The sequence below is a fragment of the Pseudophryne corroboree genome, chromosome 11, assembly GCF_028390025.1.
Source record: "Pseudophryne corroboree isolate aPseCor3 chromosome 11, aPseCor3.hap2, whole genome shotgun sequence".
NCBI lineage: Eukaryota > Metazoa > Chordata > Amphibia > Anura > Myobatrachidae > Pseudophryne > Pseudophryne corroboree.
The window spans coordinates 40,565,512-40,709,690 of record NC_086454.1 but is presented as its reverse complement, the minus strand read 5'-3'; the positions used below and the strand labels follow the sequence as shown (position 1 = coordinate 40,709,690).

General features: G+C 50.4%; 1 protein-coding gene across 2 annotated transcripts; it reads left to right on the top strand.

The window, feature by feature from the left end:
- Nucleotides 1-27,481: 27,481 nt before the first annotated feature.
- TRIM66 (tripartite motif containing 66) lies at nucleotides 27,482-118,144 on the top strand. 2 transcript variants are annotated; one of them, XM_063944047.1, is made up of 18 exons: nucleotides 27,482-27,733; nucleotides 48,838-48,979; nucleotides 50,871-51,000; nucleotides 52,076-52,192; nucleotides 52,327-52,441; nucleotides 54,679-54,825; nucleotides 56,012-56,129; nucleotides 57,628-58,514; nucleotides 66,151-66,318; nucleotides 70,932-71,192; nucleotides 72,582-72,837; nucleotides 76,406-76,469; nucleotides 77,921-78,095; nucleotides 78,787-79,181; nucleotides 81,980-82,115; nucleotides 91,307-91,381; nucleotides 93,014-93,148; nucleotides 115,912-118,144. In XM_063944047.1, the coding sequence occupies exons 1-18, from the start codon at nucleotides 27,725-27,727 to the stop codon at nucleotides 116,164-116,166; spliced, it is 3,585 nt and encodes a 1,194-aa protein (XP_063800117.1). In that variant the 5' UTR covers nucleotides 27,482-27,724; the 3' UTR covers nucleotides 116,167-118,144. The 2 variants fall into 2 exon arrangements, with proteins under 2 accessions (XP_063800117.1, XP_063800116.1); XM_063944046.1 differs by having other exon boundaries at nucleotides 92,996-93,148.
- The last annotated feature ends 26,035 nt before the right edge of the window (nucleotides 118,145-144,179 follow it).

Here is a 144,179-nt window from a genome sequence, read left to right as displayed (position 1 = left end):
GAATTTGACTCATTACATGCCGCTCGCCGTGCGCCCTCACTGTAACTGCGCTGTGTGCCAGGCAGACCTGGCACATAGGTAGTTATGGCGCTGGGTAAATCATGTCGATGAAATTAGGTATATGTTATATCGGGATGAAGTTATGTGACCGGTGAGCACAGCGAGCTTGCAAGGGGCTTCGCTGGGCTTTCTGAGCCCCTCCCCCCCCCCCCCCACGGACATCTCAATACCCGTATACCGGCGTCATTATGGTGATCGGCAGTCTCCTGACCGCTGGTTACATGATACACACCCGTTATATCTTACTGCAGTCTGACCACTGAATCCTCAATAACACTCATCACTCATTCCTGTGCCTCTGTCTTAATTTGAGGGAAGATAATTATAGTGATGCATAAAATGATTTTTATTCCCCATGTCTGTGTCACATTCATTAGTGTCCCCTCAGATTCAGTGTGTCACATTTATTATTGTTCCCTCAGCTCCCTGCAAGATACATTTATTAGTGTCCCCTCAGGTCCCTGAGAATTACACGTTCATAAATATCCCCTCAGCTCCCTATGTGTTACATTCATTAGTGTCCCTTCAGCTCTGTGTGCTACATTCATTAATGTCCCTGTAGAGGTATGCTGTAGGTTGATTGCGTCATTTCTATCCACTTGTCATACAGGAAGTGTTTGTTACACAGGAAGTGCTGCTGCAGCCATTATTCAGCATATGACTTGCAGGTAATAAAGTCACACTTCTACAGCTCTTCAGAGTCCTTTGGGGATTTGTACACAGACAACTTTATATAGTGTTAGTCTGGCTGTGATGGCACAAGGTCTCCGATGCATAGATCCTCTGGTTTTCAATGATGATATTGTGGGCGCATGGCTCAGGTTCAAGAGAGACTGGAACATACAGTACACTGCTGTGCAGGACTCTCAGATAAATCAACAAACGTACAAGCATTTACCTTGCTTAACCCAGCTGGGCTTAGGCTGTTGATGAGTCAGACATATTTGTCTCTTTGGAGGGTGGGTATCAAGAGGATATAGAAACACTTTTAGATGGGTTTGATGTGATAGGCTTACCAGAACTACTAGCAAAGACATAGGCCCTCATTCCGAGTTGTTCGCTCGCAAGCTGCTATTAGCAGCTTTGCACACGCTTAGCCGCCGCCTACTGGGAGGGAATCTTAGCTTATCAAAATTGCGAACGAAAGATTCGCAATATTGCGAAAAGACTTCTCTGTGCAGTTTCTGAGTAGCTCCAGACTTACTCGGCATCTGCGATCAGTTCAGTGCTTGTCGTTCCTGGTTTGACGTCACAAACACACCCAGCGTTCGACCAGACACTCCTCCGTTTCTCCAGCCACTCCCGCGTTTTTCCCAGAAACGGTAGCGTTTTTTCGCACACACCCATAAAACGGCCAGTTTCCGCCCAGAAACACCCACTTTCTGTGAATCACATTACGATCACCAGAACGAAGAAAAAACCTCGTAATGCCGTGAGTAAAATTCCTAACTGCATAGCAAATTTACTTGGCGCAGTCGCACTGCGGACATTGCGCATGCGCATTAGCGACTAATCGCTTCGTTGCGAGAAAAAAATAACGAGCGAACAACTCGGAATGACCCCCATAATTATGATGCATTAGCATAGGGGTGGGCAAAATACGGCCCACGGGGCCGCAAACAGATCCTGCCCGGCCCGCTGCCTCCCACCACTGTGCAATGACAAGCGGCCCGAGTGCACTACAAAAGCTCCGAGCCGCAGTGACCGCCGCTAGGTCAGGTCACTAGTGCAGCTGAGTGTAACTGGACGGAAGAACCTTGTCAGCGCTGGATGGATTTGGGGGTGGAGCCATAAGCAGGACGCGGAAGCGGGAGGTTTGAATGCAGCTGCTGCACTGACCACAGTCTACTGCAGACTGGACTGGTTACTACTATATTGCTAAGGTACCATGGCTGTGGGCCGTCCGTGTTTGAATGGCTGGTGGGTGGCAGCGGGGTGGGGGTGCTAGGTCTGCCCAGTATGGGGAGGGGGAGACTGCTAAGTGTGCGAGGGAGGAAGGGAGAGCTGGTAACTGAACCCAAGGAGGGAAGAAGCTAGTAACATTGCCCAAGGAGGGAGTAAGGGATTGGGGAAGGTGCTGGTAACTGTGCCCAAGGAGGGAGGGAGGGATTGGGGAAGGAGCTGGTAACTGTGCCCAAGGAGGGAGGGGGAAAGGAGATGGTACCTGTGCCCAAGGAAGGAGGGAGGGAGTGGGGAAGGAGCTGGTAACTGTGCCCAAGGAGGGAGGGAGGGAGGGGTGTGAGGAAGGAGCTGGTAACTGTGCCCAAAGAGTAAGAGGGAGCAGTGTGAGGAAGGAGCTTCTAACTGTGCCCAAGGAGGGATTAAGCCAGGGCTGGGGAACCTTTTTTCTACCAAGGGCCATTTGGATATTTCTAAAATCCTTCGGGGGCCATACAAAAATTATCAACTTAAAAATTAGCCTGCCCCCAGTAGATGTGCCCCCAGTAGATATACCCCATCAGTTGTTATGCCCCAGTAGATATGCCCCCTGTCACTTGTTATGCCCCATTAGATATACCCCAGTCAGTTGTTATGCCCCATTAGATATACCCCAGTCAGTTGTTATGCCCCATTAGATATGCCTCCTAGTAGCGCTGCTTACACACATACATTAAAAGAAAAAGAAAAACCACAATACTCACCAGCTCCGCTCCTGCTTCTGGACCGCTGCCCTGCACCTGGCCGCCCGCTCCTCGGAACTATGGGAGAGACATCATGACATCTCTCCCATAGCGCCGCACACGCACACTGCCAGAGCCGGAAGCCGGAGCTCAGGAGTGAGCCGGTGCACTCGCTAGTAACAAACTCTCAGCTGGCGCCCAGCATCTCCCTCGGTTAGGTGAGCCTGGCCGGGCCGGATCAAGTGGCTCTGTGGGCCTTATACGGCCCGCGGGCCTGAGGTTCTCCACCACTGGATTAAGAGATTGGGGAAGGAGCTGGTAACTGTGCCCAAGGAGGGAGGGAGGAAGGAGCTGATAACTGTGCCCAAGGAGGGAGGGATTGGGGAAGGAGCTGGTAACTGTGCCCAAAGAGGGAGGGAGGAACTGGTAACTGTGCCCAAGGAAGGAGGGAGGAAGGAGCTGGTAACTGTGCCCAAGGAGGGAGGGAGGAAGGAGCTGGTAACTGTGCCCAAGGAAGAAGGGAGAGAGGGGGGAATGAGCTGGTAACTGTGCCCAAGGAGGACGGAAGGGAGGAAGGAGCTGGTAACTGTGCCCAAGGAGGGAGGGAGGAAGGAGCTGATAACTGTGCCCAAGGAGGAAGGGAGGGAGGAAGGAGCTGGTAACTGTGCCCAAGAAGGGAGGGAGGAAGGAGCTGATAACTGTGCCCAAGGAGGGAGGGAGGAAAAGAGATGGTAACTGTGCCCAAGGAGGGAGGGAGGGAGGAGATGGTAACTGTGCCCAAGGAGGGAGGGAGGGAGGAGCTGGTAACTGTGCCCAAGGAAGGAGGGAGGGAGGGAGGGAGGGAGGGAGGAAGGAGCTGGTAACTGTGCCCAAGGAAGTTGGGTGGAAGGAGCTGATAACTGTGCCCAAGGAGAGAGGGAGGGAGGGAGGGAGGAAGGAGCTGGTAACTGTGCCCAAGGAAGGAGGGAGGAAGGGAGGAGCTGGTAACTGTGCCCAAGGAGGGAGGGAGGAAGTAGCTGGTAACTGTGCCCAAGGAGGGAGGGAGGAGCTGGTAACTGTGCCCAAGGAGGGAGGGAGGGAGGGAGGAAGGAGCTGGTAACTGTGCCCAAGGAAGGAGGGAGGAAGGAGCTGGTAACTGTGCCCAAGGAGGGAGGGAGGAAGGAGCTGGTAACTGTGCCCAAGGAGTGAGGGAGGGAGGGAGGGAGGAAGGAGCTGATAACTGTGCACAAGGGAGGAAGGAGCTGGTAACTGTGCCCAAGGAGGAAGGGAGGGAGGGAGGGAGGGAGGGAGGGAGGAGCTGGTAACTGTGCCCAAGGAGGGAGGGAGGAAGGAGCTGATAACTGTGCCCAAGGAGGGAGGGAGGAAAAGAAATGGTAACTGTGCCCAAGGAGGGAGGGAGGAGATGGTAACTGTGCCAAAGGAGGGAGGGAGGGAGGAGCTGGTAACTGTGCCCAAGGAGGGAGGGAGGATAGAGCTGGTAACTGTGCCCAAGGAAGGAGGGAGGAAGGAGCTGGTAACTGTGCCCAAGGAGGGGAGGGAGGAAGGAGCTGGTAACTGTGCCAAGGAAGGAGGGAGGGAGGGAGGAAGGAGCTGGTAACTGTGCCCAAGGAGGGAGGGAGGATGGAGCTGGTAACTGTGCCCAAGGAAGGAGGGAGGGAGGGAGGGAGGGAGGAGCTGGTAACTGTGCCCAAGGAGGGAGAGAGGAAGGAGCTGGTAACTGTGCCCAAGGAAGAAGGGAGAGAGGGGGGAAAGAGCTGGTAACTGTGCCCAAGGAGGACGGAAGGGAGGAAGGAGCTGGTAACTGTGCCCAAGGAGGGAGGGAGGGAGGGAGGAAGGAGCTGATAACTGTGCCCAAGGAGGAAGGGAGGGAGGAAGGAGCTGGTAACTGTGCCCAAGAAGGGAGGGAGGAAGGAGCTGATAACTGTGCCCAAGGAGGGAGGGAGGAAAAGAGATGGTAACTGTGCCCAAGGAGGGAGGGAGGGAGGGAGGAGATGGTAACTGTGCCCAAGGAGGGAGGGAGGGAGGAGCTGGTAACTGTGCCCAAGGAAGGAGGGAGGGAGGGAGGGAGGGAGGAAGGAGCTGGTAACTGTGCCCAAGGAAGTTGGGTGGAAGGAGCTGATAACTGTGCCCAAGGAGAGAGGGAGGGAGGGAGGAAGGAGCTGGTAACTGTGCCCAAGGAAGGAGGGAGGAAGGGAGGAGCTGGTAACTGTGCCCAAGGAGGGAGGGAGGAAGTAGCTGGTAACTGTGCCCAAGGAGGGAGGGGAGGAAGTAGCTGGTAACTGTGCCCAAGGAGGGAGGGAGGGAGGAAGGAGCTGGTAACTGTGCCCAAGGAAGGAGGGAGGAAGGAGCTGGTAACTGTGCCCAAGGAGGGAGGGAGGAAGGAGCTGGTAACTGTGCCCAAGGAGTGAGGGAGGGAGGGAGGGAGGAAGGAGCTGATAACTGTGCACAAGGGAGGAAGGAGCTGGTAACTGTGCCCAAGGAGGAAGGGAGGGAGGGAGGGAGGAAGGAGCTGGTAACTGTGCCCAAGGAGGGAGGGAGGAAGGAGCTGATAACTGTGCCCAAGGAAGGAGGGAGGGAGGAAAAGAGATGGTAACTGTGCCCAAGGAGGGAGGGAGGAGATGGTAACTGTGCCAAAGGAGGGAGGGAGGGAGGAGCTGGTAACTGTGCCTAAGGAGGGAGGGAGGATAGAGCTGGTAACTGTGCCCAAGGAAGGAGGGAGGAAGGAAGGAGCTGGTAACTGTGCCCAAGGAGGGAGGGAGGAAGGAGCTGGTAACTGTGCCCAAGGAAGGAGGGATGGAGGGAGGAAGGAGCTGGTAACTGTGCCCAAGGAGGGAGGGAGGATGGAGCTGGTAACTGTGCCCAAGGAAGGAGGGAGGGAGGGAGGAAGGAGCTGGTAACTGTGCCCAAGGAGGGAGGGAGGAAGGAGCTGGTAACTGTGCCCAAGGAAGGAGGGAGGGAGGGAGGAAGGAGCTGGTAACTGTGCCCAAGGAGGGAGGGAGGAAGGAGCTGGTAACTGTGCCCAAGGAAGAAGGGAGGGAGGAAGGAGCTGGTAACTGTGCCCAAGGAAGAAGGGAGGGAGGGAGGAAGGAGCTGGTAACTGTGCCCAAGGAGGGAGGGAGGAAGGAGCTGGTAACTGTGCCCAAGGAGGGAGGGAGGAAGGAGCTGGTAATTGTGCCCAAGGAGGGAAGGGAAGGGGAGGGAAGGAGCTGGTAACTGTGCCCAAGGAGGGAGGGAGGAAAGAGCTGGTAACTGTGCCCAAGGAAGAAGGGAGGGAGGAAGGAGCTGGTAACTGTGCCCAAGGAGGGAGGGAGGGAGGGAGTAGCTGGTAACTGTGCCCAAGGAGGAAGGGAGGGAGGAAGGAGCTGGTAACTGTGCCCAAGGAGGTTGGGAGGAAGGAGCTGATAACTGTGCCCAAGGAGGGAGGGAGGTTGGGAGGAAGGAGCTGGTAACTGTGCCCAAGGAAGGAGGGAGGAAGGGAGGAGCTGGTAACTGTGCCAAAGGAAGGAAGGAGGAGCTGGTAACTGTGCCCAAGGAGGGAGGGAGGAAGTAGCTGGTAACTGTGCCCAAGGAGGGAGGGAGGGAGGAAGGAGCTGGTAACTGTGCCCAAGGAAGGAGGGAGGAAGGAGCTGGTAACTGTGCCCAAGGAGGGAGGAAGGAAGGAGCTGGTAACTGTGCCCAAGGAGTGAGGGAGGGAGGAAGGAGCTGATAACTGTGCACAAGGGAGGAAGGAGCTGGTAACTGTGCCCAAGGAGGAAGGGAGGGAGGGAGGAAGGAGCTGGTAACTGTGCCCAAGGAGGGAGGGAGGGAGGGAGGGAGGGAGGGAGGGAGGAAGGAGCTGATAACTGTGCCCAAGGAAGGAGGGAGGGAGGAAAAGAGATGGTAACTGTGCCCAAGGAGGGAGGGAGGAGATGGTAACTGTGCCAAAGGAGGGAGGGAGGAGCTGGTAACTGTGCCTAAGGAAGGAGGGTGGCAGGAGCTGGCAACTGTGCCCAAGAAGGTTGGGAGGAAGGAGCTGATAACTGTGCCCAAGGAGGGAGGGAGGAAGGAGCTGGTAACTGTGCCCAAGGAAGGAGGGAGGGAGGAGCTGGTAACTGTGCCCAAGGAAGGAGGGAGGGAGGAGCTGGTAACTGTGCCCAAGGAGGGAGGGACGAGCTGGTAACTGTGTCCAAGGAGGGAGGGAGGAAGTAGCTGGTGACTGTGCCCAAGGAGGGAGAAAGGAAGGAGCTGGTAACTGTGCCCAAGGAAGGAGGGAGGAAGGAGCTGGTAACTGTGCCCAAGGAAGGAGGGAGGGAGGGAGGAAGGAGCTGGTAACTGTGCCCAAGGAGGGAGGGAGGATGGAGCTGGTAACTGTGCCCAAGGAAGGAGGGAGGGAGGGAGGGAGGGAGGAAGGAAGGAGCTGGTAACTGTGCCCAAGGAGGGAGGGAGGAAGGAGCTGGTAACTGTGCCCAAGGAAGGAGGGAGGGAGGGAGGAAGGAGCTGGTAACTGTGCCCAAGGAGGGAGGGAGGATGGAGCTGGTAACTGTGCCCAAGGAAGGAGGGAGGGAGGGAGGGAGGAAGGAAGGAGCTGGTAACTGTGCCCAAGGAGGGAGGGAGGAAGGAGCTGGTAACTGTGCCCAAGGAAGGAGGGAGGGAGGGAGGAAGGAGCTGGTAACTGTGCCCAAGGAGGGAGGGAGGAAGGAGCTGGTAACTGTGCCCAAGGAAGAAGGGAGGGAGGAAGGAGCTGGTAACTGTGCCCAAGGAAGAAGGGAGGGAGGGAGGAAGGAGCTGGTAACTGTGCCCAAGGAGGGAGGGAGGAAGGAGCTGGTAACTGTGCCCAAGGACGGAGGGAGGAAGGAGCTGGTAATTGTGCCCAAGGAGGGGAGGAAGGAGCTGGTAACTGTGCCCAAGGAGGGAGGGAGGAAGGAGCTGGTAACTGTGCCCAAGGAGGGAGGGAGGAAAGAGCTGGTAACTGTGCCCAAGGAAGAAGGGAGGGAGGAAGGAGCTGGTAACTGTGCCCAAGGAGTGAGGGAGGGAGGAAGGAGCTGGTAACTGTGCCCAAGGAGGAAGGGAGGGAGGAAGGAGCTGGTAACTGTGCCCAAGGAGGTTGGGAGGAAGGAGCTGATAACTGTGCCCAAGGAGGGAGGGAGGTTGGGAGGAAGGAGCTGGTAACTGTGCCGTAGGAAGGAGGGAGGGAGGAGATGGTAACTGTGCCCAAGGAGGGAGGGAGGAGCTGGTAACTGTGCCCAAGGAAGGAGGGAGGGAGGAAGGAAGGAGCTGGTAACTGTGCCCAAGGAGGGAGGGAGGAAGGAAGGAGCTGGTAACTGTGCCCAAGGAGGGAGGGAGGAGCTGGTAACTGTGCCCAAGGACGGAGGCAGGGAGGGATTGAGGAAGGAGCTGGTAACTGTGCCCAAGTAGGGAGGGAGGAAAGAGCTGGTAACTGCCCAAGGAGTGAGTGAGGGAGGGAGGAAGGAAGGGAGAAAGGGAGGAAGGAAGGAGATGGTAACTGTGCCCAAGGAAGAAGGGAGGGAGGAAAGAGATGGTAACTGTGCCCAAGGAAGAAGGGAGGGAGGAAAGAGATGGTAACTGTGCCCAAGGAAGAAGTGAGGAAGGAGCTGGTAAATGTGCCCAAGGCGGGAGTGAGGGGTGTGAGGAAGGAGCTGGTAAATGTGCCCAAGGCGGGAGTGAGGGGTGTGAGGAAGGAGCTGATAAATGTGCCCAAGGCGGGAGTGAGGGGTGTGAGGAAGGAGCTGGTAACTGTGCCCAAGGAAGTAGGGAGGGAGGGGAGCTGCTAATATACTGGATGCTGTTTCTTTGTTTTTCATCACTGTTTTTTCTTTTTTCTAATGACTTGCTTATAGTGGATTCTGTCCTTAAATGAAGGCTCTTCTATTTATTTTATTTAGACATTTTTCTTTATTTTTGCCTGTCCCCATTATTAATATATTAATAAATATATAATGCATATGGGGTGGGAGTGGAGGGTGAGGGGACGACGACACACCTATATGGGTGAGGGAGGTGCATGGAGTTACAGCAGAAACTATATATTTTGCGTGCGGCTCTCGAATATTCGCTGGAAAGTGTTAAGTGGCCCCCTAGCTAAAATAATTGCCCACCATTGTATTAGCACGTGAGCTCATTAGGGACATGATTGTGTGTGGGACTTATAATGCAGTAACTAGTGCACGTTTATTACTTGAGATGGAATTAACACTGCACACTGCTATACATATATGCATTCTGCATGAGCAGTCCAATAAAAGTACAAAGGAGTTTAAAAGACGGTCTGATGTATGTTACCATGCGATCAACCTGATGCCGCCTATGGGGGAGTGTATTTTAGCATATCAGGGCTGCGAACGCTTGTGCAGGTGCTATGCTAAAAAAGTTTCACGTAACATAAGACCAGGTCTGTAGTTACTCACCCAGTGCGACGGATCCAGCGATGAAGGTCCCGGTCCTGACGTCAGACATCCGCCCTCCATACGCCTCGACACGCCTGCGTTGGACTCACCATGCCTGGAAAACGTTGAGTATCCACCCCGGAACGCCTCCCGCCTGTCCGTCTTCTTGCGATCGCCGCTGCGATCACATTTGACGCTGGCGGTGTCGTTGCCCGGCGATGATCGTCACCGGGCAACGACGCGCGCGCAATGCATCTGCCGTGCATGCGCATTTCCAACCCGTTCGCACCGCAGCGAAGAACCACTGCATGCGAACGGGTCGGAATGACCCCCCATGTGCAGCAACAAACACGCAGTGTGAATTCACCATTAACGCCACAAATGCCCTGCTTTAATAAATGCAGCAATGGTTGTGGAGGTGCAGGTCCTGGCCTAAATCTGATGATAGACAACCTTACGCTGCACGGTTCAGCAGCTCACCCCACAGAGATCACACAAGTGGATGCTCAGCCAGAAAACACCCCAGACAGTGGCGTAACTACTGCCCCCGCAGCCCTCGCTGTGGCTTGGCGGCGAGGGGCTGCGGGGGCGCCACTGATTTAGCGCAGATTGACATGCGGATGAGCGTCCGCATGTCAATCTACGGTCTCCTTCCCTCCGCTGCTGTAAGGAGGGACACGGAGGGCACAGCGCGCGCCTATCCCGTGTCCTTCCTGGGTCTTTGGCGGGTCTAATAAAGGAAGTGCCGTTCGTGAGCTCTGATTGGCTCACGAACCGGCACTTCCTTTAACAGACCCGCTGGTGACCCAGGAGGGACACAGGAGAGGTGCGCGCTGTGCCCTCCGTGTCCCTCCAACACAAAGGAGCGGGGAAGGGGGGGAGCGCGGCACTGGGGGAGCATATGTGGCAGGCACTGAGGGGGCATATGTGGCACTGGGGGGGTATATTTAGCACTGGGGCACGTGAGTACCTGGCACTGTGGGGGAATATCTGGCACTGGGGGCATATGTGGCACTGGGGGGGTATATTTGGCACTGGGGGCACGTGAGTACCTGGCACTGTGGGGGAATATCTGGCACTGGGGGCATATGTGGCACTGGGGGGGTATGTTTGGCACTGGGGGCACGTGAGTACCTGGCACTGTGGGGGATAATCTGGCACTGGGGGCATATGTGGCACTGGGGGGGTATATTTAGCACTGGGGGCATGCGAGTACCTGGCACTGTGGGGGAATATCTGGCACTGAGTGCATATGTGGCACTGGGGGGGTATATTTAGCACTGGGGGCACGTGAGTAGTACCTGGCACTGTGGGGGAATATCTGGCACTGGGTGCATATGTGGCACTGGGGGGGTATATTTAGCACTGGGGGCACGTGAGTAGCTGGCACTGTGGGGGAATATCTGGCACTGGGGGCATATGTGGCACTGGGGGGGTATATTTGGCACTGGGGGCACGTGAGTAGCTGGCACTGTGGGGGAATATCTGGCACTGGGGGCATATGTGGCACTGGGGGGGTATATTTGGCACTGGGGGCACGTGAGTAGCTGGCACTGTGGGGGAATATCTGCCACCGGGGGCATATTTGGCACTGGGGGGGTATATGTGTACCTGGCACATGGGGGGGGGGGGCTATATTTGGCACTGGGGGCATGTGAGTACCTGGCACTGTGGGGGAGTACCTGGCACTGGGGGCATATGTGACACTGGGAGCACGACCCTAGCAACAAGCATTACCCCCTAGCAACTAGCATGACACCCAGTGCATGAAACCCCTGGCAACGAGCATGACACCCTGAGCTTGAAAATCCCTGGCACCGTGCATGGAACTGTAACCTCCTTGTCCGCGGGTGTGCTAGATGATCTTGATTCCCAGCCGACAGTACTCTGTTACCTCGTTGTTACCAGCACCCCGTGACAGAGAGGCAAGCGTTAAACAGTTCCCTGATTATGCAGACACAGACTGACATGTCACGTGTACAACACCATTTTATTTATATGGCAAATTTAACAAGATTTTAAATAAACAGTTCTGTACACTCAGCGTGAATACTTCTGAAGAGTATGATACAGAGACAGGTAAGCAGGAAACAGGTGCACGGTTATAGTCACAGGTAACCAGCGGTAGCTTTAATGCGTGGCAGGTAAGCAGGAAACAGGTGCACGGTTAAACAGGCTGGATATGGCTTCTTTACCATAGTCACAGGTAACCAGCGGGAGCTTTCATGCGTGGCAGGTAAGCAGGAAACAGGTGCACGGTTAAACAGGCTGGCTATGGCTTCTTTACTATAGTCACAGGTATCCAGCGGTAACTTTAATGCGTGGCAGGTAAGCAGGAAACAGGTGCACGGTTAAACAGGCTGGCTATGGCTTTGTTACTATAGTCACAGGTATCCAGCGGTAGCTTTAATGCGTGGCAGGTAAGCAGGAAACAGGTGCACGGTTAAACAGGCTGGCTATGGCTTCTTTACCATAGTCACAGGTAACCAGCGGGAGCTTTTAATGCGTGGCAGGTAAGCAGGAAACAGGTGCACGGTTAAACAGGCTGGCTATGGCTTCTTTACTCCAGTCACAGGTAACCAGCGGTAGCTTTAATGCGTGGCAGGTAAGCAGGAAACAGGTGCACGGTTAAACAGGCTGGCTATGGCTTCTTTACTATAGTCACAGGTAACCAGCGGGAGCTTTCATGCGTGGCAGGTAAGCAGGAAACAGGTGCACGGTTAAACAGGCTGGCTATGGCTTCTTTACTATAGTCACAGGTAACCAGCGGGAGCTTTAATGCGTGGCAGGTAAGCAGGAAACAGGTGCACGGTTAAACAGGCTGGCTATGGCTTCTTTACCATAGTCACAGGTAACCAGCGGGAGCTTTTAATGCGTGGCAGGTAAGCAGGAAACAGGTGCACGGTTAAACAGGCTGGCTATGGCTTCTTTACTCCAGTCACAGGTAACCAGCGGTAGCTTTAATGCGTGGCAGGTAAGCAGGAAACAGGTGCACGGTTAAACAGGCTGGCTATGGCTTCTTTACTATAGTCACAGGTAACCAGCGGGAGCTTTAATGCTTGGCAGGTAAGCAGGAAACAGGTGCACGGTTAAACAGGCTGGCTATGGCTTCTTTACTATAGTCACAGGTAACCAGCGGGAGCTTTAAAAGCGTGGCAGGTAAGCAGGAAACAGGTGCACGGTTAAACAGGCTGGCTATGGCTTCTTTACTATAGTCACAGGTAACCAGCGGGAGCTTTAATGCGTGGCAGGTAAGCAGGAAACAGGTGCACGGTTAAACAGGCTGGCTATGGCTTCTTTACCATAGTCACAGGTAACCAGCGGGAGCTTTTAATGCGTGGCAGGTAAGCAGGAAACAGGTGCACGGTTAAACAGGCTGGCTATGGCTTCTTTACTCCAGTCACAGGTAACCAGCGGTAGCTTTTAATGCGTGGCAGGTAAGCAGGAAACAGGTGCACGGTTAAACAGGCTGGCTATGGCTTCTTTACTCCAGTCACAGGTAACCAGCGGTAGCTTTAATGCGTGGCAGGTAAGCAGGAAACAGGTGCACGGTTAAACAGGCTGGCTATGGCTTCTTTACTATAGTCACAGGTAACCAGCGGGAGCTTTCATGCGTGGCAGGTAAGCAGGAAACAGGTGCACGGTTAAACAGGCTGGCTATGGCTTCTTTACTATAGTCACAGGTAACCAGCGGGAGCTTTAATGCGTGGCAGGTAAGCAGGAAACAGGTGCACGGTTAAACAGGCTGGCTATGGCTTCTTTACCATAGTCACAGGTAACCAGCGGGAGCTTTTAATGCGTGGCAGGTAAGCAGGAAACAGGTGCACGGTTAAACAGGCTGGCTATGGCTTCTTTACTCCAGTCACAGGTAACCAGCGGTAGCTTTAATGCGTGGCAGGTAAGCAGGAAACAGGTGCACGGTTAAACAGGCTGACTATGGCTTCTTTACTATAGTCACAGGTAACCAGCGGGAGCTTTAATGCGTGGCAGGTAAGCAGGAAACAGGTGCACGGTTAAACAGGCTGGCTATGGCTTCTTTACTATAGTCACAGGTAACCAGCGGGAGCTTTAAAAGCGTGGCAGGTAAGCAGGAAACAGGTGCACAGTTAAACAGGCTGGCTATGGCTTCTTTACTATAGTCACAGGTAACCAGCGGTAGCTTTAATGCGTGGCAGGTAAGCAGGAAACAGGTGCACGGTTAAACAGGCTGGCTATGGCTTCTTTACTCCAGTCACAGGTAACCAGCGGTAGCTTTAATGCATGGCAGGTAAGCAGGAAACAGGTGCACGGTTAAACAGGCTGGCTATGGCTTCTTTACTATAGTCACAGGTAACCAGCGGTAGCTTGCATAAGAGAACTATAACTGCCAGCATATCTCAATAGCAGATAAGTACATTCACATTAGCTTTAACACTGCTGGGCAGAGCTTGCACAAGAGAACTATAACTGCCAGCATATCTCAATAGCAGAAAAGTACATTCACATTGACTTTAACACTGCTGGGCGGAGCTTGCATGAGAGAACTATAAGTACCAGCATATCTCAATAGCAGAAAAGTACATTCACATTAACTTTAACACTGCTGGGCGGAGCTTGCATGAGAGAACTATAAGTACCAGCATATCTCAATAGCAGAAAAGTACATTCACATTGACTTTAACACTGCTGGGCGGAGCTTGCATGAGAGAACTATAAGTACCAGCATATCTCAATAGCAGAAAAGTACATTCACATTGATAAGGGAATACACCTCCCTTACCCTTTTTTTTATAACCTGGGGAACTAATAACTTGAGGGGAGCCTACCCCTAGATGACTCAGTCTTGCGGGACACTGGTGACAGGGGAGCCTACCCCTAGATGACTCAGTCTTGCGGGACACTGGTGACAGGGAACCTACCCCTTAACAAATCTATAATGCCCCAAATGCAGAGTTCATGCAGCGGAAGAGGTTTAAACAGGGGCACAGGGGAGTTAAGGGGAGCCTACCCCCTGTATTTAACTTAGTGTGTGGCACCTGCAGAGTTTAGCAGCGGAAGGGTTAACTAAAGGCAGAGTTTCTGGCAGCGGAAAGGGTTACTGGGGCACCAGGGTCTCACCACCAGATGCGGCGCTTCTGCCACCTCCGATCGCCTCGGTCTTCGGCGCCACCCGGGATGCAGAGCACCGCGCCGGGGATGCACCCTTGAAGCAGCCGCTGACACAGGACCCCTCTTCCGCTCCGATCTTCAGCCGCAGACTCCGGTCCTCTCCCCAAGGTCCTCGATGGGGTCCTCTTCTTGGGGTCGTCCTGCGCACTGCCCGTTCCTCTGTCTTCGATGCTCCGCGGTACGGCCTCCTGGGTCCCGGCTGGCCGGCGGCGACGAACAGCCTCCGTCCTCGTGGATGTCCCTCCGCACGGCTCCCGGCTCCTCACTTTCCTCGTCAGGCGGTGACACGGCCGACTTCGTCCAATAGGGGTCCTGGGCAGGCACCGGAGGTCGCTCTCGTCGCGTTCCTTTCCTGGCGGCTCTAGTTCCCGGTCCAGCGTTCAGGCAAGCCGCGCTCTTTTCCTTCCCAGGGCAGCCTCTCCTTCACCCCGCAGGGCAGCGCTCCCAACTCCGGCAGGACTCTCTTCCCCTTCTCCCGTCGACAGACCCCTTCTCCCGCGCTGAGAGGCCCTAGATAAGGACTTTAGGTCCCAGCGCCACCCCCGTCCTTCAGGTTGACTGGCTCTTGGACCCCAGCAACAGCCCACCCTAGGGATCTTCTACCCTGCAACCCCAGGGGGCCAATCAGTGTGGGGCCAGTCTTCCCGGGGAATTCAGTTACTGAGCGGAGGGGCTAAAAATAGAATGCAGTGGCGCCAAACTTCTCCTTAAGCAAAGCTGCCAGAGTTTCTAGTGCACAGCCCATGTTATTCTATGAGCCCTGTGCTTTTTACCTGATAAGGGACTTATTCTAAAAAAAAAAACAAGGGGGTCCCCATTTTAAATAACTTCAGGGTATTACAGAACCAAGAGCATGAAACCCCTGGCAACGAGCCAGGTAATTTAAAAGTAATTAGAAGCCTTACTGTAGAACTTAATGTGTAATGGGCATTGCGGTGTGTGGCATACTATATCACGGGCATTGTAGTATGTGGTATAATGTTTCAGGGGCATTGCAGTGTGTGGCATAATGTATAACGGGCATTGCGGTGTGTGGCATAGGGTATAACGGGCATTGCAGTATGTGTCATAGGCATTACGGTGTATGGTATACTATATCACGGGCATTGTGATATGTGGTATAATGTCTCAGGGTCATTGCAGTGTGTGGCATAATGTATCACGGACATTGCGGTGTGTGTCATAATGTGTCAGGCATTACGGTGTGTTGTATACTATATCACGGACATTGTGGTATGTGGTATAATGTCTCAGGGTCATTGCGGTGTGTGTCATAATGTGTCACAGGCATTGTATGTGCTATAATGTATCAGGGGCATTGCAGTGTGTAGCATAATGTATAACGGGCATTGCGATTCCTGTCATAATGCGTCACAGGCATTACGGTGTGTGGCATAATGTGTCGGGGGCATTACGGTGTGTGCATATTGTGTCATGTGCATTATTGTGTGTGGCATAATGTCTAAGGGCCATTGCAGTATGTGACATAATGTATACTGGGTATTACTATAAGGAGGAAAAATGACAAAATAATGTAAGGGGCATGAATCAGGATTATTTTTCTTTCCTGTGGTGGCTAACGTATGGGCGTGCAGGTTGCAAAACTGGGGTACATAATGTAGTCTTTTCCTGCAATGCCACGCCCCTTTATGTGAAGCCACGCCCATCCCAACTAAGCCACTCCCCTTTTGTGGCGCGCACATGTTTGTCCTTTTACTAGTGCCAATTATGGGGGATATGGGGGGGGGGGGAAGAATTTTTTGGCTTGGGGGAGAAAAATTTCTAGTTACGCCACTGACCCCAGACATCGGTCTCCACAGTGAGACTACTGACCTCAGGGCCGAAAAGGATGAAATATTTCCCACCATATTAGATAAGGAGACAAATAATGGCATCAACTTAAAACTTTACACTGGCTCCAAGTGTAACGTTGTGACATGTGAACTCCTCCAGTGCGCCCCATAAGGGGTGTTTTCACACTCTTTTAACACTACTTTAGTTTCATTTTAATTTATCAAAGGGCTTTACACCTGATTCGAATCCTGATCGAATTTCCCATACCTGTAACGGGATATGCAATCAGCCGGAATTTACTAAGACCTAATTCGGCATGGATCGTATGTGGGAAAAATCGCACATCTACAATCCATTACACGAACATGTGGGGGGACTCCCAGCACAGGGCAAGTCCGCCCCGCATGCCAGATCCTGCCCCCCCATCCCCCGCACACATGTGAAAGCATGCACGACGGCGATGCTTTCTCATGTTTATGATAGCCCTCCACCTACGCAGCCTAGCTGTGAAGGCAGATGACTACCCGCCATGTTTCAGGTTGCAGTGGCTGCGTATGAGGTCACGCTGCTGCTGCAGCCCGCCCCGCAAGTGGTCCACACACGCCTGCGTCACCCCTTAAACACCGCCACAATGCCCCCTTCTGCCCTGTCAATCAGGCAGAGGCGTTCGCAGATGTGAGAAATGCGTTAGCCAATCGTACCTGCGTTCCACCCTGAATCGGGCGCTAAGTTCAAACTTATTATTTCAGACCAAACACTTCCGAGCTAACATCATCTTCAGATGGCATTAGGAGAGGCTATGGTCCCTTTCTGTAGTTCTGCTCTACCCATCCTGACATCTGACAGGTAGAGCACAGCCCGGAACCAGTGTCTGTGATCACCCTGGATTTGGTATGACGAAAAAATGCAGAAAAAAGATACATTCTTATAATAGAAAATGAATAAAACTTACTGGCACAAAGAGACAGGGGCAGAAGACTGCATTTCAGCTGACCACACAGCTCACCTGATCGGGTTACAGAAACAGCGGACTGATCAGAGATTACTGTGAAAGGCCGATGTGGACAAATCGCCAGGACAGCGCTATCTAACAAGCTCTGTCCCGGTATCTCACAGTTGATACATGGCTGTGGTAATCTCCCCTTGCAGGAGATCTGTCGACTCTTCAAGGGGTGTGGGGGACTAACCGGAAAATTGGGAGTTTCCCGCAACTTCCGGGAGAGTAGGCGAGTATGCGAATATTGCGATGCGATAGTAATGAATACTGCTCTGCAATCGCATTTAAAATGAATTGTAATAAATATGCGCCTGCTAATATTGTGGCCAGGTAATCAAGACCATGGGCATGGCCACACTGCAATCCACAAATTTCCTGCTGCAGTTTTATATAGTGGACAGTAATCAGGGTCGTAACTAGGGTGGTGCAGATGGTGCACAGCACATAGCACATATGCCCTGTGGGAGGAGAACTGTCTGCTTCCATCTGTGATGTACTGTCTATGCGCCAACACTAGCTGCAGCGCTGGCCACTGTAATGTATGTAGCTGTGCACCTGGTTCCTTCTCTGCCGGGCGCACAGCCACCTCCTGGCTTCTCTTGGGACTGGGAGAGATGTCATAGTCTCTACCAGTCTGTTCCCATCCAGAAGGTTCCATAACCGGGTGCACAATGTTGCCAGGCTCTCATAACATGGCTGCTTGCCAAGGAGAGGTCCAGTGCAGGGGAGGAGGAACCACCTTCTGTTAGCCCTCCTACTGGGCTATGTCATCAGCAAGCAAGGCGTGAGAGGAGGCTGCAGCCGGGAAAGGACAGTGGAGAAGATGAGAATGCTCAGACTGGGAGGGAGGTATAATGTGAATAACGGACACTACTGTGCGGTATAATGTGAATAATGGACACTACTGTGTGGTATAATGTGAATAACGGACACTACTGTGTGGTATAATGTGAATAACGGACACTACTGTGCAGTGTAATGTGAATAAGGGACAATACTGCGTGGTATAATGTGACTGATGGACACTACTGTGCGGTGTAATGTGAATAACGGACACTACTGTGGTGTAATGTGAACAACAGATACTACTGCTCGGTGTAATGTGAATAACGGACACTACTGTGCGGTATAATGTGAATAAAGGACACTACTGTGCAGTGTAATGTGAATAACGGACACTACTGTTCGATGTAATGTGAATAACGGACACTACTGTGCGGTGTAATGTGAATAACGGACACTACTGTGCGGTGTAATGTGAATAACGGACACTACTGTGCGGTGTAATGTGATTAACGGACACTACTGTGCTGTGTAACGTGACTAATAGACATTACTGTGTGGTGTAATGTGACTGACGGACACTACTGTGCGGTGTAATGTGAATAACGGACACTACTGTGCTTTGTAATGTGAATAACGGACACTACTGCTCGGTGTAATGTGAATAATGGACACTACAGTGCAGTATAGTGTGAATAACGGACACTACTGTGCGGTGTAATGTGACTAACGGATACTACTGTGCGGTGTAATGTGAATAGCGGACACTACTGCTCGATGTAATGCGAATAACTGACATTATTACTCTGTGGTGTAATGTGAATAATGGACACTACTGTACGGTGTAATGTGACTAACAGACATTACTGTGCGGTGTAATGTGACTAATGGACACTACTGTGAGGTGTAATGTGAATAATGGACACTACTGTGCGGTGCAATGTGAGTAACGGACACTACTGTGCGATGTAATGTGAATAACTGACACTACTGTGCAGTGTAATGTGAATAACAGACACTACTGCTCGGTGTAATGTGATTAATGGACACTACTGTGTGGTGTAATGTGAATAACGGACACTACTGCTCGGTGTAATGTGAATAACGGACACTACTGTACGGTGTAATGTGACTAACAGACATTACTGTGCGGTGTAATGTGACTAATGGACACTACTGTGAGGTGTAATGTGAATAATGGACACTACTGTGCGGTGCAATGTGAGTAACGGACACTACTGTGCGATGTAATGTGAATAACTGACATTACTGTGCGGTGTAATGTGAATAACAGACACTACTGCTCGGTGTAATGTGATTAATGGACACTACTGTGCGGTGTAATGTGAATAACGGACACTACTGCTCGGTGTAATGTGAATAACGGACACTACTGCTCGGTGTAATGTGAATAACGGACACTACTGCTCAGTGTAATGTGAATAACGGACACTACTGTGCGGTGTAATGTGAATAACGGACACTACTGTGCAATGTAATGTGAATAATGGACACTACTGTGCGATGTAATGTGAATAACGGACACAACTGTGCGGTGTAATGTGAATAACGGACACTACTGTGCGGTGTAATGTGAATAACGGACACTACTGTGCGGTGTAATGTGAATAACGGACACTACTGTATGGTGTAATGTGAATAACGGACACTACTGTGCGGTGTAATGTGAATAATGGACACTACTGTGCGGTGTAATGTGAATACCGGACACTACTGTACGGTGTAATGTGAATAACGGACACTACTGTACGGTGTAATATGAATAATGGACACTACTGTGCGTTGTAATGTGAATAATGGACAGTACTGAGCGGTGTAATGTGAATAATGGACACTACTGAGCGGTGTAATGTGAATAACGGACACTACTGCTCAGTGTAATGTGAATAACGGACACTACTGTGCGGTGTAATGTGAATAACGGACACTACTGTACGGTGTAATATGAATAATGGACATTACTGTGCGGTGTAATGTGAATAATGGACACTACTGTGCGGTGTAATGTGACTAACGGACACTACTGTGCGGTGTAATGTGAATAACAGACACTACTGTGCGGTGTAATGTGAATAACGGACACTACTGTGCGGTGTAATGTGAATAACGGACACTACTGTGCGGTGTAATGTGAATAACGGACACTACTGTACGGTGTAATGTGAATAATGGACACTACTCTGCGGTGTAATGTGAATAACGGACACAACTGTGCGGTGTAATGTGAATAATGGACACTACTGTGCGGTGTAATGTGAATAACAGACACTACTAAGCGGTGTAATGTGAATAACGGACACTACTGTACGGTGTAATATGAATAATGGACACTACTGTGCGGTGTAATGTGAATAATGGACACTACTGAGCGGTGTAATGTGAATAATGGACACTACTGTACGGTGTAATATGAATAATGGACATTACTGTGCGGTGTAATGTGAATAATGGACACTACTGTGCGGTGTAATGTGACTAATGGACACTACTGTGCGGTGTAATGTGAATAACGGACACTACTGTGCGGTGTAATGTGAATAACGGACACTACTGTGCGGTGTAATGTGAATAACGGACACTACTGTGCGGTGTAATGTGAATAACGGACACTACTGTACTGTGTAATGTGAATAATGGACACTACTCTGCGGTGTAATGTGAATAACGGACACAACTGTGCGGTGTAATGTGAATAATGGACACTACTGTGCGGTGTAATGTGAATAACAGACACTACTGAGCGGTGTAATGTGAATAACGGACACTACTGTACGGTGTAATATGAATAATGGGCACTACTGTGCGGTGTAATGTGAATAATGGACACTACTGAGCGGTGTAATGTGAATAATGGACACTACTGAGCGGTGTAATGTAAATAACGGACACTACTGCTCAGTGTAATGTGAATAACGGACACTACTGTGCGGTGTAATGTGAATAACGGACACTACTGTACGGTGTAATATGAATAATGGACACTACTGTGCGGTGTAATGTGAATAATGGACACAACTGTGCGGTGTAATGTGAATAATGGACACTACTGTGCGGTGTAATGTGAATAATGGACAGTACTGTGCAGTGTAATGTTAATTGGTAATACTCTGCGGCTGTGCTCCTTCCCCATAAAGCTACTGCCCTTGCTATCCCTGTTTCGAATGTGGGGAGGGACATCAATTCTCTTTCTGGCACAGGGCAGCAAAATGTCTAGTTACGGCCCTGACTGTAATATCAAATCACTCCTAGGTTTGTAGGACAGCATAACACTGGGTGGTAAATAAAGTGCTGATGTACATATCATTCAGTGGCAGGTTCCAGAGTTAAAAGACTTTGCTGACCTCTTCAACTGTAATACCATTGGGAAACTCCCAGTCACCTATCACGTGCATTTAGAGGAGATTGCTTCTCCCATGCTATAGGCCTGATGAAGAAGCAGAAGCGATAGCACTAATATGGTGGTGCAGCAGGGGGCGTCACATATCGTATCATCTCCAACACCATCGGCCGGCTGCGTGACCCATGCGCAAGTCGACCGCCGTTACACAGAGGCCAGGAAATCTCCATCCTCTGGTGGAGGTCCCGGCCTCATCCCTCTCCTGCAACGGCGGTAACACGCCTCCGTTTTGAGAAACGGAGACCGTTGCCGCCACGCTCCACCTTCCTAACGACAGCAGAGTGTCAATCACCGACCATCTGCTGACGTCCCGCATCCTGTGTCACAGGACCCATTTGCGCACACAGAACGGGTCCTGCGCATGCGCAAAATACCGATAATCGGTACTTTTGCGGTGGAGGATGCCACTCTAACCACATCTAAATAACCCCTTAGGTGTCTCAGACGTGTGCCTCTGACTATGAAGAACAAAGTGATACCGGAGTTTAATCGCATGACAGCATTGTAGCATTGCTACAGTGGTGGATGCAGGCTCGGACTGGGCCACCGGAGAGCCAGTGAAAACACGGGTAGGCCCCACTGATTTTTGACCACACCCTCTTTTGTGTGAGGGAGGGGCCTACTGTAATAGTATGGAGCCCGGGTAGCAGCGCCTAATTATAGTAACATGCTGCAGCACACACCAGCTGAGGGGCAGGAGAGGCGCACGCTGCGCTCTCCTCCCCGGCCCACAGACACGGGAGCAGAAGCTGGAGCAGCAGCAGAGCCCAGGCGGCGGCAGTAAGTTACTTGCACTATGTTTACATATGTGTTACTGGCACGGGCGGGGGGGGGGCATATGTGTATCCTGCACCGTGAGGGCATGTGTGTAACTGGCACTGGGGGGGCATATGTGTAACTGGTACTGAGGGGGCATATGTGTATACTATGCCAGGTGGCGCCTATAATGGCTGGCCACTCCCCTCTGGTCATGTGGCCACACCCCTTCCAGCATATGGCAGCGCCCCTTAGTGAGCCCCTGTGATTGCATTTCCCTGGTGGGCCCTTCATGCCCCATTCCGACACTGGGTGGATGCAACCCATTGCGAGTTGGCTATGGTTGCTGCAGGAAGGAAAATATTTAGCATTGGACAAGGAATCATTGATGACACCTGTGGGCAGGTACTCCTTACTCAGAATACTCTATGGCAGGGGTGTCAAACTCGCGGCCCTCCAGCTGTTGTGGAACTACACATCCCAGCATGCCTTGCCATCTATTTTGTATTAGGGATGGCTGCAACTGTGGCAAGGCATGCTGGAATGTGTAGTTCCACAACAGCTGGAGGGCCATGAGTTTGACACCCCTGCTCTATGGCATACAGAGGCGGATTGGCCATAGGGTCCACAGGGAAGATCCCCGGTGGGCCAACGCACCTGTGGGGCCTGTTTTGTTTGAGGACATGTGGTCCTTTTTATAGACATAATGAATAAGATGCAAAATAATTTGCATATATGAAAATGACTTTGCCACTTAGCCTGTGATTGCAGATGATCTAGTGTATGCTCTGTCTGCCTGCTTGGCTGACATATAAGATTGAGTGAATAGTGATTGGGATACGGTTGGTGTAATAAACAAGAAAACATATCTTTCTAAAGAATGATATTGGGGGTCATTCCGAGTTGTTCGCTCGTTGCCGATTTTCACTATGCTGCGATTTGTTGCTAAATGCGCATGCGCAAGGCACGCAGGGCGCATGCGCTTAGTTATTTAACTAAAAACTTAGCAGTTTTGCTGTTGTTCGTGCGGCGCTTTTCAGTCGCACTGCTGATCGGTGAGTGATTGACAGGAAAGGGGTGTTTCTGGGTGGTAACTGAGCGTTTTCCGGGAGTGTGCTAAAAAACGCAGGCGTGTCAGGGAAAAACGCAGGAGTGTCTGGAGAAACGGGGTAGTGGCTGGCCGAACGCAGGGCGTGTTTGTGACGTCAAACCAGGAACTAAACGGACTGAGCTGATTGCAATCTGTGAGTAGGTCTGGAGCTACTCAGAAACTGCAAAGAATTATTTATTAGCAGTTCTGCTAATCTTTCGTTCGCAATTCTGATAAGCTAAGATACACTCCCAGAGGGCGGCGGCCTAGCGTGTGCAATGCTGCTAAAAGCAGCTAGCGAGCGAACAACTCGGAATGAGGGCCTTAGTTTCCTAAATTCTGAAGGTGTATCATATAATGTGCTCATAATATTTAATTTTATTTATTTTTAAACTTCCCCCTTGATGCTGGACATGCCCACTATCTGGAAAGTCTTGGGGGGAGGGTGCTGTTGCCATGGCCCATGGCTAGACCTTACACCTCTGGTGCTGCCCATGTGGGGCCACTAGTACAAATTTTTCCAGGGTCGCTTTTTGTTCCCAATCCGCCCCTGATGGCATATGCACTGGCATGGAAGTATTCTAGCACTGCATGGAGCGTTTCTATTTTCATACCCCCAACCGTACAGCTTTGGGTAGGATTGCCCTGCTTCTCAGACTGTACCACCCACACGGAGGGGGAAGAGTTAGGGGGAGCGGTGGAGCTGTGGGTGAATAGATGGCGTACACATGTGCACGGTATCACACAGTGTGGGGAAAATCTGGAGTGCTGGCCATGCCCCCAAAAGTGATGGAAATGGGGGCTTGCCGCAAGGCCATGCCTCTTTCCTCAAAAGAGGCATATTTTGGGAGGTACGCCATTTTATCTATTGCAAAGGTCTTATACTCTAGTGTATGTTATCTTTTTGAGCGTCTCAGCTACCTGTGTGTTACAGTCATTAGCATCCCCCCTGCTACCTGTGTGTTACAGTCATTAGCATCCTCCCGCTACCTGTGTGTTACATTCACTAGCATCCCCATTTCTGTGTGTTACAGTCATTAGCATCCCCCCGCTTCCTGTGTGTTACGTGATGAGCGGATTCGGTTTTACTCGGTTTTACTCGGTTCTCAAAACCGAATCTTATTGGCTATCCAAAACACGTGACATCAGTGAGCCAATAAGATTCGGTTTTGAGAACCGAGTAAAACCGAGTAAAACCGAATCCGCTCATCACGTAATTACAGTCACTAGCATCCCCCCGCTACCTTTGTGTTACAGTCACTAGCATCCCCCTGCTTCCTGTGTGTTACAGTCACTAGCATCCCCCTGCTTCCTGTGTGTTACACTCATTAGCATCCCCCCGCTACCTTTGTGTTACAGTCACTAGCATCCCCCTGCTTCCTGTGTGTTACACTCATTAGCATCCCCCCGCTACCTTTGTGTTACAGTCACTAGCATCCCCCTGCTTCCTGTGTGTTACAGTCACTAGCATCCCCCTGCTTCCTGTGTGTTACAGTCACTAGCATGACCCCCCTGCTTCCTGTGTGTTACACTCATTAGCATCCCCCTGCTACCTGTGTGTTACATTCATTAGCATCCCCCTGCTACCTGTGTGTTACATTCATTAGCACCCCCCTGCTACCTGTGTGTTACACTCATTAGCATCCCCCTGCTACCTGTGTGTTACACTCATTAGCATCCCCCTGCTACCTGTGTGTTACATTCATTAGCATCCACCTGCTACCTGTGTGTTACATTCATTAGCATCCCCCTGCTACCTGTGTGTTACATTCATTAGCATCCCCCTGCTACCTGTGTGTTACATTCATTAGCATCCCCCTGCTACCTGTGTGTTACATTCATTAGCATCCCCCTGCTACCTGTGTGTTACACTCATTAGCATCCTCCCGCTACCTGTGTGTTACACTCATTAGCATCCCCCTGCTTCCTGTGTGTTACATTCATTAGCATCCCCCTGCTACCTGTGTGTTACATTCATTAGCATCCCCCTGCTACCTGTGTGTTACATTCATTAGCATCCCCCTGCTACCTGTGTGTTACATTCATTAGCATCCCCCTGCTACCTGTGTGTTACACTCATTAGCATCCCCCTGCTTCCTGTGTGTTACACTCATTAGCATCCCCCCGCTACCTTTGTGTTACAGTCACTAGCATCCCCCTGCTTCCTGTGTGTTACACTCATTAGCATCCCCCTGCTACCTGTGTGTTACATTCATTAGCATCCACCTGCTACCTTTGTGTTACAGTCACTAGCATCCCCCTGCTTCCTGTGTGTTACATTCATTAGCATCCACCTGCTTCCTGTGTGTTACACTCATTAGCATCCCCCCGCTACCTTTGTGTTACAGTCACTAGCATCCCCCTGCTTCCTGTGTGTTACACTCATTAGCATCCCCCCGCTACCTTTGTGTTACATTCATTAGCATCCCCCTGCTTCCTGTGTGTTACACTCATTAGCATCCCCCTGCTACCTGTGTGTTACATTCATTAGCATCCACCTGCTACCTTTGTGTTACAGTCACTAGCATCCCCCTGCTTCCTGTGTGTTACATTCATTAGCATCCCCCTGCTTCCTGTGTGTTACATTCATTAGCATCCACCTGCTACCTGTGTGTTACATTCATTAGCATCCCCCCGCTACCTGTGTGTTACATTCATTAGCATCCACCTGCTACCTGTGTGTTACACTCATTAGCATCCCCCTGCTTCCTGTGTGTTACATTCATTAGCATCCCCCCGCTACCTGTGTGTTACATTCATTAGCATCCCCCTGCTTCCTGTGTGTTACATTCATTAGCATCCCCCTGCTACCTGTGTGTTACACTCATTAGCATCCCCCTGCTACCTGTGTGTTACATTCATTAGCATCCCCCCGCTACCTGTGTGTTACATTCATTAGCATCCACCTGCTACCTGTGTGTTACACTCATTAGCATCCCCCTGCTTCCTGTGTGTTACATTCATTAGCATCCCCCCGCTACCTGTGTGTTACATTCATTAGCATCCCCCTGCTTCCTGTGTGTTACATTCATTAGCATCCCCCTGCTACCTGTGTGTTACACTCATTAGCATCCCCCTGCTACCTGTGTGTTACATTCATTAGCATCCCCCTGCTACCTGTGTGTTACACTCATTAGCATCCCCCTGCTACCTGTGTTACATTCATTAGCATCCCCCTGCTTCCTGTGTGTTACAGTCACTAGCATGACCCCCCTGCTTCCTGTGTGTTACACTCATTAGCATCCCCCTGCTACCTGTGTGTTACATTCATTAGCATCCCCCTGCTACCTGTGTGTTACATTCATTAGCATCCCCCTGCTACCTGTGTGTTACATTCATTAGCATCCCCCTGCTACCTGTGTGTTACATTCATTAGCATCCCCCTGCTTCCTGTGTGTTACACTCATTAGCATCCACCTGCTACCTGTGTGTTACACTCATTAGCATCCCCCTGCTACCTGTGTGTTACACTCATTAGCATCCCCCTGCTACCTGTGTGTTACATTCATTAGCATCCACCTGCTACCTGTGTGTTACAGTAATTAGCATCCCCCGGTTCTGTATGTGAGGGTGTGATCACATTATTTATTTACATTCTGCACTCACGTGGGACGTTTTACACATGGAAAAGTTCAGGGGTTACTCAGCCCAGAGCAGTGCTGGGTCTAGACTAAATGAAAAACAGGGTCAAAATCTCGCCATCTGCGTCCATGCAAAGACATCCCTCCGACTTGGAATCAGCCCCTTTTACTTTCACATTAATGTGTAAAACGTACAACCCTTGGTGCTGATAAGGGGGTGACCCGGCTATGGCTTTTGATCATCACACCAGCGCCCTCTGGCGAGCCCCGTGCCATCCTCACTGATAGAGCTCTGCGCGGAGCTGGTGTCTACCTTATATGTACATACTTTGGAGTCTATTCATGAAGCAGTGAAAAGGGTGGAGAGGTGAACCAGTGGAGAAGTTGCCCATGGCAACCAATGAGCATTGAAGTAACATTTATAATTTGCATTCTATACAATTGTACAGAGCAGCTGATTGGTTGCCATGGGTAACTTCTCCCCTGGCTCACTTCTCCAATGTTTTCACTGCTTCATGAATAGACCATTTTCTCTGCACCACTTACACTGTCATTACACTGTGCAATATTCCTGCTCTTCCCATGTGTATATGCGATCTTCTCCTGTAATCATACATGGGGGTCTATTCATGAAGCAGTGAAAAGTGTGGAGAAGTGAGCCAGTGGAGAAGTTGCCCATGGCAACCAATCAGTGATGTGGTAACATTTATAAAGTGCAATGTTCAAAATTATATGGAGCAGCTGACTGGTTGCCATGGGCAACTTCTCCACTGGCTCACTTCTCCACACTTTTCACTGCTTCATAAATAGAACCCATGGTACCGTACATTGTAACGCATGAAACCCCCCCTCCCACCATCACCACTTCCTTACACACAAGAACCTACAATGCCATACTGTAAATGCTGAATCGCCTCCATTAACAAACCATAGTTACTTCACAATAAACGCACAATTTCTCATGGGATTGGTAGATTATGTTTGCTGATGTCTGTCCTGTGTTCTAGGTGTCATCCTATGTCCTGGACAGACGCGTTTCGCAGGTGATGCTGCTATAATCCGCTCTGTGAGGGAACTTTCCAGTCATTGCATCATGGCGAAGGTGAGTTTCATCCATTATTACCATCACCAAGCCCTCTGTGTGCCGGGAGTAACCGAGGCAGATTCCGGACCACCATATCCGTACACGGTTACATTTTACTGTCATTTCTATAATAGTGCCTCTCTTATCTTTATAGGTTCTTACAGTTTTCACAGTGTTGCACCCTAACATTTTCATGTACAGATCCTCTAACCGGCAGAACTTATAATCAAATTTTGGGCCCCAGGATGTTGATCACAAACTGTTACACAAGGAGATGACACCAGCATTATAATCAGATTCAGTATGATATCCCAATGGACGTGGTGCCGGCGGTCAGAATACTGTCAGTGGCATCCCGACCATCAGAATTCCAACAGCCCCCCCCGAAAGAAACCTAACCCTTCCCTGCCCCCTACCCTAACCCTCCCTTGTAGGTGCCTAACCCTAACCTTCCCTTGTAGGTGTCTAACCCTAACCCTCCCTTGTAGGTGTCTAACCCTAACCCTCCCTTGTAGGTGCCTAACCCTAACCCTCCCTTGTAGGTGCCTAACCCTCCCTTGTAGGTGCCTAACCCTAACCCTCCCTTGTGGGAGCCTAACCCTCCTTTGTGGGTGCCCAACCCTCTCTTGTAGGTGCCTAACCCTAACCCTCCCTTGTAGGTGCCTAACCCTAACCCTCCCTTGTAGGTGCCTAACCCTAACCCTCCCTTGTGGGAGCCTAACCCTCCTTTGTGGGTGCCTAACCCTAACCCTCTCTTGTAGGTGCCTAACCCTAACTCTCCCTTGTAGGTGACTAACCCTAACCTTCCCTTGTAGGTGTCTAACCCTAACCCTCGCTTGTGGGTGCCTAACCCTAACCCTCCATTGTGGGTGTCTAACCCTAGCTCTCCCTTGTGGGAGCGTAACCCTAACCGTCCATTGTGGGTGCCTAACCCTAACCCTCCATTGTGGGTGCCTAACCCTGACCCTCCATTGTGGGAGCCTAACCCTAACCGTCCATTGTGGGTGCCTAACCCTAACCCTCCCTTGTGGGTGCCTAACCCTAACCATCCCTTGTGGTGCCTAACCCTAATCCTCCCTTGTGGGTGCCTAACCCTAACCCTCCATTGTGGGTGCCTAAGCCTAACCCCCCATTGTGGGTGCCTAACCCTAACCCTCCATTGTGGGAGCCTAACCCTAACCCTCCCTTGTGGGTGCCTAACCCTAACCCTCCATTGTGGGAGCCTAGCCCTAACCCTCCCTTGTGGGTACCTAACCCTAACCCTCCCTTGTGGGAGCCTAATCCTAACCCTCCCTCGTGGGTGCCTAACCCTAACCCTCCATTGTGGGTGTCTAACCCTAACCCTCCCTTGTGGGAGCCTATCCCTCATCGTCCCCGGTGGTGTCTAACCCTAACCCTCCCTTCCCCGCTGCCTAAACCTAACCCTGTTTGGTGCCTTACCCTAACCTCCCCTTCTTGGTGCCTAAACCTAACCTCCCTCCCCCCCGCGGCAGGTTGCGAGCTCATCCCGCTGAAAGAATTATCGGGATTCCAGGCGTCGGTATTTTGAAGCTGGCATCCTGTCCCCCATCAGGATTTAAATGCTGGTCTTATGGTGTCCTTCGGCATTCTTGCATCGGTATTTTCAACCCCTGGGATCCCATCCTTCGGTAAATTAACTACATCCCTTATAATCAAGGTCAACTCCATTGTATTAGTCAGTGCACTTACTAATCAGCCACGTACTCTAGCCGTTCCTTAATGGTAGGGGATTTACACGGGATCCGGTCAGCATCCAGGCGGTCGGGATCCCGGCAGCTGAAATACCGACACCAGAATCCTGACACGGCTCGGAATGCCGGCGTGACCATGAGTACAATGAGATTTGCTATAACGTGGTTTGAAGGCTACGCAAGGTCTCAGATTATGTATAATAGAAAAGAGAAACAAATCAGAAGTTGGTCCTAATGGGATTATCTGGTCAGTTATGTCCAAAACAGGAAATCCGGTCCCATCACTCCAGGCGTGGGACCATTGTGTTCCCAGACCTCATGATATGCGCAATCAGTGTCATGGAGGGATCCGGTCTTTAGGTCGACACTCATTAGGTCGACCACTATTGGTCGACATGCATTAGGTCGACATGGTCTGTAGGTCGACATGGTCACTAGGTCAACGTGGCAAAGGTCGACACTTGAAAAAGTCGACATGAGTTTTGAACAAAAATTCTTTAAAAAAAACCTTTTTCGATCAACGTGGGCTACGATTGGGAATATTAACCTATGCCGAACGCAGCAGTAGCGAAGCATGTGGAGCGAAGCGTGCCAAGCGAGGGGATACGGTGCACTAATTGGGGTTCCCGGTCACTTAACAAAAAAAATTACAAAGCCCCCCCCCCCCCAAAAAAAAAAAAAAAAAAAACACGTCGCCATTTTTCCATGTCGACCTATGGTATGTTGACCTAATGACTGTGTCAACCTATTTCAGGTGTCAACCTAGTCACTGTCGACCTAGTTATTGTCGACCCTATGATCCACACCCGTGATGTATTATTATTACATTTTATTTATAAGGCGCCACAAGTGTTTTGCAGCGCCGTACAAAGGACAGTACAGGGAGACAAAACTTAGCGTTACAGTAAATAAATAACAAAAATAGAGAACAGGTAACAAAGAGCACCACAATTCTCAAGACATAATACAGCTAAGATGTAAGTAGCGAGGGAGTAATCAGCGTACTACTTGGGGCTGGCGGCCATAGATAGAGATGAGCCTTTACCAGCAGGAGAAAAAGCGGGAAAGATGGTCGCTGAGTAGGGGAGAGCTGTGAGTGAAATGTGAGGAGAAGAGGGCTTTGACAACAAGAGGAAAGAGGGCCCTGCTCTGAGGAGCTAACAATCTAGTGCAGGCTTGTCCAACCCGCGGCCCGCGGGCCGCATGCGGCCCAAGTCGGCTAGTAATGCGGCCCAGGAGCAGCGCTGCAGCAGAGGTTTTTTTTTTTTTCCGAGTACGGACACCACATGTGAGGCTGAGCCGGCCCCAGCAGGCTGTCAGCACATCCTGATTGGATTGCTGCTGCTGGGACCAGCACCAGCTCACGCCCTCTCCGCTGTCAGTCACAATGTAGCCCTCCTCCGCTGCATAGCGGCACACGTGACTGAGCAGCGCGAGAGTAGAGGAGCCCAGCGGAGAAGTTGGTTGTACAAGAACACGTGGAGCGGCGGACGGAGACGGAGGCAGCGCTGCAGGAGCGGTAAGTATGTGTCTGTGCGTGTGTGTGTTTTTTTTTTACAGCTACAAGGGGCACAGTACAAGGGCGCAGCTACAAGGGGCACAGTACAAGGGGGCAGCTACAGGGCCACAACTACAAGGGGGCAGCTACAAGGGGCACAGTACAAGGGGGCAGCTACAGGGCCACAACTACAAGGGGCACAGTACAAGGGGGCAGCTACAAGGGGCACAGTACAAGGGGGCAGCTACAGGGCCACAACTACAAGGGGCACAACTACAAGGGGCACAGTACGAGGGGCATAGCTACAGGGGCACAACTACAAGGGGCGCAGCTATAGTGGCACAGCTACAAGGGGCGCAGCTACAGGGGCACAACTACAAGAGATGCAGCTACAGGGGCACAGCTACAAGGGGCACAGTACAAGGGGCGCAGCTACAGGGGCACAACTACAAGGGGCACAGTACAAGGGGGCAGCTACAGGGCCACAACTACAAGGGGCACAGTACAAGGGGGCAGCTACAAGGGGCACAGTACAAGGGGGCAGCTACAGGGCCACAACTACAAGGGGCACAGTACAAGGGGCACAGCTACAGGGGCACAATTACAAGGGGCGCAGCTACAGGGGCACAACTACAAGGGACGCAGCTACAGGGGCACAGCTACAAGGGGCACAGTACAAGGGGCGCAGATACAGGGGCACAACTACAAGGGGCACAGTACAAGGGGGCAGCTACAAGGGGCACAGTACAAGGGGGCAGCTACAGGGGCACAACTACAAGGGGCACAGTACAAGGGGCGCAGCTACAGGGGCACAACTACAAGGGGCGCAGCTATAGTGGCACAGCTACAAGGGGGCAGCTACAGGGGCACAACTACAAGGGGGCAGCTACAAGGGGCACAGTACAAGGGGGCAGCTACAGGGGCACAACTACAAGGGACGCAGCTACAGGGGCACAGCTACAAGGGGCACAGTACAAGGGGGCAGCTACAGGGGCACAACTACAAGGGGCGCAGCTACAGGGGCACAACTACAAGGGGCGCAGCTACAGGGGCACAGCTACAGGGGCACAGTACAAGGTGGCAGCTACAAGGGGCACAGTACAAGGGCGCAGCTACAGGGGCACAACTACAAGGGGCACAGTACAAGGGGCGCAGCTACAGGGGCACAACTACAAGGGGCGCAGCTATAGTGGCACAGCTACAAGGGGGCAGCTACAGGGGCACAACTACAAGGGGCGCAGCTATAGTGGCACAGCTACAAGGGGCGCAGCTACAAGGGCACAACTACAAGGGACGCAGCTACAGGGGCACAGCTACAAGTAAGTTTAATATGTTAACTGTGTTTTCTATGGTTTTTTTGGACGATCAGGTATCGTTACTGTTATTTTATTTTATGTGCGGCCCAAACCAAATTTTCATCTTCTAATGTGGCCCAGGGAAGGTGAAAGGTTGGACACCCCTGATCTAGTGGGAAGGGTCGACAGACAGATGATATGAGGTGCAAGCAAGCGGGAGGAAGCCTGATGGCAGGATGTATGCAAAGCAGAGATGTTCAAGGCATGAGGAGGGGGATGGAGGAGCAGCCTCAGGACTAGGTTATGCGTCGATGTACTCCATAGAAGCAATACACCATACTCTATTAGTGATGGCAGGAAGAGAGGGCATGGTAGGTTGCTTCCAATCCCTGGGGACTGCACACACTTAAACAAAAGGGAGAAAGAAGAAGGCTCTTGTGTGGGCGCACTCATTAATGGTAGTTAAATAACTAGAATGAATAACACTAGGTTGATTAGTCAGCAGATAAAACAAAATTTATTTGGAAATATTAAGAATATAATTGCCCCTGGTTGAGGAGATGTGAATGATCCCAGATAAAAATGTTCTGGTCCTGCCTCAGGAAATGAGATGGAGAGGGGTAGAGACACTGCAAGTCATAAACCCTTTCTCACCCGGCCAGTACAGATGATCTGTATTAATGAGATCAATTAAGTCAATTGATTTTAGATTCTGTCATAATCCTAATGAAGGAATAACAGCTGTTTGGCAATAAGTAATAATAGAAACAAATCAAAGGATATACCAGGGTAAAGAAAGAAAAGGATAGGAACAAATGGTGATGCTGCTGTTGGAGTCACATACCACACATCATATGCAATGATTGATGTTCTACAACACTGAGTATTCCCTGTGAGTCTCCACCTCAGGTACTAACTCAGCCCACACTGTTTCGCTTCCATTTATGCCTTTTTCCAGGCTTATGCATCTTAGTTTATTGCATCAGGATTAAAAACTGCATTTTATAGGAAAGAAATACTGCATTCTTCTTTGACTTTCCTCCTGCAGATCCTGTTGTCATATTGCTGCATGGGTTATATGAGAATTTCATGTCTATTTCCCTATATCCTAATGATTATAACAGCTCCAATTCACACAAAGTGTTTCTAATGACACCCATGTCACTAGTGATTATTTCATTGCATATACCAGTACTATTTATTTGTATCTACAATTATCTTTGACATGTTTTCTGTTCCTTACACCAGTACCAATGTACACATATATATAAAAAAAATTTTTTGATCCGTGTTTCTTTATCCATTTGTATCTATACGGACGGGTAATTTTTATCACCCGTTCCTAATAACTACAGCCTAATTGATCTCCATTATCCTTTTTAGGGTTTTTTTTTTTTTTTTTCCTAAATCTATATATCTTCGTTTTTTTCTCATAAATCCATATATCTTCCTTTTTCGTGGACTCTCATTTGTGATCCAGGGACACAATACCACCGGTGTGGGACTTGATGTCTCCTGCCTAACACAAAAAGCAGATCCACACTATATCTATAAGACCCAGCTAATTATCCCCCCCTATATAGGTGCACTCTCATTGGACGTCTGACCAAATCCTTCTACTATCAAACCACACTGCTAATGCCCGATCTCGTCCGATCTTGGAAGCGAAACAGTGTGGGCTGAGTTAGTACCTGAGGTGGAGACTCACAGGGAATACTCAGTGTTGTAGAACATCAATCATTGCATATGATGTGTGGTATGTGACTCCAACAGCAGCATCACCATTTGTTCCTATCCTTTTCTTTCTTTACCCTGGTATATCCTTTGATTTGTTTCTATTATTACTTATTGCCAAACAGCTGTTATTCCTTCATTAGGATTATGACAGAATCTAAAATCAATTGACTTAATTGATCTCATTAATACAGATCATCTGTACTGGCCGGGTGAGAAAGGGTTTATGACTTGCAGTGTCTCTACCCCTCTCCATCTCATTTCCTGAGGCAGGACCAGAACATTTTTATCTGGGATCATTCACATCTCCTCAACCAGGGGCAATTATATTCTTAATATTTCCAAATAAATTTTGTTTTATCTGCTGACTAATCAACCTAGTGTTATTCATTCTAGTTATTTAACTACCATTAATGAGTGCGCCCACACAAGAGCCTTCTTCTTTCTCCCTTTTGTTTATGCATATGTCACTGGCTCTGGGCGCACCCCCAAACTGGACATTATATTAAAGATTTTACTTGAAAATTGTCCAAATTTGGTTTTTCTGTAATCAAAAACTATTTTCAGACCGGTGCCGGGTCGCCCCCTTTGTGTGACTGCACACACTTACCCACTGTTATCCTGTCTGCCTACGTAGGTGCCCCCCAACCAGTGGCGTCACAAGGGGGGTGCGGCCCGCTCTCGGGTGTCATCCGCCGAGGGGTGACACCAAAATGCCGGCTCCTGCACAGTGACAGGAGCCGAGTGCTGCACTGTTATATTATGTGCAGCACTCGGCTCCTGTCACTGTGTAGGAGCCAGCACTGCAGGGACAGCATCCCTGGAAGTCAGCCCTCACCTCCCACACCCCCCAGTGACAAAAAAAACGGGTGTCGGAACGTGAAGCACCGCCCCATTTTCGTGCCTTCAATGGGCTAAAAACGGGTGCCGCCCGCAAAGCCCTGGCCCTCTATTTAAGCCCTGCCCATTCCCGCGAAGACCAACCCCCTTTTTTCTTGCCGCCGCACCGGGTGTTACAGAGGTGAGTGACGCCTCTGCCCCCAACCCTGAGCTAGTCTCAAACATCTACTCCCTCCGTTCTGTTAATCTCTAGGGCGGGCGAATAGTGGAATTTTCCTTTATACACATCCCTTACACTGCACCTGTCTGCAGCTCAGTATTACACCGTATCAGTCATATACACTATAACAGTAATTATAGATAATATAATAGACGCTGTTAAAGCAAACTTGAGACCTTGCAACTGATCCCTACAGATTTATACACCCGAACCAGGAAGGGGAAAGGGGGAGGGGTGTTTGTTTTAAAACACGTTCAACCGATAATTAAATGATCATCTTGTAACTCAGTAATGCATTTTCCTTTCTCAGATTATGAAATATTTGGATATAATGAGAATAGAATATTCAATTATTGAACATGTTTCTATTTTTTTTTCTCGCCCCATGAAATAAACCTCTCGGTGTCACTACTGTAGGTGACGTTCACCCTCTTTTGTATTCTTAGCGGTGAGCCAGTAATTAACTTGTTTTCCTGCCAGTCATGGAAAGTGTCTATTATTAGCTGTGAAATTCACGTTCTGCAGGTCGCCCCTTAATTATCGTCTGTTCCTCTGTGCATATAATGGGAGAGATCAGGAATAGAATATGTTTTAGTATTTGTCAAGTGAGAACAGATCTGCGAGTCTCGTGTCGGCGTATACAGGTTGCGTCACTTAAGCGACAAAACAAAAGCAGTGTCACGTGTTACATATATATCCCTGTATTATGTGTGTAAGCTATATTATGCCATGTTCAGTATATCTCACAGTACAATAGCAAAATTCCAGAGAGTGACCGATAATACTTCTGTTTGTATAGATATTATTGTACATTAATTACACATGGTTATGATTACAATTAAAGCATTGGGGTAATTCAGAGTTGATCGCAGCAGCAAATTTGTTAGCAGTTGGGCAAAACCATGGGGGTCATTCCGAGTTGATCGCTCGCTAGCAACTTTTTGCAGTGCTGCGATCAGTTTAAATCTCGGCAAAACTGCACATGCGTATGCACCGCAATGTGCAGGCGCGTCATACAGGTACAAAGAGGATCGGTGCTGGGCGATGGGTTTAACGAAGAATCCATTTGCACAGCCGATCGTAAGGTGATTAACAGAAAGAGGGCGTCTGTGGGTGTCAACTGACCGTTTTCTGGGAGTGTTTGGAAAAAAGCAGGCGTGTCCAGGCATTTGCAGGGCGGGTGTCTGACGTCAATTCCAGGACCAAAAAGACTGAAGTGATCGCAGCGGCTGAGTAAGTTCAGAGCTACTCAGAAACTGCAAAAAACTTTTTTGTGCCGTCGGCTGCAAAAGCGTTCACACACTCGCAAAGCTAAAATACACTCCCCCATAGGCGGCAACTATCTGATCGCAGCACAGCAAAAAGTTGCTAGCGTGCGATCAACTCGGAATGACCCCTCATGTGCACTGCAGGGGGAACAGATATAACATTTGCAGAGAGAGTAAGATTTGGGTGGGTTATATTGTTTCTGTGTAGGGTATATACTGGCTGCTTTATTTTTACACTGCAATTTAGATTTCGGTTTGAACACACCCCACCAAAATCTAATTCTCTCTGCACATCATGTTATATCTGCCCCACCTGCAGTGCACATGGGTGGTCATTCCGAGTTGTTCGCTCGCTAGCTACTTTTAGCAGCAATGCAAATGCAAAGCCGCCGCCCTCTGGGAGTGTATCTTAGCATAGCAGAATTGCAAATGAAAGATTAATAATTCTGCTATTAAGTAATTCCTTGCAGTTTCTGAGTAGCTCCAGACCTACTCCTAGATTGCGATCACCTCAGTCCGTTTAGTTCCTGGTTTGACGTCACAAACACGCCCAGCGTCCGGCCAGCCACTCCCCCGTTTCTCCAGCCACTCCTGCGTTTTCTGCTGGCACGCCTGCGTTTTTTAGCACACTCCCGGAAACCGCTCAGTTACCACCCAGAGACACCCACTTCCTGTCAATCATTCTCCGATCAAGAGAGCGACTGAAAAGCAAGGTTCGCCCGTGAGTAAAATAGCATAGTTTTGTGTGAAATTGCTTAGCGTGTGCGTCCCTGCGGTGCATACACATGCGCAGAACTGGCGGATTTTAGCCTATTAGCAATTCTGCTAAAAATAGCAGCGAGCGATCAACTCGGAATGACCACCATGGTTTTGCCCAACTGCTAACAAATTTGCTACAGTGATCAACTTTGAATTAATATTGTGGGTACACACCTAAAGATTTATTTGTCCAATCTGTCTGGTGGAAATGAAGAGCAAGTGCAAATAAGTGCAAGCAATCGTAAACTTCAAGGCTGTAGGATAGTATGATCCTGCACAGTTTGGTTAGGTTATTAAACAGTTAATGGGTTTGGTGGGCTGGATTTAATTAGAATAGTGGGAGTGTCAGGGAGGAGCTAGCGGACATTTTGTGTGAGGCAGGAGTTTCATCTGCCTCTTTCTCTCCGGATTTTTCCCACCCTCCCTCCCCAAGTCACCTTTTTTCCCTACCCGTTTTTTCTTTGCCGGTTGGGGTTTGTCAGCTTATATCTGTGGCGGGAAAGAACGGCAGTTACAGTGGCTATTGCGCTGCTGTTTGGAGGTGCGCTCTTTGCCCAATACATTGTATACTCTCGCCTTCCTTACTGGGGGTCATTGGGCTTGGCTGTCTGGTGTATTGGGGAGAGTTGGAGACTCAGCATTTATTGGCGTAGCCAATGAGATAAATAAAGTCATGTCGTGGACATGCTTAGCGGCAATACGTCGTATTGTCACTGACGATCTGGCCGTTCTTTCCTACCATACTTAGTTTTAGTATTAGAAATAAATAACGGTTGACTGATATTAATGACATTTCAGTGGTCTGTGTCGTTATTTCTAGATAAGTTAAGTTAGTTCATATTTAGTTGGTAAGGTTATCGTGTAATGATGTCATGCAGTCCGGCATCAGCCGATAGTAAGTTTACAAAATTCTGGTAAAATATGGGAGTCAATCATTTGCTCTCAGACGCTGGAATACGGACAAAAACGATTGTGTAGATACATTTGTTAAATCGAATGGATTTAATCAATTTGTCTGAATGACCGGTGACTGTTTTCCAGTATTTGGGACCAAATGGTTGTTTGTCATTTGCTCCCAGACATTACCAGATTTTTGTTTCAACCAGACAGATTGGACAGATAAATCTTTAGGGAGGGAACGGTCTACAAGAACGCTGTAATTTACTGCAAGTAAAGTTTTTGCGCATATTGCGTGGAAAAGTGACACTTTTCACGCAAAAATGCATCTTTTCACAAGTAAGAGCACTACTTTTTCAACCTATCCAATTGCAAATATGTGAAAACTGGTTTAAGGGAGTGTTCCAGGGTTTCTAAATCAAATCCCAACATTTTTACCTTAAAATAGAGATTTCCACAACTTTTCACCTGCTGAGGAGGCGATGAAAAAAAAATTGCGTTAAACCTATGGAGAATAATTTTTTGTGGACAACTGAATAGCGGCTTTTCGCAAGTCACTATAAAAGCCTAATTTTGTTGTTGTTGCAAAAACGGGATTTCACAGACAAATGAATTTCCCCCTAGGTGTGTAACGGCAGAAGAAAAATGTGGAACTAAGATTACAAAAAAAAAACCTGTGTGTCGACAGGGAGCGTGGCCTAGCTGCTGAAAGGAGTGGAAGTGCATGAGGAGAGCTCCCGCAGCATATACAAATAAAATACCTCTCTCATGCACCTTTTTGATCCCAGGGGGTGTCTGGAGACCCTTTACCCCCCTCTGAGCTGTTTGAGTGTGAGCTGCGGAATCGGGGAGCAAATTTGGAGCTCCTGCGGATTGCGGCCCACTCGCTCCTCCCGGCCCGGGGACTCAATTTATGCCCACTGCCGACGCTGATCCCCGGAGAAGCGGACCTATCCATCGACCGCCGGTGCCGCCCGTTGGACCCTCCGCTGCCGCTGGCATTACCCGGAAGCGCCCTTGACACCCCAGCCCTGATTGCTGACCCGGAGGAGGACGATCCCCGGCCGGCGGGCCCGACGGAGTGGACGCGCGGCAGCAGCGGCCGTCTTGCCGGATCCCACTGAGGTCCCCGGCTGCTTCCTCTGCCTCCCGACTGCCGGAGCTACTGCTGGGCGCCTTCCCATCTAGCGGGTGAGTTCTCACGCGGTCCGCCGCCGTTCGCGGGACCCGCGATCCCCACACCTCACCCCCGCAAGCTGCGGCCTAGTGAGACTGGCGGCCTGTAACCCCCGGGCCTACCGTGACACGGCACCCTGGGCCGGAAGCTTGGGAGACCACCACGATCTGAGGGCACGGTTCCATCTGCCCCCCTCCCTCTCCTCGCATTAAAATCCCGGGCCTCCTGCTTCCATTGGGGCCCCGCTGCGCACAGCAATAGACACTTCTGACACTATCACAATTGAGGCCGGTGGAAGGGAGGTCTCCATTGCAGGGCTACATACATAACCTGTCCCCACCGACGCTACCAACCAGCCTGTCGCAGAGGTCCTTCCCTATCAACCACAGATACCCCCTGAATACCCTGCCTGGATCCCTACGGGCCATCAAGACGAGATAGGAGCCTGACCCACCTCACACACACCAGGCAGCCCTCCCCACCTACTGCGGTGCCCGCCCCTCGGGAGCCTGCGCCCACTCGGTTGCTCCGGGTCCGGCGGATGACTACGGGGACAGCTACGGACCCACATTACCGGAGTGTAGAGCCTACCCTACCCTACCCGCCCACCGCTGGGGTGACCTGTACGTTATCACCAATCCAATCCTCTCTCGCCGCTCGATGAGCCGCATGGGGCTTATGGCTCCCTAAGCATAACGACCACGAAGTGACAGGGGGCACTGCCTTCCATATTGCATTATTCTACTACGTTGCTACGAAGCGCGGTGTTCACAATGTCACAAAAGAACCGCAAGAACACTCAGACACCTAAACCTAGTATCCTGCGAGCTTGGGAGAAGTCCGGATCCTCCACCCGGAGCTCGCCGTCAACTGAACAATCCTTTGATCCCACTGACGTCGCCACATCCGGCAGTCCGCTAACCACCCAGGACGTAGTGGCTATCGTTACGAAAACGATCCAGTCAGAAATGAGGTCGGTTTTAACTGAGTTCAGGTCCGAAATAGCCGACTTGGGCTCCCGCACGGATACACTGGAACGCAAAGTCGATGACGTCTGCCAATTTCAAACGGTGGTTGAACAGGAACTTCTGGATATTCGGACAGATATGGAAGCGTACAAAGACCACTTAGAAGATATGGACAACCGCAATCGTCGGAACAATATTCGAGTCCGTCATATTCCTGAAAGTGTGTCCTCTAGCTCTCTCCCCGAGTATTTGGAGAACCTTTTCTTACAACTGACTCCGGATGTCCCCGAAGCCCTTCTCCAGCTGGATCGAGCCCACAGGGCCCTCCGACCTAGACCGCCCCCGACTCAACCGCCACGTGACGTAATTATTCGCTTTCACTACTACGCTACCAAAGAGCGAATCATGCTGGCGGCCAGAGGACTACCGTTGATCTCTTATGCCGGCTCCCAGTTACAGCTGTTCCAGGACCTAGCCCCCTCCACCCTCAAAAAGCGCAGAGATCTCGCTCACATAACCAAGGTGCTCCGAACCCATTCCATTAAATACAAGTGGGACTTCCCTTTTCAACTGCAGATTACGCAAAATGGGAAGACTTTCACAGTCAAGACCCCAACGCAAGGAGCTGATTTACTTAAAACTTTCGGCATTTTTGAAGATCTCCCTGAGTCGATCCGAGATCAGACAACATCCCCAACTTCAAGTCCACGGGCCCCAGCCCCGGAATGGTCTTCCACTTGAACGTTCTCAGACACTACATGACATAACCCTTGTTACATGTGATCCCTATGGTTTCTGAGTACTCTAATATTTAGGTCCACTATACGTTCACATTTGTTTTTCAGGCTCTCCGCGTGGCCTACTGGCTGTGACGCCATGGGCGATGCGGTCCACTTGGTTACGCGTGAGAGCCAAGTAGCTTTTTATTTCTAAAGATTGTTGTTATGTTTGTCCATGATTAACATGGTGTTTATTTGATATTATCCATAATTGCCTGGTAAGACTGATGTCTGTTTGGTGTCTGATATCTTGCCTGTTCTATCCCACCCCCTCATTCTGTTTCTATCACTCACACTATTCCTATCTCACAATAATGCAATTCTACTAGCCTCCTTTATTCCCCCTGTCACTTGGTCGCTTCCATTATACCCTCTCTCCCCCTATGCTTCTCCTCACCCTACTTCTCGTTTTGTCACAAGTCCACGTCCACCACCGAAGGATGCGCCCGGACGGCGTCTATCCTTTTTGTGTTAAACCCGGCCCTTCTACAGGAAAGGGTTTTTCCCCTCTGTATCCTTATACAGACTTCTTTCCCTACTTTCTCTTTCTCTTTCCATCCCCTCCTCCTCTCCATCCCCATGGTCGGTCCGGTCCCATCCTGCCCTTCACTTTGCGTCGCCCACATTTCTCCCCACCATGACCTTGAAAGTTATCTCGGTTAATGCTAATGGCCTTAACTCTCCCACCAAACGAGCCATGGCCATCCAATTATTCAATAGACAAAAGTCTGATATAGTATTGATCCAGGAGACCCATTTTAAACCCCCACACCCCTCCATGTCCTGCAAACAATTTCCACACGTCTATTATTCAAACATGCCTGCCAAACGCAGGGGAACCGCTATTATGATTCGCCGAGGCCTCCCTCTAACTGTTCACGATTCTGTCTCGGACCCTCAGGGCCGCTACGTTATCCTCTCATGTTCCTATAACCAGGCTCCTCTGATTCTGGCTTCCATATATGCCCCTAATGCGCAGCAGGGTTCCCTTTTTACAGCCTTCTTTGACAGCCTCTCCCGCCTCCCTACGGGCATGACTGTAATTGGTGGAGATTGCAATGTCACTATGGACCCGCTACACGACAGGTCTCGCCCCGGCCCTGCGGCGTCTACTCCCGCCAAACTGGCCAAGCGTCTACAAGCACATTTATCACTGTATAACTTGTATGACGGATGGAGAACGTTGTATCCCTCAGCGAGAGGATTTACTCACTACTCCCCACCTCACGACCTCTATACACGTATAGACTATGTGTTCATCGACCGGGATACCACCCGTAAACTCCTTAGCGCCCAGACGCTCCCCATCTCCTGGTCGGACCACTCAGCTGTTTTGCTTGAGATTTCATCTTCCTCACCCCCCACAACCCGATTCTGGCGCCTAAATGAATCTCTCCTACTTAAGAAATGCACTGTTGCTGACATTGCCACCACGCTAGCTAATTATTATGCAGACAATGCGACCCCAGACATTCCTCCCTCCCTGATATGGGAAGCACACAAGGCCACCATTCGAGGCTATCTTATAAGCCTCTCGGCTGCCCAAAAGAAAATTGAAGCACAACGGATCCAAGTGTTAGAATCAGAACTTGCCGCCCTGACCCTTCTGCATCAACGCCGCCCCAGGAAGAAAACGTATTCCAAACTCCTAGCAGTTAAGGGTCAACTGTCCCAGATTCTCACCAAAAAGGCAGCTAAGGCACTCCTGTGGGCGCGACAGAGGTTCTACGAGAAGTCAGACAAGGCTGACACTTTACTAGCCCAGAAACTCAGAGCGAAACGTACTCAAAATCGCATTGTTTCTCTACGCTGTGCGGACGGTTCCACCACATTTGACCCGACACGTATGGCTTCCCAATTTCGGGATTATTATACATCACTATACGACCTCCCCTCCACTTTGGATGCCGATTCCTGTCATGTCCCTAAGCTTCAAGAATATCTATCCACTTGCAAACTCCCTAAACTTACCGACTTGGACGTGTCGACACTTAATGCCCCCATCTCAGCTGAAGAAATCTCAATGGCCATTCAGCAGCTACGTCGCACCGCAGCCCCTGGCCCCGATGGCTTTACTGCTTTGTATTATAAAAAATTTACAACCCCTTTATTCCCCATGCTTCAATCTTTGTTTAACTCAATCCTGGACGGGGGTTCATTCGATGCAGCCACCACTAGGGCCAACCTTATCCTCATTCCAAAGCCAGATAGGGACCCGCTGGAGATGAAGAACTACCGACCTATCTCGCTCCTAAATGTCGACCTAAAGCTATTTGCCAAAATTTTGGCAAATAGACTAGCTCCATTATTGCCCTCCCTCATTCACCCTGACCAGGTCGGCTTTATTCCCTCTAGACAGGCCGCAGATAACACCAGGCGTCTCATCGACCTCATCCAGTTGGCACAAGATAAGTCTCTCCCGACTCTAGTCGTGGCCCTCGACGCAGAAAAGGCCTTCGACAGGGTGGCCTGGCCATTCCTACAGCAGACGCTTCTCAATATGGGCTTGCATGGCGCCTTTTATAAAGGCGTTACATCGCTGTATCAGAATCCCTCAGCCTCAATCTTAATTAATGGCCTCTCCTCTGATCCCCTGCCCATACGTAACGGCACCCGACAGGGTTGTCCCCTTTCCCCCCTGCTTTTCGCCCTCATTATGGAACCATTGGCAGCTAAGATCAGGCTAAACCGTAACATATCTGGTATCATATCGGGAACCCAAAATCACAAAATTGCACTATATGCCGATGATGTCATCCTTACTCTGACCGACCCGTCTACCTCCCTCCCACATTTGATGGAGGAGATAGCTACGTACAGTCGGTTTTCAAACTACAACATTAACTCGGACAAAACCGAAATCCTAGCTTTGCATGTCGCGGACCCGGATCTTCGGCTCCTACAGGCCTCCTTCCCATGTACCTGGCAAGCTGATAAACTCAAATACCTGGGCGTCTATTTAACTAAGTCCTATTCTGGTCTTTATGCTGCTAATTTTCCCAGATTACTATCCTCTATTAAACATGACATGACCAAGTGGAACAAATATATCCTGTCCTGGTTTGGACGAATGACGGCCGTGAAGATGACTCTACTACCTCGTCTGTTATATCTATGGCAAACTCTCCCCATACACGTTCCCACCTCAATCCTCAAAAACCTCCAGGCCGATCTTACCAGATTCATCTGGGCAGGGCGGAAGCCCAGAGTAAAGATGCGAATCCTTCAAAAACATCGCTTAGAGGGGGGACTGGGAGTTCCTGACCTCCTTAAATACTATAGAGCTGCCCACCTAACCACGTGTGTCCTTTGGCACGATAACCCTGGACACAGAGCCTGGACACATCTGGAGGCTACCACGCTCCACAGATATTCCCCCTATAGTCTGCTCTGGTGTCGACCGAACAGTCGTCCCCCCGCTTCCTCGCTGTTGCCCACAGTGCGATTTACTCTTTCTATCTGGGACCTTTGTTCACGGCTCTATCGGTTACGTTCCTTCCATCCTCTACTCACCCCTCTGTGGAACAATCCTGACTTCCCGCCGGGGGAGAATCATATAGCTTTTGATTAATGGACCAGCCATAATGCACTCTTCCTTCTGGACATTGCCCCGCTACACACGTTCCCCACCTATGCTGATTTGCAATCCCGTTTCTCCCTCCCGCGCTCAACCTTTTATCAATTCTTACAGATACGCCACTTTTTTAACTCTACCCCTAGATCACCACCCATGGGAGGTAAATCAAGCTTTGAATCCCTGTGTTGCACTTGTCGGTCAACTAAAGGCTTGCTTTCAGCTATATATCAAATTTTGTTGGCTCACAACTCGCCCCTGAAAGAGTCCCATGAAACGGCTTGGGAGCGGGAAGTGGGTGAAGCCCTGACGCCAGATGAGTGGTCTGAGATTAGGCAGGAAATTTCCACGAGCTCCATCTCGGTCCGGATTAAGGAAAATGCGTATAAATTATATTATCGTTGGTACCTGGTGCCATCGCGTCTCCATTCAATCTACCCATCCTGCTCAGATGGATGCTGGCGTCAATGTGGCCAGCGCGGAACCCTGCTGCACATTTGGTGGAACTGCCCGCAGATTAGGGGATACTGGACTAGGGTCCATAGACTTATTTTTAACGTCCTTGGTCTGACGATCCCGAGGTCACCTTTCTATTCCCTGCTCTCTCGCCCAATTCCTCACTCCCCTCGCCATCAACAGAAGCTAACTAAGCATATTCTGAATACGGCCAAATGCCAAATTGCGGCTAACTGGAAATCCATGTCACCCCCCACAATCCCTGCTACCATAAATGCTATCTGGCAAACCTATAGACTAGAACGTATTACTGCGGTACTCCGTGACACCCCAGACAACTTTACCGCCACGTGGTCACCCTGGACGACATTTTTTGGAGCTGAACCCCCGTTAGCTACCATATAAGATAATGAAAGCCTTCATGATACCCGAGCCAACTACGTATAACCTGACGCGTGGCCCAGGCGGCTGAGACCTACCGACCATCCCCCCCCCCCTCACCAATTTTCTCCCCCCCTTTCGCCTTCTTTGCTAGCGTTATGTTTACTTCTTGTTCTTCTTTTCACTAAGAGATATTCCATCATCCTTGGCTACGGTACATAAATGACGCGCAACGCCACCTCTTGGTGGTTCTTCATACATAGGCATACATATTTGTTTGACCTACCGCACAACCGCTGTCATACCTAAGTAGATATCTTGTTACTGCTATTTAACTATTGACTGCATTATGTGCCATTTTGTGATACCTGTAATACATATTTTACGAATATCTTGTTAAAAGTTAAAACTCAATAAAACTTTTTCTCAAAAAAAAACAAAAAAAAAACTGTGTGTCACTGTTTGTCATACGAAATATTAAATGTATTCATTAAATTGTGTTAACCCATTTTTACCCATTGTTCCCAAATGGGAGAAAGGATATAACCCTGTTCGATTCTGGTGTTCCCAGTTCTCAATATCAAAGATTTTTTTTTCGTGTTGTATTATATACAATACGTAGCAACGTCATTTAAAATACTTTTTTTAAAAGATAAGTTTGAAATAAAAAACTCGAGCAAAAATGGGTTAAGGCAGTCTGTTTTGATACATTATTACATTATATCTTAGAAAATTGTATCAAATCTTAGGTCCTTTAGATGTGCAAAAATGTTTATAATAAAGGTTCATGCAGAATACCTAAAATATTGTATACGGTTGGTTGGTTGGTTGGTTGGTTGGTTGGTTGGTTGGTTAATGTATTGTTCCCGTCAATTTATTTATTCCACTAAGGAATATTTGTTTATATTCCACCATTTTTTGTATCACAGATGGAATCCGGCTAATTCCGACTAGGGTGACCAATCCCGGGGCATTTTTTCAATACTGGGTATCGGGATTGAAAAAATGGTCAATCCTGGAATTCCCAGGATTGGCTTGTTTCTTATGTGACCGCCCCTGCCCCACCCCGCCCCACACACATAACTCACCATACCACATGGGCGGGAGAGCGGGTCACTTCCTCCGGGTGCTGCGGGCGAAGGGCGGCTGGCTGTGCACACTTCCTCTTGGTTCGGCGGTGGGTGACGGGCATCTGGCTGCACAGTTTGACCTCTGACTTCACGTCACGCTGTGCAGGGGGAGGCGGGAGGAGGGAGCCGTGCAGCGTCCGAGCCTCCTGAGGACGCTCACCGCTGCCCGACACTGAAAAAACAAGCAGCTTTCTAATCCCAAAATTGCCGGGATTGGAAGCTCCAATCCCAGGATTGAATCCTGGATAATTTTAGGCCTAAATCCCGGGATCCGGCCGATCCCGATCCTGGGATTGGCCACCCTAATTCCGATACAAAATTAAAAAAGTCATTGCATTATTTTGACAGAACACTGGGGAAGTTTCCACTGTGCAATTGTCCACAAACATGTAGTTTTCAATATAGTATATAGAATAAGCTACTGATTATTACCTATTAGTACCTTAGCAGTGGCAAATGCAGGAATTCCAGAGGGAGGGGGTTCCAAATGCAATCCACAATCTCCCACTCTGCGGAACACTGGAGCAGGGGGTCTGGAGGAGCGGCTGAAGAACCTAGTAGCGACCCTGGACAGGGCCGGATCTAGGGGGGGGGCGAAGGGGGCGACCGCCCCCCTAACACAGTCATAGCCACGCCCACTTTTGAGCAGAAGAGAGCTCTCCGGGGAGAGCCTGAGGCAGAACGATGTGCTGCAGCTTATACCACAGCAGCACAGAGGAGCCAGGAGAGCAAGGGTTACAGAGCATTTGCCCCTCACTTGCTGGTGTGTGGGTACTAGGGCTAATAAATACAAGTCTCACTCAAAAAGTTCAGTCAGAATTGAGAGAGGAGGAGTTAGGATTGCAGATGGGAGAAGTTGGGACTGTAAAGGGAGGAGTCAAGATTAAACAGTAAACCGCCCCCCCCCCCCCTAAAGAAAAGTCTAGATCCGTCCCTGACCCTGGATATATAAACATTGTTCTTTTTATACACTGGATATTTAACACTATAATAGTATATAGTACAGGGTGTATCAAACATATTTATATAATATAAATAAGTGGTCAGGAAAAGGTTAAACATAACATAATAAATAAATACACAAACATAGTAGAACCAGTAGTGCACGTTCTAAGCACACCTCCATACAGTATATGTGACCAGCACATCACTTAGGATCACAGTAACAGTGCTAGTAATAAAAGTAATACATCATATCATCCTGTTGTGTAAAGAGCTGATAATATTTATAATGATATGCTGCAATGGGACCTGATGCACCGCAGGCCAGGCACCAAGGGAGCTGCGGTTTAGCTGCGTCTGCCCCCGCTGTACACAGAAGTATATTGTATCATATGTTTAACTCTTTGCTGGTTACAGAACACAGGTTTTTTAAATTTTCAATGTAATAGTGATGCCATTGTGTAATCCTCATACACACGGTATCCGGTCTCTAGGTCGATCACACTTAGGTCGACACTGTCTAGGTCAGAATCAGCGTTATTGGCCAGGTATACTTGTGTATACTAGGAATTTGTCTTCGGTTTGCTATACAACAGCCAAGTAGGTAACAGATAAGCCGGGGGGGGGGGGGGGGGGGGGGAGTAAAGTCATACAGATAGGTGTACCGTAGGGACACAAGTGAGTTACATGTACGTCTAGTCAGTCAATGTTCAGGAGTTCAGCAGGCGGACCGCTTGGGGAAAGAAACTTTTGAGGCTACTGGTGGACCTGGCAGGGACGGCCCTGTGACGCCTGCCTGAAGGAAGCAAGTTAAACATGCTGTGGCCGGGGTGTAGCTAGTCTTTTACTATCTTCATTGCACTATTGGTCAACAGTAAGTAGGTCGACATGGTTTCTATGTCGACAGGGACTCTAGGTCGACATGACAAAAGGTAGACGTGAGATTTTTGCATTTTTTTTTTTTACTTTTTCAAATGTTACGATCCACGTGGACGACAATCGGGAATGGTTGCCCGCGCGAGGGGACGTGGTGCACTAATTGGCGGTGCACCATGGGTCGACCTTGCATACCACACCACACTTAGGTCGACCTTGCATACCACGCCTCATACACACATAGAAACCGTAGAGTGCAAACATTTACTTTCCCAGTACACACACAGTATGTTTTTAATCTATATTCATGTTACCCTAAAACAGTTTACAACTTAATGCAAGTGCCTACAGTGTAAATGGGAATAGTTTGTCTCTGTGTCGCCCTCTGTTGGCCGCCACCAGTAACTGCACGGTCCATAGTACGATAATGAGCGTACTGATGAAATAAGCTGCTGCTAACAGTGATCCATTTCTAGCTGTGATATTTAGTGGAAGTGAGTGGCACATGTGCATGACCGTCTACCACTCCGGCAAGGCATGCTGGCATTTGTAGTTCCTACCACAGATGGTGAGAGAATATTGTCAGAGAAATGCAGATCTGTGTTGTCTATTTCAGAGCTGTTATGACTGTACGGAGAAGAACCCGGCCCACAGCCTGTGCACCAGGTGTAACAAGTGGTTATGCAGCACCTGCGCCGAGCAGCACCGCCACAGCAAAGGTTCCGGGGAGCACTACCTGTCCGTCTCCCAGAGAGCAGGTAACGGCATGGCGCTGATTATTATATTATAGGTATCAGACCCACTAATTACACCTTGTATTTTATTTATACTGACGCTATCTGTTGCCGGAACATAGTACATGTCACCAGGTTACAGTACAGCAACGTCCATCTGATAATGAGGATATTTGGCCTGACAGCAGGCAGGGTATAAAGCTAAACCTGGACCTATATATGCCGTATATAGACCTGTATATAGATATACCCTCTGTTCCACGCTCTCTGTTTAACCCGTCTGTGTCACTTCATTCTGTCTGCCCCTCCCCTTCAAATATGGCAGCCACACCCACTGCCAGTGAGTCCCGGCCGGAGATGGTTGCCACTGTTTGGAGTGGCAGTTGGTGGCTCTTCTATTTGAATTTTGGTCTGTGCTGCAACCCCACATCTGCAACTGCCACTGGTGCAAACCATTGATTGTTCCCCGTCGATGGGTTCATGCTATCAATGTTAATCATTGATGCCATCATTGATAGTCATAGTCATCATCCATGGTCAACCCACTGATGGCCCTCCCTAAAGCAGTAGCGGATCTTGCCACGGGCAAGCAGGACTTCCGGAGGGCGCCGCATCATGGCAAGATCCGCTACTGTGCTACTGTGCTCCTCCGCCGTGTCCGTTGTGTCCCCCACTGTGAAGGGAACTAGACGCTACCCATCTAGTTTCCCTTCGTGGAGAGGACCTTTGCTGTGCGGTGCGCGATGACATCATCGCGCACCGCACAGCATTGTGGGACTGACACAGACGCTAGGGGTCACAATTGACCTCTAGTGTCTATCTGTCCCATAAATCCGAGGAGAGGAGCGGCGCCAGCGGAGGTCTGCAGTGGTCGGGAATCAGGAGTATTATTTTTTTTTTTGTGTAAGCGGCGCTACTCCTACAGGGGGCACAACTCTACAGGGGGCGTAACTGACCATGCCCCCTGTTTGAAGCCACGCCCCTATTTTCCGCCCGGGCGCCAAAATGGCTAGAACCGGCTCTGCCCTAACGGCTCTGTTCCACAGGGCAGTTACGGGGTCTAGTATGGAAAGCAAAGGACTGGGATTTTCCCCGGTTTCCAATGTACAGTGTGAACAGAAGAAACGAGGGTGGAATCTGTGTGTAGTTTCCTGTATCAGCCCTGGGGTTTGTGTGACAGAGGGGGATTAGTTTAGGTGTTTTCAGATTTGCATTCAACCTTTACTAGCACCAATCAACAGAGGGGATCCGGTCTCTAGGTCGACCACTATTGGTCGACAGTAACTAGGTCGGCATGTTCTAGGTCGACAGGTCAAAGGGTCGACATGAGTTTTTCACATTTTTTTTTAACCTTTTCATGCTTAACGATCCACGTGGACTATGATTGGAATGGTAATCTGTGCCGAGCGAAGCGTGGCACCGTGCCCGAAGCAAGGGGACACGGTGCACTAATTGGGGTTTTCCGGTCACTCTACAGAGAAAGCGACACAAAAAAACCTCATGTCGACCTTTTGACCTGTCAACCTAGACCCTGTCGACCTAAAGACCCTGTCGACCTAGTTACTGTCGACAAATAGTGGTCGACCTAGACACTGTCGAACTAGTTACTATCTACCTTCCATACGACACCCCTACAGAGACCATGTTAAGAAAAGGAGGTATTTCCCAGAGATGCTGTGCGAAACACTATCTAATAGCCTGCATAGTAACTGACCGGGAAAAGTAATAGCAATGTGACCCGGAAGTGATAGCGATGTGACCTGGAAATGATAGCGGTGTGACCCGGAAGTGATAGCGATGAGACCCGGCAGTGATAACATTGTGACCCGGAAGTGATAGCTTTGATCACCCATTAAATCTTATATACATATTTGGTATGAATGAGAAAGCAACCTTTTCTGCTTCTGTCTGACAGGGAGCGACGGAGGATCTGGTAACCTCTTATTTTGCCCGGTTCACACCCAAGAAACACTGAAGTTATTCTGTGAGACTTGTGACACCATGATGTGTCGCCATTGTCTTGTCCTGGAACACAAGGAGCATCGGTAGGAATATTGTCTCTCTAGGTGGGCTTCTCCAGAGTGCAGGGGGAGTGGGTACTAATTGTCTGTGGGGCCTAAACCAGCCAATAAACATGTCCCCAAGGATGCTGTGGCCATGCCCCATTCAACAATGGTCCAGCGAACTTCCCAACTACACAAGGACGCACCCCTTCATAGCGGGCCTGACCTTTCCTGCACACTTAGTGGTTGATGACCCTCATTCCATACAAATATAGATAATTGTTCTTTTTTTTTCCAAAGAGAAAAAAACAATTAGCGGCCTATTCATCATCACTAAAAATCCCCAGTACGGCTGCCTAATATTCAGCAAACTCCCAAAACATTTCAGAGTTTGATCGCGAGAACAAACCCCATCGTCAGATGGTGCTGGTTCTTGGTGCACCACTCCTTCCTATGGGAATTATCCGAGCGGAACCCTCCGTTGCCTTTTCACTGTCTGACCGGCGATGGGGGTGGACAGTTATACTGTAGCAGTGTTACTCGGGGTCGGACTGGCCCACAGGGGTACCAGGGAAACCACCGGTAGGTCCCACTGCCTGAGTGTCCACTCCTTTTTCGAGAGATCAGGTTCCAGACTGTGCACTTGTATTATACATGGTAGATATGTTGCATTATACTGCACTAAACTATTGTGCATTTCAAGCCTCTGTGGAGGCTAGCCACACCCCCTTTGTAGGCTGGCCACACCCTTAAGTATGGGCCCCTATTACTGCATTCCCCCGGTGGGCCCTCCATGCCCCAGTCCGACACTGGTTTTAATGATCGGGAGGACAGCTGCATTTCCAAGTAATTGCCCCACACCGGGGCAATGCTAAACTTGCTGCGGTGATAAGTATCCCCTGCTGCAACTCACGGCAAGTTGGATATTAATCACTGGGGGGGCAACCAGCCCCTGTTGATGTATAGGCCCTTTAATTGCCAAATTCTATTAAAGAACTTTTTCGCTCATATAAATCCTTATTTTATTTATTTTACCTTAGAAACAAACCTACAGCATCTTTGTGAATATGGTGTAAATCTCCCCGCAGCATATAATTGTGATGTCTGTGTCCGACAGGTTCCGGCGCCTGGACGAGGCTCTGCAGAACCAGCGCGTTCTCCTGGAAAACGTTGTCACGCAAGTGGAAGAAAAGAAAATTGGTGTCCAAGGAGCCGGCAAACAGATTGAGGAACGGTGAGAGCAGAACCTGTGTTATGCGAATGAGGCCCTACATTAGGGGAAGGCTGGTCGCAGTGTTTGCGTGGTTTACGGGTGTGATCCCATGTTCTGGCATTGCAGAGAGAAACTGATCATTTTCCTTTTTATAGGCTCTTCGAAATAAAACACATGCACAGGAAGGTAGAAAACCAGATAAAGATGACGAAGATGGTGATTATTAATGAGCTGAACAAAAGGATGAATTCTCTGCTGGAGCAGCTGGAGGTGAGAAAGCCACAAACACAGCGACAAGTCTCACCATATTGTCAGGTTTGGTCTGGCCCACTGGGGTACAGGGGAAATCACCAGTGCCTGGGGCCCCACCTCATACTTACCTACTTTGCTGCCCCCTCCTCCGGGAAGAGGCAGCATTGTAGGTGCATGGGGGCGTGGCCGGCAGCAGGATGGGCGGTCTGGGACGTAGCCAGCAGCAGGATGGGAAGTCCGGGGGCGTGGCCGACAGGGAAGTGGACAGTCCGGGGGCGTGGTATCAGGGTTGCGTCATCGTGGCTCTGCCCCCCGCTGTGCAGTGCCGAGAAAAGAGGCGCTGTATAGCGGGGGGCGGAGCTACGATGACACGATTCAGCGCGAATCGCGTCATCGGACCCCCTTGGGCTGCCCACTTGATCTCTGCTGCGGGCGGCCGAGGAGGGTCGTAGAGGGGCTGAAGGGTAAGCGGGAGGCTTGGCCACCTTTCCGGGGGGCCTGGAGAGCCACCCAATTTTCGTGAGCCTCCCGGCCATTCCGGGAGGGTAGGCAAGTATGCCCCACCTCCTGCTCTAAGGATCAGGTTCTAGACTGTACACTTGAATTATACATTATACATATGTTACCTTATACTGGACTATTGTGTATTTTCTACAGTGCATTGCTGTTAATAATCTGTTATTAATCTGGTACATTATCATGCATGCAGCAGCTGAATTACTGTATATATTTATGAAGGGGCCCAGACGTTGCACTCTCTAATGGTTAGTCAAACCAATGAGGTGGCAGGCCACACCCCCTCTGTGGACTGGCCACACCCCTAAACATGGCTCCCTAACACTGCATTCCCCCGGTGGGCCCTACATGTCACAGTCCGACACTGCATGCTGTGGTCCTGCCCAATATTTCAGATAGAGTTTCCCTATTAATGCAAAGATAACAGCTTTAGAGGGAGATGAAGAGTAAGTAACGGACATGATTATACTGCAGTCAGAGACATGTTTTCATCTAAATTACTAAGAGGTCAATTCAAGTAGGTGCCAATCGCGTTCACGAACCGCATCTACATCACCGGTTTTCATTCACCCTCCATAAGAGGTTTGGAGAAGAATCCGCAATTTTGCTGCAAGGCCGGGGGTCCTATATATGGGAAATATGCGTCACCCCCCCCCCACACACACACACACACACACAGCGTCGGTATAATGCCTTGACCCCGAAGTGTCCTCTTAATAGATTTATAATGAATAAATGTACTGGTATACACAAACATTTTAAACTGGCTTACATTAAAAATAACAAAAGAAGATTCACATGTATATTTTTCAGCAATTATAATATCTACATTTAGCACAGCACCATTGTTTACCTTCTCTTTACCAATGTTATTGAGGTATGGGTTGAATATCCCTTATGCAAAATTTCTGAAATACGAAATCTTCTGTAATGCGTCATTTTTTGAGCGCAACCGACATACGGCCTGATTCAGAACTGGACGGAAGTTCAATGCGGCATGTAAGCGGCATTGTATTTGCGTCCGATCTGAAGGAGGGGCACACAGGAGACGTCTCAGTAGAATAGATGCTCCCTGCATGTAGCTGCGATCCCAGCACTGCGACCGGTGTTGCAAGCTGGGATCCAATGATCACGATGTTCCCCGCTGAAGGCCAGCTGACTAATTTACTAAGCTTTGGACGGAGATAAAGTGGACAGGGATAAAGTACCAACCAACCAGCTCCTAACTGTCACTTTTCAAACACAGCCTGTGACATGGCAGCTAGGAGCTGATTGGCTGGACTTTATATCCGTCCACTTTATCTCCATTCAAGGATTAGTAAATAGGCCCTTAAGCCTTAGGTTGCAGACACCCCCTCCCCACCCACTCAACGCTGCTCCCTGTCATTCAGGCAGCGGAAGAGGGGAACTACAGGCGACAACACAATGCCCATTTTGCGCATGCAAGTCCCATCATGCTTTGCCACAGTTTTGCTATTAGGGAATGCTAAAACTGTGGCAGGGCATGCTGGGATGTGTAGTTTCACAACATCTGGAGAGCCACAGGTTGGCCAGGCCTGCCCGCTCTACCAGGATAGAAGGAGCAGTAGATTATGGAGTCGCGGCACCTCTGTATGATAGAACGTTCATACATTTGACTTGTTATCTGTGTGGCATAGGGAGACATCTCTCACTAAGGTCGGTTTCTGACCCTCCCTAAGCCGCCGCCATACAACTTCTTTTTCTCATTTCCGCTACAGAAAATCACTAGTGAGAAGCAGCAGAAGTTTGAGCAGCAGCTGCAGTCTGTTCTGGTGCTGAACCGGCAACTGGAGCACGTGCAAAACTTTATCAACTGGGCCATGTACAGCAAGAACAGCATCCCGTTCCTGTTCAGCAAGGAGCTGGTATGTACTGCACACCCCATTCTGGCCACAAGTAGGTTATTGCAGACTCACCAATGGCTGCTCTCCGAACGCTTAGTTTGATAGACATTGTCTTCATCATCATCAGTCCATAATTGGCGCAATGACTTACTTGGGAACATGCGTATTTGCGTTCCTGTCCTGCTCTGCACAGCCTACAGTTGCGATGACGTATCCTTGCTGAGTTCTGCTACATGAGAGAGCGCCATTACCGCCCAGTTGCGCCTCTTCAGTGTCCGGTGGAAATGCACTTGTGTCCGCTTGGTTCCGAGGGTACACAAAAAGTGCATAAAAAAACAAAGCAGGCCTAATTCAGATCTGTTCGCTTGCTAGCGTTTTTTGCTGCACAGCGATCAGGTAACTACTGCGCATGCGTGTGCATCGCAATGCGCAGGCGCGCCGTACGGTTACACAGCGGATCGTTGTTGTGCACTGGTTCTAGCGAAGAAACCATTTGCACAGCCGTTCGCAAGGAGATTGACAGGAAGAGGGTTTGTGGGTGGCATCTGACCGTTTTCTGGGAGTGGTTGGAAAAACGCAGTCATGTCCAAGGGTTAGCAGGGCGGGTGTCTGACGTCAATTCCGGGCTCGATAGGCTGAAGTGATTGCAGCGGCTCAGTAAGGTCAGAGCTACTCAATAACTGCACAAGCTGTTTTTGTACAGGAGGGCTGCAAAAGCGTTTGCGCACTTGCAAATCTTAAATACACTCCCCTATAGGCGGCGTCTATCTGTTCGCAGCGCTGCAAAAAAATAGCTAGCGAGCGACCAGATCTGAATTAGGCCCATGTGTAGAAATAAAACACAAAAAGATGGTGCTTCAAATATGCAGATCCTCCAATGCAGATCCTGGCCTCAGTACTCCCAAGTAAACAGTGGCGACACGCTCCTATTTCCAGGAACATAGGTCAACCATAACTGCACTCCGCCCCCAAGCGGCCACAACATGTCACTCATGCTGCAGCTTGTGGGAACTGTGAGCGACAACGCAGGACCCGTTCTGCCCATGTGCAGACCCGCAACAATCAGAGTAGAGCGCAAACAATCGGTTTAGCATATTACTCTGTATCGAGGCCTATGTCCGCTTTGCGTATCTCTTGCACCAGGGCCTCATTCCCATTGTTGTTTGTGTCGAGAATATTTTGCTTCAGTTTTTCCTTTTCTCCACAGATTGTTTTCCAAATGCAGCGACTTCTGGAAACGAGCTGCGGAGGCGATTTCGGGCGCCCTGTGAAGATGAAATTCAGTTGGGAACCCTCTTTTTGGACAAAACAAATTTCAAACTTAGGTATAAGAAATTCAAATGAAATACTTAATTTAAAGCAGTGGTTCTCAAATTCAGTCCTCAAGGCACCTTAAGGGGTAAATTTGCTAAGGCGGGAGTTCTATTTAAGATGGTATGTTTCCCATAGCAACCAATCAGATTCTACTTCTCATTTATCTAGCACCTTCTAGAAGATAATGGGCGGGATGTATTAAAATACATCACCGCCCCTCGCCACCTACCGCAGCGATGTTGGTCGCATATGTACTAACATATGCGATCAACATCGCAATGCGGTGACGGAGGCCCCCCGCGATACCTGTGAGGTCCGTCACCTCCCAGCGGTCTCCACACTGCCCGCACGCCGGGAAGCAGCAGCAGGCTGCCCCCGGCACCTCCTCCTCCGGATGCGTTGCCAGGGGGAGGAGGAGATTACCTTCCGGGACCAGGGCTGCCTGGAGGAAGGTATGCCGGGGGGGAAGGGGGACGGCATCTGCGGCAGGGGCGGCGGAGGCAGCAGGTTGCGGCGTCTGGCGATAAGAAGCCCATAGGCTTCTATAAGGTATCGCCATCCAGAGTTTTTCACCTGAGCGGCGAATAACCGACGGTGGGGTCTTTGTACATTTGAAAATACGGTAAAACCCCCGAAAACGGGGGTTTTACCGCATTTTTCCTTTAGTACATCCCGCCCAATACCTGAAATCTGATTGGTTGCTATGGCCAATATCCCATCATAAATAGATCTCCCATCTTAGTAAATTTACCCCTAAATGTCCAGGATTTAAGGTTATCCATGCTTGAGCACAAATGGCTTAATTATTACCTCAGACAATTTGATTTAGCCACCTGTGCTCAAGCACAGATATCCTTAAAACCTGGACTGTTAGGGTGCCTTGAGGACTGAGTTTAAGGGGTAAATTTACTATAGGTTAAAAAAATGAAAAGTATTGATGTTGCCCATAGCAACCAATCATATTCTATGATCTATCTATCATGTTCTAGGATGCAATAGAGAAATTATAGACAGAACCTGATTGGGTGCTATGGCAACATCACCGCTTTTTATTTTTAGAACTTTTAGTCAATTTACCCCAAAGAACCACTGATTTAAAGCTAAATGGTGATCGCATGGGGTACTCTTATTTATACTTAGTGGTCCTGTCGGATAATTGCCACTTATAGCAGGGGTTCTCAAACGCGGTCCTCAAGGCACCCCGACAGTCCAGGATTTAGGTATATCCATGGATCAGCACAGATGGTTGAATCAAATGGACTGAGCTACTAATTAAGTCACCTGTGGCCAAGCATGGATATACTTAAAACCTAGACCGTTGGGGTGGCCTTGGGGACTGCGTTTGAGAACCTGGAGTGTCCCGCCTATGAATTAGAAAAAGTCGCCCCACTACAATATGGGACTTAGAAATTATACCACAGAGAGAACACTGATAATCCCATACATAAGTGACCTGTAATATGATGATTACATTACTTCCATACTGTATGTCCTTGTTTCTCTCCCCAGGTTGTATACTGACCGACACAGCCCAATTGCCTGTCGCCGATGTCCCCACCTATGCACCTATAGACGACGTACAGCCATCTTACTACCAAGGTCACCTCCCCCCAACTGTCCCCCACCTGGCAACCATCGCTAACACCCAGAACTTTGTCCCCACTGTCCAGTGCCCCACGACAGTCTGTTGTACCCACTGCCACACGCTGCCATCCATCACGAAAAGCCAGCCGGCCAGCAGCACGGTGAGCCAACACGTCAACTTCACCCATTCCACCACCATAAAGCAGCAAGCGGTGCAGCCCATACAGTACAGCTCCCCCAAGGAGTCAAAGTGCCCCGCACCCCGACCTCTGAGGGTGATCCAGCCATGGTTATCTAACCCGACTCACACAGAACATGAGAGCTCGTCTTACTGGTCGGAGAGCCAGCAGCAGCCGCAGCCACCAAGGGTTCCAGTCCAGCCAACTATACAAAGCGTGGCCCCGATATGCTCTGTGACATCTCAGGACTTTAGCCCAGTGCACTCAGCGATCCCACTGACCACAGCAACGTCCTTGCAGGCCCCATCTGTGCAGATGCAACTGGCCCCCATGCACAGCGTAAGTCACATCCAGCAACAGCGGCACCAAGGCCAGACGCAGCCAACGCTGTGCCCGGCGGACACCACCCAGGAGCCGAACATGCACCACAGCCTGGATTTAATTAACCAACAGTTTGAGCTGGAGCAGATGCAGAAAGGACTTGAGCTTCTCCTGCAGAGTCAGCCCTCTAATGTGCAGCTGAGCCAGAGCAAGCAGCCGCAGCACGTCCAGCAGACCATAGTCGGACAGATTAACTACATAGTCAGACAGCCGGCTCCGGTGCCGCTGCAAAACCAGGAGGAGGCGCCTTCGGTCAGTGTACATGTAATGTATAAAGGGGTCCTCTGCCCAGCTGGTGCTGTCTGGGAGCAGCTGTTGCATATAGTACACTAATATATTCTGTTTTATTCTGCTCCTCGTGTTGGTCAGTGGGAGAAATACTCTAATAATGAAGTTAAGGCTATTTTCCAATCATAGGCGGCAGGTGAAGAAACCTCTAGAGCAGGGGTGGGCAATGTCTTCAGGTGGGGGCCACTTAACAAGTTTTAGCAAATATCTGAGGACCGCATACATCCGAGATCCACATGCCCCTTTTATGCCACCAGACCGTAGCGCCTGCCACTTTTATGCCATCAGACTGCTCTGCATACTCCTTTAATGCCATCAGACCATTGCGCCTGCCCCTTTTATACCATCAGACTGCTCTGTGAGCCCCTTTTATGCCATCATACCTTACCACGTGCTACTTTTATGCCATCAGAATGTAGCGCCTGCGCCTTTTATGCCATCAGACTTCTCTATGTGCCCCTTTAATGCCATCATACCTTGCTACGTGCCACTTTTATATCATCAGACCGTAGCAACTGCCCCTTTTATGCCATCAGACTCCTTTGCATGCCCCTTTTATTCCATCATACCTCACCATGTGCCACTTTTATGCCATCAGACCGTAGCGCCTGCCCCTTTAATGCCATCAGACTCCTCTGCATGCCCCTTTTATTCCATCATACCTCACCAAGTGCTACTTTTATGCCATCAGACCGCTCTGCATGCCCCTTTTACGCCATCATACCTTACCGCGTGCCACTTTTATATCATCAGACCATAGCACTTGCCCCTTTATGCCATCAGACAGCTCTGTGTGTGCCTTTTATGCCATCATACCTTACCACCTGCCACTTTTATGCCATTAGATTGCTCTGCATGACCCTTTTATTCAATCAGTTCCAATTCACATACCCCTTTTTTGCCATCAGACTACTCCACATGCCCCTTATATACCATGCAGTCAGTCTGCTGCTTTATAATTTAATAATACTCATCAGAATCCCCACCCCCTCCACATACATACTTACCTTTGCCATGAGAGTCCAAGTACAGAGGTAGAACAGCAAGACTGTTGGCGAAACATCCTATACTCTGACATGACAGCTGCACAGTGCGGTGCAACAGGGAGGGGGTCACATACCTGTTGTGAAGGGAGGTAGGTGGCAGATCACACTACATTGCATGGCGGCCTGTATCCTGCTGGCCTCCAGTACTGTAGAAGATATGCAGGTACAGCCAGGGAATGTATACAATGTAATGAGCAGTAGACTGTGCCCAGTGTATAGCACATCAGAGGCAAATGGGGGGAAAGCTCTTTACAAGTGGGTCTCTTGGCAAGTGGCTCAAATTATGAAAACAATAGCAATAATATATAATATGATTGCTTGAACTGCCGCCACATCATGCAGCTCTAGTACTCATATTATAGATCTGCTGCACATGCCCAGTGGTAGCAGCTTCTACCAAGTTTACTGTGTGTGTGGACCTGAGTCCTCAATCAGTGCACTGACCAGAGAGTAGCTACCAGGAAGAAGAGACAGGAGCCTCACCATAAGGTGGGAGAATGTGTGCTTAGAAAGTGCAGTACTGGTTCTATTATGTTTGTGTATTTATTTATTTATTTATTTATTTATTTATTTATGTTTAACCTTTTCCGACCACTTATTTAGATTATTTAATTGTTTGATGCAGCCTTTACTGTAGACCATCTATAGTGCTAAATATTAAACTGTATTCCATACAGTATCCAGTGTATAAAAAAAACAATGTTTACATTAGTGTCCAGGGTCGTTACTAGGTTCTTCTGCCGCTCCCCCAGACTCCCGCACTTGCTCTAATGTTCTGCAGAGTGGGAGATTGTGGACTGCATTTGGAAACCCCCCCTCTAGAAATCCTGCGCTTGCCCCTGCACATAATGTAATGATCAGAGTGCACAGTATGGAATGGAATAAATAGCATGAACTGCATATGTGGAGAGCACAGTATGTAAGGAGTAGAATGTGTAGAGATGACTTGGAAATAGAATGTTGTAGCTTTCACACAGAGCGAAGAACCTGGGTAATTGCCGAGGCATGTCGGCGCGACCTGGGTCCCGTCTTAGTGTGTAAGCGTCGACTTGGTCGTGCGTCCCTGGTCCACTACCTGGGTCGTGACCAGGGTTATTTCCCGGTCTGCCCCGGGTCACCTGCAGTGTGCAAGGCATAACCTGGGTCATGCCTAAAAGACTGCTGATTGGCGGGATCAGGAGCGCTTGGGGATGATGTAATCGCTAAGCATTCTATGTGAACAGCGGCGACCCGGGTATAACCCGGATCCGTATGGCGGTCTGAAAGGTTCTGTACATGCGAAGCCCCGGCTCCGACTGTGTCCAGCATCCCGTGTCAGAGCCTGGGCTTCTCTCTGATAGGGGTAAAACGTAGGATCTATCTATGGATAACCAGCATGTTGTATGATTATAATGGATAGAATGATGTAACAATTAGCGTTCTTACAATGGATGGAACGTGTACAATACCCAACATAGAATGGACATGGGCATGTACAATTACTATAATACATGAGTAGAATTAGCGTCATAGTGGTGTTATAGCCAGTGAGTGGGGCAGTCTCGGGATACTATTGGAGGCATGTACTGCATTCATGTTACCATGTAGAGGTCCTGTTAGTGACGGCATTACAGTGTAGAGGTAATGTTAGTGACGGCATTACAGTGTACAGGTCCTGTTAGTGACAGCATTACAGTGTAGAGGTCCTGTTAGTGACGGCATTACAGTGTAGAGGTTCTGTTAGTGACGGCATTACAGTGTAGAGGTCCTGTTAGTGACGGCATTACAGTGTAGAGGTCCAATTAGTGACGGCATTACAGTGTAGAGGTCCTGTTAGTGACGGCATTACAGTGTAGAGGTCCTGTTAGTGACGGCATTACAGTGTAGAGGTCCTGTTAGTGACGGCATTACAGTGTAGAGGTCCTATTAGTGACGGCATTACAGTGTAGAGGTCCTGTTAGTGACGGCATTACAGTGTAGAGGTAATGTTAGTGACGGCATTACAGTGTACAGGTCCTGTTAGTGACAGCATTACAGTGTAGAGGTCCTGTTAGTGACGGCATTACAGTGTAGAGGTTCTGTTAGTGACGGCATTACAGTGTACAGGTCCTGTTAGTGATGGCATTACAGTGTAGAGGTCCTGTTAGTGACGGCATTACAGTGTAGAGGTCCTGTTAGTGACGGCATTACAGTGTAGAGGTCCTATTAGTGACGGCATTACAGTGTAGAGGTCCTGTTAGTGACGGCATTACAGTGTACAGGTCCTGTTAGTGACGGCATTACAGTGTAGAGGTCCTGTTAGTGACGGCATTACAGTGTACAGGTCCTGTTAGTGACGGCATTACAGTGTAGAGGTCCTGTTAGTGACGGCATTACAGTGTACAGGTCCTGTTAGTGACGGCATTACAGTGTAGAGGTCCTGTTAGTGACGGCATTACAGTGTAGAGGTCCTATTAGTGACGGCATTACAGTGTAGAGGTCCTGTTAGTGACGGCATTACAGTGTAGAGGTCCTATTAGTGACGGCATTACAGTGTAGAGGTCCTGTTAGTGATGGCATTACAGTGTAGAGGTCCTGTTAGTGACTGCATTACAGTGTAGAGGTCCTGTTATTGATGGCATTACAGTGTAGAGGTCCTGTTAGTGACGGCATTACAGTGTACAGGTCCTGTTAGTGATGGCATTACAGTGTAGAGGCCCTGTTAGTGACGGCATTACAGTGTACAGGTCCTGTTAGTGATGGCATTACAGTGTAGAGGTCCTGTTAGTGACGGCATTACAGTGTAGAGGTCCTGTTAGTGATGGCAATACAGTGTAGAGGTCCTATTAGTGACAGCATTACAGTGTAGAGGTCCTGTTAGTGATGGCATTACAGTGTAGAGGTCCTGTTAGTGACGGCATTACAGTGTACAGGTCCTGTTAGTGATGGCATTACAGTATAGAGGTCCTGTAAGTGACAGCACTACAGTGTAAAGGTCCTGTTAGTGACGGCATTACAGTGTAGAGGCCCTGTTAGTGACGGCATTACAGTATAGAGGTCCTGTAAGTGACAGCACTACAGTGTAAAGGTCCTGTTAGTGACGGCATTACAGTGTAGAGGTCCTGTTAGTGAGGACATTACAGTGTAGAGGTCCTGTTAGTGATGGCATTACAGTGTAGAGGTCCTTTTAGTGATGGCATTATAGTGTAGAGGTCTTGTTAGTGACGGCATTACAGTGCAGAGGTCCTGTTAGTGACGGCATTACAGTGCACAGGTCCTGTTAGTGACAGCACTACAGTGTAGAGGTCCTGTTAGTGACGGCATTACAGTGTAGAGGTCCTGTTAGTGATGGCACATACAGTGTAGAGGCCCTGTTGTTGACGGCATTACAGTGTAGAGGTCCTGTTAGTGATGGCACATACAGTGTAGAGGCCCTGTTAGTGACGGCATTACAGTGTAGATGTCCTGTTAGTGATGGCATTACAGTGTAGAGGCCCTGTTAGTGACGGCATTACAGTGTAGAGGTCCTGTTAGTGATGGCATTACAGTGTATAGGTCTATTTATTGATGGCATTACAGTGCAGAGGTCATGTTAGTGATGGCATTACAGTGTAGAGGTCCTGTTAGTGACGGCATTACAGTGCACAGGTCCTGTTAGTGACGGCATTACAGTATAGAGGTCCTGTAAGTGACAGCACTACAGTGTAGAGGTCCTGTTAGTGATGGCACTACAGTGTAGAGGTCATGTTAGTGATGGCATTACAGTGTAGGGTCCTGTTAGTGACGGCATTACAGTGCACAGGTCCTGTTAGTGACGGCATTACAGTATAGAGGTCCTGTTAGTGATGGCACTACAGTGTAGAGGTCCTGTTAGTGATGGCATTACAGTGTAGAGGTCCTGTTAGTGACGGCATTACAGTGTAGAGGTCTTGTTAGTGACGGCATTACAGTGTAGAGGTCATGTTAGTGATGGCACTACAGTGTAGAGGTCCTGTTAGTGATGGCATTACAGTGTAAAGGTCCTGTTAGTGATGGCATTACAGTGTAGAGGTCCTGTTAGTGATGGCATTACAGTGTAGAGGTCCTGTTAGTGATGGCATTACAGTGTAGAGGTCCTGTTAGTGAGGACATTACAGTGTAGAGATCCTGTTAGTGATGGCATTACAGTGTAGAGGTCCTGTTAGTGATGGCATTACAGTATAGAGGTCCTGTTTACAGTGCAGAGGTCCTGTTAGTGACGGCATTACAGTGTAGAGGTCCTGTTAGTGACGGCATTACAGTGTAGAGGTCCTGTTAGTGACAGCACTACAGTGTAGAGGACCTGTTAGTGATGGCATTACAGTGTAGAGATCTTGTTAGTGACGGCATTACAGTGTAGAGGTCCTGTTAGTGATGGCACATACAGTGTAGAGGCCCTGTTGTTGACGGCATTACAGTGTAGAGGTCCTGTTAGTGATGGCACATACAGTGTAGAGGCCCTGTTAGTGACGGCATTACAGTGTAGATGTCCTGTTAGTGATGGCATTACAGTGTAGAGGCCCTGTTAGTGACGGCATTACAGTGTAGAGGTCCTGTTAGTGATGGCATTACAGTGTATAGGTCTATTTATTGATGGCATTACAGTGTAGAGGTAATGTTAGTGATGGCATTACAGTGTAGAGGTCCTGTTAGTGACAGCATTACAGTGTAGAGGTCCTGTTAGTGATGGCATTACAGTGTAGAGGGCATGTTAGTGATGGCATTACAGTGTAGAGGTAATGTTAGTGACAGCATTACAGTGTAGAGGTCCTGTTAGTGATGGCATTACAGTGTAGAGGTAATGTTAGTGACAGCATTACAGTGTAGAGGTAATGTTAGTGACGGCATTACAGTGTAGAGGTCCTGTTAGTGACGGTATTGCAGTATAGAGGTCCTGTTAGTATTGGCATTACAGTGTAGAGGTCCTGTTAGTGACGGCATTACAGTGTAGAGGTCCTGTTAGTGACGGCATTACAGTGCACAGGTCCTGTTAGTGACGGCATTACAGTATAGAGGTCCTGTAAGTGACAGCACTACAGTGTAGAGGTCCTGTTAGTGATGGCACTACAGAGTAGAGGTCATGTTAGTGATGGCATTACAGTGTAGAGGTCCTGTTAGTGACGGCATTACAGTGCACAGGTCCTGTTAGTGACGGCATTACAGTATAGAGGTCCTGTAAGTGACAGCACTACAGTGTAGAGGTCCTGTTAGTGATGGCACTACAGTGTAGAGGTCATGTTAGTGATGGCATTACAGTGTAGAGGTCCTGTTAGTGACGGCATTACAGTGCACAGGTCCTGTTAGTGACGGCATTACAGTATAGAGGTCCTGTTAGTGATGGCACTACAGTGTAGAGGTCCTGTTAGTGATGGCATTACAGTGTAGAGGTCCTGTTAGTGACGGCATTACAGTGTAGAGGTCTTGTTAGTGACGGCATTACAGTGTAGAGGTCATGTTAGTGATGGCACTACAGTGTAGAGGTCCTGTTAGTGATGGCATTACAGTGTAAAGGTCCTGTTAGTGATGGCATTACAGTGTAGAGGTCCTGTTAGTGATGGCATTACAGTGTAGAGGTCCTGTTAGTGATGGCATTACAGTGTAGAGGTCCTGTTAGTGAGGACATTACAGTGTAGAGATCCTGTTAGTGATGGCATTACAGTGTAGAGGTCCTGTTAGTGATGGCATTACAGTATAGAGGTCCTGTTTACAGTGCAGAGGTCCTGTTAGTGACGGCATTACAGTGTAGAGGTCCTGTTAGTGACGGCATTACAGTGTAGAGGTCCTGTTAGTGACAGCACTACAGTGTAGAGGACCTGTTAGTGATGGCATTACAGTGTAGAGATCTTGTTAGTGACGGCATTACAGTGTAGAGGTCCTGTTAGTGATGGCATTACAGTGTAGAGGCCCTGTTAGTGACGGCATTACAGTGTAGAGGTCCTGTTAGTGATGGCATTACAGTGTAGCGGTCTATTTTTTTATGGCATTACAGTGTAGAGGTAATGTTAGTGATGGCATTACAGTGTAGAGGTCCTGTTAGTGACAGCATTACAGTGTAGAGGTCCTGTTAGTGACGGCATTACAGTGTGGAGGTAATGTTAGTGACAGCATTACAGTGTAGAGGTCCTGTTAGTGACGGCATTACAGTGTGGAGGTAATGTTAGTGACAGCATTACAGTGTAGAGGTAATGTTAGTGACAGCATTACAGTGTAGAGGTCCTGTTAGTGATGGCATTACAGTGTAGAGGTAATGTTAGTGACAGCATTACAGTGTAGAGGTAATGTTAGTGACAGCATTACAGTGTAGAGGTCCTGTTAGTGATGGCATTACAGTGTAGAGGTAATGTTAGTGACAGCATTACAGTGTAGAGGTCCTGTTAGTGACGGCATTACAGTGTAGAGGTAATGTTAGTGACAGCATTACAGTGTAGAGGTAATGTTAGTGACGGCATTACAGTGTAGAGGTCCTGTTAGTGATGGCATTACAATGATCATCTTTTCTACAATCCAGTTCTGTAGTCATGTGCGGAACATAATCTAGGAACACTCTGTAAGTAGCTCTCATGTTGTTACAACCACAGGTCTGCGATGACCCCATATCACCTGGAGGACACACCGTGGACTTGTCCCCTGTCATTACGCACTCTCCTGAAAATCCACAATCCCAATCTATAGCAGATGAGATCATCGCCGCAGTGGAGAATGACGCATGCCGGCGGAACCAGCTCTCAGCGAATCCCGTCAGAAAGGTAACCCCAACATGGAGCAATTATTAGTTATATAGGTAATATGTATGAGAGGTAATAGCACATTTGCTTTGGTGGATGTACACTATGTCTTCTGGACGCTCTTGCTATTACTTAGTATTCTCTTGTCATATGATGCTGATCTTTGCATATTTCCAGAGATATTGCCGGAAATACAGAGCTGACGCCATATTTCTGGAGATATTGCCAGAAACACAGAGCTGACGCCATATTTCCAGAGATATTGCCAGATATACAGAGCTGACGCCATATTTCTAGAGATATTGCCAGAAACACAGAACTGACGCCATATTTCCAGAGATATTGCTGGAAATACAGAGCTGACGCCATATTTCCAGAGATATTGCCAGATATACAGAGCTGACGCCATATTCCCAGAGATATTGCCAGAAACACCGAGCTGACGCCATATTTCCAGAGATATTGCCGGAAATACAGAGCTGACGCCATATTTCCAGAGATATTGCCAGAAACACAGAGCTGACGCCATATTTCCAGAGATATCGCAGATATACAGAGCTGACGCCATATTTCCAGAGATATTGCCGGAAACACAGAGCCGACGCCATATTTCCAGAGATATTGCCAGATATACAGAGCTGACGCCATATTCCCAGAGATATTGCCAGAAACACAGAGCTGACGCCATATTTCCAGAGATATTGCCGGAAACAGAGCTGACGCCATATTTCCAGAGATATTGCCAGATATACAGAGCTGACGCCATATTTCTGGAGCTAATGCCAGAAACACAGAACTGACGCCATATTTCCAGAGATATTGCTGGAAATACAGAGCTGACGCCATATTTCCAGAGATATTGCCAGATATACAGAGATGACACCATATTCCCAGAGATATTGCCGGAAACACAGAGCTGACACCGTGGGGGTAATTCAAACCTGATCGCTAGGGTGCATTTTTGCATCCCTGCGATCAGGTAGTCGTCGCCTACGGGGGAGGGGGAAATCACTGTGTATGTGTGCGTTCGGATGTGTTTGAGAGACTGCACAAACTAATTTTGTGCAGTCTCTGCGCAGCCCAGGACTTACTCTTCCAGTGCGATGATCGGGGGCCGGAGCTGATGCCTCCCTCCAAACGCCTGGTCACTCCTGCGTTTTTCCGGACACTGCTCAAAAACGGTCAGTTGCCACCCACAAACTCCCTCTTCCTGTCAATCTCCTTGTGTTCGCCGGTGCGATGGGATTTTTCGCACCATCCCGTCGCTCCCCGTCGCACCTGCGCATTGTGGTACATACGCATGCGCAGTTCAGACCTGATCGCCCGCTGTGCGAAAACGCACAGCAGTGATCAGGTCTGAATCGGCCCCCAGAGATACTGCCGGAAATACAGAGCTAACGCCATATTTCCAGAGATATTGACAGAAATACAGAGGTGACGCCATATTTCCAGAGATATTTCCAGAGATATTGCCAGATATACTGTACAGAGCTGACACCATATTTCCAGAGATATTGCCAGAAATACAGAGGTGACGCCATATTTCCAGAGATATTTCCAGAGATATTGACAGAAATACTGTACAGAGCTGACGCCATATTTCCAGAGATATTGCCAGAAATACAGAGGTGACGCCATATTTCCAGAGATATTTCCAGAGATATTGCCAGATATACTGTACAGAGCTGACGCCATATTTCCAGAGATATTGCCAGAAATACAGAGGTGACGCCATATTTCCAGAGATATTGCCAGATATACTGTACAGAGCTGACGCCATATTTCTGGAGATATTGCCAGATATACTGTACAGAGCTGACGCCATATTTCCAGAGACATTGCTAGATATATTGCACATGCGCAGAAAACTGCAAAGACATTGTTTTAGGGGGAGGGCACAGAAGTTTCCATAAGGGCCCCCTCTTGTCTTAGGGCCCAATTCAGCATGGAACACTGCTGGTGGCATGGAACACTGCTGGTGGCAGCATTCGCATGCTGTTGCACAGTGCAGTGCGCACATGCAAAGAAGCCACACTGCACGTGCGCACACAGTGTGGTGCGACGGCATCTCACATGTGCGAACGCCTCTACCTGATTGACAGGCAGGGGCGTTCTTGGGGCGGGAGGAGTTGTCGCGTTGGCGCCGTTGCAAGCCAAAAGATGGCTCGCACAGCTAGGCTGTATAGGCAGAGGGCAGCCCTAAACCTTTGAAAGCTTCGCTGTTGTGCGATGCTTTTGCATGTTTGAGTGGGGGGGGGGGGGGGGGGGGGGCAGAACCCGGCACGCAGGGCGGACTTGCCCTGTGTTGGGTGTCCTCCCACATGTCATGTTGAATTAGGCCCTTAAAACGTCCCTGTGCCATGCTGGCTTCTGAGCCATGGTAACATATACCAGTCATACCCCATGCACCCTAGTGACTGGCATATCATACAATGGGCGGGATTCAAATCTTTTATTGCCCCCGATCTCCCGTCTAAAGTGATGGGAGATCACGGGGTGATATTCTATGGCCCCCTGTTATCGCGCTGATCGCGCCCATAAGAGATGGGTTTAGCAGCTAAGCCTGACTAAAGTCATGGGTGCGATCGTGAAAAGTCCCGTTTGGGCGTCCAAACGGGTCACTTTTCGTGCATTTCAGCACACCACCCCAGGGGGTGGCGAGCTGAAATGCTGATATCGTGCCCATCGGCAGTAACATTTGAATTCTGCCGGCGGGCGCGATGGGAGCGGGAGAGGAGCTGCAAGATTTGAATCCCGCCCAATATGTTTCTGTCCCCAGCAGTCGTGTCAGTACAGAGCGTCTCTGTTCAGCAAAGCAGTGTTCCGTGTCCACGATGAAGTCAGTCACACTTCATTATAACGTACAGTGTATGTAAAGGCCACAATTAGGATGCCTTTATGGGCTGATTTTGCTAAATGGTTGTAGGGAAGCAAAATACACTTCTTCAATCTATCAATACTACAGTACTTCCTAAACTGTGACTCTGAATAGTGACCAATTCTTTTTCCTATGTGATTTGATGGATTTCCTACTATTGATGTGGGGCTGGCACGCCCTTCGCTTCTGCCTCTGTGTTGTGGATAGGAAGTGGTTACATGACTGGCGGTCGGGATACAAAATCCCCCCCCCCCCCCTCCTGCAACCTAAACTCAGAGATCGCCAGCATACTTGCCTACCTGACCCTCTCCATGAGGGAAAAAATGCTCTGTTCCTGGACTTTCCTGGCAATGTAAGATTGCCATCACCTGTGGTGAACTAGCTAACTGATAAGAAAGGTGTTTCACCACAGGTGATGGCAATCATACATTACCAGGAAAGTCCAGGAACAGAGCATTTTCTCCCTCATGGAGAGGGTCAGGTAGGAAAGTATGATCGCCAGTCACCCATACCCAACCCTTGTGGATATATGCTCTCCATTTCCCAGTCACCTACAGTTATACTTGTTGGCATGGACTGATTAAAAGGTTGATGCATCAAATAGTGAAAAGAGAAGTGGACCAGGGGAGCAGTTTCCCATAGCAACCAATCAATCAGCTTCAACTTATCATGTTATCGAATGTACTTGATAAATTATACTTCAAATTGGTTGCTATGGGCAACTTCTCCACTGGTCTACTTCTCCACTGTTTTTACTGCTTGATACATCACCCCCCCCTAAGTTCCACATGGGCCTGAGGCTGAAATCGATTAGGGCTAAGGGGGGGGGGGGGGGAGGGGGGGGGGGGGTAATCAATCACAGGCAAAGAAGCATCAGGAGTGAAAAAGTAATGTTTTTCGCGTGTTTTTCCAATGTTTCTTCCATTTTTTTGGGGGGGACGTATCCAATTAGGTCACCCCCCCCCAAAAAAAAATTTCACCCGAAAACACACAGGTTTTTATGGTAGAAACAGCCCAGTTTTCGCTGTTTTCATGGATTTTGCTTGAGGTAGGTGAAACAAAATCCCTGATAAGCCGCGTCTTGGGCCATCTTAACGGGGCTAATTGAATAGCCCCTTATTGTGAGAAGTAGAGGAGCCATTGCCAGAATTGTGTGGGTGTGGCCAGTGCTGTGTGGGTGTGGCCAGTGCTGTGTGGGTGTGGCCAGTGCTGTGTGGGTGCGACCAGTGCTATGTGGGTGTGGCCAGTGCTGTGTGGGTGTGGCCAGTGCTGTGTGGGTGCGACCAGTGCTGTGTGGGTGCGACCAGTGCTGTGTGGGTGCGACCAGTGCTATGTGGGTGCGGCCAGTGCTGTGTGGGTGCGACCAGTGCTGTGTGGGTGTGCCCAGTGCTGTGTGGGTGTGACCAGTATCGTGTGGGTGTGGAAAATGCCATGTGGGAGTGTACCACCTCTACACTATCAGCCCCAATGTCTCCTAATGATTAAAAGTAGCACAATTTGTGAGGAAAATAGAAATACAATTTTAATACTTATGATGTATGGCTGACTGTGTGGCCAGCTGGGATCTGGTCATCATTATACTGTCATGATAAAGGGCCTATTTTAATGTTGAGGCCTGGAGCTGGAGCTCCAACTGCCCCATGGTTAATCTGTCAGAATTAAGCCCCATTATACATAAAGCAATATATAAAAGTTCCCTGAATTATTTATCGCTCTCCGTATAATAACAAACTGGTGCATGGTGTCTCCCTTACAGCGCTCTGCCTCAGAGAGTTTCTCCAATTCTCCGGATCTGGAGTTATCCTCCCCCAGACTGTCTCGCTCAGTGGACCCACAAATGCAGGCGGTGTCCTGCCACTTCTTTGAGCAGCCCCAGGACAGATGTTACACTGATGCCGAGACGGAGAGAATCGCTGGCTACGCTGCGGTGGAAGCAGCTGTTGCTGAGAACATGCACTTAGAATCTACTGATCACCTAGCAACAGGGGGCGCTCTCCTGGGGAATGCAGTATGCAAGGTATGATTTACTGATACACCAGAGGATGAAGACACAAACATTACCAGAGCTCAGGGATACACAGTCTCTCCTGATTGTATAGAGACGAGGAATTGTGTACCTTCCCGTACTCCGGGGTTCAATCTGTAACCGCTTCCCAACCAAGTGCCGGAGGGTCTGACTCTGCACCTAAGCAGGTCTCATAATAGACTTTAATCATTGTATCAGCAGCTGCCTGCAAGCACCAGGGGCTGCGTGGGCCGGATCCCAGCCCTCACCAGTGACAGCTACACTGTGTAGGAGCTAGAGGTGGGCCTCCCTGAGAGTCCGGGCCCGGGAGTCATGAGAGGAGACAGAGAAGGAACGGTCAGAGAGGTGGGAGGACAGCCAGGAGAGGGCAGTATCACCCACACCAAGTGAAGTATTTGCAGGAGGAAAGAGTGGTCCACAGTGTCAAAAGCAGCAGAGAAGTTGAGGAGAATGAGCAGAGTTTAGTGGCCCTCGGATTTGGCAGCAAGTAGGTCATTGCAGACTTTTGTGAGGGCAGTTTCAATGGAGTGGATGGAAGCAGGGTAAAGCAGGCAGTGGGGGGAAAGAAAGGCAGTAAGGCGGTTGTAGACAATACGCTCAAGAAGTTTGGAGCCAAACAGGTGGAGAGAGATGGGTCAGTAGTTGGAGATAGTGTTAGGATCTTCCAGTACTTCCCTGTGCGGATGTAGTTATGGGTCAGATGAGGCGCAAACAGGAACTTCTGCTGCTGGTAGGACAAAGCAGAGAATTGCCCCATAAATGTGCATTCTTCAGCCCAGTAACACATTGTAATGTCCTCACCTGCTATGTAATGTCTAATATTTGCCTGTGGGTTACAATGTAGATTATTATCCACACTGAGAAAGAAACCCCACCTGGTCAACAACAAGTCCCTATCACACAATGACATCTGTCCTGAAATCCATTAAGTTTTACTGTAAAAGGAGGACATTTGTACAGTGTGAGGCAGCAGTGTTTGTATTGCCCTAGTGCAGATCTGCCAGTGATCCGTCTTATGGTAGAAAGTGGGATCCTTCTGTCAGAGTAGCTGGGAGCCAAATACCAGCCTGCTGTCTATATGGGGCCTGAACATACAGCGGAATGTGTTCCATGTAATCAGAATAAAGCAGATTGTGTAACCTGATTGGGGGCTCCGGCCCACTGACTGCTCATAAATATATATCTATGGAATTTACACTTCAGGCGGCAGACCCTGGTCCTCTGCTGGGCAGGTGGGGGATTCAAGCATGTTCTGCAAATGGTCCCAGTTCTTTTTACAATAGGCCCCTATGTATATACTGGCAGCACACCTCAGTCTGGTCTCTCCAAAACTCCAGCATTCCACCTTACACCCTGTGTAATCTCCCTCTACTCCTCCAGATAGAGAATGAGGGCTTCAGCTGCAGCGGGCCCCCCATAGACAACGCTTTGGGAAGTGACAGCAGGAACTCGCTGAGTGACATCGTTCTGCCGCTGGAGAATATACTCGAAGAGCCAATAAATCTGTCCTTGAAGAAATGTTTCCCGCGTGACTCGTCCTCCTCGACCTCTGCACCCCGGAGAGACATCGCCCCCCTGCAGCCTGTCATCACGGACATAAAGAATGAATCTGGCAACTGCACCCCACCCCGCACAGGTATACCCCACCCTGCACAGGTGTACCCCACCCCGCACAGGTGTACCCCACCCCACAAAGGTATTCCCCACCCCGCACAGGTGTACCCCACCCAGCACAGGTGTACCCCACCCCGCACAAGTGTACCCCACCCCGCACAGGTATACCCCACCCTATACAGGTGTACCCCACCCCACGGTACATGGCATATACATTACACCACCCCATGGCACATACATTACACTCCCCCACCACCACCATGGCACACACATAGACACATAACCAGGGCTGTTTCTAGCCAATTTGGCTCCCAGTGTGAAATTTAAAAAATGCGCTCCCCCCAGTTGACATAAAAAATGCGCCCCCCATAGACATAAAAAATACAGGCGCGCACACTCCCGGCAAGGGGCGTGGTCTCGCTAAATTGGGCGTGGTCTCATTCAAATGGGCGTGGTTTTGCCTGAAAAGACCTTACACCCAAGTTTTTGACTCGGCACTAACAGATCACGGCCACCACAGGACAAAAAATAAATTCAACCATATTAAGCCCCACACAGTAATGCCACCTGCACCATATTATGCCACACACTGCAATGCCCTTCATACACTATTCCCTACAGTAAAGCTTCTAATTACTTTTAAATTACCTGCTTGTTGCCAGGGGTTTCACGCGCTGGGTGTCATACTGGTTGCCAGGGGTTTCATGCTCTGGGATCCATGCTGGTTGCCAAAGGTTTCACACGCTGGGTATCATGCTGGTTGCCAGGGGTTTCACGCGCTAGGTATCATGCTGGTTGCCAGGGGTTTCATGCTCTGGGATCCATGCTGGTTGCCAAAGGATTCACGCGCTGGGTATCATGCTGGTTGCCAGGGGTTTCACGCGCTAGGTATCATGCTGGTTGCCAGGGGTTTCACGCGCTAGGTATCATGCTGGTTGCCAGGGGTTTCACGCGCTAGGTATCATGCTGGTTGCCAGGGGTTTCATGCTCTGGGATCCATGCTGGTTGCCAAAGGTTTCACGCGCTGGGTATCATGCTGGTTGCCAGGGGTTTCATGCTCTGGGATCCATGCTGGTTGCCAAGGGTTTCACGCGCTAGGTATCATGCTGGTTGCCAGGGGTTTCATGCTCTGGGATCCATGCTGGTTGCCAAAGGTTTCACGCGCTGGGTATCATGCTGGTTGCCAGGGGTTTCATGCTCTGGGATCCATGCTGGTTGCCAGGTTTTTCATGCTTTGGGATCTATGCTGGTTGCCAGGGGTTTCAGGCTCTGGGATCCATGCTGGTTGCCAAGGGTTTCACGCGCTAGGTATCATGCTGGTTGCCAGGGGTTTCATGCTCCGGGATACATGCTGGTTGCCAGGTTTTTCATGGTCTGGGACGGGTGTCTGATCGATGCCAGGGCTGTGCAATGCCAGTTGCCAGGGCTGTGTAGTGCTCTTTGGGGTGTTTACAGCACCTGTCCGGTCACACACTACCATCTCCCTCCTCCCGCCCGCCCAATGCTCTGTCCTCCTAGTGTCCTGGCTCCCCCTCCCCCCGTGATTACTACTTCGCTCGGGGGGTGGAGTTACGCCTAATGACGCATTTGCGTCGTGAGATCACTATGGAGACACGTCGTTACGCGAAACTCCGCCCCACGAGCGCAGTAGTCATGACAGGGAGGAGGGGGAGCACCAGGAGCCACCAAAGAGCCGCGACGGGACGCCTCGCCCATCACAAGAAACGGCTCTGAACATAACCCACTCCACGGCACATACATTACCTGCCGCATGGTACATTTTTGTTTTGTTTTACATTGTTTTAACCTTTACGATCCACGTGGACTACGATTGAGAATAGTAACCTGTGCCTAGCGCAGCGGTAACGGAGTGAGGCACCTTGCCCGAAGCGAGGGGACACGGTGCACTAATTGGGGTTCCCGGGCACTTTACGAAGAAAACGACGCCAAAAGAATGTAAAAAACTCATGTCGACCTTTTCCAACGTTGATATTGTTCCTGTCGACCTAATGACAGTGTCGACCTAGTCACTGTCGACCAATAGTTGTCAACCTAATGACTGTCGTCCTAGTTAGTGTCGACCTTATGATCCACATCCGGCTGTTGGTGGGGGTTGGGTACGGGATCCCGGTGGTCAGGATCCTGGCGATCAGACTACCGACGCCAGGATCCCGACCGACAGAATGCCGGCAGGGGGGCAAGCACAACCAAGCCCCATGCGGGGCTTGCTGCGATCGCCACGCTGCGCTCGCCACAGGTTCTATTCCCACTCCATGAGTGTCATGGTCACCCAGGAGTTGGAATAGCTGTGGTGGCGCTGCCGGCATTCTGGCGGTCGGGAGCCAGGCGTCGATATTCTGACCGTCAGGATCCCGGCCGCCAGGATCCTGACTACATCCCATTGGTGGTTATAGAGGTGTGTTACATATATTATCACATTATGGCCCTCATTCCGAGTTGATCGCACGCTGCCATTTTCGCAGCGCAGCGACCAGGTTACTACTGCGCATGTGTATGCACCGCAATGCGCACGTGTGTTGTACGGGTACAAACAGCACCGTTGCTGTGCAATGCTTCTAGCGACGAATCCATTCGCACAGCCGATCGCAAGGAGATTGACAGGAAGAGGGCGTTTATGGGTGTCAACTGACCGCTTTCTGGGAGTGGTAGGGAAACCGCAGGCGTGTCCAGGCGTTTGCAGGGCGGGTGTCTGACGTCAATTCCAGGACCAGACAGGCTGAAGTCATCGCAGCGGCTGAGTAAGTCCAGAGCTACTTAGAAACTGCAAAAAACTTTTTCATCCCGCTCAAATGCACATGCGTTTACACACATGCAAAGCGAGAATACACCCCCCCCGTAGGCGGCGCTATGCGTTTGCACGGCTTCAAAAAGTAGCTTGCGAGCGATCAACTCGGAATTTCCCTTTGCCCCGGACCATGCCAGATTACCGGTACACACCAGGAAGATTTAATGAACGACGGAACGATCACTGTTCCATCCTTCATTGATATGCATGGCGCTGCATGCGGTATTGTCCAATTGGCTGTGCAATAAGGCCAACCAGTAGATGTTGCATGCGACCCGCAGGAGCGCGCAAATTAAGTGTATACTATACATCAGACAATATGCACAATTTAGCATTCCGATACGGAACACCGTGCCAATATCAGTCTGATGTGTACCCACCGTAACCAGGGCCGGACTGGCCCACAGGGGTAGAGGGGAAACCACCGGTTCCAGGCTGTGTTCTTGAATTATACATTATACATACAGTACCAGTCAAAATGTATGTTACCTTATACTGCACAGGACTATGATGTATTCTCTACAGTGCATTGCCAATATTTATCTGGTACATTATCATGCACGCACTAGCAGTATTTATATATTTGTCAAGAGGCCCAGCCCATGCACTCTCTAATGGTTAGGCAATCCGATGCAGTGGCTGGCCACACCCCCTCTGGAGACTGACCACACCCCTAAACATGGGCCCCTACCACTGCATTCCCCGATGGGCCCTTTATGCCCCACTCCGACACTGACCGTAACTGTAAGTGCACACACTGATGTCATCCTGACATTTCTTCTAGATCCTGATAATCGCTTCCAGCAACATTACCCAGAGGAGCCGAAGAGCCAGGAAAACACCAGCAGGTCAGTAGATCTGCTATTATATATAACACAAAGCAAAAAAGGCACACAACTGGGCAAAACCATGCTGTACTGCAGGGGGGGGGGGGGGGCAGCTGTGACATGTGCAGAGAGAGTTAGATTTGGGTGGGGTGTGTTCAAACTGAAATCTAAATTGCAGTTTAAAAATAAAGCTGTCTAACATGCAAAAGCAGCCAGTATTTACCCTGCACAGAAAACATAAATGTACTTACTCCCCCTGCTTGGCAGCATGGTTTGTTCCAGACACAAAGAACTTTATGTTTATTTGGCTTTACTTGCAAACTTGAATCAGGCCCATATTACCCACCTCTTTACAGGGAATATTTCAGTCTTCCCCCTCAGTCCCTGCCCCAGCAGAACTTACAACCTATATTCCCTATCACATACCTCCCAACATGACCCTCTCCAGGAGGGGGACAATGCTCTGCTTCTGGACTTCCCTCTTAGTGTATGATTGCCATCACCTGTGGTGAAACACCTTCCTTATCCATTAACCCGTTCAACACAGGTGCCAGCGATCTTAAATGAAGAGAAAAGTCCAGAAGCAGAGCATTGTGTCCCTCCTGGAGAGGGTCATGTTGGGAGGTATGGGTGACGATGATAGATAGTCACTGCTAGATGTACGCAAGAAAGGATGAAGTGCTAAGAAGAATGTTTTAAGGGTAATGGATCTTTTTTAGAAAGGTCGTTATCACCCTTTTTCCATGTAAGAACTGGCCAGTGATCAATACTGAGACCCAGCTGGGATATCACAACCTGGACTTCAAAGACAACCTTGAGATTAGGGACGAGGGCATGCACCTAGCCTGTGGTTACTGCTCCGGATTAGAAACTCCTGAAACCTTGCACAGAGTTCATTGTAATCTGGATCAGACAAACAGACTTGTGTGACCAGTCAGATGTGACTTTCCCTCAGTTGCGCTATACACTCTGTCAGTTTTGGGGGTCACACTGCACACACATTTCCAATACCCTCCAGTTGTCTCTTGATTTTATTTGTTACCCACCAGAGGTTGCTCCTCTAATACTGAATACGCAAAATTAATTTTGGGTTAGCGCCTAGACACGTTTAGAGAAGTGGTTGCACGCCAGCTGCTGTGAGACTACAAGTAGCAGCATGCCCTGCCAGTCATTATGGAAACTGGAGTTGATGGTGCCAATCAGAAGAAGACAACAGGAAACGGGGAAACAACACTTTCAACTATTGCCAATAATTAGAAGTATAATCAGGGTCCAAAGTGCAAATATATCGGGGGACATTGATGATAATTAGGTGATAGGAACCTCGCTTTTTGCGAATCTGCATGTACAGTAATTGTTGAGAATAAAGTTGACTACAGTCAGATACATGATGGAGATACAGAGACCCTGGAGGTCTCCCCTGTTCGACATACACAATAGCCGTTACCAGATTATACTCTCTCTTTGTTCAGGCCGGAACCTAAAGAAACTAAAATCCCATATGTTCGCCTGGAACGCCTGAAGATCTGCCCCCCGGATTTCGGAGAGCTCCCCGTCTTTAAGGTGCAGCCTCAGAAAAAAGATGAAGATGGATCTCTACGGTTACTTATTAAGTATGGCGCCAGATCCAAAAGTATGTCCATAAAGGTAGGTCCAGGAGCAGTTCTGTTATATTGCTGAAGGTCTCATGGGTCTCTAAAGGGGATGTCCATTTTAGGAAAATTCCTTTTTTAATAGTTTCCTCCCAGAAAGTGCTTTGTTGGGACCCAACACTAGCAGGAAGAGGAGCATCTAGCCAGACCTGACCTGCACAGGTTAAACATATGTGATCCTTGTTTGGACGGTAGTAGTGGATCATTCATTCATCTGCTGCATTAGTTACTGTACATACTTGTATCCAAAGGGCAAGATGATGGGGGTGGCTGTGATGCTCTGGCACCTGCAGAGGGCTTTGTTCCACCTTGGGTTTGTGGTGGGGTGCAGTTGAGGTCAGGTAACTATGAGGATCTCCACCAAAGCACACATTGGTCAGGCGCCATGACTGACAGAGTGGGGATTGTCCCTTTAAACCAACAGATCATTGATACTTCTGTCAACGGATCAGATTCCTGAAATGTTTGTCCAGATCTCCTACAATCCTCTATGGTCTTCTTGAATGTCTGAAGATCAGCCCCCTTAAATTTTTAGTGAATAAACATTCGTTTCATATTCTGAGTAATCTAATTTGATTTCAGACAATGTCTTTGATCCTGCAACAAGCTGTAACGTCTCATAGTGGGGGGAATATGGGCTTCTGGGTAAGTTTAAAACCTTAATAAAATATTTATTGATGTTCTAGGTTAATCCAGACAGCATGGGCTCGTCCGCTCAATCCACAGAGGTTCCACCACAGCCCACATCACCGTACGGATCAGACCCTCTACCCCAGGACTCAGGTCATCCGTTGCCAGTGCCTCCACCACCTCCGCACCCTTTTCCCCGGATACACTCTTACACTGGAGGATCCCAGGAGATCAGACACATTATGGAGCCTGAGTCCCTGGCTGAACAGACCCAAGAATGTAAAATGACTTCGGGGATGCCCATGGTGAAAAAGTCTGATGACCCCAACCACATTGAGAATGAGGATTTCTGTGCCGTGTGCCTGAATGGAGGGGAGATGCTCTGCTGTGACAAATGTCCCAAGGTCTTCCACCTGTCCTGCCACGTGCCAGCTCTGCTCAGCTTCCCAGGGTACGGTGCAAATGCCTGTGGTCATCTCAAGGTTCTATGGGTCCCTCAGCTAGATACAGTTATTCTTGCCGCATACAGGGGGAGATGTATCATGCCATAGAGAGGGATATAGTGGAGAGAGATAAAGTAGCAAACAGTTTCCTCCCTGTGACACTGATCTTGGATTAGGAGGAACACTCCATTTGTAAGATAATGATGCTTTATATATATATTGTAGGCGCAGAAGATAAGGAAAGAAGCTGGCAGACAGTCTAGTAGTTACACTAGGATATTGCTATGTATTAAGGCGCTGAGCCCTTGTCACCCCACCAAAGGCCTTCAATCCTTCGCTATATATTAGAATGGTATTAGAACAATATAAAAAAATACATTTAATGGAGGGCGTGGTCCTAAAGTGTTAGTATTTGGGATTTAGAGGTCAATGTACTAACATTATCTAAGCACTAAGAGACATTTTGCTTAATGCACCGATACAGTATGTCTTAGCCCTGAAATGTACTAAAAAGAGAGTCCCCAGAGAGGTGTTACTATAAGTCACTTATCCGGTGATCTCTGCGCTGCCGGTATTGCATCAGCTTAGTGTGGGTGCAGGGCACAAGATCTCATTCTAGATTGACAAAGTGGTCAGTGACATGGGCAGGTGTATCGGGTTGAGATTGGAATGCCGGCGTTCAGAATACCAACCGCGGCATCCTGCTGTTTAGAATCCCGACAGGGATCAGGTAATCATGCTACCCCTCACCCCCTAACCCTCCCTTACTGCAGCCTAAACCTAACCCTCCCCCCCTCCACAGCCTATCTTTAAGCCTCCCCGGTGGTGCAAAAACCTAACCCCCCTTCCCACAGCCTAAACCTAACCCCCTCTCCTTCCCGCAGCCTAAACCTAAGCCTCCCTCCCCGCAGCCTAAACCTAACCCCCCCTTCCTGCAGCCCAACCCTTCCCCTGCAGCCTATACCTAACCTAGCCGTTTGTAAATGACCCCTACCTTTATGCAGAGAGGAGACCTCAGAACGGCTCTGCTGCCATCTTTTGGCTGGATATGGGTCTGCAGCAATAGCTGTTTATACCACTATGCAGAGAGGAGACCTCAGAACGGTTCTGCTGCCATCTGATGGCTGGATATGGATCTGCAGCACAAGTGAAGTAACCTGGCAATACTGAATTTCTCAGGCAAAATTTACTAAAGTTGGATTTTGGTGATTCAAGGGATTTGTCTTTTGATTTCCATTCAATTTGAATTGAAGAGATTTACTAAAGCCCAAATCGAATGTCAAATCGATTCTATTGCCAAATTCGACTCACATCCCAATAGAAATCCAATTTCTGAATAACATCAATGTTTTCTTATAGCCCAACATAGAATCCCCTCATTTACTAAAGTTCGATTTGAAATTGAACTTTAAATCGTACTCTAAATTGAACTTCAAATCCCCAAATGTTTAGAATGATGTTAGAAATTTGATTTTGGCTTCTAAACCCATTCTAATGGTAGGAAATTGACAGTGCCGACTGTTTAAGTAGTAGGGCAGTGTAGAATTAGTGATAATGGATGTCCAAAGTTATGGTATGTTGTGCACCTACCTGCACAATGCAAAACACCATCTGACTGAGATAACCCTGCAGGATCAATCAGAGCACCATCAGTAGCTTCATTAATTTAATAGTGCACATATTTATACTTACAGACAGCATACTTTTTCCATGAATGTGCAATAGATAGCAACAGAGCACAATATTGGGCAATTTGGCTGGATGATATAATGAATTTTGTAACTGGCTCTCCTGTTTCGTCCCATGATGCCTACATCCTCAGTAATTAATCCCTATCTGCAAAAATTCTTGTGGGACAAATGTCAGAGGGATGGTTGATGAATAAGATACCAGTATTTGCTAATAAAGAAGCTAATAGTAATTGTTATTGTATTGTTCTAGTTTGTTCCCCTTCCACCAAGAAAGCTTATTTTGGCTATGGCTGTTGCTTTTGGCTTTTGACTCCATTAACAAATCATCAAACTCCTGCTGAGCATAAGTATAAAGAGGCACATATAGCCACCCAACCCATAACAGAGTGCACCTTTGGTTTATTTAAAAAAAATATATTTGGAAGTCATATTATTATATAATTTAGCAAAATTGTTTGATATTGTGCTTGGCCGCCGTCTATTGCATAAACAAGCATTAAATAAACCACTCCCCCCAGATTATGCAATAAACAGGGAAGCAGGCAGAGGTTTAGTTACCAAAAACTGACTATGTGAACACAAAAAGTTGAATGCAGACAGGAAGGCAGATTAGGATTTATTTTATTACCAACTATTTCATCTGTATATTTTTTTATAAATAAAAAAACAGCAACACAATTTTAATCATCAGTTATGTTTTCATGTATAAAACAGTGTAAAGAGAGAGAACTTCCCCTTTAATTAGTGTGCATGTGATACTTTTGGACCAATAGGAAGCAATGAGGAAATTCTATTTGATATTATATTTGATTTCGCTGGGGATTTCATTGGGGATTTGAGGTTCGATTTAGGAAGAAATCTCATAAATTCAACTCAGAATTGAATAAAAAAACTGCTCAACATCAAATTTGATTTGAAAATCGAATGCAAAATCGATTTTTAGTAAATAAGGGATTTTTCTAAAAGTTTAGAAACTCAAAAGGAATCGATTTCAATCGATTTTGAAGACTCACAAAGTGTTTTTCAAAATCAAATTTTCGTAACCATATCCCCTGGTCTTGTTGGTCAGGTCGAAACATTTGGGATTTAGGAGTAATCTTGTGTATTCCTTGCAGTGGTGAATGGGTGTGTACACTGTGCCGCAATCTGAACAAGCCAGAAGTGGAATACGACTGCGACAATATCCGGTATAGCAGAGAAAATAAAATAGAAGAGGGAATGTTACCTCACCTCAATGCCTATGACCAGAGGGTAAGTAACATAAGTAAATGGGGATGTGTACATTGTAAGGTCATAATTCTGAATAAACTAGTTACCAGCCCATCAAAATTATGGCACAACATAATGTCAGCACCAACGGCTGTGCACGCCCGAACAGATCAATACTTGAATTGCTCTGTCGGGCGCCATCTAGTGGCCGCTGGCATGCAACACACTTCCATCATCCCCCCATAGAGGTAAGGAGTTAGCCTTTTATTATATAGGATGAACCTTACGATTTTCCCTACTGGAGCACTATATAACCAATGGGCAATGACCGGTGTGACCGACGGGCACCCCCAAGGGACGAGCTCAGGCTTCATCTGCATGTATGGGAGAAACTGAAATGGTACAATAGTAATTTCCGCACAACCATGAGGCTCAGAGATAACTGGAGACCGGCCTGATCCTGAGTCTCACGCAACAGCGTCTACTGGCTGACGCCCACCAGCGGGTTTATGTAAATGCTGCTACAGACTCCTCCCCTGTTGTACATCTGTGCAAGGTCTGAGACATCCACTTTTATCACCCATGCACACTGTAATACCGGTCACACCATCAACACTTGAATCTATGGCAGGTGGAATTTCTACGTCCGACCATGGCCTCCAGTGCCTGTGGCTGTGCGTCTGACCTCCGGTATCTGCGGCTGTGCGTCTGACATCCGGTATCTGCGGCTTTGCGTCTGACCTCCGGTATCTGCGGCTGTGAGTCTGACTATGGCCTCCAGTGCCTGCGGCTATGCGTCTGACTATGGCCTCCAGTGCCTGCGGCTTTGCGTCTGACCATGGCCTCCAGTGCCTGCGGCTTTGCGTCTGACCATGGCCTCCAGTGCCTGCGGCTGTGCGTCTGGCCATGGCCTCCAGTGCCTGCGGCTTTGCGTCTGACCATGGCCTCCAGTGCCTGCAGCTGTGCGTCTGACCATGGCCTCCAGTGCCTGCGGCTGTGCATCTGACCATGGCCTCCAGTGCCTGCGGCTATGCGTCTGACCATGGCCTCCAGTGCCTGCGGCTGTGCGTCTGACCATGGCCTCCAGTGCCTGCAGCTGTGCGTCTGACCATGGCCTCCAGTGCCTGCGGCTGTGCGTCTGACCATGGCCTCCAGTGCCTGCGGCTATGCATCTGACCATGGCCTCCAGTGCCTGCGGCTTTGCGTCTGACCATGGCCTCTAGTGCCTGCGGCTATGCGTCTGACCATGGCCTCCAGTGCCTGCGGCTTTGCGTCTGACCATGGCCTCCAGTGCCTGCGGCTATGCATCTGACCATGGCCTCCAGTGCCTGCGGCTATGCATCTGACCATGGCCTCCAGTGCCTGCGGCTATGCGTCTGACCATGGCCTCCAGTGCCTGCGGCTGTGCGTCTGACCATGGCCTCCAGTGCCTGCGGCTTTGCGTCTGACCATGGCCTCTAGTGCCTGTGGCTATGCGTCTGACCATGGCCTCCAGTGCCTGCGGCTTTGCGTCTGACCATGGCCTCCAGTGCCTGCGGCTATGCATCTGACCATGGCCTCCAGTGCCTGCGGCTATGCATCTGACCATGGCCTCCAGTGCCTGCGGCTATGCGTCTGACCATGGCCTCCAGTGCCTGCGGCTGTGCGTCTGACCATGGCCTCCAGTGCCTGCGGCTTTGCGTCTGACCATGGCCTCCAGTGCCTGCGGCTATGCATCTGACCATGGCCTCCAGTGCCTGCGGCTATGCGTCTGACCATGGCCTCCAGTGCCTGCGGCTGTGCATCTGACCATGGCCTCCAGTGCCTGCAGCTGTGCGTCTGACCATGGCCTCCAGTGCCTGCGGCTGTGCGTCTGACCATGGCCTCCAGTGCCTGCGGCTATGCATCTGACCATGGCCTCCAGTGCCTGCGGCTTTGCGTCTGACCATGGCCTCTAGTGCCTGCGGCTATGCGTCTGACCATGGCCTCCAGTGCCTGCGGCTTTGCGTCTGACCATGGCCTCCAGTGCCTGCGGCTATGCATTTGAACATGGCCTCCAGTGCCTGCGGCTATGCATCTGACCATGGCCTCCAGTGCCTGCGGCTGTGCGTCTGACCATGGCCTCCAGTGCCTGCGGCTGTGCGTCTGACCATGGCCTCCAGTGCCTGCGGCTGTGCGTCTGACCATGGCCTCCAGTGCCTGCGGCTGTGCGTCTGACCATGGCCTCCAGTGCCTGCGTCTGTGCGTCTGACCATGGCCTCCAGTGCCTGCGGCTGTGCGTCTGACCATGGCCTCCAGTGCCTGCGGCTGTGCGTCTGACCATGGCCTCCAGTGCCTGTGGCAGTGCGCTTGAGAATGCAGCCGCTTAAAGTGAAATGCCCCTGACACTCCCATAACACGCCGATGAACAGCCCATTTCTGCCTGGACTCAGTCTGTGCTCCACATACCTCCTCATCACCTGTCTGTGCCCCACATACCTCCTCATCACCTGTCTGTGACCCACACACCTCCTCATCACCTGTCTGTGCCCCACACACCTCCTCATCACCTGTCTGTGCCCACACACCTCCTCATCACCTGTCTGTGCCCCACACACCTCCTCATCACCTGTTTGTGCCCTACATACCTCCTCATCACCTGTCTGTGCCACACACACCTCCTCATCACCTGTCTGTGCCCCACATACCTCCTCATCACCTGTCTGTGACCCACACACCTCCTCATCACCTGTCTGTGCCCCACACACCTCCTCATCACCTGTCTGTGCCCACACACCTCCTCATCACCTGTCTGTGCCCCACACACCTCCTCATCACCTGTTTGTGCCCTACATACCTCCTCATCACCTGTCTGTGCCACACACACCTCCTCATCACCTGTCTGTGCCCCACATACCTCCTCATCACCTGTCTGTGCCCCACATACCTCCTCATCACCTGTCTGTGCCCCACATACCTCCTCATCACCTGTCTGTGCCCCACATACCTCCTCATCACCTGTCTGTGCCCCACATACCTCCTCATCACCTGTCTGTGCCCCACACACCTGCTCATCACCTGTCTGTGCCCCACATACCTCCTCATCACCTGTCTGTGCCCCACACACCTGCTCATCACCTGTCTGAGCCCCACATACCTCATCACCTGCCTGTGCCCCCACATAAATCCTCATCACCTGCCTGTGCTCAACATACCTCCTCATCACCTGTCTGTGCCCCACATACCTCCTCATCACCTGTCTGTGACCTACACACCTCCTCATCACTTGTCTGTGCCCTGCATACCTCATCACCTGTCTGCGCCCCACATACCTCCTCATTACCTGTCTGTGCCCCGCATACCTCCTCATCACCTGTCTGTGCCCCACACACCTCCTTATCACCTGTCTGTGCCCCACACACCTCCTCATCACCTGTCTGTGCCCCACACACCACCTCATCACCTGTCTGTGCCCCAAGTACCTCCTCATCACCTGTCTGCCCCACATACCTCCTCATCACCTGTCTGTGCCCCACATACCTCCTCATCACCTGTCTGTGCCCCACACACCTCCTCATCACCTGTCATTGACCCACACACCTCCTCATCACCTGTTTGTGCCCCACACGCCTCCTCATCACCTGTCTGTGCCCCACACGCCTCCTCATCACCTGTCTGTGCCCCACACACCTCCTCATCACCTGTCTGTGCCCCACACACCTCCTCATCACATGTATGTGCCCCACACACCTCATCATCACCTGTCTGTGCCCCACATACCTCCTCATCACCTGTCTGTGCCCCACATACCTCCTCATCACCTGTCTGTGCCCCGCATACCTCCACATCACCTGTCTGTGCCCCACACACCTCCTCATCACCTGTCTGGGCCCCACACACCTCATCACATGTCTGTGCCCCACACACCTCCTCATCACCTGTCTGTGCCCCACATACCTCCTCATCACCTGTCTGTGCCCCGCATACCTCCTCATCACCTGTCTGTGCCCCGCATACCTCCTCATCACCTGTCTGTGCCCCACACACCTCCTCATCACCTGTCTGTGCCCCACACACCTCCTCATCACCTGTCTGTGCCCCACACACCTCCTCATCACCTGTCTGTGCCCCACACACCACCTCATCACCTGTCTGTGCCCCAAGTACCTCCTCATCACCTGTCTGCCCCACATACCTCCTCATCACCTGTCTGTGCCCCACATACCTCCTCATCACCTGTCTGTGCCCCACACACCTCCTCATCACCTGTCTTTGACCCACACACCTCCTCATCACCTGTTTGTGCCCCACACGCCTCCTCATCACCTGTCTGTGCCCCACACACCTCCTCATCACCTGTCTGTGCCCCACACACCTCCTCATCACCTGTCTGTGCCCCACATACCTCTTCATCACCTGTCTGTGCCCCACACACCTCCTCCTCACCTGTCTGTGCCCCACACACCTCCTCATCACATGTCTGTGCCCCACACACCTCCTCATCACATGTCTGTGCCCCACACACCTCCTCATCACCTGGCTGTGCCCCACATACCTCCTTATCACCTGTCTGTGCCCCACATACCTCCTCATCACCTGTCTGTGCCCCGCATACCTCCTCATCACCTGTCTGTGCCTCACACACCTCCTCATCACCTGTCTGGGCCCCACACACCTCATCACATGTCTGTGCCCCACACACTTCCTCATCGCCTGTCTGTGCCCCACACACCTCCTCATCACCTGTCTGTGCCCCACACACCTCCTCATCACCTGTCTGTGCCCCACACACCTCCTGTTCACCTGTCTGTGCCCCACATACCTCCTCATCACCTGTCTGTGCCCCACATACCTCCATATCACCTGTCTGTGCCCCACATACCTCCTCATCACCTGTCTGCCCCACATACCTCCTCATCACCTGTCTGCCTCACATACCTCCATCACCTGTCTGTGCCCCCACATACCTCCTCATCACCTGTCTGTGCCCCACACACCTCCTCATCACTTGTCTGTGCCCCACATAACTCCTCATCACCTGTCTGTGCCCTGCATACCTCCTCATCACCTGTCTGTGCCCCACATACCTCCTCATCACCTGTCTGTGCCCCACATACCTCCTCATCACCTGTCTGCCCCACATACCTCCTCATCACCTGTCTGCCTCACATACCTCCTCATCACCTGTCTGTGCCTCACACACCTCCTCATCACCTGTCTGTGCCCCACACACCTCCTCATCCCCTGTCTGTGCCCCACATACCTCCTCATCACCTGTCTGTGCCCCACATACCTCCTCATCACCTGTCTGCCCCACATACCTCCTCATCACCTGTCTGTGCCCCACATACCTCATCACCTGTCTGTGCCCCACACACCTCCTCATCATTTGTCTGTGCCCCACATAACTCCTCATCACCTGTCTGTGCCCCACACACCTCCTCCTCACCTGTCTGTGCCTCACATACCTCCTCATCACATGTCTGTGCCCCGCACACCTCCTCATCACCTGTCTGTGCCCCACACACCTCCTCATCCCCTGTCTGTGCCCCACACACCTCCTCATCACCTGTCTGTGACCCACACACCTCCTCATCACCTGTCTGTGCCCCGCACACCTCCTCATCATCTGTCTGTGCTCCACATACCTCCTCATCACCTGTCTGTGACCCGCACACCTCCTCATCACCTGTCTGTGCCCCGCACACCTCCTCATCACCTGTCTGTGCCCCACACACCTCCTCATCACCTGTCTGTGCCCCACACACCTCATCACCTGTCTGTGACCCACACACCTCCTCATCACCTGTCTGTGCCCCGCACACCTCCTCATCATCTGTCTGTGCTCCACATACCTCCTCATCACCTGTCTGTGACCCACACACCTCCTCATCACCTGTCTGTGCCCTGCACACCTCCTCATCATCTGTCTGTGCTCCACATACCTCCTCATCACCTGTCTGTGCTCCACATACCTCCTCATCACCTGTCTGTGCCCCGCACACCTCCTCATCACCTGTCTGTGCCCCGCACACCTCCTCATCACCTGTCTGTGCCCCGCACACCTCCTCATCACCTGTCTGTGCCCCGCACACCTCCTCATCACCTGTCTGTGCTCCACATACCTCCTCATCACCTGTCTGTGACCCACACACCTCCTCATCACCTGTCTGTGCCCCGCACACCTCCTCATCACCTGTCTGTGACCCACACACCTCCTCATCACCTTTCTGTGCCCCACACACCTCCTCATCACCTGTCTGTGCTCCACATACCTCCTCATCACCTGTCTGTGACTCACACACCTCCTCATCACCTGTCTGCCCCACATACCTCTTCATCACCTGTCTATGCCCCTCATACCTCATCACCTGTCTGTGCCCCACACACCTCCTCAGCACCTGTCTGTGCCCCACATACCTCCTCATCACCTGTCTGTGCCTCACATACCTCCTCATCACATGTCTGTGACCTACACACCTCCTCACATGTCTGTGCCCCACACGCCTCCTCATCACCTGTGTGTGCCCCACACGCCTCCTCATCACCTGTCTGTGCCCCACACACCTCATCATCATCTGTCTGTGCCCCACATACCTCCTCATCACCTGTCTGCCCCACATACCTCCTCATCACCTGTCTGTGCCCCACATACCTCATCACCTGTCTGTGCCCCACACACCTCCTCATCACTTGTCTGTGCCCCACATAACTCCTCATCACCTGTCTGTGCCTCACATACCTCCTCATCACATGTCTGTGACCTACACACCTCCTCACATGTCTGTACCCCACACGCCTCCTCATCACCTGTCTGTGCCCCGCACGCCTCCTCATCACCTGTCTGTGCCCCACACACCTCCTCATCATCTGTCTGTGCCCCACACGCCTCCTCATCACCTGTCTGTGCCCCACATACCTCCTCATCACCTGTCTGCCCCACATACCTCCTCATCACCTGTCTGTGCCCCACATACCTCATCACTTGTCTGTGCCCCACACACCTCCTCATCACTTGTCTGTGCCCCACATAACTCCTCATCACCTGTCTGTGCCCCACACACCTCCTCCTCACCTGTCTGTGCCTCACATACCTACTCATCACATGTCTGTGCCCCGCAGACCTCCTCATCACCTGTCTGTGCCCCACACACCTCCTCATCCCCTGTCTGTGCCCCACACACCTCCTCATCACCTGTCTGTGACCCACACACCTCCTCATCACCTGTCTGTGCCCCGCACACCTCCTCATAATCTGTCTGTGCTCCACATACCTCCTCATCACCTGTCTGTGACCCGCACACCTCCTCATCACCTGTCTGTGCCCCGCACACCTCCTCACATGTCTGTGCCCCACACGCCTCCTCATCACCTGTCTGTGCCCCGCACGCCTCCTCATCACCTGTCTGTGCCCCACACACCTCCTCATCATCTGTCTGTGCCCCACATACCTCCTCATCACCTGTCTGCCCCACATACCTCCTCATCACCTGTCTGTGCCCCACATACCTCATCACCTGTTTGTGCCCCACACACCTCCTTATCACTTTTCTGTGCCCAACATAACTCCTCATCACCTGTCTGTGCCCTGCATACCTCCTCATCACCTGTCTGTGCCCCACACACCTCCTCATCACCTGTCTGTGCCCCACACACCTCCTCATCACCTGTCTGTGCCCCACATACTTCCTCATCACCTGTCTGTGCCCCGCACACCTCCTCATCACCTGTCTGTGACCCACACACCTCCTCATTACCTGTCTGTGCCCCGCACACCTCCTCATCACCTGTCTGCCCCACATACCTCCTCATCACCTGTCTGTGCCCCACACACCTCCTCATCATCTGTCTGTGCCCCACATGCCTCCTCATCACCTGTCTGTGCCCCACACACCTCCTCTTCATCTGTCTGTGCCCCACACACCTCCTCATCAACTGCCTGTGCCCCACACACCTCCTCCTCATCTGTCTGTGCCCCACACACCTCCTGATCACCTGTCTGTGCCTCACATGCCTCCTCATCACCTGTCTGTGCCCCACATACCTCCTCCTCATGTGTCTGTGCCCCACACACCTCCTTCTCATCTGTCTGTGCCCCACACACATCCTCATCACCTGCCTGTGCCACACATACCTCATCACCTGTCTGTGCCACACACGCCTCCTCATCACCTGTCTGTGCCCCACATACCTCCTCATCACCTGTCTGTGCCCCGCACACCTCCTCATCACCTGTCTGTCACCCACACACCTCCTCATTACCTGTCTGTGCCCCGCACACCTCCTCATCACCTGTCTGCCCCACATACCTCCTCATCACCTGTCTGCCCCACATACCTCCTCATCACCTGTCTGTGCCCCACACACCTCCTCATCATCTGTCTGTGCCCCACATGCCTCCTCATCACCTGTCTGTGCCCCACATACCTCCTCCTCATCTGTCTGTGCCCCACACACCTCCTGATCACCTGTCTGTGCCTCACATGCCTCCTCATCACCTGTCTGTGCCCCACATACCTCCTCCTCATGTGTCTGTGCCCCACACACCTCCTTCTCATCTGTCTGTGCCCCACACACGTCTTCATCACCTGCCTGTGCCACACATACCTCATCACCTGTCTGTGCCACACACGCCTCCTCATCACCTGTCTGTGCCCCACACACCTCCTCATCACCTGTCTGTGCCACACACACCTCCTCATCACCTGTCTGTGCCCCACATACCTCCTCATCACCTGTCTGTGCCCCACATACCTCCTCATCACCTGTCTGTGCCCCACATACCTCCTCATCACCTGTCTGTGCCCCACACACCTCCTCATCCCCTGCCTGTGCTCCTCAGGCATGTGGCACCTTTTTGCCCTGACCCCTCCCCAGGAACACAGGAAGCTGGGAGCCCCTCCGTCATTTTGTCCTACAAAACACATTCTCCTTTGTGCATGTGGAAATGCACTTGAGAGATTAATCCATACTTAGGAAGAGTCCCCCCAATCTGCCCAAAATCTCACCCCCAAGGATGCTACCACCTTGCCCTACAAACGATGTTTCCACATAGAACCGGATACAATTGCGTGTCATTCCGTGTTTTTGTGTGGTTTCCCACTATTGCAGTCCATAAATGCGTTCTCTTCACCTTGCCGTCTGGAAGCACCGGGGCATCACCTTCTGTTACTGGTCTATAAAGTGGCAGAATATCACATTCCCTACATCCAGGTGTTATAATGGAGTCACGGGTCACAGGTGGGGAACTAACAGTGAAATATTTCCTTCTGTAGAAGTGTGAGAAGCTGGTGCTGGCCCTCTACTGTAACAGCCTGAGTGTCCCCTTCCAAGAGCCGGTCAGCCCCCTGGTAAGTACATCTTGTTTTATCTGCGCTTTAATTCCTGGCACAGTCCCAGCATAGGAGCCATTCTCCCCTCCCGCAGAGTGACAGATTACTCTGTGCCAATCTACACATAAAAGGAAAACTAGCGGTAACCTTTCCTATTCCAGACACTGACGTTTCAAAGGAGCAGCCGATAATGAGTTTCCATGTCATGCATGAAATGTGAATGATTCCAGCCACTCACTGATGTAGATTGAAGTGTCTATCACCCGCGGGAGATAATTAACCTCCCTAATATAGACTCGCACACGCGGCTGATTCATTTACTGGAGACATAGAGAGTGTACGGATTTATATGCCAGGTATAGGCATGATTGGGTCTTCATTTTTGGTGGTGTTCAGCACCCAATAATTGCAGGAGGAAGTGCATCACCTACAATGCATCACCGCAGTAAAAGACTATGGGTCTGGTGATGCCAGTCTAACCTCCTGGGATCCCCCTCTACCAGCGGTGCAAGTAGAATTTTTTTCTCAGTGGTACTGATAAAAAAATGGGCGTGATCACATGAACCTAGGGGAGTGGCTACCTGACAATAGGGGCATGGCCACATTATGCCACACACTGTAATCCCCCTTACATATTATACCAAACACCGAAATGCCCTTTACACATTATGCTACACACCGTAATGCTTATTACACATTATGCCACACACCGTAATGCTTATTACACATTATGCCACACACTGTAATGCTTATTACACATTATGCCACATACTGTAATGCTTATTACACATTATGCCACACACTGTAATGACCATTACACATTATGCCAGACACCTTAATGCTTATTGCACATTATGCCACACACTGTAATGCTTATTACACATTATGCCACACACTGTAATGCTTATTACGCATTATGCCACACACCATAATGCCCATTACACATTATGCCACACACCGTAATGCTTATTACACATTATGCCACACACTGTAATGCTTATTACACATTATGCCACACACTGTAATGCTTATTACACATTATGCCACACACCGTAATAGTAGTATGGTATGCCGAGGGCAGGGCTCCCGGGGACCAGCATACCGGCGCCGGGAGCCCGACCGCCGGCATACCGACAGCGTGGCGATCGCAAATCAGCCCCTTGCGGGCTCGCTGCGCTCGCCACGCTGCGGGCGCGGTGGCACACTACACGCGCCACACTATTTTATTCTCCCTCCAGGGGGGTCGTGAACCCCCATGAGGGAGAAAAAGTGTCGGTATGGCGGCTGTCGGTATTCCGGCGCCAGTATACTGTGCGCTGGGATCCCGACAGTCGGTATACTGAAGACCACCCCTGCAGCAGGGCCCACAGGGTTAAATAGGCCCATTCATACCACCGTACTGTATATTCATGAATGGACAGCCGCAGTTTCTGGAAACTTCCTCTAGTAAGGGGCCCCTGTAATATTCCACCTTAGGTTCCTGGCTCATATACTGTACACATAGATCTCTTGCAGAATAGAGACTACAATGCTTAGATGACATTAGTGCCTGATGCAATTAAGGATTACAGATTCTAATCTTGTTAATTAAACTAATTGGTGTGTTTGTTATATATACATTTTTTAATGAAGGCACGTCACTATTACCAGATTATAAAGAAGCCAATGGACATGACAATCATTCGCAAGAAGCTTCAGAAGCGGAACATCCCTCATTACTCCACCCCCGAGGAGCTGGTGTTTGACACACGGCTCATGTTTTGGAATTGTGCAAAGTTTAATTATGTAAGTAATTAGCTAATAAGAGATAGAGAAGGGGTCAATGATGATACAGCTGTACCCTGGAGAGTCAATACTCTTTTCATTTGTAAGAATAAATACAATGCATTGGAAATGATGTTTCTGTTCTGTTTGACAAATGTGCACCGGGCAGAGGGAAAATGATCATCTGATTGGAGGTCGCCATGGCGAGAGTTGCACCATGTAAATTAGCTGTAAAGGGCATTTTTGCAGGGTGGAGGGCCACTATATTATAAAGTAATCCTAAAAGAATACAATGTCTACTAGGTGCTTCATCGCGCCCTACGGGCGCTCTTCACACCGTCGAAAGGGGCTGCGCCCCCTTAACTCCTGCAGAGAGGCGCGGGGCGGCAGGGAGGGGACACAGAGAGGCGTGGGGTGGCGGTGGGGGGACACAGACACGCGGGGCGGCAGGGAGGGGACACAGACGCGCGGGGCAGTGGTGGTGGATACAGAGACGTGGGCGGTAGGGAGGGGATAGAGCAGGGAGGGGACACAGAGACGCAGGGCGGGGACACAGACGCAGGGAGGGGACACAGACACGGGGCGGCAGGGAGGGGACACAGAGGCAGGGCGGCAGGGGGGATACAGAGACGCGGTGCGGCAGGGGGGGATACAGAGACATGGAGCGGTGGGAGGGGACACAGACGCAGGGCGGTAGGGAGGGGATACAGAGACGCAGGGCGGTGGGGGGGATACAGAGACGCAGGGCGGTGGGGGGGATACAGAGACGCAGGGCAGTGGTGGGGGATACAGACGCAGGGCAGTAGGGAGGGTACACAAATGCAGGGCGGTGGTGGGGGATACAGAGACGCGGTGCGGTAGGGAGCGGATACAGAGACGCAGGGCGGCAGGGAGGGGATACAGAGACGCGGGCCGGCAGGGAGGGGATACAGAGAAGCGGCGGGGTAGGGATACAGAGACGTAGGGCGGTAGGGGGGGGATACGGAGACGCATGGCGGTAGGGGGGGGGATACAGAGACGTGGGGGGGCAGGGAGGGACAACACAGACGCGGGGCAGCAGGGAGGGGATACAGAGACGCAGGCCGGTGTTGGGGGATACAGAGACGCGGGGTGGTAGGGAGGGTACACAGATGCAGGGCGGCAGGGAGGGGATGCAGAGACGTGGGGCGGCAGGGAGGGGACACAGACGCAGGGAGGGGACGCAGAGATGCGGGGCGGCAGGGAGGGGACGCAGAGAGTCGGGGCGGCAGGGAGGGGATGCAGAGACGTGGGGCGGCAAGGAGGGGACGCAGAGACGCAGGCAGGGGATGCAGAGATGCGGGGCGGCAGGGAGGGGACGCAGAGACGCAGGGAGGGGACGCAGAGATGCGGGCGGCAAGGAGGGGACACAGAGACGTGGGGCGGCAGGGAGGGGACACAGAGACGCAGGGAGGGGACGCAGAGATGCGGGGCGGCAGGGAGGGCACGCAGAGACGCAGGGAGGGGACGCAAAGGTGCGGGACGGCAGGGAGGGAACACAGAGATGCGGGGCGGCAGGGAGGGGACGCAGAGACGCAGGGAGGGGATGCAGAGACGTGGGGCGGCAGGGAGGGGACACGGAGACGCAGGGAGGGGACGCAGAGATGCGGGGCGGCAGGGAGGGGACGCAGAGACGCAGGGAGGGGACGCAGAGATGCAGGGCGGAAGGGAGGGGACGCAGAGACGCAGGGAGGGGACGCAGAGATGCGGGCGGCAGGGAGGGGACACAGAGACGCAGGGAGGGGATGCAGAGATGCGGGCGGCAGGGAGGGGACGCAGAGACGCAGGGAGGAGACGCAGAGACGCGGGCGGCAGGGAGGGGACGCGGGGCGGCAGGGAGGGGACGCAGAGATGCGGGACGGCAGGGAGGAGACGCAGAGATGTGGGGCGGCAGGGAGGGGACACAGACGCAGGGAGGGGATGCAGAGATGCGGGGCGGCAGGGAGGGGACGCAGAGACGCAGGGAGGGGACGCAGAGACGCGGGGCGGCAGGGAGGGGACGCAGAGACGCGGGGCGGCAGGGAGGGGACGCAGAGATGCGGGGCGGCAGGGAGGAGACGCAGAGATGTGGGGCGGCAGGGAGGGGACACAGAGACGCAGTGCTGCCTGTGCACTCTCTCTCACCTGTGAGGTTGGTGTAGCGGCCACAGTAGCAGGCGCGCTGTCCCTCGTCTCTAACCCGTGGAGCCGGCAGGCCAGTCCCTGGGTGTGCAGTCCGGGCCTCTGGGGATGGTGGGAGGCAGCTTTGTGTATTAGGTGTGCGGAGGAGGAGGCGGCGGCTCTGTGTACGTGGCACACGGAGGGCTATGAAGACTTCTCCTAAGCCAGCCGTCCCTGCTAATGTGTATGCCGGCGGCCGAAGTTACAGGCGCTGTTGAAGCTGCGGCGTCAGGGCACTGGCTTCGTCCGTTTTGTGGACGGCGTCAGGTGGGACAGTGTGTCCCAGGCGTGGCTGCAATGTGCTGGGGGTGTGCGGGGGGCGGGTTCGTGGCGGTGTGAGCTGCGGCGGTTTGGTCAGGCGTGGGGCAGACGCTGGGTCCCGTTCCAGTCTGTCACAGCCGCGGCTGCAATGCACAGGCTGGTGGTGGGGTTGTGCGGAGGGAGAGGTGGTGTGGGCTGCAGCTGTCTGGTCATCCGTGGTGCGGCTGGCGGGGCCCGGCCACCATGTCCCTGCTGCGGATGGATGTGAGAGATGGTGCTGGAATCGGTGCTGTGGGGTTAGGGTGTGTGTGCTGGAATGTTATGCGGACGTCGGGTATGGGGGTGGCTGGCCCGTCAGTGGCTGTATGTGGGAGCTGGTGCAGGGGTTTTGTGGAGGGGGGTTTGGGGGGGTGTGGTGCGGGTGGCATTGGGGTGTAGGTGGCTTTGTGTTTGCGGGGAAACCAAGGGAGGGGTGCATGCTTACCCGGCACTGTGCTACGTCCGTCCACTGGTGGCTTCTGTGTGGGTATGGTGGGTGGTTTCTGTGGCTGCTGCTACGTTCTGTGCTGGCACTGGGACAGGGGAGGAGCTGCTAACTCCGCCCAGCCCTGTGACTCCACCCAGCGTTAGAGGGCCAGGCACAGACAAGGCAAATATATAGAAGATTGAACAGAAAGGGTCTGATTTTGAGTTGCACTCATTCAGATGTGGTTGGAGACGCTATCACCGCTTACATAGAAGCAGCAGTGATAGTTACCAAAGCCGGCCAACGCAAGTCCTACCTAGAGGCCAGAAAATACCCGTCCTCTAATGGAGATCCTGGCCTCGTCTCTCCCCTGTAACGCAGCTACATGACTCCGTTTGGATAAAACAGAGGCTGTCTCTGCCCACTTTCCCGCCCCCCCCCCCCCCAATGGCATCAGACTGTCACTGACAATCTGATGCCGTAGTGTGACTGACATGCGCAAAGTAACGATATGCGCTACTTCACTGCATGAGTCGCAACTCAAAGCACATCTGAATGAGGGCCCATGGTTGTAGTAGGGGGCAGCTGCGCAAGTCTGATTAACCGACTTCTACTAATGTGAGAATTGATTCAGCTAATGGGGGTCATTCTGAGTTGATCGCTCGCTGGCTAGTTTTAGCAGCCGTGCAAACGCTATGCCGCCGCCCACCGGGGAGTGTATTTTAGCTTAGCAGAAGTGCGAACGCTTGTGCAGCCGAGCTCTGCAAAAACAGGTTGTGCAGTTTCTGAGTAGCTCTGAACCTACTCAGCGCTTGCGATCACTTCAGCCTATTCGTGTCCGGATTTGACATCATACACCCGCCCAGCCACGCCTGCGTTTTTTCAGCCACGCCTGCGTTTTTGCAAACACTCCCTGAAAACGGTCAGTTGACACCCAGAAACGCCCCCTTCCTGTCAATCTCCTTGCGGCCGCCAGTGCGACTGAAAACTTTGCTAGAACCTGTGCACAACCACAAAGGGATTTGTACCCGTACGTTGCGCGTGCGCATTGCGGAGCATACGCATGCGCAGAAATGCAGATTTTTAGCCTGATCGCTGCGCTGCGAACAGCGGCAGCTAGCGATCAACTCAGAATGACCCCCTATGTGCGTGGTCCGTGTGTGTGAAAATGAAAACCTGCGGTGCCCACTGATTGCGCACCGGCCGCCTGCTACTGTCTTCATTAATACTGGTATTTGTACCAGCTGTGTGCTAGGTGTACAAGATCCGCCAGGGACAGACTTTTCTTCCCCATACGTAGGACTCAGAATCGCACATTTATATTTTCTCAGTTGGTGCCAATTTGTTTTATTGCAACCTGTGGGGGCCATTGTGTTTTATTTTTTTTCTTGTGCAATGTTTTATTTATTTGCGCTTGCGTCTGTGAGTTGCACCGCGCATGCATGCACCAAGATGGCGTTCGTACAGAGTAAGACACACGCACCAAGAAGTGTATGAGCAATGTGTTGTGCAGTTCTGTGTGGTTACAGAGGGTTGGCTAATCAGACGCAGATGTAACGTAGGATGGGCATGTTGCCCCCGCCTGTACACACCGACAGTGGGCATCTCAGTCCGTGCATATTTGGATGTACACCAGGGAAGGACATCATTAGCATAAAGGCACAGATGCATCTGCAGCAAAATATGCAAGGAAGGCCGCAACTGTGTCCAACTCATAATCAGACCCTATGAGGAGGAATCCCGCCCCCTCAACATACACCGCCCCCACTAGGACTGCTGCTATAAATTTCCCGGGCTGGTTTTCCATCCCAATCCACCCCTGTGGTCAGGTACCGGAAACCAAAATGTCCTCCTATACATATAAGAGGACGTGCATTGCACCATCCGGTTACACGTGTGCGGGAAATCGCACTTCTTCTAGGTTAATTTTGACTGCTATAATACAGACTTCAAAACACATTAAAGCGCTACTTGAAATGTATACATCCCAATATCCCATCAGTCTCATAATCTAGACCACAGGTTCTCAAACTCGGTCCTCAGGACCCCACACGGTTCATGTTTTGCAGGTCACCTGCAGATTTTTAAAATGTGACAGTTGGTGATACACAGTGCAGCTGCTGGGTGACCTGGAAAACTTGAACCGTGTGGGGTCCTGAGGACCGAGTTTGAGAACCACTGATCTAGACCATGAATGAGGATAAACATAGCAGTAAATTTTGAGACACTTGATGGGCTTGTGCAACAAATAAGTAGTACGCTCCGTTCTGTATGATTTGTTAGCGAGCTTTCCCATAGATCTGAATGAGCTCACCGGCCCTCAAGACCTCAGCTTCAGGTGGTTTCCAGTGAGCATACACACTCAAGGTCAGCAGGGCTGTTGACCAATGGGGCCCGGGTACCGGTGGGGGTGGGGACTAATTTGGGAGGAGTGGCCACACCACCTCCTACAAAGAAACTACAGTAAATGGAAAATACTGTGGGCTGCAAAGGGGGGCTTTTATCCCTCTTCCTCAGCTGGCCTGGGCCCTCCAACAGCACCAGTACCTGCTTGCTTCCCCTCCCAGCACCCTTGAAGGTCAGGTAGCAGATTAGTCAGTGGCAGCACATATTCAGCATGGCTCAACGGTCAGAAGAACTAGAGGTCACCACTGGTGGAAGTAACTCAAGAACAGGGTTACAGGCTCGGTGGGTTCACAGAAAGTAGCAATACTCACTTACCTCATTATATAGATGGAAAGCACCAATCGGAAGTCATGTGAGCAAACGTAAAGCTGGAAGCACCGCCCACTCTCCAGGAGAAACAGCAGCCAGCTGTCACCACACCCTGTCACCACATTTTTCCAACCTCTTTGGCAGGAACTGTAGAAGTCTATCTACTTCAATGCACTGAGGACTCCAGGACCACCCACATAATGTAGGAAGATTCCTTTTTTTTTTTATTTCTCTTTGGATAATGACTGGGGAAAGGCCGCAAAGGGAAAGTCTCTGTGGTGATAACCATAAACACAGATTGCTGGAGTAATACCATACCAGTGGAAAAGACTGGGGCTGACAACAACTAAGGGAGGCCAGTCAGATTTATGACATCTCAGATATTGGGCCTGTTTCAGAAGTGGGTGCAAAAACTATGGGCCTAATTCATTGGGTTGCTACAAAAAAAGCAGATGTTTTGGGACAGTTTTCTGGGTTTGCCATACCCGGGGGACTGCAAAATTAATTAATGGAGAGTTGCTCTGTCTGAGACAGCATAGGGTGTACAGAGGCTCGAAGGTGCAAACAATGTGCTTTCGATGTTTCTGCTTTTGTGCGTGAGCAGCAGTGACGTGCGGTGGGGTGAGGCAGTTGAGGCAGAGCCTTTCCTGTCATACTAACGTTTGTGCCAGAGTTTTGACTGTATAAAGTATATGAAAAATACAAAGAATATGTTTGAAATGGGTGGTCTTCAGTATGCCGGCTGTCGGGATCCCGGCGCACAGTATACCGGCGACGGGATCTCGACAGCCGGCATACCGACACTTATTTTCCCTCGTGGAGTTCCACGACCCCCCTGGAGGGAGAATAAAATAGTGTGGGGCTCATTTGCGCTCGCCACACTGTCGGTAAGCCGGCGGTCGGGCTCCCGGTGCCGGTATGCTGGTAGCAGGAAGCCCGACCGCCGGCAAACCATACTACACCCGTTTGAAATATCTTCTTTGTATTATTCTAATCATTTTTATAGCCAAAACTCTGGAGTAAAAAGTCTATGGTATATCTTTTCTGCACATCTCTAATCAAAACTCACCAGATTTCCAGGAGTTTATACTGCTCCACCTGTGTATAATGACCAGATGTACGCTTTGGCTCATATACTGCATGTAAATCTGGCTCTGGTGCTGCTAACCAGTGCCTCCTGTGTCATTTAGCTCACCGCACGTCCCTGGTGAGCAGTGGATGTAAGGCCTCGACAGTGGGCGTCTCTGTGCACAAAATGGCGGCTGAACCATTAGCATAATTTTCCAAGTCCACTGCGAACTAAATTGCAGCTGTGCATAACACTGTATGCCCCACTGAATCAGGCACATTGGGCCTCATTCCGATCCAGTCGGATGCTCGATACTTTGCGCATGTGCAAGACCCAGCATGGCATCAGACTGTCAGTGATTGACAGTCTGATGCTCTTTGGGGGCGGTGATGGCCTCGGTATGTGAAAACAGAAGCGTGTCGCCATCATTTAGGGGGAGGGAAGAGGAAAAGATCTATGTCGTTGGACGGAGATTTCCTGGCCTCTTACAAGGAACTGCGACATCTGATTTGCGCGACCCCATGAGTTCCGCAAGTCGCCTGATGGTGTCGCAGTGATCCGATGCGCCTAAGATATTATGGGTCCCATTTAAAATATGAAATTGACTAGTTGGATACGTCCAGTCTAGGACTTCCTGGGCCTTAACTGGATCTATATGAAAGCCATAGGAATAACGAAACCTACAAATGGCACCTCACAGACTTCCGACACGTTTTCTTTGTGGCAAATTCCACATTTTTTCTCCATTGTTTTAAGGATAGGATTTCTTGTCTACGGTGCTCAGATATGGACTGTAAGCAAATAAAAATATAATTTCGGTATATTACTACAAATGTACTTAGAATAGTCTTTGAAAACATATACTTAACAAACCTAGGTGATGGCTGGAGCATTACACTAACCATAAGGGAAGATTTATAGACCTAATGGGGTAGGTGCGATGCCAAACAGCGACAGAATGGTGCAAAAATTTAGATTGCTAGGCGTTCGAAGGTGATTGACAGGAAGCGGGTGTTGGGGATGGTAACTGGCCGTTTTCTGAAAGTGTCAGGGAAAACGCAGGTGTTCCCAAGCGTTTTCTGGGCAGGTGTGTGACGTCCGCTCCGGCACCGATCAGCCTGTTTATATCGCACTGTAGGAGTAGGTCCAGGACTACGCACAGGCTGCACAGACTGGAAAAAACATTAGATGGTGAGTGAGTTGCAAACAGATTAGCAGATGTCCGATGTCTGGTGAAGTTTTCGCATGGCGTACACATGCATTCGCACACTTGCACTGGGCGTGTTTTCACTCTCTATGGGCGGTAGCTATCTGATCGCAGCCCTCTGCAAAAACGCACAGTAGCAATCAAGTCTGAATTTAGGCCCTTGGTTACTACGATGAAGTCATTGTTTCGCCCTGTGTTGTAATCTTGAGGTCCCGAACTGCTTTGCTCACCCTAAGTGGGGTCAGATTGCAGGAGAAACGGGAGTTGACCAGACTAAATTCCTGTCCCCTGTCCCTTAATCTTTGACAGTTTTAATAGGATGCTGCATAGCTGGCTCCACAAATTCAGGAGAAGGGTAATGACATTGGCAATAGACCATATAGTCCATGATAGGTTTGGAAAGACCTATGCGGTGGAGTGCATTATTATTATTGTAACGGCAGTACATAGCTCAATGAAGGAATTCTGGGATCTGTTCTTCTGTGGGCTTACTGCCTTGTCTAGTGAATGTAGGTTTTAGTCTGTGGGTGAAGCATGCCCACATTGTGCAACAGGTGTGCCCTCTCAGTGCTTGTCAGTCGGTGATACACAAGGTGTAGCAGTGCCCTGCCCTTCAGATCACACCTTGAATATCCTCAGCCAGGGTGGAACTGAGGGCCTAATTCAGATCTGATCGCAGCAGCAAATTTGTTAGCTAATAGGCAAAACCATGTGCACTGCAAGGAGGGGGCAGATGTAACATGTGCAGAGAGAGTTAGATTTGGGTGGGGTGTGTTCAAACTGAAATCTAAATTGCAGTGTAGAAATAAAGCAGTCAGTATTTACCCTGCACAGAAACACTATAACCCACCCACATCTAACTCTCTCTGCACATGTTATATCTGCCCCCCCCCCCCGCAGTGCACATGGTTTTGCCCAACTGCTAACAAATTTGTTGCTGTGATCAGATCTGAATTAGGCCCTGAAAAAGTATGAATTGGGGGCTCTAATGGGTGGTATATTAATTGGGGGCACTACTGTGTGACATAATATGAATTGGGTCGTTACTGTGTGGCGTAAGATTTGGGGTCACTACTGTGTGGTATAATAGGAATTGGAGGGCACTACTGTGTGGTATAATATGAATAGGTGGCACTACTATGTGGCAAAGTATGAATTGGGACACTACTGTATGGCATAGTATGAATTGGAGGCTCTACTGTATGGCATAGTATGAATTGGTGGCACCACTGTATGGCATAGTATGAATTGGAGGCTCTACTGTATGGCATAGTATGAATTGGTGGCACCACTGTATGATATTACTGTATATGAATTGGGGCACTACAGTGTGTTGTACTATGAATTGGGGGTGCTACTGTATGGCATACTATGAATTAGGGGCAGTACTGTGGGGTATAATATGAATTGGGGGCACTACTGTATGGCATAGTATGAATTGGTGGCATTACTGTATGGTATAATATGAATTGGGGGCACTAATGAGTGGCATAGTATGAATTAGGGGCTCTATGTTATGGCATAATATTAATTGGGGCACTACTGTGTAGCATAAAATGATTTGTAGGCACTACTGTTTGGTATAATATGAATTGGGGAAACTACTGTATGGCATAATATAAATTAGGGCACTACTGTGTTTCATAATATGAATTGAAGGCACTACTGTATGGCATAATATGAATTGAAGGCACTACTGTATGGCATAATAGAAAATGGGGCACTACTTTGTGGCATAATATGAATTGGGGGCGCTACTATATGTCATAATATAAATGGGGGCACTTCTGTGTGGCATAATATGATTTGGGGACACTACTGTATGGCAGAATATAAATGGGGGTCACTTCTGTGTTGCATAATATGATTTGGAGGTACTACTGTATGGTATAATATAAATGGTGGTCACTTCTGTGTTGCATAATATGAATTGGAGGCACTACTGTATGGTATAATATAAATGGGGGTCACTTCTGTGTTGCATAATATGAATTGGAGGCACTACTGTATGGCATAATATAAATGGGGGTCACTTCTGTGTTGCATAATATGAATTGGAGGCACTACTGTATGGCATAATATAAATGGGGGTCACTTCTGTGTTGCACAATATGAATTGGAGGCACTACTGTATGGCATAATAGAAATTGGGGTCACCTCTGTTTGGCACAATATAAATTCGGTGCGCTACTGTATGGCATAATATGGGGTGCCAAAATTTAAATCTGTGCAGAAGGGTCTATCCATGTGGAGTGATCCAGACCTGGATGCTTGACCATTTGTGTGTGTGTGTGTGTGTGTGTGTGTGTGTGTGTGTGTGTGTGTGTGATGACCCTTGTAAGTTAGTAGTCAGAAACCATCATTACTTTTATTTTTATTTACCTTCATATGAAGATGGCGGCCATTTTTGTATCATGGTGCATGACTTTTTTTTACTGTTGCGGACGTTTGGGATAAATGCAATATTTCAGCTCAGAAAAGTCATAGAAAGCTGGGATAAAAAAATAAGATTTTAAACCTACCGGTAAATCTATTTCTCCTAGTCCGTAGAGGATGCTGGGGACGCCGTAAGGACCAGGGGGTATAGACGGGCTCCGCAGGAGATAGGGCACCTAAAAAGAACTTTGACTATGGGTGTGTACTGGCTCCTCCCTCTATGCCCCTCCTCCAGACCTCAGTTAGAGAACTGTGCCCAGAGGAGATGGACAATACAAGGCAGGATTTAGCAATCCAAGGGCAAGCTTCATACCAGCCCACACCAATCATACCATGTAACCTGGAACATACATAACCAGTTAACAGTATGAACAAACGACAGTAACGGTCCAAGACCGATGTCAACTGTAACATAACCCTTATGTAAGCAACAACTATATACAAGTCTTGCAGAGTTTCCGCACTGGGACGGGCGCCCAGCATCCTCCACGGACTAGGAGAAATAGATTTACCGGTAGGTTTAAAATCTTATTTTCTCTTACGTCCTAGAGGATGCTGGGAACTCTGTAAGGACCATGGGATTTATACCAAAGCATCCAATCGGGCGGGAGAGTGCGTATGACTCTGCAGCACCGACTGAGCAAACGCTAGGTCCTCATCAGCTAGGGTATCAAACTTGTAGAATTTAGAAAAGTGTTTGACCCCGACCAAGTCGCCGCTCGGCAAAGTTGTAATGCCGAGACGCCTTGGGCAGCCGCCCAAGAAGAGCCCACCTTCCTAGTGGAATGGGCCTTAACCGAATTTGGTACCGGCAATCCAGCCGTAGAGTGAGCCTGCTGAATCGTATTACAGATCCAGTGAGCAATAGTCTGCTTCGAAGCAGGAGCACCAATCTTATTGGCCGCATACAGGACAAACAGAGCCTCTGTTTTCCTAATTCTAGCCGTCCTGGCTACATAAATTTTTAAGGCCCTGACTACGTCCAGGGATCTGGAATCCTTCAGGTCACTTGTAGCCACAGGCACCACAATAGGTTGATTCATATGGAACGAAGAAACCACTTTAGGCAAAAATTGCGGATGTATCCTCAATTCAGCTCGATCCACATGAAAAATCAAGTAGGGGCTCTTGTGTGACAAAGCCGCCAATTCTGACACTCGCCTTGCTGATGCTAAGGCCAACAACATGACCACCTTCCAGGTAAGAAATTTAAACTCAACCTTGTTAAGCGGTTCAAACCAGTGTGATTTTAGGAACTGCAACACCACGTTCAGGTCCCATGGTGCCACTGGAGGCACAAAAGGGGCCTGGATGTGCAGCACTCCCTTTACAAACGTCTGGACTTCTGGAAGAGAAGCCAATTCCTTCTGAAAGAAAATCGAGAGGGCCGAAATCTGTACCTTAACAGAGCCTAATTTCAGGCCCATATCCACTCCTGTCTGTAGGAAGTGTAGAAGACGACCCAGATGAAAATCTTCCGTAGGTGCATTCTTGGTCTCACACCAAGACACATACTTTCGCCAGATACGGTGATAATGTTTTACCGTCACCTCCTTCCTAGCCTTTATTAAAGTAGGGATGACCTCTTCCGGAATCCCCTTTTTCGCTAGGATTCGGCGTTCAACCGCCATGCCGTCAAACGTAACCGCGGTAAGTCTTGAAATACACAGGGCCCCTGCTGCAACAGGTCTTCCCTCAGAGGAAGAGGCCAGGGATCTCCTGTGAGCATCTCTTGTAGATCCGAGTACCAGGCCCTTCGAGGCCAGTCTGGGACAACGAGTATCGTCTGTACTCTTCTTCATCTTATGATCCTCAACACTTTTGTGATGAGAGGAAGAGGAGGAAACACGTAGACCGATTTGAACACCCACGGTGTTACCAGAGCGTCTACTGCTACTGCCTGAGGGTCCCGAGACCTGGCGCAATACCTCCGAAGTTTTTTGTTGAGGCGTGACGCCATCATGTCTATTTGAGGAGTTCCCCAAAGACGTGTTACGTCTGCAAAGACTTCTTGATGAAGTCCCAACTCTCCTGGATGGAGATCGTGTCTGCTGAGGAAGTCTGCTTCCCAGTTGTCCACTCCCGGAATGAAGACAGCCGACAGAGCGCTTATATGATTTTCCGCCCAGCGAAGGATCCTTGTGGCTTCCGCCATCATGACTCTGCTTCTTGTCCCGCCTTGGCGGTTCACATGAGCCACTGCTGTGACATTGTCTGATTGAATCAGAACCGGTAGGTTTCGAAGAAAACTCTCCGCCTGTCGAAGGCCGTTGTAAATGGCCCTGAGTTCCAACACATTGATGTGTAGACAGGACTCCTGGTCTGACCAAAGACCCTGAAAATTTTTTCCCTGTGTGACCGCTCCCCATCCTCGGAGGCTCGCGTCCGTGGTAACCAGGATCCAATCCTGAATTCCGAACCTGCGACCCTCCAGGAGGTGAGCACTTTGCAACCACCACAGGAGGGACACTCTGGGCCGTGGGGACAGAGTTATTTTCCGATGTAAGTGCAGATGGGACCCGAACCACTTGTCCAGAAGGTCCCATTGAAAAGACCTTGCATGGAACCTTCCGAAGGGAATGGCCTCGTAGGCCGCCACCATTTTCCCCAGAACTCGAGTGCATTGGTGAACTGACACCCTTTTCAGTTTTAGCAGGTCTCTGACCATGTTCTGGATGTCTTGGGCTTTCTCTATTGGGAGGAAGACCTTCATTTGTTCCGTATCCAGTATCATACCTAGGAACGGTAGTCGAGTTGTCGGAATCAACTGTGACTTCGGTAGATTTAGAATCCAACCGTGTTGCTGGAGCACTCTCAGAGAGAGCGCCACACTGCTCAGCAATTTCTCCCTTGATCTTGCTTTTAATAGGAGATCGTCCAAGTATGGGATAATTGTGACTCCATGCTTGCGCAGGACCACCATCATTTCCGCCATTATCTTGGTGAAAATCCTCGGGGCCGTGGAGAGTCCAAATGGCAACGTCTGAAATTGGTAATGACAATCCTGTACAGCGAATCTCAGGTATTCCTGATGGGGGGCATATATGGGGACATGAAGGTACGCATCCTTTATGTCCAGAGACACCATAAACTCCCCCTCCTCCATGTTGGCTATTATCGCTCTGAGAGATTCCATTTTGAATTTGAATCTTTTTATGTACAGGTTTAGGGATTTCAGATTCAAATTAGGTCTGACCGAACCGTCCGGTTTCGGGACCACAAATAGGGTTGAGTAGTAACCTCTTCCCTGCTGGTGCAGGGGAACCTTGATTATCACTTGCTGTATACACAGCGTTTGAATTGCAGCTAACACTATATCCCTTTCCGATGTGGAAGCTGGTAGGGCCGATTTGAAAAATCGGCGCGGGGGCACCTCCTCGAATTCCAATTTGTAACCCTGGGAAACTATTTCCAACACCCAGGGATTCAGGTCCGAACTGAGCCAGGCCTGACTGAAAAGTCGAAGACGTGCCCCCACCGGTGCGGACTCCCTTAGGGGAGCCCCAGCGTCATGCTGTGGGTTTTGGAGCAGCCGGGGAGGACTTTTGTTCCTGGGCACCTGCCGAAGCACGTGCTCTCTTGCCTCTGCCCTTACCTCTGGCGAGGAAAGAGGATCCCCAACCTCTTTTGGACTTGTGCGACCGAAAGGACTGCATCTGATAGGGTGTTACTTTCTTTTGCTGTTGGAGAATATATGGTAAAAAATTTGATTTACCTGCTGAAGCTGTGGAAACCAGGTCCGTCAGCCCATCCCCAAACAATACATCACCCTTATAGGGTAGTACTTCCATATGTTTTTTGGAATCCGCATCACCCGTCCATTGGCGAGTCCATAAGGATCTTCTCGCTGAGATAGACATGGCATTGGCCCTAGAAGCTAGCAATCCAATGTCCCTTTGAGCATCCCTCATAAATAAGACTGCGTCTTTAATATGGGCTAGAGTTAGGAATATAGTATCCTTATCCATATTATCAAATTGATCTGTCAGCTCATCTGTCCAAGCTGCAATTGCGCTACACACCCATGCCGACGCAATTGTCGGTCTTAGCACAGCACCCGTATGAGAATAAATACACTTTAAGGTAGTTTCTTGCCTGCGATCTGCAGGGTCCTTAAGGGCTGCTGTGTCAGGAGACGGTAGCGCCACTTTCTTGGACATGCGCGTCAGGGCCTTGTCCACAGTGGGGGGTGATTCCCAAATCTCCCTGTCCTGCTTAGGGAAGGGGTATGCCATATAAATTCTTTTGGGGATCTGCGGTCTCTTATCCGGAGTCTCCCAAGCTTTCCCAAAGAAATCATTCAATTCATGAGATGTGGGAAAGTTAATAATCTGTTTCTTTTCCTTAAACATGTGTACCCTTGTGTCGGGGACCGAGGGTTTATCCACAATATGCAACACATCCCTTATTGCCACAATCATACACTGAATGGTTTTAGTCACCCTAGGGTGCAATTTTACTTCGTCATAGTCGACACTGGAATCAGAATCCGTGTCGGTAGTAGTGTCTTGTGTTAAGGGACGCTTTTGAGACCCCGACGGGTCCTGTGAGTCGGTCCAATCCGAGGATTGACCCCCTTATGTTCCCCCTAATTCAGCCTTATCAAGCCTTTTATGTAAAGATGCCACACTTGCATTCAACATATGCCACATGTCCATCCAATCTGGAGTCGGCACAACCGACGGGGACACACCACTCATTTGCTCCACCTCCTCCTTGGAGAAGCCTTCCTCCTCAGACATGTCGACACACACGTACCGACACCCCACACACACAGGGATTAACCTATAAGGGGACAAAACCCCAACCAGGCCCTAAGGAGAGACAGAGAGAGAGTATGCCAGCACACACCAGCGCTTAAAAACACTGGAAAAAATATGTCCAGATAGCGCTTTTCTATATATAATATGCCAATTCCCACTCACTGCGTCGCTAATGTGCCCCCCTCCTCTTTTTTCCAGCCTGTGAAGTTCAGCAGGGGAGAGACCAGGGAGCCAGCGTTTTCCTCATGCAGCTTCTGTGGAGAAAATGGCGCTGGTTAGTGCTGAGGATCAAGCCCCGCCCACCCGACGGCGGGCTTCGGTCCCAGTGATTTTTCAATAAAAATGGCAGGGGATCATAGATTTACTGCCCCTGCAGCCTAATCAACCTGTATTTGCCCAAATGTGAGGTTTATTGCTGCCCAGGGCGCCCCCCACCTGCGCCCTGCACCCTTCAGTGCTGCTCTGTGTGTGTGTGTGACTGGGAGCAATGGCGCGCAGCTTACCGCTGCGCGCCTTACCTCATGAAGATCTGATGTCTTCTGCCGCCTAAGATGTCTTCTGCCTTCTCTATCCTGCTTCTAGCTTCGGCATCTGTGAGGAGGACGGCGGCGCGGCTCCGGGACGAACCCCAGGTGATACCTGTGTTCCGACTCCCTCTGGAGCTAATGGTGTCCAGTAGCCTTAGAAGCAGTGCCCAACTTGACTAGCCAGCTCTGCTTCTCTCTCCTCGGTCCCACGATGCAGGGAGCCTGTTGCCAACAGGACTCCCTGAAAATAAAAAACCTAACAAAATTCTTCTTCAACAGAAAACTCTGGAGAGCTCTCTGCAGTGCACCCATTCTCCTCTGGGCACAAGATCTAACTGAGGTCTGGAGGAGGGGCATAGAGGGAGGAGCCAGTGCACACCCATAGTCAAAGTTCTTTTTAGGTGCCCTATCTCCTGCGGAGCCCGTCTATACCCCCCTGGTCCTTACGGAGTCCCCAGCATCCTCTAGGACGTAAGAGAAACATTATTTTCAGCACATTTCAAGCTACATTTTCTTGTCACATAACTATTTCCCTAACTCACTTCCCTATGACTGATATTTAAGGCCAAAGTTAGTTGTCAGATTTTTTTTTTTTTAAGTCTGTTTTTTGGATTGTATTTTAGTGGGAAGGAATAACATTTTAGAGCTGTCATTTTTTGGGGAAATAGTTATATACTCAAAGATTTGACAAACAAATTTTGGAGTTCTCTATCTTGTCTACTTTTTTTTTTATTAGAGCACTTTGAAATTGCTTTTTTTCGTTTTTCACCTAAGTTCACTCTTATATCTCTGCTGGGGGACTTGATAAAAAATTTAAATTCGCAGCATACACAATACACTATGGGGGTCATTCCGAGTTGATCGTTAGCTGCCGTTGTTCGCTGCGTAGCGATCAGTGAAAAAAAAACAGCTAATCTGCGCATGCGTATGCACCGCAATGGGCACGCGCGTCGTACGGGTACGAAGTCCTTTGTGGTTTTGCACAGGTTCTAGCGACGATTCCAGTCGCACAGCCGAACGCAAGGAGATTGACAGGAAGTGGGCGTTTCTGGGTGTCAACTGACCGTTTTCAGGGGGTGTTTGGAAAAACGCAGGCGTGGCCGGGTGGGTTTCTGACGCCATTACCATGTCACTCGTCGCAGCAATCATCGCGCAGGATAAGTAACTACAGGGCTGGTCTGGTTTTGCACAAAATGATTTTGCAGGCGCTCTGCTGCACAGGCGTTCGCACTCCTGCAAAGCGAAAATACACTCCCCGGTGGGCGGCGACTATGCGTTTGTACGGCTGCTAAAAACTGCTAGCGAGCGATCAACTCGGAATGACCCCCTATAAGTGGTAACTGTAAAAAAAATTGGAGTTTGCCATTCCTTGTGGAACAAAGCTACACAAATCTCAATATCAAATTTCAAAATATGGAATATAAAAAAATGGAACAAAAAATAGAATATCAAACTCCACCGCCTACCCAGCTTACAGACTGATTTGAATTGGTCTGATGGATTCACCCTTAAGTCTGGAGTCCTGCTTCTGTGTGGAAGCCTAAGGAGATGCTCTTGGACATCTGTGCTAAGACTTGGTTACAACACTTGAGCAGGACTTGTCTCCATACTAGTATGGGCCCATTATAATGTCAAGTTCCCTTATAGTTGTACAGACATCTAGGGGGGGAATTCAGATCTGATCGCAGCAGCAAATTTGTTAGCTAATGGGCAAAACCATGGGCCTAATTCAGACCTGATCGCTGCTGTGCATTTTTGCACAGCAGCCGATCAGTTCTGAAATGCGCCGGCGCCGCAGTGCGCCGGCGCATGCCAGACAGCCGATGGCCATCTCAGCCCTGCGATTGCTTCTGCCTGGCAGAGACGGTCGTTGGGCAGGAGGGGACGGGCTGGAGGCGTTGGAACGCCATTTTGGGGATGCAGTCCGGGCAACGCAGGCGTGCACGGACTGTTTGGGAGGGCGGGCCACGGAGGCTGCATGACGTCACACGCAGCCGCTGCAACCCGGACAGCGACGAGTAGCTCCCTGCCAGCATGCAGGAGCTGCACTGGTAGGGAGCTACTCGTCAAGTACAAAAACATCGCCACTGTGCGATGCTTTTGTACTTGTGCGGCGGGGCAGAGCCAGACATGCGGGGCGGACTAGCCCTGTACTGGGCGTCCCCCCGCATCTCTGAGTAACTGATCGTAGCCGTGCAAAATTTTAGCACGGCTACGATCAGGTCTGATTTAGGCCCCATGTGCAGTGTGTGTGTGGGGGGCAGATGTAACATGTGCAGAGAGAGTCAGATTCGGGTGGGTTATTTTGTTTCTGTGCAGGGTAAATACTAGCTACTTTGTTTTTACACTGCAATTTAGATTTCAGTTTAAACACACCCCTCCCAAATCTAACTCTCTCTGCACATGTTACATCTGCCCCCCCCCCCCCCCCCCCCTTCCCCTCCCTGCAGTGCTCATGGTTTTGCCCAACAAATTTGCTGCTGCGATCAGGTCTGAAATAGGCCCTAGGTCAGCAGTGGCCAACCAGTGGCTCTTGAGCCGCATGTGGCTCTTTCTTCATTCAGATGCGGCTCCTGACACTTGAGGTCAGGTGACCGCAAAAGATACAGAAACCACTGTGCTCCAGCCGTGCACGCAGTGCCAGCGTCACTAAGTGGACTGAGGGAGCCGGATACTAGGTGAGAACCCACTGGCAAGCAAAGGGGGACTACAGCTACCTCAGCATGGACCACCTCGGGTTTGGAGCAGGGGCTACTGGACACATGAAGAGCTACTACAGTGGCATGGGGGGCTGGAGTGACACATGGAGGAACTGATATGTATTATGTTAACCTTGCTTTTAAATGTATTTTATTTGGCTCTGGCTTTTTTTATGTATTTTATGTGGATGTGGCTTTTAAAATTTATTTTATGTGGATTTGTCCCTTTCTATGTATTTTATTTTGGATCTGGCTTTTTCAATGTATTTTATAATTGACGTGGCCTAGCGGGCACAAGACCATGCCCCATTTTTGCACACGTGCCTTTGGCGTGCACATGGTGTCGGCTCTTTGGCATGCCCAAAGATTTTTCTTGGCTCTTTGTCGCTGACTGATTGGCCACCCCTGCCCTAGGTGTTTACCTCTCAAGGAACACTGTAGACACATAGGAGGTGATCCGGTCAGACGCTATAGGTCAGTGAGCAGATCCGCAATAGCAGCCTGAAATCAACAAGAGAAATGAGAACGAAGGTCAGAACCGCCGCTGGAATAAAAGATCAGGAACAACGCAAAGGGCCAAAGTTGTGGAGTCTAATGAAGGTCAAGGTTACAGGTTTATTTGGCCCCCAGGATAAAGCACTTACACCTATACGGCTTGATTCTGAGATGGGCAGATCTCTTTGCACTGGTGCAAACGGCGATGTTTTGTGTATGTCTGTAATATTATTACACATATTACAGGTACGGGCACCATCCAGGAGTCATGTGTACGTAGAGTCTGAACCCTCCTGACCAGTAGCGGATCTTGCTATGGGCACACGGGATTTTTGCCCAGGGCGCTGCCTTCCGGAGGTCGCTGCCGCCATCCGGAGGGCGCCGCCACATGGCAAGATCCGTTACTGGTCAGTGCACCCGGGTGCTGTGCTGTGAAGGAAACTGGACGCTACCCGTCTAGTTTCCCTTCGTGGAGAGGACCTTTGCTGACGTCATTGCACACCGCACGGCATTGTGGGACTGGCACATAGACGCCAGGGGTCATAATTGACCTCTAGTGTCTATGCTGTGCTATGGGAGAGACGTCATGACGTCTCTCCCATAGATCCGAGGAGCGGCGCCGGCGGAGGTCAGCAGCGGAGGTCAGCAGCGGTCGGGAATCAGGAGCGGGGATAGTAAGTATTCATTAATTATAATTTTTTTGTAAGCGGCGCTACTCAAATGGGGGCACAACTCTACAGGGGGCACAAATGGGGGCACAACTCTACAGGGGGCATAACTGACCACGCCCCTGTATGAAGCCACGCCCCTATTTCTGCCCGGGGCGCCACAAGGGCTAGGACCGGCCCTGCTCCTGACCATCTACTGTACCAATGCATGCCCATCCTGCTCACACTGGCGAGCCTGTGCCCGGCCGGCAGTCCGACGGCTACATTGTACTAGTTTGGATTTTGATAGAATAGAAGCTGTTTTGTCGGACCCAGATATGACGTTAATTGGTGCCAGGCACGGAAGCCTTGGCAGTGCCAGCGTGTCAGAGTCAGTAGTCACCCAACGGAACTTGGATGTGAGTCTTTTCACACTATCTAAATGTTTGTCAAAGCATCCATCAGTGTTCCGACTGTTGCCAGTTTCTATTAATTAAAGTCAATTAGTGCATTTGCAGCAGTGACACAATGGGTATTTAATACCTGAACCCGCGCCAGTTAATCTCATCGTGCGCTGCAGACTTGGCACTATCAGCTTGCAGGTAAATGATATCGGCGGTAATGGGAGAATGAAATATAAGATGAGGAGCGGCGCGTTATGATGAATGGTGTTATATAACAAGAGGAGGGAATGTTCCTGATCGTGTTCTCAAATAGAATTTTAAATGTTCCTAATGGATCTTGTCGGCAGCATATACTGCGCTCTGCACTGTCTGGAGTATTGAGCCGTCATGGCGGCTTCGCTTCAGAGCCTCATGTTTTACTGTAATCCTACGCTGAGGGGAAATATTAAGAAATATTGTAGCTTTCCTGGAAAATATACACATCCATTAAAGGGAGGTCATTACAGGCTCATGCCTCATTAGTAGCAACATTCCTCTCCGATCCTTATATACTCTGTGCTACTTGCCCCCTATATATTGTGATGTTTGGTAACACATCTGAATGCACTAGCTGTGCGTCACTTCTCTAGGCTGCCAATTTCCCTCTGTGGTGTGAAAACAGCAGGAGCACTCCTAGGGTGGGTTTCCTGTGCTTGGAACACCCTGCCAGGTGCAGGAAATGTATGTATAGCTTCCCTGTCACTACACAAGCCTGTGACTACAGGGGAGGGGGTGTCTTTTCCCGCGGCACTGTCAGTGTGCCTGTCTAACCTGTAGCCTGTCTCCCAGTACTGTCAGTGAGCCTGTCTCCCAGCACTGTCAGTGAGCCTGTCTCCCAGCACTGTCAGTGGGCCTGTCTGACCTGTGAGCCTGTTACCCGGCACTACCAGTGTGCCTGTCTGACCTGTGACCCTGTCTTCCATCACTGTCAGTGTGCCTGTCTGACCTGTAGGTCTGTCTCCCAGCACTGCCAGTGTGCCTGTCTGACCTGTGAGCCTGTCTCCCAGCACTGTCAGTGTGCCTGTCTGACCTGTGACCCTGTCTTCCATCACTGTCAGTCCCTGTCTGACCTGTGACCCTGTCTTCCATCACAGTCAGTGTGCCTGTCTGTCCTGTGACCCTGTCTCCCAGCACCGTCAGTGTGCCCGTCTGATCTATGAGCCTGTCTCCCAGCACTGTCAGTGTGCCTGTCTGTCCTGTGAGCCTGTCTTCCAGCACTGTCAGTGTGCCTGTCTGACCTGTGAGCCTGTCTCCCAGCACTGTCAGTGTGCCTGTCTGACCTGTGAGCCTGTCTCCCAGCACTGTCAGTGTGCCTGTCTGACCTGTGAGCCTGTCTCTCGGCACTGTCAGTGTGCCTGTCTCCCAGCACTGTCAGTGGGCCTGTCTGACCTGTGAGCCTGTTACCCGGCACTACCTGTGTGCCTGTCTGACCTGTGACCCTGTCTTCCATCACTGTCAGTGTGCCTGTCTGACCTGTGACCCTGTCTTCCATCACTGTCAGTGTGCCTGTCTGACCTGTAGATCTGTCTCCCAGCACTGTCAGTGTGCCTGTCTGTCCTGTGAGCCTGTCTCCCAGCACTGTCAGTGTGCCTGTCTGACCTGTGAGCCTGTCTCCCAGCACTGTCAGTGTGCCTGTCTGACCTGTGAGCCTGTCTACCAGCACTGTCAGTGTGCCTGTCTGTCCTGTGAGCCTGTCTCGCAGCACTGTCAGTGTGCCTGTCTGACCTGTGAGCCTGTCTCCCAGCACTGTCAGTGTGCCTGTCTGTCCTGTGAGCCTGTCTCCCAGCACTGTCAGTGTGCCTGTCTGTCCTGTGAGCCTGTCTGCCGGCACTGCCAGTGTGCCTGTCTCCCGGCACTGCCAGTGTACCTGTCTGACCTGTGAGCCTGTCTCCCAGCACTGTCAGTGTGCCTGTCTGACCTGTGAGCCTATCTCCCAGCACTGTCAGTGAGCCTGTCTCCCAGCACTGTCAGTGTGCCTGTCTGACCTGTGAGCCTGTCTCTCGGCACTGTCAGTGTGCCTGTCTCCCAGCACTGTCAGTGTGCCTGTCTAACCTGTGAGCCTGTCTCCCAGCACTGTCTGTGTGCCTGTCTGACCTGTGAGCCTGTCTCCCAGCACTGTCAGTGTGCCTGTTAAGCCCTCGGGAGGTCCAGCAACCACCCCCTAGTTGCATTTACCAACCCCCCTCTCATTCCTACCCCAACGAGGCCAACCACTGAACGATGCACTCATTCCCAGACCAGCGCTGTCGGCAGCAGGAGACATCGGGGAGAGGGCCCCACTCTGCAGGGGGGAAAGAAGACTCCAGGCTGCGGGGGAGCAGACCCCTCCCCTCAGACAGCACGGGGACTGATTCAGGCAGTCTCCAGCCTCCGCTGCTACCGGCAGCGGAGGCTGGACAGGGGAGACAGGAGCACCAGAGCAGCTCTGGCCGGGGACTCCCAAGATAATCCGGCTCTGTATGTAATTAATTCGAAAGAAAGGACAGAAAAAATATTACAGCGCTGTAATATCTTTTCTATCCTTTCTTTCAAATCAATTTTTAGGGTGGAGTAACCCCTTTATTACTGGCTGTACAGGAATTGTTTGGGGTTAAGCACTTAATTAACTTCTTCTGTATGTAATGAATTGAATATGCCCAGGGCAGTAGAGAGCCTGGCTGGGCCCGGGTACTTTTCAGGGGGTGTGGTCTAATCACAGGAGGCGTGGCCATGAACCCTAAAAAAAAAAATTCTGAATTTTTTTTATTTTACCTAGTCCCTTATGTCTCTTTTATAAGAATATAATACAATTAGCACTTTTTATTTACTGATTTATGTTGCAACTCATTAGTAAAGTGATGATTATAAATTATTTTTTTGTTCCTCTTGCCATTAACAGGAAGACTCAGAAGTCGCTGAGGCGGGACGGAACCTGGAGCTGTGTTTTGAGGACATGTTGAAAGAATCTTACCCAGGTAGAGTCTTCCCCTTTCCGCAAGAAGATGACTCTGAGACGGAGGAGATAGGCGCTGAGCACTGTCACATGACTTTAAAGGGATTTCATTGGCCGTCTTATGGACAAGACTGTGTGCAGCCCAAAAAGAGGAGACGCCATATCATCAACCAGAAAACAAAAGAATTCAATCTGTTATGAGTCTTGGGAATGAACCTTTACAAAGTCAGGAGAACCATTTCTTGAGCCATCTTGGACTTCAAAGCTGAAGTTAAATAACTCGAACAGTTGACCTGTTTATCTATGAAGATCTGCTATGATGTATTCTTAGAGCAGGTACAACATAGGCTGACGGTTTTATATTCATCTGCTTTGGGCTTGAAAAGACTTTGTCAATCTTGCTGTTGGCCACCAAACTTGGTCTGCTAGTGCTTGTAGTCGGACATTGTATGTAACAGGCGTGTCGTCATGGCACATGGATGGACTGGTAGTTTTGTGGCTGTGGTGTTTTGCTGTGGGTCAGCCCGATTGGACCTATGACATACCAAATACATATGTAGTTGCTGTCACCTTGAATCCAAAACCCCAAAACGATTAACTCTTTGTTGTCTGCTGAGATGGCCAGCTCTGGCCGAACATGGAAAACAATCTATATATATATATACGTTTTAGTGCAGTTTTTGCCCACTATACTTACATGACAATTTGCTGATTGAGCTGGAACATGGGGGGGTCATTCCGACCTGATCGCACGCTGCAGTTTTTCGCAGCGCAGAGATCAGGTCACTACTGCGCATGCATATGCACCGCAATGCGCAGGCGCATTGTACGGGTACAAAACGGATCGTTGCTGAGCGATGAATTTAATGAAGAATCCATTCGCACAGCCGATCGCAAGGAGATTGACAGGAAAAAAGCGTTTATGGGTGTCAACTGACCGTTTTCTGGGAGTGGTAGGGAAAACGCAGGTGTGTCCAAGCGTTTGCAGGGCGGGTGTCTGACGTCAATTCCGGGACCGGACAGGCTGAAGTGATCGCAGCGGCTGAGTAAGTTCAGACCTACTCAGAAACTGCACAAACTGTTTTTGTAGTGCTCAGCTGCACAAGCGTTCGCACACTTGCACAGCTAAAATACACTCCCCAGTGGCTCGGCTGCTAAAAACAGCTAGCGAGCGATCAACTCGGAATGACCCCCATGGTTCTGCATCAATGAAAGATTGTACTAAATTATCTTGGTAAATGCTCATGTTTTGTGATAACTTTTCTTATAGCCAGTGATAGCATTATGAAAACAGTACAAAAAGGTTTCTTATTCTAATGGAAATATTGCGTACAAAAATAGCATTTGTAAACTGGTTTAAATCTGATTTCTGCCAGAAATTGGATGATTACAAGAACTTATTTTTGGCTTCATAGAAGAGATTTCAAAGTGCTTTTTAAAGAAAAAGAAAAACTCCGATCTTTACCACCTGGAAACATTTCCTACATTCATTTCAGCAATTCTACAGTGATCACAAACATGGGCCCTCATTCCGAGTTGTTCGCTCGCAAGGCGATTTTAGCAGAGTTACACACGCTAAGCCGCCGCCTACTGGGAGTGAATCTTAGCTTCTTAAAATTGCGAACGATGTATTCGCAATATTGCGATTATAAACTACTTAGCAGTTTCAGAGTAGCTTCAGACTTACTCGGCATCTGCGATCAGTTCAGTGCTTGTCGTTCCTGGTTTGACGTCACAAACACACCCAGCGTTCGCCCAGACACTCCTCCGTTTCTCCAGCCACTCCTGCGTTTTTTCCGGAAACGGTAGCGTTTTCATCCACACGCCCATAAAACGCTGTGTTTCCGCCCAGTAACACCCATTTCCTGTCAATCACATTATGTTCGCCGGAGCTAAGAAAAAGCCGTGAGTAAAAAAACTATCTTCATAGCAAAATTACTTGGCGCAGTCGCAGTGCGAACATTGCGCATGCGTACTAAGCAGAAAAACGCTGCGATGCGAAGAAAATTACCGAGCGAACGACTCGGAATGAGGGCCATGGTTCTTTATAAATTAATTATTTTAGTTTAGTTTCATTGTATATAAAATGTTGTATTTTCCATTGGTGATCTCCCAGCTACAGAGTTTAATGTTGACATAGTTTTGCTACAATTGTTTCTTAGCAAAAGGTTCCAGACTTCCATTGTAAAATGAAAATAAACCTTAATTTACTCAATGAAAAGCGTTGTGTTTCCATTTCTAAAATGTTTATTACAGGCACCAGCTATGTTTGTAGATTGGGACCTGCAACTGGCCTTGTGTGTGGAATGAATTTGTGGGCATGTGTGGGGCCAGCTGTTGGGTCTTCGTATCAGTCCAGTTACAAGGTCTGTGCGTGGGGCCAGTGACAGGGCCTGTGCGTGGGGCCAGTTATAGGGTCTGTGCGTGGGGCCAGTTATAGGGTCTGTGCGTGGGGACAGTTACAGGGTCTGTTCGTGGGGACAGTTACAGGGTCTGTGCGTGGGGACAGTTACAGGGTCTGTGTGTGGGGCCAGTTACAGGGTCTGTGCGTGGGGACAGTTACAGGGTCTGTGTGTGGGGCCAGTTACAGGGTCTGTGCGTGGGGCCAGTTACAGGGTCTGTGTGTGGGGCCAGTTACAGGGTCTGTGCGTGGGGACAGTTACAGGGTCTGTGCGTGGGGCCAGTTACAGGGTCTGTGCGTGGGGACAGTTACAGGGTCTGTGCGTGGGGACAGTTACGGGGTCTGTGCGTGGGGACAGTTACGGGGTCTGTGTGTGGGGCCAGTTACAGGGTCTGTGCGTGGGGCCAGTTACAGGGTCTGTGTGTGGGGCCAGTTACAGGGTCTGTGTGTGGGGCCAGTTACAGGGTCTGTGTGTGGGGCCAGTTACAGGGTCTGTGCGTGGGGCCAGTGACAGGGTCTGTGTGTGGGGCCAGTTACAGGGTCTGTGCGTGGGGCCAGTGACAGGGTCTGTGTGTGGGGCCAGTTACAGGGCCTGTGTGTGGGGACAGTTACAAGGTCTGTGCGTGGGGCCAGTTACAGGGTCTGTGCGTGGGGACAGTTACGGGGTCTGTGCGTGGGGACAGTTACGGGGTCTGTGCGTGGGGACAGTTACGGGGTCTGTGTGTGGGGCCAGTAACGGGGTCTGTGCGTGGGGCCAGTAACGGGGTCTGTGCGTGGGGCCAGTTACGGGGTCTGTGCGTGGGGCCAGTTACAGGGCCTGTGCGTGGGGCCAGTTACAGGGTCTGTGCGTGGGGCCAGTTACAGGGTCTGTGCGTGGGGTCAGTGACAGGGTCGGTGCGTGGGGCAGTTACAGGGTCTGTGCGTGGGGCCAGTGACAGGGTCTGTGTGTGGGGCCAGTGACAGGGTCTGTGTGTGGGGCCAGTTACAGGGTCTGTGTGTGGGGCCAGTTACAGGGTCTGTGCGTGGGGCCAGTGACAGGGTCTGTGTGTCGGGCCAGTTACAGGGTCTGTGCGTGGGGCCAGTGACAGGGTCTGTGTGTGGGGCCAGTTACAGGGCCTGTGTGTGGGGACAGTTACAAGGTCTGTGCGTGGGGCCAGTTACAGGGTCTGTGCGTGGGGACAGTTACGGGGTCTGTGTGTGGGGCCAGTAACGGGGTCTGTGCGTGGGGCCAGTTACGGGGTCTGTGCGTGGGGCCAGTTACAGGGCCTGTGTGTGGGGCCAGTTACAGGGTCTGTGCGTGGGGCCAGATACAGGGTCTGTGTGTGGGGTCAGTGACAGGGTCGGTGCGTGGGGCAGTTACATGGTCTGTGTGTGGGGTCAGTGACACGGTCGGTGCGTGGGCCTGTTACAGGGTCTGTGTGTGGGGCCAGTTACAGGGTCTGTGCGTGGTGCCAGTTACAGGGTCTGTGCGTGGGGTCAGTGAAAGGGTCGGTGCGTGGGGCAGTTACAGGGTCGGTGCGTGGGGTCAGTGACAGGGTCGGTGCGTGGGGTCAGTGACAGGGTCGGTGCGTGGGGCAGTTACAGGGTCTGTGCGTGGGGTCAGTGACAGGGTCGGTGCATGGGGCAGTTACAGGGTCTGTGCGTGGGGTCAGTGACAGGGTCTGTGTGTGGGGCCAGTTACAGGGTCTGTGTGTGGGGCCAGTTACAGGGTCTGTGCGTGGGGCCAGTTACAGGGTCTGTGCGTGGGGCCAGTGACAGGGTCTGTGTGTGGGGCCAGTGACAGGGTCTGTGTGTGGGGCCAGTTACAGGGTCTGTGTGTGGGGCCAGTTACAGGGTCTGTGCGTGGGGCCAGTGACAGGGTCTGTGTGTGGGGCCAGTTACAGGGTCTGTGCGTGGGGCCAGTGACAGGGTCTGTGTGTGGGGCCAGTTACAGGGCCTGTGTGTGGGGACAGTTACAAGGTCTGTGCATGGGGCCAGTTACAGGGTCTGTGCGTGGGGACAGTTACGGGGTCTGTGTGTGGGGCCAGTAACGGGGTCTGTGCGTGGGACCAGTTACGGGGTCTGTGCGTGGGGCCAGTTACAGGGCCTGTGTGTGGGGCCAGTTACAGGGTCTGTGCGTGGGGCCAGATACAGGGTCTGTGTGTGGGGTCAGTGACAGGGTCGGTGCGTGGGGCAGTTACAGGGTCTGTGTGTGGGGTCAGTGACAGGGTCGGTGCGTGGGCCTGTTACAGGGTCTGTGTGTGGGGCCAGTTACAGGGTCTGTGCGTGGGGCCAGTTACAGGGTCTGTGCGTGGGGTCAGTGACAGGGTCGGTGCGTGGGGCAGTTACAGGGTCGGTGCGTGGGGTCAGTGACAGGGTCGGTGCGTGGGGTCAGTGACAGGGTCGGTGCGTGGGGCAGTTACAGGGTCTGTGCGTGGGGTCAGTGACAGGGTCGGTGCGTGGGCCAGTTACAGGGTCTGTGTGTGGGGCCAGTTACAGGGTCTGTGCGTGGGGCCAGTTATAGGGTCTGTGCGTGGGGCCAGTTACAGGGTCTGTGCGTGGGGCCAGTTACAGGGTCTGTGCGTGGGGCCAGTTACAGGGCCTGTGTGTGGGGCCAGTTACAGGGTCTGTGCGTGGGGCCAGATACAGGGTCTGTGTGTGGGGTCAGTGACAGGGTCGGTGCGTGGGGCAGTTACAGGGTCTGTGTGTGGGGTCAGTGACAGGGTCGGTGCGTGGGCCTGTTACAGGGTCTGTGTGTGGGGCCAGTTACAGGGTCTGTGCGTGGGGCCAGATACAGGGTCTGTGCGTGGGGTCAGTGACAGGGTCGGTGCGTGGGGCAGTTACAGGGTCGGTGCGTGGGGTCAGTGACAGGGTCGGTGCGTGGGGTCAGTGACAGGGTCGGTGCGTGGGGCAGTTACAGGGTCTGTGCGTGGGGTCAGTGACAAGGTCGGTGCGTGGGCCAGTTACAGGGTCTGTGTGTGGGGCCAGTTACAGGGTCTGTGCGTGGGGCCAGTTATAGGGTCTGTGCGTGGGGCCAGTTACAGGGTCTGTGCGTGGGGCCAGTTACAGGGTCTGTGCGTGGGGCCAGTTACAGGGTCTGTGTGTGGGGCCAGTTACAGGGTCTGTGCGTGGGGCCAGTGACAGGGTCTGTGTGTGGGGCCAGTTACAGGGTCTGTGCGAGGGGCAGTTACAGGGTCTGTGCGTGGGGCCAGTTATAGGGTCTGTGCGTGGGGCCAGTTACAGGGTCTGTGTGTGGGGCCAGTTACAGGGCCTGTGTGTGGGGCCAGTTACAGGGTCTGTGCGTGGGGTCAGTGACAGGGTCGGTGCGTGGGGCAGTTACAGGGTCTGTGCGTGGGGTCAGTGACAGGGTCGGTGCGTGGGCCAGTTACAGGGTCTGTGTGTGGGTCCAGTTACAGGGTCTGTGCGTGGGGCCAGTTATAGGGTCTGTGCGTGGGGCCAGTTACAGGGTCTGTGTGTGGGGCCAGTTACAGGGTCTGTGCGTGGGGCCAGTTACAGGGTCTGTGTGTGGGGCCAGTTACAGGGTCTGTGCGTGGGGCCAGTGACAGGGTCTGTGTGTGGGGCCAGTTACAGGGTCTGTGCGTGGGGTCAGTGACAGGGTCGGTGCGTGGGCCAGTTACAGGGTCTGTGCGTGGGTCCAGTTACAGGGTCTGTGCGTGGGGCCAGTTATAGGGTCTGTGCGTGGGGCCAGTTACAGGGTCTGTGTGTGGGGCCAGTTACAGGGTCTGTGCGTGGGGCCAGTTACAGGGTCTGTGTGTGGGGCCAGTTACAGGGTCTGTGTGTGGGGCCAGTGACAGGGTCTGTGTGTGGGGCCAGTTACAGGGTCTGTGCGTGGGGCCAGTGACAGGGTCTGTGCGTGGGGCAGTTACAGGGTCTGTGCGTGGGGCCAGTGACAGGGTCTGTGTGTGGGGCCAGTTACAGGGTCTGTGCGTGGGGCCAGTGACAGGGTCTGTGTGTGGGGCCAGTTACAGGGTCTGTGCGTGGGGCCAGTTACAGGGTCTGTGCGTGGGGACAGTTACGGGGCCTGTGCGTGGGGACAGTTACGGGGTCTGTGCGTGGGGACAGTTACGGGGTCTGTGTGTGGGGCCAGTTACAGGGTCTGTGCGTGGGGCCAGTTACAGGGCCTGTGTGTGGGGACAGTTACAGGGTCTGTGCGTGGGGCCAGTTACAGGGTCTGTGCGTGGGGTCAGTGACAGGGTCTGTGCGTGGGGCCAGTTACAGGGTCTGTGCGTGGGGTCAGTGACAGGGTCAGCTCCGGGAGAGAGCTACCAGGACGGCTCAGTGGAGGGGCTGGGCAATGACGAGAGGAGGGGGCGGGGAGGAGGTGGAACGGGGCGTGGCAAAGGAGGGGCATAGGCGGAACGAGGGCAGGGTTTCAGCATTACATCGTTTTAACCACGCCCCCCGCTCTGTGATGCCGCTATAAATAAGATTTTACTCACCGGTAAATCTATTTCTCGTAGTCCGTAGTGGATGCTGGGGACTCCGTAAGGACCATGGGGAATAGCGGCTCCGCAGGAGACTGGGCACAGCTAAGAAAGATTTAGGACTACCTGGTGTGCACTGGCTCCTCCCACTATGACCCTCCTCCAGACCTCAGTTAGGATACTGTGCCCGGAAGAGCTGACACAATAAGGAAGGATTTTGAATCCCGGGTAAGACTCATACCAGCCACACCAATCACACCGTATAACTCGTGATATGATACCCAGTTAACAGTATGAACATAACAGAGCCTCTCAACAGATGGCTCAACAATAACCCTTTTAGTTAACGATAACTATATACAAGTATTGCAGACAGTCCGCACTTGGGATGGGCGCCCAGCATCCACTACGGACTACGAGAAATAGATTTACCGGTGAGTACAATCTTATTTTCTCTGACGTCCTAGTGGATGCTGGGGACTCCGTAAGGACCATGGGGATTATACCAAAGCTCCCAAACGGGCGGGAGAGTGCGGATGACTCTGCAGAACCGCATGAGCAAAGGCAAGGTCCTCCTCAGCCAGGGTATCAAATTTGTAGAATTTTGCAAACGTGTTTGCCCCTGACCAAGTAGCAGCTCGGCAAAGTTGTAAAGCCGAGACCCCTCGGGCAGCCGCCCAAGAAGAGCCCACTTTCCTCGTGGAATGGGCTTTTACAGTTTTAGGGTGCGGCAGTCCAGCCGCAGAATGTGCAAGTTGAATCGTGCTACAGATCCAGCGAGCAATCGTCTGCTTAGAAGCAGGAGCACCCAGCTTGTTGGGTGCATACAGGAGAAATAGCGAGTCAGTTTTCCTGACTCCAGCTGTCCTGGAAACATATACTTTTCAGGGCCCTGACTACGTCCAGTAACTTGGAATCCTCCAAGTCCCAAGTAGCCGCAGGCACCACAATAGGTTGGTTCACATGAAAAACTGATACCACCTTAGGAAGGAATTGGGAACGAGTCCTCAATTCCGCCTTTCCCATATAAAATACAGATAAGGGCTTTTGTATGACAAAACCGCCAATTCTGATACACGCCTGGCCGACGCCAAGGCCCACAGAATGACCACTTTCCACGTGAGGTATTATAGCTCCACGGATTTAAGTGGCTCAACCCAATGCGACTTCAGGAACTCCAACACCACGTTGAGATCCCACGGTGCCACTCGAGGCACAAACGGGGGCTGACTATGCAGCATTCCCTTAACAAAAGTCTGAACTTCAGGCAGTGAAGCCAGTTCCATTTTGGAAGAAAATCGATAGAGCCGAAATCTGGACCTTAATGGAACCCAATTGTAGGCCCATAGTTACCTCTGACTATAGGAAGTGCAGAAATTGACCTAGCTGAAATTTCTCCTTTGGGGCCTTCCTGGCCTCACAGTACGCAACATATTTCCGCCATATGCGGTGATAATGGTTAGCGTTCACTTCTTTCCTAGCTTTAAATAGCGTAGGGATAACTTCCTCCGGAATTCCCTTTTCCTTCAGGATCCGGCGTTCAACCGCCATGCCGTCCAACGCAGCCGCGGTACGTCTTGGAACAGACAGGCCCCCTGCTGCAGCAGGTCCTGTCTGAGCGGCAGAGACCATGGGTCCTCTGAGATCATTTCTTGGAGTTCTGGTTACCAAGCTCTTCTTGGCCAACCCGGAACAATGAGTATAGTTCTTACTCCTCTCCTTCTTATTATTCTCATTACCCTGGGTAAGAGAGGCAGAGAATGGAACACATACACCGACTGGTACACCCACGGTGTTACCAGAGCGTCCACAGCTATCGCCTGAGGGTCCTTGACCTGGCGCAATATCTTTGTAACTTTTAGTTGAGGCGGGACGCCATCATGTCCACCTGTGGCCTTTCCCAACGGTGTACAATCATTTGGAAGACTTCTGGATGAAGTCCCCACTCTCCCGGGTGGAGGTCGTGTCTTCTGAGAAAGTCTGCTTCTCAGTTGTCCCCTCCGGGAATGAACACTGCTGACAGTGCTAACACATGATTTTCCGCCCATCGGAGAATCCTTGTGGCTTCTGCCATCGCCATCCTGCTTCTTGTGCCGCCCTGTCGGTTTACATGAGCGACCGCCGTGATGTTGTCTGACTGGATCAGCACCGGCCGGTGTTGAAGCAGGGGTCTAGCCTGACTTAGGGCATTGTAAATGGCCCTTAGTTCCAGAATATTTATGTGTAGGGAAGTCTCCTGACTTTTCCATAGCCTTGGAAGATTCTTCCCTGTGTGACTGCCCCCCAGCCTTGAAGGCTGGCATCCGTGGTCACCAGGACCCAGTCCTGTATGCCGAATCTGCGGCCCCCTAGAAGATGAGCACTTTGCAGCCACCACAACAGCGACACCCTGGCCCTTGGAGACAGGGTTATCCGCCGATGCATCTGAAGATGCGACCCGGACCACATGTCCAACAGATCCCACTGGAAAATCCTTGCATGGGACCTGGCGAATGGAATTTCTTCGTAAGAAGCTACCATCCTTCCCAGGGCTCGCGTGCATTGATGCACCGACACCTGTATACGTATTAGGAGGTCTCTGTCTAGAGACGACAACCCCTTGGACTTCTCCTCCGGGAGAAACCCTTTTTATCCTGTTCTGTGTCCAGAACCATACTCAGGAACAGTAGACGCGTCGTAGGAACCAGCTGCGACTTTGGAATATTCAGAATCCAGCCGTGCTGTTGTAGCACTTCCCGAGATAGTGCTACTCCGCCGAACAACTGCTCCCTGGACCTCGCCTTTATAAGGAGATCGTCCAAGTACGGGATAATTATTTTGGACATTACCTTGGTAAATACCTTGGTGCCGGGGACAGACCAACGGCAACGTCTGGAATTGGTAATGACAATCCTGTACCACAATTTTGAGGTACTCCTGGTGAAGAGGGTAAATAGGGACATGCAGGTAAGCATCCTTGATGTCCAGTGATACCATGAAATTCTCCAGGCTTGCAATAATCGCCCTGAGCGATTCCATTTCGAACTTGAACCTTCGTATATAAGTGTTCAAGGCATTCAATTTTAGAATGGGTCTCACCGAACCGTATGGTTTCGGTACCACAACATTTTGGAATAGTAACCCCGGCCTTGTTGAAGGAGGGGTACCTTGATTTCACCTGCTGGAAGTACAGCTTGTGAATTGCCGCCAGTACTACCTTTCTCCGAGGGCAGCAGGCAAGGCTGATGTGAGGTAACGGCGAGGGGGAGTCGCCTCGAACTCCAGCCTGTATCCCTGTGATACTATTTGCAGAACCTAGGGATCCACCTGTGGGCAAACCCACTGGTCCCTGAAGTTCCTGAGACGCGCCCCTACCGCTCCTGTCTCCACCTGTGGAGCCCCAACGTCATGCGGTGGACTCAGAGGAAGCGGGGGAAGATTTTTGATCCTGGGAACTGGCTGCTGGTGCAGCTTTTTCCTTCTTCCCTTGTCTCTGTGCAGAAAGGAAGCGCCTTTGACCCGCTTGCTTTTCTGAAGCCGAAAGGACTGTACCTGAAAATACGGTGCTTTCTTAGGCTGTGAGGAAACCTGAGGTAAAAAAAAATTCTTCCCAGCTGTTGCTGTGGATACGAGGTCCCAGAGACCATCCCCAAACAATTCCTCACCCTTATAAGGCAGAATCTCCATGTGCCTTTTATAGGCAGCATCACCTGTCCACTGCCGGGTTTCTAATACCCTCCTGGCAGAATGGACATTGCATTAATTCTGGATGCCAGCCGGCAAATATCCCTCTGTGCATCCTTTATATATAAGACGACGTCTTTAATATGCTCTATGTTAGCAAACTATTATCCCTGTCTTAGAGTATAAATATTATCTGACAGGGTATCAGACCACGCTGCAGCAGCACTATTTATGCTGAGGCAATTGCAGGTCTCAGTATATAACCTGAGTGTGTATATACAGACTTCAGGATAGCCTCCTGCTTTTTATCAGCAGGCTCCTTCAAGGTGGCCGTATCCTAAGACGGCAGTGCCACCTTTTTTGACAAACGTGTGAGCGCCTTATCCACCCTAAGGGATATCTCCCAACGTGACCTATCCTCTGGCGGGAAAGGGTACGCCATCAGTAACTTTTTAGAAATTACCAGTTTCTTATTGGGGGAACCCATGCTACTTTACACACTTCATTCATTCATCTGATGGGGGAACAAAACACTGGCTGCTTTTTCTCCCCAAAAATAAAACCCCTTTTATGTGGTAATTGGGTTCATGTCAGAAATGCGTAACACATTTTTCATTGCCGAGATCATGTAACGTATGTTCCTAGTGGATTGTGTATATGTCTCAACCTCGTCGACACTGGAGTCAGACTCCGTGTCGACATCTGTGTCTGCCATCTGAGGTAACGGGCGCTTTTTTGAGCCCCTGATGGCCTTTGAGACGCCTGGGCAGGCGCGGGCTGAGAAGCCGGCTGTCCCACAGCTGTTTTACGTCATCCAGCCTTGTAAGGAGTTGACATTGTCGGTTAATACCTTCCACCTATCCATCCACTCTGGTGTCGGCCCCACAGGGGACGACATCCCATTTATCGGCCTCTGCTCCACCTCCACGTAACCTTCCTCATCCCACATGTCGACACAGCCGTACCGACACACAGCACACACACAGGGAATGCTCTGACTGAGGACAGGACCCCACAAAGTCCTTTGGGGAGACAGAGAGAGAGTATGCCAGCACACACCAGAGCGCTATATAATGCAGGGATTAACACTATAACTGAGTGATTTTCCCCCCAATAGCTGCTTGTATAAACAATATTGCGCCTAAATTTAGTGCCCCCCCTCTCTTTTTAACCCTTTGAGCCTGAAAACTACAGGGGAGAGCCTGGGGAGCTGTCTTCCAGCTGCACTGTGAAGATAAAATGGCGCCAGTGTGCTGAGGGAGATAGCTCCGCCCCTTTTTCGCGGACTTTTCTCCCGCTTTTTTATGGATTCTGGCAGGTGTATTTATCACATATATAGCCTCTGGGGCTATATATTGTGATATATTTGCCAGCCAAGGTGTTTTTATTGCTGCTCAGGGCGCCCCCCCCCAGCGCCCTGCACCCTCAGTGACCGGAGTGTGAAGTGTGTATGAGGAGCAATGGCGCACAGCTGCAGTGCTGTGCGCTACCTTGGTGAAAACTGATGTCTTCTGCCGCCGATTTTCCGGACTCTTCTTTCTTCTGGCTCTGTAAGGGGGCCGGCGGCGCGGCTCTGGGACCGAACATCAATGGACGGTTCCATGCGGTCGATCCCTCTGGAGCTAATGGTGTCCAGTAGCCTAAGAAGCCCAAGCTACCACCAGTTAGGTAGGTTCGCGTCTTCTCCCCTTAGTCCCTCGCTGCAGTGAGTCTGTTGCCAGCAGATCTCACTGTAAAATAAAAAACCTAAAATATACTTTCTCTCTAGGAGCTCAGGAGAGCCCCTAGTGTGCATCCAGCTCAGCCGGGCACAGGATTCTTACTGAGGTCTGGAGGAGGGTCATCGTGGGAGGAGCCAGTGCACACCAGGTAGTCCTAAATCTTTCTTAGCTGTGCCCATTCTCCTGCGGAGCCGCTATTCCCCATGGTCCTTACGGAGTCCCCAGCATCCACTAGGACTAGAGATGAGCGCCGGAAATTTTTCGGGTTTTGTGTTTTGGTTTTGGGTTCGGTTCCGTGGCCGTGTTTTGGGTTCGACCGCGTTTTGGCAAAACCTAACCGAATTTTTTTTGTCGGATTCGGGTGTGTTTTGGATTCGGGTGTTTTTTTCCAAAAAACCTAAAAAACAGCTTAAATCATAGAATTTGGGGGTCATTTTGATCCCAAAGTATTATTAACCTCAAAAACCATCATTTCCACTCATTTTCAGTCTATTCTGAATACCTCACACCTCACAATATTATTTTTAGTCCTAAAATTTGCACCGAGGTCGCTGGATGACTAAGCTAAGCGACCCTAGTGGCCGACACAAACACCTGGCCCATCTAGGAGTGGCACTGCAGTGTCACGCAGGATGTCCCTTCCAAAAAACCCTCCCCAAACAGCACATGACGCAAAGAAAAAAAGAGGCGCAATGAGGAAGCTGTGTGAGTAAGATAAGCGACCCTAGTGGCCAACACAAACACCGGGCCCATCTAGGAGTGGCACTGCAGTGTCACGCAGGATGTCCCTTCCAAAAAACCCTCCCCAAACAGCACATGACGCAAAGAAAAAAAGAGGCGCAATGAGGTAGCTGTGTGAGTAAGATAAGCGACCCTAGTGGCCGACACAAACACCGGGCCCATCTAGGAGTGGCACTGCAGTGTCACGCAGGATGTCCCTTCCAAAAAACCCTCCCCAAACAGCACATGATGCAAAGAAAAAAAGAGGCGCAATGAGGTAGCTGTGTGAGTAAGATAAGCGACCCTAGTGGCCAACACAAACACCGGGCCCATCTAGGAGTGGCACTGCAGTGTCACGCAGGATGTCCCTTCCAAAAAACCCTCCCCAAACAGCACATGACGCAAAGAAAAAAAGAGGCGCAATGAGGTAGCTGTGTGAGTAAGATAAGCGACCCTAGTGGCCGACACAAACACCGGGCCCATCTAGGAGTGGCACTGCAGTGTCACGCAGGATGTCCCTTCCAAAAAACCCTCCCCAAACAGCACATGACGCAAAGAAAAAAAGAGGCGCAATGAGGTAGCTGTGTGAGTAAGATAAGCGACCCTAGTGGCCGACACAAACACCGGGCCCATCTAGGAGTGGCACTGCAGTGTCACGCAGGATGTCCCTTCCAAAAAACCCTCCCCAAACAGCACATGACGCAAAGAAAAAAAGAGGCGCAATGAGGTAGCTGTGTGAGTAAGATAAGCGACCCTAGTGGCCGACACAAACACCGGGCCCATCTAGGAGTGGCACTGCAGTGTCACGCAGGATGTCCCTTCCAAAAAACCCTCCCCAAACAGCACATGACGCAAAGAAAAAAAGAGGCGCAATGAGGTAGCTGTGTGAGTAAGATAAGCGACCCTAGTGGCCGACACAAACACCGGGCCCATCTCGGAGTGGCACTGCAGTGTCACGCAGGATGTCCCTTCCAAAAAACCCTCCCCAAACAGCACATGACGCAAAGAAAAAAAGAGGCGCAATGAGGTAGCTGTGTGAGTAAGATAAGCGACCCTAGTGGCCGACACAAACACCGGGCCCATCTAGGAGTGGCACTGCAGTGTCACGCAGGATGTCCCTTCCAAAAAACCCTCCCCAAACAGCACATGACGCAAAGAAAAAAAGAGGCGCAATGAGGTAGCTGTGTGAGTAAGATAAGCGACCATAGTGGCCGACACAAACACCGGGCCCATCTAGGAGTGGCACTGCAGTGTCACGCAGGATGGCCCTTCCAAAAAACACTCCCCAAACAGCACATGACGCAAAGAAAAAAAGAGGCGCAATGAGGTAGCTGTGTGAGTAAGATAAGCGACCCTAGTGGCCGACACAAACACCGGGCCCATCTAGGAGTGGCACTGCAGTGTCACGCAGGATGGCCCTTCCAAAAAACCCTCCCCAAACAGCACATGACGCAAAGAAAAAAAGAGGCGCAATGAGGTAGCTGTGTGAGTAAGATAAGCGACCCTAGTGGCCGACACAAACACCGGGCCCATCTAGGAGTGGCACTGCAGTGTCACGCAGGATGTCCCTTCCAAAAAACCCTCCCCAATCAGCACATGACGCAAAGAAAAAAAGAGGCGCAATGAGGTAGCTGTGTGAGTAAGATAAGCGACCCTAGTGGCCGACACAAACACCGGGCCCATCTAGGAGTGGCACTGCAGTGTCACGCAGGATGGCCCTTCCAAAAAACACTCCCCAAACAGCACATGACGCAAAGAAAAAAAGAGGCGCAATGAGGTAGCTGTGTGAGTAAGATAAGCGACCCTAGTGGCCGACACAAACACCGGGCCCATCTAGGAGTGGCACTGCAGTGTCACGCAGGATGGCCCTTCCAAAAAACACTCCCCAAACAGCACATGACGCAAAGAAAAATTAAAGAAAAAAGAGGTGCAAGATGGAATTGTCCTTGGGCCCTCCCACCCACCCTTATGTTGTATAAACAGGACATGCACACTTTAACCAACCCATCATTTCAGTGACAGGGTCTGCCACACGACTGTGACTGATATGACGGGTTGGTTTGGACCCCCACCAAAAAAGAAGCAATTAATCTCTCCTTGCACAAACTGGCTCTACAGAGGCAAGATGTCCACCTCATCATCATCCTCCGATATATCACCGTGTACATCCCCCTCCTCACAGATTATCAATTCGTCCCCACTGGAATCCACCATCTCAGCTCCCTGTGTACTTTGTGGAGGCAATTGCTGCTGGTCAATGTCTCCGCGGAGGAATTGATTATAATTCATTTTAATGAACATCATCTTCTCCACATTTTCTGGATGTAACCTCGTACGCCGATTGCTGACAAGGTGAGCGGCAGCACTAAACACTCTTTCGGAGTACACACTTGTGGGAGGGCAACTTAGGTAGAATAAAGCCAGTTTGTGCAAGGGCCTCCAAATTGCCTCTTTTTCCTGCCAGTATAAGTACGGACTGTGTGACGTGCCTACTTGGATGCGGTCACTCATATAATCCTCCACCATTCTTTCAATGTTGAGAGAATCATATGCAGTGACAGTAGACGACATGTCCGTAATCGTTGTCAGGTCCTTCAGTCCGGACCAGATGTCAGCATCAGCAGTCGCTCCAGACTGCCCTGCATCACCGCCAGCGGGTGGGCTCGGAATTCTGAGCCTTTTCCTCGCACCCCCAGTTGCGGGAGAATGTGAAGGAGGAGATGTTGACAGGTCGCGTTCCGCTTGACTTGACAATTTTCTCACCAGCAGGTCTTTCAACCCCAGCAGACTTGTGTCTGCCGGAAAGAGAGATCCAAGGTAGGCTTTAAATCTAGGATCGAGCACGGTGGCCAAAATGTAGTGCTCTGATTTCAACAGATTGATTACCCGTGAATCCTTGTTAAGCGAATTAAGGGCTCCATCCACAAGTCCCACATGCCTAGCGGAATCGCTCCGTGTTAGCTCCTCCTTCAATGTCTCCAGCTTCTTCTGCAAAAGCCTGATGAGGGGAATGACCTGACTCAGGCTGGCAGTGTCTGAACTGACTTCACGTGTGGCAAGTTCAAAGGGCATCAGAACCTTGCACAACGTTGAAATCATTCTCCACTGCGCTTGAGACAGGTGCATTCCACCTCCTATATCGTGCTCAATTGTATAGGCTTGAATGGCCTTTTGCTGCTCCTCCAACCTCTGAAGCATATAGAGCAGGCTTGTCCAACCCGCGGCCCGCGGGCCGCATGCGGCCCAAGTCGGCTAGTAATGCGGCCCAGGAGCAGCGCTGCAGCAGAGGTTTTTTTTTTTTTCCGAGTACGGACACCACATGTGAGGCTGAGCCGGCCCCAGCAGGCTGTCAGCACATCCTGATTGGATTGCTGCTGCTGGGACCAGCACCAGCTCACGCCCTCTCCGCTGTCAGTCACAATGTAGCCCTCCTCCGCTGCATAGCGGCACACGTGACTGAGCAGCGCGAGAGTAGAGGAGCCCAGCGGAGAAGTTGGTTGTACAAGAACACGTGGAGCGGCGGACGGAGACGGAGGCAGCGCTGCAGGAGCGGTAAGTATGTGTCTGTGCGTGTGTGTGTTTTTTTTTTACAGCTACAAGGGGCACAGTACAAGGGCGCAGCTACAAGGGGCACAGTACAAGGGGGCAGCTACAGGGCCACAACTACAAGGGGGCAGCTACAAGGGGCACAGTACAAGGGGGCAGCTACAGGGCCACAACTACAAGGGGCACAGTACAAGGGGGCAGCTACAAGGGGCACAGTACAAGGGGGCAGCTACAGGGCCACAACTACAAGGGGCACAACTACAAGGGGCACAGTACGAGGGGCATAGCTACAGGGGCACAACTACAAGGGGCGCAGCTATAGTGGCACAGCTACAAGGGGCGCAGCTACAGGGGCACAACTACAAGAGATGCAGCTACAGGGGCACAGCTACAAGGGGCACAGTACAAGGGGCGCAGCTACAGGGGCACAACTACAAGGGGCACAGTACAAGGGGGCAGCTACAGGGCCACAACTACAAGGGGCACAGTACAAGGGGGCAGCTACAAGGGGCACAGTACAAGGGGGCAGCTACAGGGCCACAACTACAAGGGGCACAGTACAAGGGGCACAGCTACAGGGGCACAATTACAAGGGGCGCAGCTACAGGGGCACAACTACAAGGGACGCAGCTACAGGGGCACAGCTACAAGGGGCACAGTACAAGGGGCGCAGATACAGGGGCACAACTACAAGGGGCACAGTACAAGGGGGCAGCTACAAGGGGCACAGTACAAGGGGGCAGCTACAGGGGCACAACTACAAGGGGCACAGTACAAGGGGCGCAGCTACAGGGGCACAACTACAAGGGGCGCAGCTATAGTGGCACAGCTACAAGGGGGCAGCTACAGGGGCACAACTACAAGGGGGCAGCTACAAGGGGCACAGTACAAGGGGGCAGCTACAGGGGCACAACTACAAGGGACGCAGCTACAGGGGCACAGCTACAAGGGGCACAGTACAAGGGGGCAGCTACAGGGGCACAACTACAAGGGGCGCAGCTACAGGGGCACAACTACAAGGGGCGCAGCTACAGGGGCACAGCTACAGGGGCACAGTACAAGGTGGCAGCTACAAGGGGCACAGTACAAGGGCGCAGCTACAGGGGCACAACTACAAGGGGCACAGTACAAGGGGCGCAGCTACAGGGGCACAACTACAAGGGGCGCAGCTATAGTGGCACAGCTACAAGGGGGCAGCTACAGGGGCACAACTACAAGGGGCGCAGCTATAGTGGCACAGCTACAAGGGGCGCAGCTACAAGGGCACAACTACAAGGGACGCAGCTACAGGGGCACAGCTACAAGTAAGTTTAATATGTTAACTGTGTTTTCTATGGTTTTTTTGGACGATCAGGTATCGTTACTGTTATTTTATTTTATGTGCGGCCCAAACCAAATTTTCATCTTCTAATGTGGCCCAGGGAAGGTGAAAGGTTGGACACCCCTGATATAGAGGGTTGAATTCCACCTCGTTACCACTTCTTGCTTCAGATGATGGCAGGGCAGGTTCAGTAGTTTTTGGTGGTGCTCCAGTCTTCTGTACGTGGTGCCTGTACGCCGAAAGTGTCCCGCAATTCTTCTGGCCACCGACAGCATCTCTTGCACGCCCCTGTCGTTTTTTAAAAAATTCTGCACCACCAAATTCAAGGTATGTGCAAAACATGGGACGTGCTGGAATTTGCCCATATTTAATGCACACACAATATTGCTGGCGTTGTCCGATGCCACAAATCCACAGGAGAGTCCAATTGGGGTAAGCCATTCCGCGATGATCTTCCTCAGTTGCCGTAAGAGGTTTTCAGCTGTGTGCGTATTCTGGAAACCGGTGATACAAAGCGTAGCCTGCCTAGGAAAGAGTTGGCGTTTGCGAGATGCTGCTACTGGTGCCGCCGCTGCTGTTCTTGCGGCGGGAGTCCATACATCTACCCAGTGGGCTGTCACAGTCATATAGTCCTGACCCTGCCCTGCTCCACTTGTCCACATGTCCGTGGTTAAGTGGACATTGGGTACAGCTGCATTTTTTAGGACACTGGTGACTCTTTTTCTGAGGTCTGTGTACATTTTCGGTATCGCCTGCCTAGAGAAATGGAACCTAGATGGTATTTGGTACCGGGGACACAGTACCTCCAACAAGTCTCTAGTTGGCTCTGCAGTAATGATGGATACCGGAACCACGTTTCTCACCACCCAGGATGCCAAGGCCTCAGTTATCCGCTTTGCAGTAGGATGACTGCTGTGATATTTCATCTTCCTCGCAAAGGACTGTTGAACAGTCAATTGCTTACTGGAAGTAGTACAAGTGGGCTTACGACTTCCCCTCTGGGATGACCATCGACTCCCAGCAGCAACAACAGCAGCGCCAGCAGCAGTAGGCGTTACACGCAAGGATGCATCGGAGGAATCCCAGGCAGGAGAGGACTCGTCAGAATTGCCAGTGACATGGCCTGCAGGACTATTGGCATTCCTGGGGAAGGAGGAAATTGACACTGAGGGAGTTGGTGGGGTGGTTTGCGTGAGCTTGGTTACAAGAGGAAGGGATTTACTGGTCAGTGGACTGCTTCCGCTTTCGCCCAAAGTTTTTGAACTTGTCACTGACTTATTATGAATGCGCTGCAGGTGACGTATAAGGGAGGATGTTCCGAGGTGGTTAACGTCCTTACCCCTACTTATTACAGCTTGACAAAGGCAACACACGGCTTGACACCTGTTGTCCGCATTTCTGTTGAAATACTTCCACACCAAAGAGCTGATTTTTTTGGTATTTTCACCTGGCATGTCAACGGCCATATTCCTCCCACCGACAACAGGTGTCTCCCCGGGTGCCTGACTTAAACAAACCACCTCACCATCAGAATCCTCCTGGTCAATTTCCTCCCCAGCGCCAGCAACACCCATATCCTCCTCATCCTGGTGTACTTCAACACTGACATCTTCAATCTGACTATCAGGAACTGGACTGTGGGTGCTCCTTCCAGCACTTGCAGGGGGCGTGCAAATGGTGGAAGGCGCATGCTCTTCACGTCCAGTGTTGGGAAGGTCAGGCATCGCAACCGACACAATTGGACTCTCCTTGTGGATTTGGGATTTCGAAGAACGCACAGTTCTTTGCGGTGCTTTTGCCAGCTTGAGTCTTTTCAGTTTTCTAGCGAGAGGCTGAGTGCTTCCATCCTCATGTGAAGCTGAACCACTAGCCATGAACATAGGCCAGAACCTCAGCCGTTCCTTGCCACTCCGTGTGGTAAATGGCATATTGGCAAGTTTACGCTTCTCCTCCGACAATTTTATTTTAGGTTTTGGAGTCCTTTTTTTACTGATATTTGGTGTTTTGGATTTGACATGCTCTGTACTATGACATTGGGCATCGGCCTTGGCAGACGACGTTGCTGGCATTTCATCGTCTCGGCCATGACTAGTGGCAGCAGCTTCAGCACGAGGTGGAAGTGGATCTTGATCTTTCCCTAATTTTGGAACCTCAACATTTTTGTTCTCCATATTTTAATAGGCACAACTAAAAGGCACCTCAGGTAAACAATGGAGATGGATGGATACTAGTATACAATTATGGATGGACTGCCGAGTGCCGACACAGAGGTAGCTACAGCCGTGAACTACCGTACTGTGTCTGCTGCTAATATAGACTGGTTGATAATGAGATGTAGTATGTATAAAGAAGAAAGAAAAAAAAAACCACGGGTAGGTGGTATACAATTATGGATGGACTGCCGAGTGCCGACACAGAGGTAGCTACAGCCGTGGACTACCGTACTGTACTGTGTCTGCTGCTAATATAGACTGGTTGATAATGAGATGTAGTATGTATAAAGAAGAAAGAAAAAAAAAACCACGGGTAGGTGGTATACAATTATGGATGGACTGCCGAGTGCCGACACAGAGATAGCTACAGCCATGGACTACCGTACTGTACTGTGTCTGCTGCTAATATAGACTGGATGATAATGAGATGTAGTATGTATAAAGAAGAAAGAAAAAAAAAACCACGGGTAGGCGGTATACAATTATGGATGGACTGCCGAGTGCCGACACAGAGATAGCTACAGCCGTGGACTACCGTACTGTACTGTGTCTGCTGCTAATATAGACTGGATGATAATGAGATGTAGTATGTAAAAAGAAGAAAGAAAAAAAAAACCACGGGTAGGTGGTATACAATTATGGATGGACTGCCGAGTGCCGACACAGAGGTAGCTACAGCCGTGGACTACCGTACTGTACTGTGTCTGCTGCTAATATAGACTGGTTGATAATGAGATGTAGTATGTATAAAGAAGAAAGAAAAAAAAAACCACGGGTAGGTGGTATACAATTATGGATGGACTGCCGAGTGCCGACACAGAGGTAGCTACAGCCGTGAACTACCGTACTGTGTCTGCTGCTAATATAGACTGGTTGATAATGAGATGTAGTATGTATAAAGAAGAAAGAAAAAAAAAACCACGGGTAGGTGGTATACAATTATGGATGGACTGCTGAGTGCCGACACAGAGGTAGCTACAGCCGTGGACTACCGTACTGTACTGTGTCTGCTGCTAATATAGACTGGTAGTATGTATAAAGAAGAAAGAAAAAAAAAATCCACGGGTAGGTGGTATACAATTATGGATGGACTGCCGAGTGCCGACACAGAGATAGCTACAGCCGTGGACTACCGTACTATACTGTGTCTGCTGCTAATATAGACTGGATGATAATGAGATGTAGTATGTATAAAGAAGAAAGGAAAAAAAAAACACGGGTAGGTGGTATACAATTATGGATGGACTGCCGAGTGCCGACACAGAGGTAGCTACAGCCATGGACTACCGTACTGTACTGTGTCTGCTGCTAATATAGACTGGTTGATAATGAGATGTAGTATGTATAAAGAAGAAAGAAAAAAAAAAACCACGGGTAGGTGGTATACAATTATGGATGGACTGCCGAGTGCCGACACAGAGGTAGCTACAACCGTGGACTACCGTACTGTACTGTGTCTGCTGCTAATATAGACTGGTTGATAATGAGATGTAGTATGTATAAAGAAGAAAGAAAAAAAAAAACCACGGGTAGGTGGTATACAATTATGGATGGACTGCCGAGTGCCGACACAGAGATAGCTACAGCCGTGGACTACCGTACTGTGTCTGCTGCTAATATAGACTGGATGATAATGAGATGTAGTATGTATAAAGAAGAAAGAAAAAAAAAACCACGGGTAGGTGGTATACAATTATGGATGGACTGCCGAGTGCCGACACAGAGGTAGCTACAGCCGTGGACTACCGTACTGTACTGTGTCTGCTGCTAATATAGACTGGTTGATAATGAGATGTAGTATGTATAAAGAAGAAAGAAAAAAAAAACACGGGTAGGTGGTGTACAATTATGGATGGACTGCCGAGTGCCGACACAGAGGTAGCTACAGCCGTGAACTACCGTACTGTGTCTGCTGCTAATATAGACTGGTTGATAATGAGATGTAGTATGTATAAAGAAGAAAGAAAAAAAAAACCACGGGTAGGTGGTATACAATTATGGATGGACTGCCGAGTGCCGACACAGAGGTAGCTACAGCCATGGACTACCGTACTGTACTGTGTCTGCTGCTAATATAGACTGGTTGATAATGAGATGTAGTATGTATAAAGAAGAAAGAAAAAAAAACCATGGGTAGGTGGTATACAATTATGGATGGACTGCCGAGTGCCGACACAGAGATAGCTACAGCCGTGGACTACCGTACTGTACTGTGTCTGCTGCTAATATAGACTGGATGATAATGAGATGTAGTATGTATAAAGAAGAAAGAAAAAAAAAACCACGGGTAGGTGGTATACAATTATGGATGGACTGCCGAGTGCCGACACAGAGGTAGCTACAGCCGTGGACTACCGTACTGTACTGTGTCTGCTGCTAATATAGACTGGTTGATAATGAGATGTAGTATGTATAAAGAAGAAAGAAAAAAAAAAACCACGGGTAGGTGGTATACAATTATGGATGGACTGCCGAGTGCCGACACAGAGGTAGCTACAGCCGTGGACTACCGTACTGTACTGTGTCTGCTGCTAATATAGACTGGTTGATAATGAGATGTAGTATGTATAAAGAAGAAAGAAAAAAAAAACCACGGGTAGGTGGTATACAATTATGGATGGACTGCCGAGTGCCGACACAGAGGTAGCTACAGCCGTGAACTACCGTACTGTGTCTGCTGCTAATATAGACTGGTTGATAATGAGATGTAGTATGTATAAAGAAGAAAGAAAAAAAAACCCACGGGTAGGTAGTATACAATTATGGATGGACTGCCGAGTGCCGACACAGAGGTAGCTACAGCCGTGGACTACCGTACTGTGTCTGCTGCTAATATAGACTGGTTGATAATGAGATGTAGTATGTATAAAGAAGAAAGAAAAAAAAAACCACGGGTAGGTGGTATACAATTATGGATGGACTGCCGAGTGCCGACACAGAGGTAGCTACAGCCGTGGACTACCGTACTGTGTCTGCTGCTAATATAGACTGGTTGATAATGAGATGTAGTATGTATAAAGAAGAAAGAAAAAAAAAACCACGGGTAGGTGGTATACAATTATGGATGGACTGCCGAGTGCCGACACAGAGATAGCTACAGCCGTGGACTACCGTACTGTACTGTGTCTGCTGCTAATATAGACTGGATGATAATGAGATGTAGTATGTATAAAGAAGAAAGAAAAAAAAAACCACGGGTAGGTGGTATACAATTATGGATGGACTGCCGAGTGCCGACACAGAGGTAGCTACAGCCGTGAACTACCGTACTGTGTCTGCTGCTAGTATAGACTGGATGATAAATAATGATATAAAAAATATATATATATCACTACTGCAGCCGGACAGGTATATATTATATAATGACGGACCTGCTGGACACTGTCTGTCAGCAGAATGAGTTTTTTATAGAATAAAAAAACACCACACAAGTCACACGACGAGTGTTTAACTTTTTCAGGCAGACAATCACAATATACTGGTGGTCAGTGTGGTCAGGTCACTGGTCAGTCACACTGGCAGTGGCACTCTGGCAGCAAAAGTGTGCACTGTTTAATATGTACTCCTGGCTCCTGCTATAACCTATAACTGCTCCCCAGTCTCCCCCACAATTAAGCTGTGTGAGCACAGTCAGATATTATACATAGATGATGCAGCACACTGGGCTGAGCACAGATATGGTATGTGACTGAGTCACTGTGTATCGTTTTTTTCAGGCAGAGAACGGATTATATTAAATAATAATAAAACTGCACTGGTGGTCTCACTGGTCAGTCACTAGTATAACTAACTAACTACTATCAGCAAAATTCTGCACTCTCTGAGTACTCCTCCTAAGCTCCAGTAAATGAAGTGTCTCACTCTCACTCTCCTATCTATTTCTAAACGGAGAGGACGCCAGCCACGTCCTCTCCCTATCAATCTCAATGCACGTGTGAAAATGGCGGCGACGCGCGGCTCCTTATATAGAATCCGAGTCTCGCGATAGAATCCGAGCCTCGCGAGAATCCGACAGCGTGATGATGACGTTCGGGCGCGCTCGGGTTAACCGAGCAAGGCGGGAAGATCCGAGTCGCTCGGCCCCGTGTAAAAAAACCTGAAGTTCGGGCGGGTTCGGATTCCGAGGAACCGAACCCGCTCATCTCTAACTAGGACGTCAGAGAAACCGGCATTTTACAGCAGGGGGCGTGACTATGATGACGCGATTCAGCAAGAATCGCGTCATCTACTGTCCGGACCGCCCACTTTACTCTCAAAGTGGGCGGCTGGGCAGGGGGGAACTGAAAACCGGGAGACTTGTCTGCTCTTCCGTGGGGCCGGGAGGGTCACCCGATTTTCGGGAGCCTCCCGGCCATTCCGGGAGAGTAGGCAAGTATGGTTCAAAGTCCGTCAGATCATGCCATTATTTCATGAGTGCTACCCTTCATTAGTCTCTGCAAACCCTTACCTTTCCATTCTTGTAGCAGAAGCATTATCCGTGGAACAGTTACTTTAGGGTGATTTCTGTAGTAACAATCAGTGCTGTAACTAGACATTTTAGCGCTGTGTGCAAGAAACAGCATCGGCGCCCCCCCCCCCCATATACAAATAAGGGCCAGCGCGCCTCTGGCGCGTGCCAAAAAATATAGGGGCGTGGCTTCATGGGGAAGGGAAGTGGCCACAGAGCTCCCTTTTACACATTACGGCAGGCATAGGTCCCTTTTACACAATACGGCAGGCAGAGTCCCCCTTTTACATATTAGGCAGGTAGAGCTCCCTTTTCTCTGACGTCCTAGTGGATGCTGGGAACTCCGTAAGGACCATGGGGATAGCGGCTCCGCAGGAGACTGGGCACAACTAAAGAAAGCTTTAGGACTACCAGGTGTGCACTGGCTCCTCCCTCTATGACCCTCCTCCAGACCTCAGTTAGAATTTTGTGCCGAGCTGGATGCACACTAGGGGATCTCCTGAGCTCCTAGAAAAGAAAGTATATTTTAGGTTTTTTATTTTAGGTGAGATCTGCTGGCAACAGACTCACTGCTACGAGGGACTTAAGGGAAAGAAGCGGACCTACCTGTTTGCAGCTAGCTTGGGCTTCTTAGGCTACTGGACACCATTAGCTCCAGAGGGATCGAACACAGGCCCAGCCTCGGTCGTCCGGTCCCGGAGCCGCGCCGCCGTCCCCCTTGCAGAGCCAGAAGCAAGAAGAACGTCCAGGAAATCGGCGGCAGAAGACTCCGGTCTTCATTAAGGTAGCGCACAGCACTGCAGCTGTGCGCCATTGCTCCCTGTGCACACCACATACTCCGGTCACTGATGGGTGCAGGGCGCTGGGGGGGGGGGGGCGCCCTGGGCAGCAATTAGAGTACCTTAAGAGTGGCAAATCACACATAATATAGCCTAATAAGCTATATATGTGTAAAATACCCCTGCCACATTATGATTATAAGAGCGGGAGAAGTCCGCCGAAAAAGGGGCGGGGCTATCTCCCTCAGCACACTGGCGCCATTTTCTCTTCACAGTGCAGCTGGAAGACAGCTCCCCAGGCTCTCCCCTGTAGTTTTCAGGCTCAAAGGGTTAAAAAGAGAGGGGGGGCACTAAATTTAGGCGCAAATCTGTGTATTATAGCAGCTATAAGGGAAAAATCACTGTGGGTAGTGAGAATCCCTGCATTATATAGCGCTCTGGTGTGTGCTGGCATACTCTCTCTGTCTCCCCAAAGGACTTTGTGGGGTCCTGTCCTCAGTCAGAGCATTCCCTGTGTGTGTGCGGTGTGTCGGTACGGCTGTGTCGACATGTTTGATTAGGAGGCTTATGTGGAGGCGGAGCAGATGCCGATAAATGTGATGTCACCCCCTGCGGGGTCGACACCTGAGTGGATGGACATGTGGAAGGAATTACGTGACAGTGTCAACTCCTTACATACAAGGTTTGACGACATAGCAGATGTGGGATAGCCGGCTTCTCAGCCCGTGCCTGCCCAGGCGTCTCAAAAGCCATCAGGGGCCCTAAAACGCCCACTACCTCAGATGGCAGACACAGATGTCGACACGGATACTGACTCCAGTGTCGACGACGATGAGACTACTGTACATTCCAATAGAGCCACCCGTTACATGATTACGGCAATGAAAAATGTGTTGCACATTTCTGATATTACCCCAGGTACCACAAAAAAGGGTATTATGTTTGGGGAGAAAAAAGCTTCCAGTGGTTTTTCCCCCATCTGATGAACTAAATGTGTGAGGAAGCGTGAGTTTCCCCCGATAAGAAACTGGTAATTTCTAAAAGGTTACTAATGGCGTACCCTTTCCCGCCAGAGGATAGGTCACGTTGGGAGACATCCCCTAGGGTGGATAAAGCGCTCACACGTCTGTCAAAGAAGGTGGCACTACCGTCTCAGGACACGGCCGCCCTAAAGGAGCCTGCAGATAGAATGCAGGAGGCTATCCTGAAGTCTGTATATACACACTCAGGCATTATACTGAGACCAGCTATTGCTTCAGCATGAATGTGCAGTGCTGCAGCTGCGTGGTCAGATTCTCTGTACCTTAGACAGGGACACTATATTGCTAACCATAGAGCATATTAAAGACTCAGGCCCTCATTCCGAGTTGTTCGCTCGGTATTTTTCATCGCATCGCAGTGAAAATCCGCTTAGTACGCATGCGCAATGTTCGCACTGCGACTGCGCCAAGTAACTTTACTATGAAGAAAGTAATTTTACTCACGGCTTTTTCTTCGCTCCGGCGATCGTAATGTGATTGACAGGAAATGGGTGTTACTGGGCGGAAACACGGCGTTTCAGGGGCGTGTGGCTGAAAACGCTACCGTTTCCGGAAAAAACGCAGGAGTGGCCGGGGAAACGGTGGGAGTGCCTGGGCGAACGCTGGGTGTGTTTGTGACGTCAACCAGGAACGACAAGCACTGAACTGATCGCACAGGCAGAGTAAGTCTGAAGCTACTCTGAAACTGCTAAGTAGTTAGTAATCGCAATATTGCGAATACATCGGTCGCAATTTTAAGAAGCTAAGATTCACTCCCAGTAGGCGGCGGCTTAGCGTGTGTAACTCTGCTAAATTCGCCTTGCGACCGATCAACTCGGAATGAGGGCCTCAGTCTTATACATGAGAGATGCACAGAGGGATAATTGCCGACTGGCATCTAAAATAAACGCAATGTCCATTTCTGCCAGGAACTCGGCAGTGGACAGGTGATGCTGATTCTAAAAGGCACATGGAAGTTTTGCCTTACTAGGGTGAGGAGTTGTTTGGGGATGGTCTCTCGGACCTCGTTTCCACAGCTACAGCTGGGAAATCAACATTTTGCCCCATGTTCCCTCACAGCCAAAGAAAGCACCGTATTATCAGGTACAGTCCTTTCGGCCCCAGAAAGACAAGCGGGTTAAAGGCGCGTCCTTTCTGCCCAGAGGCAGAGGTAGAGGGAAAAAGCTGCAGATACAGCCAGTTCCCAGGAACAAAAGTCCTCCCCCGCTTCCTCTAAGTCCACCGCATGACGCTGGGGCTCCACAGGCGGAGCCAGGTGCGGTGGGGGCCTGTCTCAAGAATTTCAGCGACCAGTGGGCTTGCTCACGGGTGGATCCCTGGATTCTACAGGTAGTATCTCAGGGGTACAAGCTGGAATTCGAGACGTCTCCCCCTCGCCGTTTCCTCAAATCTGCCTTGCCGACAGCTCCCTCAGACAGGGAGGCAGTGCTGGAGGCAATTCACAAGCTGTATTCGCAGCAGGTGATAGTCAAGGTACCCCTTCTTCAACAGGGACGGGGTTACTATTCCACAATGTTTGTGGTACCGAAACCGGACGGTTCGGTGAGACCCATTTTAAATTTGAAATCCTTGAACACTTATATACGAAGGTTCAAGTTCAAAATGGAATCGCTCAGGGCGGTTATTGCAAGCCTGGACGAAGGGGATTACATGGTATCACTGGACATCAAGGATGCTTACCTGCATGTCCCCATTTACCCCCCTCACCAGGAGTACCTCAGATTTGTGGTACAGGACTGTCATTACCAATTCCAGACGTTGCCGTTTGGTATGTCCACAGCACCGAGAGTATTTACCAAGGTAATGGCAGAGATGATGATACTCCTTCGAAGGAAGGGAGTTATAATTATCCCGTACTTGGACGATCTCCTTATAAAGGCGAGGTCCAGGGAACAGTTGTTGATCGGAGTAGCACTAGCTGGGGCAGTGCTACAACAGC

Bases quoted from the DNA above. Each gene is read 5' to 3' on its own strand.
- TRIM66 (XM_063944046.1), top strand. The intron at 71,193-72,581 runs GTATGATTTACT...CTACTCCTCCAG, and splicing joins TGGGGAATGCAGTATGCAAG to ATAGAGAATGAGGGCTTCAG. The intron at 78,096-78,786 runs GTAGGTCCAGGA...TTGATGTTCTAG, and splicing joins CCAAAAGTATGTCCATAAAG to GTTAATCCAGACAGCATGGG.